Source organism: Chiloscyllium plagiosum, unplaced genomic scaffold, assembly GCF_037043375.1.
Source record: "Chiloscyllium plagiosum isolate Xiang-an unplaced genomic scaffold, Cpla_swu_hap1 HiC_scaffold_11, whole genome shotgun sequence".
Taxonomy (NCBI): Eukaryota; Metazoa; Chordata; class Chondrichthyes; order Orectolobiformes; family Hemiscylliidae; genus Chiloscyllium; species Chiloscyllium plagiosum.
Genome location: NW_028270149.1, coordinates 54,726,295 through 54,870,473, shown reverse-complemented (window position 1 = coordinate 54,870,473; position 144,179 = coordinate 54,726,295). Strand labels below are relative to the sequence as shown.

General features: G+C 40.1%; 1 protein-coding gene across 1 annotated transcript; it reads right to left on the bottom strand.

Moving 5' to 3' along the window:
- Positions 1-35,252: 35,252 nt before the first annotated feature.
- On the bottom strand, positions 35,253-99,883 carry klf5l (Kruppel like factor 5 like). The gene is made up of 5 exons (XM_043704643.2): positions 99,595-99,883; positions 78,434-78,532; positions 71,459-72,332; positions 69,732-69,791; positions 35,253-38,441 (listed from the first exon to the last, which is right to left on the bottom strand). Exons 1-5 carry the CDS (start codon positions 99,760-99,762, stop codon positions 38,263-38,265), a joined length of 1,380 nt encoding a protein of 459 aa, XP_043560578.1. The 5' UTR covers positions 99,763-99,883; the 3' UTR covers positions 35,253-38,262.
- Positions 99,884-144,179: the final 44,296 nt, after the last annotated feature.

Here is a 144,179-nt window from a genome sequence, read left to right as displayed (position 1 = left end):
ACAGCACAGAAACAGATAAGTGAATAGTTTTAAGTGTGGCCTACAGAAAGTCTGCAGTAGTGAGTAGAATGGCTTCTTTCTTGATTATATGTTTTTTGAGATATGTCTCTTGATTAAACTTAAAATGTAAGCCATAACTATTAATTTAACCTGCGGCAGTGTTTTGTTGGGGAATAAGATGGTGTTATTTTCTGGGTCTGTAGATTATGAAGGAGCAAAAATGGCCTTTAGTAGAGGGATATACGCTTCTTGTCAGATGTGGGAGTTTAAGGAGAGTTTATGGGTTACTGTGGATTATATCTGCAATAAATGCTGTTGGTTGTGAATCCTATCAGATTGAATGGTTTGGTTGGAGAGACAATTAGAGGCAATGAGGAATTTGCAATAGCAACGGTATGTGATGGATGGTAGTTATAGGAAAGGGGGAAAAGTCACTGGTACAGTCACATAGATGGGTTAACTCCAGGAAAGGTAAGAGAGGTAGGCAGTTAGTGTAGGAGTCTTTTGTGGCTATCCCCATTTCAAGCAAGTGTGATGTTTTGGAAAATGTAGAGAGTGATGGATTCACATTGGAACGCAGCACAAACAGCCAAGTTCCTGGTAATTAGACTGACTCTAATGCAATGAGGGGTACGTTTGGTCCAAGAGATTAATTGTGTTAGAGGACTCGTTAGTCCGAGGTACAGACAGACGTTTCTGTGGCCAGCAGTGAAAAATCAGAATGGTGTGTTGCTTCCCTGGTGCTACGATCAAGGATGTCTCAGAGAGGGTGCAGAATGTTCTCAAGGGGGCGAGGGGCCAGCAAGAGGTCATTGTCCACATTGGAAACAATGACATAGGAAGGGAAAAGGTTGAGATTTTGAAGGGAGATTACAGAGAGTTAAGCAGAAATTTAAAAAGGAGGTCCTTGAGAGTTATAATATCTGGATTACTCCCAGTGCTACGAGCTAGCGTAGGAGGACAGAGCAGATGAATGCATGGCTGAGGAGCTGGTGTATGGGAGAAGGATTCACATTTTTGGAATCTCTTTTGGGGTAGAAATGACCTGTACAAGAAGGATGGATGGCACCTAAATTGGAAAGGGACTAATATACTGGCAGGAATATTTGCTCGAGCTGCTCGGGAGGATTTAAACCAGGAAGGTGGGGGCTTGGCACCCAGGGAGATAGTGAGGAAAGAGGTCAATCTGAGACTGGTACAGTTGAGAAAAGAAGTGAGTCAAACAGTCAGGGCAGGCAGGGACAAAGTAGGACTAATAAATTAAACTGCATTTATTTCAATGCAAGGGGCCTAACAGGGAAGGCAGATGAACTCAGAGCATGGTTAGGAACATGGGACTGGGATAGCATAACAATTGCAGAAACATGGCTCAGGCATGGACAGGACTGGCAGCTTAATGTTCCAGGATACAAATGCTACAGAAAGGATAGAAAGAGAGGCAATAGTGGAGGAGGAGTGGCGTTTTTGATAAGGGATAGCATTACAGCTGTACTGAGGGAGGATATTCCTAGAAATACATCCAGGGAAGTTATTTGGGTGGTACTGAGAAATAAGAAAGGGATGATCACCTTATTGGGATTGTATTATAGACCCCCTAATAGTCAGAGGGAAATTGAGAAACAAATTTGTAAGGAGATCTCAGCTATCTGTAAGAATAATATGGTAGGGGATTTTAACTTTCCAAACATCGACTGCCATAGTGTTAAAGGTTTAGATGGAGAGGAATTTGTTAAGTGTGTACAAGAAAATTTTCTGATTCAGTATGTGGATGTACCTACTAGAGAAGGTGCAAAACGTGACCTACAGTTGGGAAATAAGGCAGGGCAGGTGACTGAGGTGTCAGTGGGAGCGAACTTTGGGACCAGTGACCATAATTCTATTAGATTTAAAATAGTGATAGAAAAGAATAGACCAGATCTAAAAGTTGAAGTTCCAAATTGGAGAAAGGCCAATTTTGACGGTATTAGACAAGAACTTTCAACAGCTGATTAGGGGCAGATGTTCACAGGTAAAGGGACGGCTGGAAAATGGGAAGCCTTCAGAAATGAGATAACGAGAATCCAGAAAAAGTACCTTCCTGTTAGGGTGAGAGGAAAGGCTGGTAGGTATAGGGAATGCTGGATGACTAAAGAAATTGAGGGTTTAGTTAAGAAAAAGAAGGAAGCATATGTCAGGTATTCCCAGAATAGATCGAGTGAATCCTTAGAAGAGTATAAAGGTAGTAGGAGTATACTTAAGAGGGAAATCAGGAGGGCAAAAAGGGGACATGAGATAGCTTTGGCAAATAGAATTAAGGATAATACAAAGGGTTTTTACAAATACATGAAGGACAAAGGGGTAACTAGGGAGAGAATAGGGCCCCTCGAAGATCAGCAAGGCGGCCTTTGTGTGGAGCCACAGAAAATGGGGGAGATAATAAATGAGTATTTTGCATCAGTATTTCCTGTGGAAAAGGATATGGAAGATATAGAATGTAGGGAAATAGATGGTGACATCTTGCAAAATGTCCATATTACAGAGGAGAAAGTGGATGTCTTGAAACGCATAAAAGTGGATAAATCCCCAGGACCTGATCAGGTGTACCCTAGAACTCTTTGGGTAGCTAGGGAAGTGATTTCTGGGCTTTTTGCTGAGATATTTGCATCAGCGATAGTCACAGGTGAGGTTCTGGAAGACTGGAGGTTGGCTAATGTGGTGCCACTGTTTAAGAAGGGTGGTAAGGACAAGCTAGGGAACCATAGCCCAGTGAGCCTGATGTTGGTGTTTGGCAAGTTGTTGGAAGGAATCCTTAGGGACAGGATGTACATTTATTTGGAAAGGCAAGGACTGATTAGGGATAGTCAACACTGCTTTGTCAAATCTCACAAACTTGATTGAGTTTCTGAAGAAGTAACAAAGAGGATTGATGAGGGCAGAGCGGTAGATGTGATCTATATGGACTTCAGTAAGGCGTTCGACAAGGTTCCCCATGGGAGACTGGTTAGCAAAGTTAGATCTCACGGAATACATGGAGAACTAACCATTTGGATACAGAACTGTCTCAAAGATAGAAGACAGAGGGTGGTACTGCAGGGTTGTTTTTCAGACTGGAGGCCTGTGACCAGTGGAGTGCCATGAGGATCGGTGCTGGGTCCACTACTATTCATCATTTATATAAATGATTTGGATGTGAGCATAAGAGATATAGTTAGTAAGTTTGCAGATGATACCAAAATAGGAGGTGCAGTGGGCAGCGAAGATTACCTCAGTTTACAACAGGATCTTGATTAGATGGGCCAATGGGCTGAGAAGTGGTGGATGGCATTTAATTCAGATTAAATGCGAGATGCTGCATTTTGGGAAAGCAAATTTTAGCAGGACTTATACACTTAATGTCCTAGGGAGTGTTGCTGAACAAAAACACCTTGGACTGCAGGTTCATAGCTCCTTGAAAGTGGAGTTGCAGGTAGATAGGATAGTGAAGAAGGCGTTTGGTATGCTTTCCTTTATTGGTCAGAGTATTGAATACAGAAATTGGGAGGTCATGCTGTGGCTGTACAGGACATTGGTTAGGCCACTGTTGGAATATTGCGTTCATTTCTGGTCTCCTAAGATGTTGTCAAACGTGAAAGTGTTCAAAAAAGATTTACAAGGATGTTGCTAGGATTGGAGGATTTGAGTTATAGAGAGAGGCTGAACAGGCTGGGGCTGTTTTCCCTGGAGCGTTGGAGGCTGAGGGGTGACCTTATAGAGTTTTACAAAATTATGAGGGGCATGGATATGGTGAATAGACAAAGTCTTTTCTCTGGGATTGGGAGTCCAGAACTAGAGGGCATAGGTTTAGGGTGAGAGGGGAAAGATATAAAAGAGACCTAAGGGGCAACATTTTCACACAGAGGGTGGTACTCGTATGGAATGAGCTGCCAGAGGATGTAGTGGAGGCTGGTACAATTACATTTAAAAGTCTTTTGGATGGGTATATAAATAGGAAGGGTTTGGAGGGATATGGGCCGGGTGCTGGTAGGTGGGACTAGATTGGTTTGGGATATCTGGTTGGCTTGGACAGGTTAGACCGAAGGGTCTGTTTCCGTGCTGTACATCTCTATGACTCTATGTAGCACATCCACAGGATCCTTATTATCCACCTTGCTGGTTACACCCTCAAAGAACTGCAACAGATTTGTCAAATGCAATCTGCCCTTCATGAAACCGGTATGACAGTGGTGAATTGAGCTTTGTTTTTTCAAGTGTTCGATTATCTCCTCCTTTATGATTGACTGCAGCAACCTCCCCACTGTAGAGGTCAAACTAATGGGCCAATAGTTTCCTACATTTTGCCTACTTCTTTTGTTGAATAAAGGTGTCAGATTCACATGTTTCCAATGCTCTTGTACCTTTCCAGAATCCTAGGAATTTAGGAATATCATAACTAATGCATATATGATATCTGCTGCCATCTAATTTAATACCATCGGGTACAGGCCATCAGGCTCTGGGGCTTAGAAGCTGAAGGGTGACCTTATAGAGGCTTATAAAATCATGAGGGCAGGGATAGGGTAAATAGAAAAGGTCTTTTCCCTGGGTTGGGGGAATCCAGAACTAGAGGGCATAGGTTAGATTAGATTAGATTACTTACAGTGTGGAAATGTAGGGGCATGGGTGGGTTGCGCTTCGGCCCAACAAGTCCACACCGCCCCGCCGAAGCGCAACCCACCCATGCCCCTACATTTACCCCTTACCTAACACTACGGGCAATTTAGCATGGCCAATTCACCTGACCTGCACATCTTTGGACTGTGGGAGGAAACCGGAGCACCCGGAGGAAACCCCCACAGACACGGGGAGAATGTGCAAACTCCACACAGTCAGTTGCCTGAGGCGGGAATTGAACCCGGGTCTCTGGCGCTGTGAGGCAGCAGTGCTAACCACTGTGCCACCGTGCTGCCCACAAGGTTTAGAGTGAGAGGGGAAAGATTTAAAAGAGACTTAAGGGGCAAGTTTTTCACACAGAGCATGGTGCATGTATGCAATGAGCTTTCAGAGGAAGTGATGGATGCTGGTACAATTACAACATTTAAAAGACATTTGGATGGGTATATGAATAGGAATGGTTCAGACGGATATGGACCAAGTGCTGGCAAATGGGATTAGATTAATTTAGGATATCTGGTTGACTTGGATGAATTGGACCAAAGGGTCTGTTTCTGTGCTGTACATTTCCATGAATCTATAACTTGTCTGCCTTTAATCCCTTCAGTTTAATTAATACCTTCTCCCTAGTTATGGTAATTTCAGCAAGTTCCTCTGTAGTAAATACAGTTTTTGAGAAGAAATTATTGTCTCCCACTGTGAAAACAGAGACAGGATATTGGTTTATTACCTCACCATTTCTGTCCTCCATAAGGCCAACATTTACTTTCACTATTCTCGTTCTTTTCATATAGTTATAAGGCTTTTGGTATCAATGCTTATGTCTTCTGTTAGTTTCGTTTCGTGATCCATCTTAGCACTTTTGATTTTGTTTTTAGTAATCCTTTGTTGACATTTAAAGTTCTCCCAATCCTCCAGTGTGCCACTAATGTCTGCAGTTGATATGCACTAGTTTTGCCCTTATGTTATCCTTGTCAAGCCATGGATGAGTTTTCACCTTGTTACATTTCCTCTTCTTCCCAAGAGTATACTATAATTGAGAGGTATTTATCATCTCCCTTACCCATTTGTCGTTGATTTTCAACTGCTCTGTCCTTTAATATTTTTGCCCAGTCCATTAGGGCCAACTCCTTTTTCGAGCCTGTGTAATTATCTTTGCCCAACACTAAAACTCTCGTGTGACTCTGTTTTCACTCTTTCAATTTAAATTTGCAACTCTCGCATGTTGTGATCTGCCTATTGATCTTCACCAGAAATGTGACCGCCTAGTAAAACATGCTATCCACATAGTTCTCTGCTTCTTGGATGTATCACTGCGGCACCAACTGCTAATTAAGTTCCAAAACCCAGATTAGACAGTATTGTAATGATGAAATAAAATATACATTATGGTGAAACAAATGTAAATTAAAGTAATAAATATAAACTGCCATAGCTAAAATCTAAGAATATCTCTTAGGTTTTAAACACTACCGTGCTACATCATAGTGTTGTAAAGTCTTTCAGAACGCAATTTAGATTACATTACAGTGTGGAAACAGGCCTTTCGGCCCAACAAGTCCACACCGACCCGCCGAAGCGTAACCCACCCATACCCCTTACCTAACACTACGGGCAATTTAGCATGGCCAATTCACCTGACCTGCACATTTTGTTTGGACTGTGGGAGGAAACCGGAGCACCCGGAGGAAACCCACGCAGACACGGGGAGAAAGTGCAAACTCCACACAGTCAGTTGCCTGAGGTGGGAATTGAACCCGGGTCTCTGGCGCTGTGAGGCAGCAGTGCTAACCACTGTGCTGCCCACAAATGTGAAAAATGCAATCTGGCAATGCTGAAACATCGCGTATAGAGCAAAAAACTACTTTAGATGATGGGATGTGTCACGTTGGAAATATTTAGATTTGTATGTAGTGTAAATGTTTAAAGATTGCAAAGTTCTCAGCACTTACTCAATGATATGATGTGGTTGCTGACAATAGAGTGTCCTCATGCTCTACAAATCAGATTAATATAGTCATTTGGAATTTGTTCCAATCTCGACTTGGCTCAGCTATTCTTTTCAGCTCCTATATATTTAACATGCAACACTTGTTTTACTGGTTACTGTGACCTCAGACTAGTTTGGGCACACAATGTTTTTCTTGTGTCATGTGCATAGCACAATGTTGAATACGTTTTATAATGTGCTGTTGTTTGTTGCAAGTGTCACTAGTGGAAAAGTTACATTGCTCAAGAGCTGGCTGGAAAGGCTTTACTGAATGTCAGTTTGTAAAACAACATAACTAACCAGCAGAAGACGTGTCTTTCAGAGGGAAAGCAAAACAAAAAGGTAAAAGTTGGAAACAAGTACACTATTTGTGCTGGAACTCCATTTTAAGGTATACAGCATGATTTGGACCAATATACAACATTCACAAGTTTTACTGGTTTTTTTCTATAATTTAACAACTATTTTATGAAGTAAGTGAATAGTTTCACTTTAAATGAACTGATTATACACTAAATAATTCAGGGAAATTGTAATGTTAAAGTTGTTTCTCTCTAGCTGATGTCATCAGCATATCATGCATGTGACCTAACTGAATAAAGGTTTACACCCATCTTTTGCAATGCACAGACTCTCAGAAGTGTTGGTCACAGATAACAGGCCATTATTTACCAGTAGGGAATTTGAGTATTTCCTGAAGTCAAATGGCATTTGACAGATAAGGACAGTACCATATCATCCATCATCCAATGATTTGGCAGAAAGATCAGTTCAACCATTGAAGACAGGCTTAAGGAAACAGCTCTTTTAGATACCAAACTGTCCTGGTTCCTATTTGATGATAGGGCCATCCCTCATGCAACTCCAGGGATAGCTGTGAGAGAGTTGGACCAATGTGAAGGACACTCCATGTGTAAACAAAAGGTGACTTGGTGACAGGTAACAGGCCTCTGTAGAGTTACTTCACCCTTCTGTTTGAAAAATAGGTGTATTTTTCACGAAGAAATGATTTTCTAACTAGAGCAGCTTACCTGTGCATCGTAACCAGTTAGTTCTACCATTTCTCTCCTTCAGTCCCGGAACTGCTATGATGTCATCACCCCTTATTTAGTACAGGCTCCTTCTAGTGGCAGAAATCAACTACAGCAGACCTTTATCTCTTAAAGACATAGGCACACACTGCAACCAGTCTTAAAGAGATCATAACCGTTAAAAACAAAGCACAGAAGAAGGAAAAATGGAAGAACAGAATAGAAAACAAAGTTTAAAAGATTTTACCCTACATCCACCTGATGAAGGAGCAGCGCTCCGAAAGCTAGTGCTTCCAAATAAACCTGTTGGATTATAACCTGGTTTTGTGTGATTTTAACTTTGTACACTCCAGTCCAGTTTAAAAGGAAGGAACATATAATTCCTGCATTTTCCTTCACAAAACAAAGCCACAGATCTTCAACAAAAGAATGGAAGGTAAGAATTTGACTCTAGATTGGACATTGAGTGACATCTTCACCAAATTAGAGCACTTAAGCAACACATGCAGCTTTGCTCCACAATTCAAGTAATAAATGATCCAAAGATGAGGTCTCTGAGAATATTACTTGCTACTGCCAAGGAGGAGCTTTGCCGAATAGATACATCTGGGCTCTCTGAGAATGATTACAGTGACAAACAAATGACCTGATGAGGACTTGAGGATCAATTTAAGATACAATCAGCTTGCAGGTTAGCAGGTTCCAAATCATTTCATTCAGCCAGAAAGCCTAAGACCCTACTAACGATGTTGTTACCATATACCACAGCAAAGATCATGCGGATTATTTCTCTTGGATTATTTGAAGAAATTTGAAAAAGTAAACTAGATCTGAAAGAGATTTCTTTGTTATAATAATGGCAAACAGGCTATCAATATTCAAATCCCATCATTTAATTTTAAAACTTGAGACCTTTCATAGTGAAAACTTGTTTTTAAAAACTCAAGTACAGACCTAAAGTGGCTACTGTGATCTCCTGACCACATTTTGAGACAGGTCTGAGAAATCCATATGGAATAAACAAAGCCAGCTGCATTGAGATGACTATATTACCTATAGAATGAAGGAACTTGCATCTTTTGTTTAATTCACACTTAGTGATAAATTCACATATTGGGAGATGAATGATTATTTGCAAAATATCCAGTTTGAAAGGATAATGGCAGCCATATACAATTGATCATATATCAATATCAGATTTCAATATCAAAGCAAAGGGAGGAAAGTAAATATAAATTAATAACACAAAGAATCTGAAAGTTTGTCTTTCTTTGTGTGAACTTTGCAGTCAGTCCCTGTTGAGAAAGCAACTTCGGACAACATCCAGTCACAAAGAACCAAGGGTCTCCAAACTTTGCCATTGCTGCAGAATAACAGTCAATAAATAACCAACTGGCCTTAGTATTAAAATTAACACCTCAAGATTCAAAGGACTTAAAACAAAAACTGAGTAGATTTTTCTTCCTGTTTAAAACAATCACTTTCTTTCATTTAAAGTTACTATCTATATATGTGAGCACATTTGATGTTTCATTTTAGGAGATTATAAAATTCCTCTTTCTTGCACAGAAGAAAATCTTGTAACTTGAGTCCTTAGTTTTGATCTAGTTAATTATATTTTCTTTGAAGTGTAATAGATATAGGCATAAAAAGTGCTAAAATACTTTTTGCCGCTAAACAAGAAGCATTTAAAAATGGGGGAGCTGCTTACCCACTATTGACAAAACATAATGAGTCTGGAATCTGACATTCAACACAGGACAATGATGCATAACCAGAACTCTAGATCTAGTAGGCTTGGTTTCTGCAATTCAAGGACGACCACAGGAAAATTTGCTGAGATAAATGGGAAAATCAGTTGTTTTACAAGTGGCTTATATTCAGTTACATTATTTAGATATTTTACATCACAAATGGTCAAATTTTGAAACTGAATTGGAGTGGCTCATGTTGAACAATCTAGTAGTTGTGTAGTTGAGGCAGGTTTGATATCTTGCACAGATGTTATTTTTTGTCTGCATATGTTAGCTTGGGTAAGGTAAGTGTGAGTACATTACAAAAGGGAAGCTTACCAATCCATTATACTTATTTAATAAAAAGTTTAAATGGAACGCTTTGCTTGCATATTGCATGCTTTAAAAATGTTTCAGCTAGTGCTGTGATCTTTTGTTCTAAGTCTATGGTAACGCAAACATTTTGTAAATAGTAACGTTGTTACCTGGAAAATGTGATGTATGTACAGTGACAGTTTAGTGACTGAGGATTTAAAGGTACCACTTACTCAATATTTTCTACAAACTATTACAACTTTATTTGACTATCAGTCTGCTGAGGGCTATTGTGTTTTGTGATAAATTGCAACAATATTGTATGACTTGTTACCAAGAGGATGAGGGAACCAATTCAACTTTAGCAATGTTTAAGTTGATGACTGAAAAGTACACAGTCAATTTGGACAAATGAAAGTAAGCAAGTGTACAATGTAGTCCATGCCACAAAGTTACTATAGAGTTGTGAAAGGCTAAAGTGTTGATACACATTTCAATTATCATGGGTCTCTGCACTTTATTTAGCGATCTTAACTTTGTTCATGGACTTTGATGTGGGATTACAGTGGATTAGAATATGCTTAAAACTATCTTTTGAAAGAGAGCCTGCCTATAACTCTGAAATATTTCCCTCCTAACTCTTTAAATGCTGGAACATGAGAACTGAGAAAGGTGGTAGATATGCATGTCAACTAAATGCTATTTCTGAAACTTGGCAGTCCCAAAATAACATCAGAAAGAAAAGTACAAATGAAGCGCAGCCCTAAATAAAGGATTATGCACAAGGTTACTGCTTCAGACTCTATTAATTGAATTACCATTTATTACACCAGATTTCAGGACTTATATTAGCATTTTGGATTTGCATTCTGCAATTGAGTGCTTTGTTACATTATTCACAATACCACTTGAATTCAATTGTATGAAAATACATTGAAAAAAATGAGAGTACAGTGGAACTTAAACTTTTGTCATGATTTGATATAAAATGGGGGAAAGTGAAGGCATGAAAGAATAGTGTATGCAAATATTATCTAAGGGCAGCAGTAGATAGGAAACATGTTGTGGACCCGAGTATTCTTTAAGGACCATAGGGATTCTGTAATCTGTTACAATACACTCAGAATACCTCAAATTGTTAAGTTCCCACGTGAGGTTTCATGATTTGGCTCCCCTTCTTTATTCATACACTGTCCCTTGGTTGGTCACAACTATGTTCATTTAGAAAGGATCCTTTCCCTCGGGGAAACCTTTTCTCCCAGAACAATAAATTTATGTTTTAAAAGGAACTAACTTGAACAGACTTTCTTGAGTGAATATAAGAGTGGGCCTCACCTAAGCAATTAGATCTGGGCTGAACATTGACAGTCAATATACCATTTTCCTGCATGATGGCTTGCTTCACTCATAGAGTCCTCTAGGATGGAAACAGGCCCTTTCGGCCCAAACTGGTTCATGCTGAACAAAACGTCCATCCACATTAACCCCATTTCTCTGCACTTGGCCCATATCCTTCTAATCCTTTTCTATAAATGTATTTGTCCAAACACATTTTAAATATTGTTAATGTACCTGCCTCAACCACTTCCGCTGGCAGCTCATTCCAAATGCGTACCACCCTCTGTGTAAAAAAAAAAAAAGTTGACCCCTCAGGTTCTCTTTTATTCTTTCTCTTCTAACCTTAAACTGATGCCCTCTCATTCTCTGTTCCCCTGGGAAAAAGACTGAGTGCATTCACCCTATCCATGCCTCTCATGATCTTATACACTTCCATAAGGTCCTCTTCAGTTTCCTTCAAACTAAGGAAAGAAATCCTAGCTTGTCCAACCTCTCCCTATGACTCAGACAATTGTGTCCAGGCAGCATTCTTGTAAATTTCTCCTGCACTCTTTCCAGTTTAATAACATCCTTCCTATAACAAGGTGACCAAATCTGAACACAGTGCTCCAAGTGTGGCCTCACCAATGTCCTGTATAACTGCAACATAACTTCCCAACTTGTATACTCAATGCCCTGACTGATGAAGGCCAGTGTGCCAAAAGCCTTCTTCGCTGCCCTGACTACTTGTGACTCCACTTTTAGAGAACTGTGAACCTGAACTCCAAGATCCGTCCATTCCACTACACTCCTGAAGGCCTTACCATTCACCATAAAACTTCTGTTTTGATTTGACTTTCCAAAATGCAAGATTGCTAGATTCTAAAGGGATAATGAGCATAAGGGTCTTATACTTTATCTGAGTGGCCGTAGTATTTTAAACAAAGTTGTGCAAATCGGTACAAAGGGGTATGGTTTAGTTACCATAACAGAAATATGGTTCAAGGTAGTGATGACTAGGAATTAAGTATCCAAGGATACCAGGTAATTGGGAAGCATGGGCAGGAAGGTGAGGGAGATGGAGGTCATGCTCTTAATTAAGGATGAGATTAGGATGATAGAGAGAGACAATATAGGATCAAAGGAGCAAAATGTTGAATTCATTTTGGTGGAGATCAGAAATAGTAAGGGGAAGAAGTCACTGATGGGAGGCCACTCAATAATAATAATATAGTGGCATAGGCGATCAATCAAAGAATATCTGACATGTAAGAATAGAATGGCAGTAGTCATGGGGGACTTTAACACACATATTGATTGGTTGAATTAGGTTGGTAGAGGTAGTCTTGAAAAGGAACTCATCTGTGATAGGTTTCTTGAACAGCATGTTACTGAACCTACAAGGTTAATCTTAGATCTGGTCCTGTGTAATGAGATAGGTAAAATTAATGATCTCATAATTAAGGATCCTCTCAGAAAGAGTGATCACTGTATGATTGAATCTTGGAAACAAATAGAGGGTGAAATGGTATCATCTAAAACTAGGGTGTTATGTTTAAACAAGGGAGACTCTAATAAGATGAGGAAGAAGTTGGCTAAATTAGACTGGGAACAGTGTATGTTGGAACAGTGGAGGACTTTCAAAGAGACTTTTCACAGTGCTCAATGAAAGTATATTCTGGTCAAAAACAAGGGTAGCAAGATTAGAAATAGTCAGCCTTGGATAACTAAGGAAATAAAGGAAGGCATTCAATTAAAAGCTCAGGCTTGTAATGTAGCCAAGGGTAGTGGGGAACAGCAAGATTAGGAAAACTTTAAAAAGCAACAAAGAATCATGAAGCAAGCAATAAAGAAAGAGAAGATAGATCATGAATGCAAACTAGCACAGAATACAAAAACAGGTAGGAAAAGTTTTTATAAATATATAAAATGGAAAATGGATGTAGGTCCCTTGCAGGACGAGAAAGGGGAATTAATATTGAGTAATGCTGAAATGGCCGAGCCTTTGACTATTTTGTGTCAGTCTTCACAGTGGAAGATGTGTCTAATATGCCAAAGAATGTGTTAAGGATACGATGGGTGGTGAGGACCTCAATTGAATTGTTATCACTGAAGGGGTAGTGTAGAGCAAACTTGAGGTTCTTAAGGTAGGTAACTCCCTCGGTCCTGATGGAATGTATCCCAGGGTGCTGAAGAAATGGTGGAAGTTATAGTATATCCATTTGTGGTAATTTACCAAAATACATTGGACTCCAGGCAGGTCCTGGCAGACTGGAAGACAGTGAATATCATGCCGCTGTTTTAAAAAATGGTGTAGGCAGAAGGCAGTATAGGACAGTTAGCTTAACATCTGTAGTCAGGAAAATGCTGGAGGCTATCATTAAAGAAGAAATAGTGAGATATCTGGATGGAAGGGGTTCCATCAGGCAGATGAAGCATGGATTCAGGAAGGGAAGGTAGTGTTTGACAAACTTATTGGAGCTCTTTGAGGATGTAACAAGCGCAGTGCATTGAGGGGAACAGGTGGATGTTGTACACTTGTAGATCCAGAAGGTGTTCGATAAGGTGCTGCATAAAAGACTCATCCATTAGATAAGGATGCATGGAGTTGCATGGAATGTAGTAGTATGGAAAGAGGACTGGTTAACCGATAGAAAGCAGGGTGTTGGGATAAATGGATATTTCTCTGGTTGGAGATCTTTGGTGAGTGGAGTGCCACAGGGATCGGTGTTGGGCCTGCAACTGTTCATGATATATATAAATGATTTGGAAGAGGAGACAGAGTGTAATGTATCCAAGTTTGGCGATAACACTAAATTGAGTGGAAAGGCAAACTGTGCAGGATTGTGGAGGGTCTGCAGAGAGATTTAGATAGGTTAAGTGAGTGGGCAAGCTTCTAGTAGATGGAGTACAATGTTGGTAAATGTGAGGTTATCCACTTTGGAAGTAAAAATAGGTCAGAGTATTATTTAAATGGTGAAAGGTTGCAACATGTTGTGCAGAGGAACTTAGGAATGCTCCTACATGAATCGCTAAAAGTTGATTTTCAGGTGCAACAGGCAAAAAGGAAAGCAAACAGAATATTGGCTTTCATTGCCAGAGGGATTGAATTTAAGAGCAGGGAGTTTCTGCTGCAATTGTACAAGGTGTTGGTGAGGCTGCACCTGCAGTATTGTGTGCAGTTCTGGTCTCTGTACTTGAGGAAGGATAGACACAATGCAGAGGAAGTTCACCAGGTTGAGTCTGGAGATAGGGGGGTTACCCTATGAGGAGAGCTTGAGCCGCCTGGGACCGTACTCCCTCAAATTTCGAAGAATGAGAGGGGATCTGATAGGATCATATAAAATTATGAAAGAGATAAATATGATAGAGGCAGGCAAGTTGTTTCCACTGGTGGGCAAGACTAGGTCTAAGGGACGTGGCTCAAGATTAAGGGGGGGGGGAAGATTTAGGATAGAGATGAGGAGGAACTGTTTTTCCCAGAGAGTAGTGAATCTATGGAATTCTCTGCCCAATGAAGCAGTACAGGCAGCTTCATTAAATATATTCAAGACACAGTTGGATGGATTTTTGTATGGTAGGGGAATTAAGGATAATATAGATAGGAGGAACTCAGATGATGGATAGATCAGACATGAACTCACAACAAGCCAAATGGCCTACTCCTGCTTCTATTACTATGATACAATGAAACTATTACCTCTATAAACTCCACTTGCCGCTTCTCAGTCCACTTCCCCATGTGAGGAAGATCCTGCTGCAATTTCGGATAACCTTCCTCACTGTCCACAATACCTCTTATTTCAGTTAAACATCACACAACACCAGGTTACAGTCCAACAGGTTTATTTGGAAGCACTAGCTTTCGGAGTGCTGCTCCTTCAGCAAGTGGTCGAAGGAGCAGTGCTCTGAAAGCTATTGCTTCCAAATAAATCTGTTGGACCATAAACTGGTGTTGTGCGATTTTTATCTTTGTCCACCCCAGTCCAACACCAGCTCCTCCACACCCTATTTTAGTTGCATGAGGAAACTTACTAATCATGCCTTGTACATTCTCATCTAAATTATTGATATAGATAACAAACAGGAATGGGCCCAGCATTGACGCTTGAAGAACTTCACTATTCACATGTCTCCACTCCAACAAGCATTCTTCCACTATTACCCTTTGCTTCCAAATTAAGCCAATTCTGTTTGCCAGTTCTCCCTGGATTCCCTGGGATCTAACCTTCCAGAGCAGCCTCCCATGTGGAACCTTATCAAAGGCCTTACTGAAATCCCTATAGGTGAAAGCGAGGACTGCAAATGCTGGAGATTAAAGTCAGGATTAGAGTGGTGCTGGAAAAGCACAGTAGGTCAGGCAGCATCTGAGGAGCAGGAAAATCGATGTTTCAGGCAAAAGCCCTTCATCGGGAATGAGGCTGGAGCCTCTGGGTGGAGAGATAAATTGGAGTGGAGTGGAGTGGGGTGGGGCTTGGAGGGAAGGTAGCTGAGAGTGCATAGGTGGATGGAGGTGGGGGCGAAGGTGATAGGTCGGAGAGGAGGGTGGAGCGGAGAGGTGGGAAGGAAAATTGACAGATGGGACAGGTCATGAGGACGGTGCTGAGCTGGAAGGTTGGAACTGGGGTAAGGTGGGGGGTAGGGGAAATGAAGAAACTGGTTAAGTCCACATTGATGCCATGGGATTGATTGGTCCTGAGGTGTTCTTTTCCAGACATCGGTTGGTAAGGGAGTGGCGATGGAGGAGGCCCAGGACCTGAGTGTCCTCAGCAGAGTGGGAGGGGGAGTTTAAATGTTCAACCACAGGGCGGTGGGGTTGATTAGCTTGAGGAAACTTTTCTGAATGCCCTTAACCAGTTCCATCCCATCTAAGCCCTTAAGACTCTGGCAATCCCATTCTATTTTGGGAAAATTAAAATCCCCTGCCATGACAACACTATTGCTCCTGCAAGTCTCCCCAATCTCCCTGCATATTTGTTCCCTCATTCCCATTGACTATTTGGGGGCCTATAGTAAAACCCCAATAACATCACCATCCCCTTCTTATTTCTTAGCTCCATATGTGCAGGAACATTTTAATCCCTTTGTAAATCCATATTTCCCAATATCTCCATGTAACTAAGACCCTTCCTTTCTGTTTCTCACACCTAAATGTATAACCTCACCTTTATCTACATTGTTTTGCATCTGCCATGTGTAAACCCCACTCTCAACTTGCCTAAGTTACCTTAACACCTCCTCATATCCTCCTCACAACACCTAATCTCTCCACATTTTGTGGCATAATGATAAAAGATCCTGAAGAATAGTCAAGTCAGATTCAGAAAATTAATTCTATTTCTCTGTTCATAGATGCTGCCAGACCAATTGAGTTCTCTAGCACTTTCAGTTTTTATTTCTGATCATCAGCATCAGCACTACATTCCTTTTGTATTATACTATCTATCTTTAGTGGCAACTGTCCTGTAATCACAGCAAGTTCAACAGAAACAAATTTTATGATTAATATTTGAAATGAGTCCTGTCATGTAACAACAATAATAATGGTCTAATAATCAAATACTCATTAGTGATGGTGATTTTGCCTGGAGGTGTTGTTGGTTGCCTACTGAAATCAGTGCTATGGTCAATTGTTCTTGTGTGTGTCATCAAGTTGCTCTTTCTGGAACAGCAACTGTTTATCTTGATGAGCTATAGCCAAATTTTGTTTGAGGTTCGTCACTGATTAATCTCACTTGTCAAGCTGTTTTGAATGATTCAGATCTTCTTGGCATTTATTGTTTCATCCTGTAAGAGCTTCCAGCTCAATTTTGGTTTTGCAGTCTGGATATTTTAAAATTCTACCACAATTGTAGTCTTCTGTTATCTAAGAAACTTTCCCCCTCAATCTGCACTAATAATTGTCCCACCTTTCCAATAATTTTTCTTTTTCATTTTCTTTGAAGATTCACCCTTTTCTACTTGCTGCTTCAGCAGTTATTTGGTTTACTCTATCAATATTGTTAGCATTTATTTCTGCAGAAATAGTCTCATGCATAATTTGTATTTTATGCATATTGTGCACTTCTACTTTGATAGCCTTCACTTTCTGCAGCATTATTTTGAGCTCAAGTGATGTTTCTGTAGCTGCTCATGTTGAGCCTGATCTACTTCAATAAGTAAATTAATCTGGAACTTCCTGTAAAATGGCAGTTCCTTCATTGGATTCATAATACATTGTTTGTAATTCATCCTGCTTCTTTTCTTTCACTCCCAGCTCTTTCTTGATCTTTGTGAGCTAAGCAAACATATGCCCAAAGATTTCTTCATCTCAGTGATGTTAAATCAGAATTTGGAGCTGGTAGTTCTGTCTTTTCCTCCTGAATATTTATTTTTCTCTCCATAGTGGAAAACTGAGATTTCAGCTCCATTATTCAATTCTGCAAATGTTTCTTGAATAGTCAGTTCCAGATTCTGTTGTATCTCTGATGTTGAACTAATTTCATGGATTATGAGTAATGTGAGCTGATGACATGATGATTTACATGGATTGTTGCGCCAGCAATGTCTGTAATGTAGAACATCTCTGATGTCAGGTAGATTAATTGTAAACGCACTCCAGAATATTATCCCTGGTTCTGGACCTTCCCAAATCAAAGCAAACATCTTACATGCTTGTACCCTGTCCATCCCTTTAGGCTTTTGTAACTTTCAATGAGGTCATGTCTCATTCTTTTAAGCTATGGAGAATTCAAACCCAGCTTCCCAAAATTCTCTTCATAGCAGAGTCCTATTATTTCAGGAACAACTTTGGTGAACATCCATTGTTTTCCCTTTATGTTAATATAACCTTCCTGAGATAAGGAGACCAAAACTACACGCAGTACCTTAGGTGTATCTGGCCATGTATACAACTGAAGCAAAACTTCACCACTCCTGTACTCTCTTCTGATAATGCCTAATGTTCCATTAGCCTTTCTAATTGCTTGCTACACTTGAAGAACACCTAGGTCCATTTCTACTCTTTCTAATAATCTACCCTTTCAGACATATTTTGTCCATCTGTTCCTCTTACTAACCTCTCTTTTTTTCCACATTACAGTCTTGTCATGTTTTTCTCCATTCACTGAATTCGTCAAAATCCTCTGGAAGCTACTTTATATCTTCCTCACAGCCCACACTCCCACTCAGCTTGTGTTATTGCATCTTGGAAATATCACATTTAATTATCCCAATACTGATCCATACGTTACCCCACTCGTCAGAGTTTGCCAACTTTTATTCCTAATCAGTTTTCTGATTGGTATCCAAATCAAAATCCATTTTTAAAAATTATCCCTTGTGCTTTAGTTTTGCTAACCAACTTCCTGTGCAAGAATTTATCAAAAACCTTTTGAAAATCCTAGCATATTATGTCCATTGACACCCCTTTGCAAATTGCAAACTCTATGCATCATCAAATCATCATTGTGTGAATGTCCATTTTCTCGCATCATTATAAATATTTTGGCCATGATCTATGAATTCTATAGGTATCTATTTAAATGATATGAATTCTAGTTAATGAATGTAGACAAGTAATCTGGCTCTAAATTTGTCTCTTAATATGGTCCATACATTTTGGGGATCTTTTAGCTGTTGAATGTCAGATTAATAGCTAACCTTTTCCCAAATTGATACATAGTTCTTAATGGCTTCATGCTCTGCGTTAGATACAGCCAAATCGAGAAACTATAGCTTTAAATGCCTTTAGGAAGTTTGCTGTGTCCCAATTTAAATTGGGGAATTTTGTGGCCAAACTTTCCCTTGCTTGCTATCAATCTAGCATATACACTGATCGTTTGCCTTTCTCAAATTAGCTGAACTAACTTCTCAAAAGGGATTTTTCTGAATACCAGCAAATTGTGTTTTCAACATTCTCGGACGCTGTTAATCATCATCCATACATCAATGGAGTGCCCAAGACTGGATCCTGCTAACAGCAATTCAAGTTAGCCTGATGAAAGGTACCTTGTATCTTTTAAAAGGGTGATGCAATGTGTAAAACAGGTTGTGGGGCCATGAACAAAATGAATCTGACCTTGCAAATGTGAAGTATGATAGAATTGGGAATGAGCCAGTTCCAATTCTTTGATGCTTTTTTGGAGGCATGGCAGAGGATGTAAAAAGTAGGAGAGATGTTCTACATTCATAGAAGACCAGGAAGCCCTCCAGTCACATGTTCAGAAGGCGGTGAAAGCAACTACCATTGAGGTCAATGCCGCAGGAATCTGAAACCAATGCATCAAGAAGTTCAGGGACCTCACATAGCCTGTAAATGCACCACCATCCTCAGAAACAGCTCAAATCACCATAAACCTTTCTATTACCCACAACAGCTAAACAGACTTCCCTCTCTTTCAAGGCAAAGATAGCACAAAACTGGAGCTAGCATGAGCTAACCATGTAGAGATGCCTGCATGTCCTAACCTTGACTAAGGATATGGCAGTGGACATTAATGAATGATTGGTTTTTTAAAAATGTCACATGTATTTTACAGGGAAAAATATCGTAAAATATAGTGAAAAGTTTCCACTGTCACCATAATTCTGGCGCCATTTTGAATAGCTTAAGAATAGTTTTAAAATAGTTACAGTATAAGAGAGTCCATAACTCTTCCACCAGTGCTGTACCCAACCAACCTCAAAGTTGCCATTCCTCAGTAGCCATTTTATGTAGATGGCCGCACATCGCTGATGTCACCTCCACTGATGTAGCAGCCAATACTGGGTGTCATGTTTGTCCATCCGCCAGTCGCTTCTTTTAAGATCGCTGCCAGGGTCTCTTTCCAGTCTCCCCATCCTCCTCTCCCCTATCCGGATCCCTCTGCAGGCTCCCCAGCCTCCTCGCCTCTGTCCGGCTCTCTCTCTCCGGGCTTGCCAGCCTCCTCCCCGTTGTCTGGATCCTGCTCTGTGCTCCCTAGCCTGCTCCCCAGCCTCCTCTCCACTCTCCGAATCTCTCCGGGCTCCCCAGCTTCGTCCCCATTGTCTGGGCCCTGCTCTGTGCTCCCTAGCCTACACTCCAGCCTCCTCTCTGCTATCCGAGTCCCACTTCCAGCTCTCCAGGCACTGAAGAAACTGCCTTCCTATCACCTTCCGCTTTCCTTGTCAATGCCATCGCTGCCGCTGTGACTGACCTCTCCTCAGAAGGTAAGTAGAAGAAAAGCTTAAAAAAAAAAAGAGAGGAATGAAAGAAAAGTGAGGAACAAGAAAAGCAGTCAGAGTGGATGGGCCCCTGGCACAGGAGCCTGGACTACTCCACCATCACCAACCTGATAAACTGGGGCATTCAAAGACATGACCATGGCCAGTACCAGCACTAAAACTATCAATGATGGTGGTGATGTTACACCTAATCTTCCTTTGAACATCCAAAATGTCACCTCATCATATGCTCTGAATTATAAACTGAAGATGATAAAAACATTCAGCTCTTTGTTTTCCCTGAGCCCATCATAGCCTTAACTTTGTTCTTTCACATTTCCAATAGTTCCAACTTGGAGAAGGAATAGAGGAAGAACAAGAGAACGCTATTGAACATTGTTGGTGTTTCACATTCACCGACATCAGCTCTGAGATTGACATCACATTATCACTGAGGATAGATTATAGCTGAGTCTATATCTGGGGAGACACTGGCCACAATTGGCCTGGGACCAGGCCAAGGAGTGATAATAGTGTCAAGAATGTGGTGTTGGAAAAACACAGCAGGTCAGGCAGCATCTGAGGAGCAGAATAAGTCAATGTTTCGGGCATAAGCCCTTCATCAGGAATCAGTGATAATAGTGTGACTGTTAACTTGTGGGAGGGTAAGGTTGTACATGATCTGTACTGAAGATGATTCAGATAAACACTTGAATCAGACTACAGGAGAAAAATGGACATTCACATGAGGGTTTTTTCTTACCAGTCTAAAGGTAGATGAAGGAGCCACACACAGGCTTTGTACAGATCCTGAAACCCATCTTTTTCAGGTTGGAAATAATAGCCAGCTCTTTTCCCACATTTATAGGCCCCACCATGATGCAGGTCTGATGGCTGAGAGCTCAGCCTTCATTGGAGCGCACACAGCGGGGATCCAACATTTTAACGTTGCTGTGGAAGTTCGGACTGAAATCATGGAGCTCAAACTGCTGTTGTCATGAACTAAAACGTGCAAGTGTACTTTGAGGGTGTCTCAGCAGTGCAGCAATCTGTGTTCCAATTGGTACTAGGATTCTAGAGGCACTGCCCAGGGCAGTGGCAGTGGTTCAATGGGGCACAAACCTGCTGTCTTCTGTCAGTTAGATAGAATGTATCCTCCAGCCCTGCCACATTGCCAGGTTTGTCGATATTTTTTCAGTCAGCCAGCCCAGACTGTTAACAGCCATGCATAAATTGTTTAGTTCTTGGTCCAGAACTGGTTGAGATAGTCTACCAAGGTCATCTGCAGTCTGCCCCACAAAACATCAGGAGCTTTACATTTCCCTTCTACAGTCACCAGGACAGGCAAAGGCACTGGAAAATAAAGGTTAAGGTGATGCTCAACAGAACACAGTCCTCCTCTGCTGTAACTATTCAATGACTTGATGGTAAGTCTGACAGTGATGCTTGAACCTACAATCTTTTCTCCTGATCTTAACAACAGAGAGAACTTTTTATGGAGGTAATTACTGCAAAGCAGGCTTACATGTCAAAGTTACAGTCGCTGATTTGCAATGCTTCATAATCTAACTTTAAATAATATAAGTCAATTGAACTTTCATGAAACTTGTTCCAATTTGTTTAGCTATTCCAGAAAAAAAAGAGGTCATGACTTGTTTGAAATTGCTGATCCGAATATAGAAATGAATTCGCGTAACCTAATTATTGAAACCTAAAATGAGATACCTTCCAATGATGTTGAATGGGAAACATTTTGTATGATGCTGTAATTTTAGCTGTTTGGATTCCAGGCAAAAAGACTCTTAGGAGTAAAATATCCTTCTGGTTTTCCAGGTGTCGTACTTATCTTACCTGCATTATGTGGAGCACACTGTTCAAAAATTAACTACTACACCTAAATGAGAAGGACCAGCCTTATCCCACTAAAGACTAGTGTAAGAAACTTTTGTTCACAGCACAAGTATCAAATTTATTATCATTATATTAATTGCCAGTAACTTGATGAAAATATAATTTTCTTCTAGATAATATTTCCATTTCCATTTATTGATAGCATGCTTTTGTGTTGTTAGATTTTGTAAATATATAGCTGTTGACCAACTTACCTCCAGATGTGGAATTAACCCCGAAGGTTCAAAATTACAATAACTTATTTTCAATAATAGTAATTTAATAACCCCTTTGGCTTTCAGTTTGTTAACTTTACAATTAGTTGTAACCTACAACTGCAGTGCCGAAGGGATGCGGGTTTCAATCCCACATTTTAAAACCTGTAACCTCGCTGTTGACGTATCTTCTAATGTTAGTGATGTAACCAAATACACAATGTCAAAGGCCAGCTCAGTCTGTGGAGCATCTCAACTACAGTACATAGCAACCCGCCACTTTGACATGCTCCAGTCATTTGGCAGAGCAAATAAAATAAGAGGAAAAAGAGGTACACATTATTTTCACTAGTTAAACACACAAAGCACAATTTGTGGGGAGAGTGATGAAATTGGTAACCCCTCATAAGACCACAAGACAAAGGAGCAGATGTAGGCCATTTGCTCTGTCAAAGTTGAAACTTTATTGCTGGAACAGCACAGCAGGTCAGGCAGCATCCAGGGAACAGGAGATTCGACGTTTCGGGCACAGGCCCTTCTTCAGGAATGACTGTGCCCGAAACGTCGAATCTCCTGTTCCCTGGATGCTGCCTGACCTGCTGTGCTGTTCCAGCAATAAAGTTTCAACTTTGATCTCCAGCATCTGCAGACCTCACTTTCTTCTCCCATTTGCTCTGTCATTCAATCAGGCTGATATATTTCTCAACCTCATATTTCTGGCTTCTCCCTGTAACTCTTGATACCCTGACTAATCAAAAACCTGTCCATCTCAGTCTTAAGTACACTCAATGACTTGGCCTCCACAGATTCACCACCGTCTGGCAGAAGAAATTCTTCCTCATCTCAGTTCTAGAGTTCTCATTTGCTTTGGATGCAGAGAATGTTCTTGATTGGTGTTGGATGTTGTACCCTGAGGTATCACTGTCACAATTTGTGCAGTAAAAGGCTGTCACTGGCATGTCTGCTTCAGCCGATTGTCTTACCTTGGCAAGCCAGGTACTGAAGGACAGAGCTGCAGCTTAATCTTTCCACAGTTTGTAAGTTTTTACTTATAAAGGATACACCATAGAAACATGTGTCCTAGCTTGGCCACCAGTTTCCGTCTGCTCTTGTAGTTATTTAATCAAACTGTTCAGACATGTTTGACATACTTCTGGGGCAGCTGAAAATAGACTTTCTGGATCAGAGGTAGCGACCATTGCACCCCAAGTGTTCGCCTTTCTCCTAAACATTCCATGGCACTATTTTGAAGAAAAACGAGGATGTTAGACAGAATTTTTAACATAAATTTGTTTAGTTGTGTTATGACACACATTTAAGGCAGGTGGGATATAAACCTGGACCTTCTGGCCCAGAGGTAAGGATTCTGTCACGATGCCACACAAACCTGAAGCCTCTTTCTATGTACTCCTTTAAAACTCGAATTAGCTTAATCCAAATTAAACCAAATTAACAAGTTTCAGCCTCTCAACGAGGCATTGCAATGAAAATCAAACCCTAAAAACAAAGTGTAAATTAAACTTTAATTGTCGTGGTGGAGAGTGCACTTCAGTGCCTCTGCTCCTGTAAACCCTGTTGAAAAAGAAACATGATTTAAATTAAATCCATTAAACAAAATGAAACCAAGTTAAAAGATGCCAACTCCATACAGGGAGACCGTAACAAAGCAGAGAGATTATCACCCAGAATGTAACAACACCTGCGCTTATGCAGATGGGGCCATGATGTCAGCAGACTGTGTGGCACTAATGATGATAGGTATCAGCCAGCTTACTTGAGCTCTAAAAGATTCCAATAAAGATGTCACACTGTACACCCGAGCGGGTAGCTGGTATGTTCTGAAGATATTGCTTCTCCTGGCTGGTAGAGTTGTCTTGATCACTGCTCCTTCACTGCACTTATCCCTGAACCCCACCCACACCCAGCCCTCTCCCTGCATTGCCCTTTGGAGAGCCAAAAGCGTCTGTCACTCTGAGTGCTACAAGTCACTTCAAAAAAGCCATCAGGGCAAAGGGACTTAAAACAGCCGCCAAAATCAAGGTGAGAGGTGCAACAGAATTAGGTGACAAGTGTAGGGAGACGCATCTCTACATTGGGGGCAAATCACACCATGGTTATGTTTTCACAAATGGCATGACGAGGTTCTCACTCGGCAGCAGCAAGTTGCCAATTAACAAGAGTAATGTTTACTAAATGCCTCATTAATATTTAGCCTTTGATCTTCCCAAACTAGCCAACAAAGCTAGATATTAGGAAAATCTGAGAGGAAGCCCAGTGAGCACCTTGTGGAATCAGCTCGCTGCTTCCACATTCTGCCTGTGCACCACCCCCTCCAGCAGGGTACCCATATCTTTCTGTCTGCTATGTCTGGGGCAAATATCAGCAACTGTACAAGCAGCACTGCTCTGACTGTACTTGTCTGGATGCACTGTGGGCTTTGTGCTGCAGAGATTCAATAAAAATCTTCAGACAGCACTTTCCAAACCCACAACCACTTCCATCTAGAAGGACAAGGGCAATAGGCATATGAGAACACAACCATCTTTAAGTTCCCCTCCAAGCCACTCACCATCCTGATTTGGAAAGATATCGCCATTCCTTCACTGTCACTGGGAAAAATATCTGAATTCCTTTCCTAATGGCATGGTCGGTTCATCTACACCATGTGGACTGCAGCGGTTTAAGAAGGCAACTCACCACCACCTTCTCAAGGGTGACTAGGTATGTGCAATAAATGCTGGCCAGCCAGTGATGCCAATGTTCTATGAGCGAACATATTTAAAAATAAGGTAGGAGGAAGAAAGGAAACAAGATGTTCAAGTATGACTTTCCACAAAAAGTTTGAAAATTCTAACCTGGGAATGAACTACCCTCGGAACTCCTAAGAATCAACAAAATGACAGAGCTTAATGCTACCAGGTGACACAATTCAGAAATAACCTGTTTGCTGAGGTTCTGCGTGGTCCTTATGATTCCTGATATTATCCAAGCCATGTTCCAGTCATGGACTTAAAGGTTGTACATTTTCGAGCACATTAGGATGTTGAAGGTTGGGTCAATAGCTCACTCTGTGAAACCAGATTGTCTGCAGAACTGCAGCTGGTTATAATATTGGTACATAAGATACTTTAAAGGCTCTTCCTTTAGGACATGTTATTTTGGTCCAGAAGCTATTTAAACTTTCAGAACCCTATGTACCAATTTTATGTTTTGGTTTTCTTCAAGGCCTCCAATGTTGGTAGGAGAAAGTGAGGACTGCAGATGCTGGAAATCAGAGGTGTGAGTGTGGTACTGGAAAGACTCAGCAGGTCAGGCAGCATCCGAGGAGCAAGAGAAGCAGCGTTTCGGGCATAAGCCCCTTATCAGGAAGTGCTTATGCCCGAAATGCCGACTCTCCTGCCCCTCAGATGCTGCCTGACATGTAGTGCTTTTCTAGCGCCATACCTTTTGACTCCAATATTGGTACCAGATTGTTGACACCAGGAATGTTTTGACATGATGTATTCAGAGGAATAACATCAGGCTTTCCGTCTCTGCTCACCTCTGCCTGCCACTTCCTGCATGGGTAGCAAACCTCCCTTTCATGGATGATGATGGAGGTTATAGTTCCCTTTGTTGAGACATTCATTCACAGTGTAGTGTTAATGGATCAGTGTTGAAACTTTATTGCTGGAACAGCACAGCAGGTCAGGCAGCATCCAGGGAACAGGAGATTCGACGTTTCGGGCACAGGCCCTTCTTCAGGAATCCTTTCCTGAAGAAGGGCCTGTGCCCGAAACGTCGAATCTCCTGTTCCCTGGATGCTGCCTGACCTGCTGTGCTGTTCCAGCAATAAAGTTTCAACTTTGATCTCCAGCATCTGCAGACCTCACTTTCTCCTTAATGGATCAGTGAACAGGCTAGGAACGTCTGCTCTGTGGTGAAAGGGATAAAAACCCTGTGCTATAAGAACACCAAAGGCTGCCATTCAGTTAATGGTAATTGCCCCTGCATATATGCAAGATAGTTGCTGCATGATAACCAGTGATTGCGCTCTAATACAAACGGAAGATAAAACAGCAGGAAGTGGCCTCTCAACTACTTTAAATTTGGAAGTCTGAAACAGGGGGTCCAGAAGAAACTGCTCTCAGCAATAAAGGGGAAACTAGGAGTTGGTGATGGGGGTTGGGGTTGGCGTAATGATGAGAGGGGGAGGAATGTGGGTGTGGGGGTAAGGTAATCATGGTAAGGGCATGCAATGAAAGAGAGCTCTGGACTCTGAAGGAACACTCCTGCTCTTTCCAGCTCAAAAAGAGCGACAGCATTTTTAAACAATCCTCTTCACTGGGCCTCTGTTGATCTTGTCCACACCTCTTGCCTGTTCCCAGCTCCCCCTGTCATTTGCAATTTGATTCAAATGTTGTCAGATTCAATTGCAAATTTAACCAAGGGCCCTATAATTGATAAGAATGAGATTCACTAAGCTTCCAGATCCATATACACTCTTGATGACTGGATAGAAAACATAACTATTTGAGTTTCAGTAGACCAGCATTACCTATACTTAAGATATGGATATGGAATTACAGATTTGTGTATATTTCTATCTCTACTTGTTTCTCCTTTCTTTTTCTTTTCAGTTACTTTATATTTTAAAACATCAAATTAAAAACTTCATAGATTTAAAGGAAAAAAAGTCACTATACACAGTGTCTGATCGATTTGGAAGGATTCTGTTGAAATTTGTCACACAGATTATGATGATGTGTAACTTTTGCATCTGTTATAACAAGTAGGGAAAGAACTTTGTTGATCCTTTTCAACTCCTGCCAAATAACTTTTTTTTGACTGACTTGTAACTTTCAGAGTTAAAGTCTTTGAAAATGAAGATGGGTCTGACAGATAATACTGATACTTTCTTTACAAATGATAAAGTAACAGTTCAGTTCAACTCCAAATTTTCATTAAAGAAACATTGCTTTTTATTATATCAAAGGATTTTGTCCTAGCTAGAAGCTTTGAAGAGAAATCCCAAAGAAATTGCATTAACTTCTAAATTTCCATGTTTCTTTTAAAAATTAACAATGCTGCCTGACTCTTAAAAATGCTAATCACATGATCATATTTCTGGAAGCTTTGGAATCCTTTGCTTTGTAAATAGTTTCCAGCTAAAACTGATTTAAGGGACTTAGAGACAAGTCATCTGTCTTCAAGCCAGCTCTGGACAAAAGGAAATCTCAAAACCTATTGTGCATGGAAATGTGGTGGAGGCAGGTTCAAAGAGGCATTCAAGGTGCCATGGGATGATTATTTGGCTAGAAATGATGTGCAGGGATATGAGGAAGAGGTAGGAGATTGACACTAGGTACATAAAAACATAAGAACTAGGAGCAGGAGTAGGCCATCTGGCCTTCGAGCCTGCTCCGCCATTCAATAAGATCATGGCTGAGCTTTTTGCAGACTCAGCACCACTTACCCACACGCTCACCATAACCCTAAATTCCTTTACTGTTCAAAAATCTATCCTTGCCTTAAAATTATACAACTAAGTAGCTTCAACTGCTTCACTGGGCAGGGAATTGCACAGATTCACAACCCTATGTGAGAGCAACGTCTTCCTCAACTCAGTCCTAAACCTGCTCTCCCTTATTTTGAGGCTATGTCCCCTCGTTCAAATTTCACCCACTAGTGGAAACAACCTCTCTGCTTTTATCTTACCTATTCCCTTCACAATTTTATATGTTTGTATAAGATCCCTCCTCACTCTTCTAAATTCCAATGAGTATAGTCCCAATGTACTCAATCTCTCCTATAAGCCAACCCTCTCAATTCTGGGATCTAATAAAACTGGTGTAGGAACGATGGGATGAATAGCTTCCTTCCATGCTATAACAATTCCGTGATCCTATTAAAATAGGTGCTAACACTTTGACAATCCTCTGATGGGGGAGTTAAAATGACAATTTTAGCACCTGAAATGCTTGTTTTGTCACAAGACTAAAATCTGAGCTTGTTGAGCTATTGAATTATATAAGTCTGGAATTCTAAGTCAGTTGTTGCTTGACCTTTAGAGGGAATGCAGGACTCCAGGCTGATTTGGCAGCCTACTTCAGACCTATCATTTCTGTTTCCAAGTTGCTGGCTTGAAAGAAGTCAACAGTTTGTCAGTAAGAAGGAAAACTACTGGACCTAGTTCACGATGGACACTATTATTGGACACTGACCTCCTCGAAGTTAGAATGCACATGAACTGATTTTTAATACAGCTTAGATTTAACAAAACTCTAATTTATAACCTGTCTCCTCTGCTGCCTGTTTTCTTTGATTTCCTGAGTGCTTCTTTGCATGAATAGAGTAATGAAGCAATTCCCCTGAATTTTGAATGCTTTGTTAATAAACCCTTTCTTTGACTTAATCTTAAAGTTTTTTTTTGTGTTGGTTTATTTCAAGAATTGGAATTCAAAAACCAAGGCTTGGGAAAGACCCTTTGGAATACATCAGTAAGGGTCAGAAGTAAAAAGAGAAAGGGATAAATCAAACTGTACCATTCTGTCTATGGCCTAAGACATGAAACGCAATCATAATTTAGTTTCACCATGTTGCTTTTTTGTCCATGACATATTACACTTTTTCAGACCTTGTTGAACAAATTAGCCTGGAGATTGTAACTATTAATCCTGGAAGAACTCAGATTACTAGATGGAATTGATGCTAATCATTGCATTGTAACTTTCTTTTTCCTAACTGGCTTTTATCTCCTTCCACGCTGCATTGAATAGAAATGGAAGGTGACAGTGACTGATATATGAATGTCTGTGATTTTGACATTAATGTTATTGTGCTCACAAAATTTGTCACAATACTTATTAATTAATAGACACGCTTTTGCATCTGTCAGTCTGTTCCATATTATTTCCAAACCGTGACTGACAGCTTGATGAATTCAAGTGGCTTCCAAGAAACTGAAAGCCATGGAGCAGACATTGTGAAATTGATTCACTTTAGACCATTTACTGTTTTTTTTTCCATCAAAGTATGCAGTATCACTGTCTTTGGTAGACAACCAGAGACTAGTTTAAAAAAAATACAAGTAAGCTACTTACCCTGAATTTAGGGTGCTATGCCAGAAAATCACAGCGATGGGAAATGGACATCTTGAATCAGAATTAGATTGGATTGCCCCGAAACCCAAGATTGTGATGTACCATAACGCTGTGACCATTGAAAACACTATGCATGCTGCAAGCGAAGTAAAACTGTAGTGGCATATAGCCAGCGCAGCTGAACAGGCAGCCCATGTTTGTGTGAAGTTTGAACAGGACTGTCCATCCACTTTGCACGAGGAAGCCCACGTTTCACTTTTCAGTCTTCACTTTTAGGAGCCAGTCAGTAAATTTCTAAAAGAAAAAGTTCAGCATACAATCAACATGAGTTTCAGGGCAAAATCAGTTGTAAAGCAAAAGATTAAATAAATGATGAATGAAAATGACCACTAATAGGTGCCAAGAAGCAAAATTAATAAATAAAACTATATTTATTTTGCCTTTTTGATTAAGAAACAGCTAGAGAGAGATTGACTGGGACCCAAGTGCTGATCACTAGGATAGTAGTTAGCTTCAACTATTATTGTATTTGTCTCTGGTGGTTTGCATTTCTTGCTGCCCTTGTGTAAGTTCATACAAAAATAGGGTTTGAGTGGGTGCTTTTCTCCTCTTGTAACCTACTTTATAGATTGTTTTTTGACAAGGGAGAAAAGGAAGGGATGTGTATATGTGACTCATTTTATGTGACTCGGGTTCAGACCACATGTCTTCCACATGTGTGTACATTCTGTTCACTGGTGTGCTCTGTTTCATTTATTTCTGCCATTCAGCAATCACTACATATACACACTCTCACTCACTCACTCACTCACTCACACACTTCCACCACTCATTCACTCATTGTCCCTGCGTCAGTCTCTCACTTTCTGACTCTCAATCTCCTGCTCTTTCACACTCTGCCTTGCTCTCACACTCTCTCTTTCACTCACACTCTCTCCATCATTCTCAGACTCCCCTTGCCACACACTCTACCTCCTGCAATCTCATTCACTGACCCTCTCTTCCTCACTGTCAAAATCACTCGTTTTCTCTCATTCACTCACTCATTCACTCTCTTTCTTACTCTCACGCCATCATGGACTCCATCTCCTGAGCATACAAACATAAGAATCAGGAGCAGGACCGGTCATACAGCCACTCAAGCCTTCTCCATTGTTCAATAAAACCATGACTGATCTGACTGGAGGCTCAAATCTACATTCCTGCTGACTGCTAAGAACCTTTCACCCCTTTGCTTAATAAGAATCTACTCACCTCTGCTTTAAAAATATTCAAGCACTCTGCTTCCACTATCTTCTCAGGGAGAGAGTTCAAAAGACTCTGAAAGAAAAAAAAAATCTCTGTCTCTGTTTTAAATTAGTGATACTTGATATTTAAATATTGACTCCTAGTTCCAGATTCTCCTGTAAGAGGAAAATCCTCCCCACCCCTCCCTACACAAGACCCTGAAGGTCACTGTCACTGATTTCCTTGTCCTTGCACTCACTCACACACTCACTCAGATGCACTCAGTCTCACTGACTCACTCTCTCACTCATTCACTGACTCACTTAGTCTCACTCACTCACACACTATTCCACTAGGCCCAGACACTCCACACTTACATCTGGACTTCCTCCTTGAGACAGTCAGCACCTGCATGAGTATAGTTCCTCACCTCCCTCAAACTTCCTCCTGACAACGCGTTTGTTTCCCTCACACCCACTTGGAAACCCGAAGCACCTTTCCCTTACACCTGCAGGCATCCTATCCTTTTCAGTCTCTCCTTTATGGTACCCCACCCACAGATTCACATTTAACTCCCATCGCACATACTTAGCACTGCTGGAATCTCTCACGTACATCATAGCACTTGCACATGTTATTGATTAGTCATCTGTGGAAGGCACATTGTATTGCACTCACTGGGCTGAGGTTTCTCAAGGTTGTATGGATCTGAGATGCTGAAAGCCAGGAACAGCAACACTTGAGACAACTGTGAAACTCGCATTGGCGTTTTCAGTTGTCCTGCAACTAAACAATTGTTTGTGATGCTCTCACCCCTTTAATGGACAAGGATCCACCTCCAAAATCTGACAGTTATTTGGAGGGCTGCGAGCTCAGCAATGCCAGTGGGAGCATTGGTGGGTAGTGGGTTTGCTAGGGATGTTATAATTGCTACAATTGTGCACTCTGTGGACCATTGAATGGTCAGTTAGGAGGATTCCCTTTCCAAGGCCTCAGCAGGTTCACCAGGTAGACTCTCTATGATGAAGTAACCATCAACATCTGCTACAATGACAACCGTAGCAGAAAGGGACTTTTAGTAAGTCACTTGATTTGCTCAATTGCCTTTTATTTCTGGTGTTTTTAATGGGATGTGAGCATCTCAGGCTAAGCCAGCATTAGTGCTGATGTCATACAGCCCTTAAAGAGGTGGTCTACTTTCCTGAACCACTGCAGTTACACTCATTGTATAAACAAGGGAGTTGTAGGATTCTGATCTAGTGACAATGAAGAATCAACAATATAATTCTAGATTTGGATGGCTTGTGACTTGGAGGAAACAGCTGGTTGTGTTACTGCTGCCCTTGTGCTAGGTGTTAGAGGTTTGAAAGGTGCTGCAGAAGATTCAGAAAGTTGCATCTTTTAGATGGTACACACTGTTGTCACTGTGTGTCAGTGATGAAGGAAGTGAACATTTAGAGTGGTGATCAGGGTGTTTTTTTAGGTAGGCTGCTTTATCCTGAATCATGTCATGTTATTGGAGTGACATCACTCAGGCCAGTGGAGACGATTCCATCACACTCCTAAGTTGTACATTGTCAATGGTGGACAGTCATTAGGCAGTCTGGAGATAAATTATTTGCCACAGAGTTTTCAGTCTCTGCCTCGCTATTGTTGCCTTTGTATTTTTATGTCTGATCCCAGTTAAGTTTTTGTTCAGTGGCAATCCTAGAGATTTGGCAATGCTAAATCTAAAAGACATGTTTAGATTCTTCCTTAGAGATGGTTATTTGTGGCACTTGTGTAGCATGAATGTGATGTCCATGAATTTTCAAAGACATTTGGTCAAGTGTCATTTAATAAGCTGATGAGAAAAGTTGAAGGTTATAAAACAAATGGGACAATAGCAGAACAGATGTGAGATTGGTAACTGTTAGGAAAAAACAGTACTAAACAATTGTTTTTCAGGCTGGAGGAAGGCTTATGTTGTGGTTTCTTAAGGTTTGGAGTGAGGACCTTGCTTTCCTTGACACACATAAATGACCTAGAATTGTGTCTACAAAACCTGGAAATATTGTGAACTGCAAGGAAGGTAGTATTAATCTTCAAAAGGTTGGAGACGAGTGTTGGAATAGATGGGCAAGTCACAGATGCAATTTATTGCAGAGAAATGTGATGCAATTCATTCTGATGAGAAGTATGCAAAGAGGTAAAATAGAGGCTACAATTCTATAGAGGGTGGAGAAGCCAAAGAATTTGGGTGTATGTGTACAAGTCATTGAAAATAGCTAGACAGTTTGAAAGTGCAGCTAACAAAGTATACCGGATCGTGGGAGTTATAAATAGCAGAATATGGTACAAAATCCATGAAGTTATGATCAATGTGCATAAAGAACTAGTTCAAAGTTGACTTCAGTATTTCATTCAGTTCTGGGCACAAAGCTTTATGAAGGCTGTGTAGAGAAGGTACAGAAAAGATTTGCAAGAATGGTTCCAGGGTGAGGGGCCATGTGAATAGGTGGGAAAAACTTGAGACTGTTCTCTTTGGAGATGAGAAGGTTGGCAGAAGATGTAATAGAGATGTTTGAATCATGAGGGATCTGGACAGAGTAGATAGAGAGAAATTGTCATTGATGGAAGAGTCAAATATGAGAAACTAACTTGAAGTGATTGGCAAAGGAAGCAATGTTGACCTGTGGAAAACCTTTCCTCTCGAGAGTGGTTAGGATCAAGAATGTATCATCCATCAATATGCTGGGGTCAGAATCAAACCTTGCTTTCTAAAGAAATATCGTATCCCACTCAGAGATGCCAGTCTTCAGGCAATTCTATTCACTCCACATGATATTAAAGATCCACAGAAGGCACTGAATATAGCCAGGGCTATGGCTACTGACAACATCTTGGCAGCAGGAGTGAAGACGGGTGTGACAGAACTACCTGCGTCCATCACCAAAGCAGACATATACAAGGTAATAAGGAAACATGCACAGGTATGTCCTCTCCATAAAAAAAATGTTAAATCCAATCCGGCCAATTACAGTCCCAACGGTCTACTCCCAATTATCAGTGATGTGATGGAAGGTGTCATTTGGATAGATGAATTACCTGAGGAGAAAACATTTGTAGTGGTATGTGTAAAAGATAGAAACGATCCAAGGTGAGTTGCTGTTGTAAAAAGCAAGTACAGACACTTATGCACTTTGTGATTTTCTATATGTTAGCACATATGTATTATACACCACAAAGAGATGGGTTCTTCTTGAGACAGATGTCTTGAAGTTTATTAACAACACTATTTAAATGACTACAATACCAAAGATTTGTACCCACAGTCTGCATTCTGTACTTACTGATGTTACTGCACATGTCATACACCTAGCTGATTGGCTGAATGCATTACATTGTCTCATGATAGAGAGTGAATGACTGTAAGGGAGGTTGTACCTTTATATCAGAATGTCACATGTTGTGCTATCATGCAGCTATCTTAAAGGTCCAGCCTGTTTACCAAGGCCAGAAAACAGCTGGAATAGCCTTTTTAAATGTAGTATGGCCATTCTGGATGAAGTTCATTTTTAATGAAATATACAGGACAGTATGTCAGAAGAAGCATCGGACATACCAAAAATTGAGATTCAGATATACCAAAAATTGACGTGCAGACATGGTGAAGTTAGAACACAAGATTACAAGCATGCTCCAGATCACACAGAGCAAGTGATAGACGGAGAAAAATCATTCCAAAAGCAACAAATCAAATCCAAACTCTGCAGTGCTATATATTCCATGGACAATCGAGCCACTAACTGGAGGAGGAGGATCCACAAATATCCCCTTCATTCTGGATGGGGCAGCTCAACAAACATCGCAAAAAGCAGGCCGAAGCATTGGTAATCATCTTCAGCCGGAGGTGCTCAGAGAATGAGTGTCCTACTCCTGAAGTTCCCAACATCATAGATGCCAGTCTTCAGCCAATTCAATTTCCTGCCCCAAATTAAATCTGAGTAATCTAGTTCCAAAAAGGCCTCAGCTCAATTCTTTGCATTTTCAGACAGACTTTGATGACTGCAGTATATTTATATACTTATACTTATAATCTAATGTCTCTATCTTTCATGGACTATGATAGGAGCAAGTCATTAATTCATTTTTCAATTTACCTATCTGTTGCCTTCAATAATTCAAACTGTTGAAACTGCAGAAGGTACTGGAGATAGCCTGGGTTATGGTCACTGACAACATCCTGGCAGCAGTACTGAAGACTTGTGTCACAGAATTACCTGTGTTCATCACCAAGTTGTTCTGGTACAGATCCAAAACAGACATCTACAAGGTAATATGGAAATATGCACAGGTATGTCTTGACCACAAAAAGCATGTTAAATCCAATCCAGCCAATTACAGTCTCATTGGTCAATTATCAGTGAAGTGATGGAAGATGTCATTGTTAGTGCTATCAATTAGCACTTCACGCAATATTTTGTTCAGTTGTGTTTAGTTTAGGTACCGCAAGGGCTACTCAGCAATTAAACCCATTACAGACTCGGTCCAAACATAAAAGAATCATTTTCAAGAGGTGAGTTAAAATCACTAGCCTTGGTATTGGCACCAGAAATTGACTAAATAAGAGTGTCAAGTAACCTGGCAAAATGGAATAAACTAGAAACGCAAAAAAAGCGTAATGTTTCATCATTTTATTTTGTTCATTTTCTCTTATTTTACAGTACAGCTTTTAACAAAATCCTAAATCACTGTATATTGAAAAATTTTTGTTTTAAACATTCATATTGATTTTTTCTTCAGATTTGTGAAACACTACTTTAAAAAAATAACTGATACATTTAAAACAAACCAAAGCAAAACTACCACCATTGTCTTCCCCTTTGTTCAGAATATAAACATTACTTTAACGTCTTATAAAAATTATATACATCACTAGATATCCCTGTATTTACATACCAATGTTTCTTAGGGCACTTGATAGAAAACTAACGTATAATTAAAAACGTTATGAGCCACAAGTTTAGTGTAAACTTCCCATCCAATAGTATACAACCCCACACTGAATCTCCCATCAAAGTTAATTCTGCTGCAAGCTTCTTGTGCAACTTTGAAATTAATGTAAATTTAGTTAACCGATTATTTTTTAATTAAGTATCTACAGAATCAAGTTTTTTTAATGTCTTTTGGTAGTTTAGGGTATTTTTAATGCCCTATTCTCTTTCAAAAAGTTAGATCATCTTATCCATGCTACCTCCTTGATTGTCAGCCAGAATGGTCCAAGGTGAGGACAATAATCACTGCTATCAATCTTGTTAACATTGCATTTAAAATTTTTACTGAATCACTTTCTCCCCAAGATTCAACCAAATTGGTAAAATTCACTTCGGAGAATTTGTGGATGTCATTGTTAAGAACCGATCCAATTCTCTCCCTTCCTTTCCTGAAAGTGATAACCCGCATTGGGATGTTGGATAGTTGTGAACCTATACAATAAATGAGGGCTGGGACTAATGGTCGCATGCATCATTACCCAAACAGGCAATTTCTAGGACATATTACTTGCTTATGATTATAATATAGCTGAGATTTCTTTCCTCTTTTGCAGCCAAACATAGCAAATATCCAGATTGATAATTGTTGACCAAACATCAAGCCTGACTTTCCTGAGCTGCTTCCGCCTTGTAGCTGGCAAGATCTCCGACACCCCCCAAATTAAATCTGAATAACCTAGTTCCTGAGAGGCCTCAGTTCAAGTCTTTGCATTTTCAGATAGACTTTGATGACTGCAGTGTATTCATACACTTATACCCATAATTTAATATGTATATCTTTCATGGACTGTGATTGGAGCATGTCATTAATTCACTTTTCAATTTACTTATCTGTTGTCTTCAGTATTTATACAAATTGTTCAAAAATAATAAAGATTTTATGATTCCTTCCACTAATTTTGGAAACTGTCTTGCAATGAATTGCTGAGACATAAGTTTAAACATTTATCAGCAACATTAAGAAGAGTATCCATTATCACCATGTTAAGTAATACTAAGATTATATATGGAAATGTATTTAACATTGTTGGTTACTAAGTTCAATTTCTTCATAAAACTTCACAGTTGCTAGCTAGTGCTTATGGAAACTAGCTGAATTAGTACACTGGGATTTTAAAAACAAGGTCAGATCAACCTTAATCCAAATCAGGTGATGAAAGTTATTTTAAATAGATAATCTTAAAAATAACGAGCAGTAATGCTTATGCTCACCAGTTACAACAGTTGGGATAACCAATGACAATGGTTGATTATAACATTTTTTCTACCGTGCATTATATCCAGAACTTTCTAAAAATGAATCTTCTTCACAATGGTGATTACCAAAAACATGTCTTTAGGCAAATTGTTTACATTCAAATGCCTTTCATCAATGAAATTAATATTTAGCAATTTATATACATCAGGATAATAACAAGAGTAATGGCATATTTCAAGCTGGAACTCTTGGCACAGGATACTGAGGTTATGTTCACTTCAATTTAATTCAAGAGTTAAATTGCAAATTTCTTTTCATTTTTTCTCAGCTTTAATTATAATTGCTTCACAATAGCTGATCATTGTAAGACAGCTACATTTAATTTGTTTTAACTAAAAAATGAGTATGGAATTTTAGGATGCACAAGAAAGTCAGAATGATACATACTGCTTTTCAAAACTCTTGACTGAATGCACAGTTGAAATGGGAAGCATTCCTAAATCAGCTTATGCTGCAGTTCAGGATTTTACTATTTTAGGCATTATTCATGCTGCAGGCTAACATGAATTGCTTTTCTTTTGAACTTGTTAGTTGCATCTGATTCTACCTACTTTCTCAAAAGCTTGAAATCATTGTTTTGTCCAATATAAGGGGAGAAATGATTGTGAATGATGTCACAATAGAAATGTTAATACATATATGCTAAATGTATTAATGCATAAAAGTAAATTCAGCAATATTGTGCTCCTTGAGATAGAAGTGCAGGCCAAATACAGTATATTGCTCCAACTCTGTAGTGCTGATTCTCAAAATGATGCTACCATCAACTGAGACTGATTTTCGAGGGAGAGCAGGATGGCTGACCAAACTCTGTTATATGTTCATATCAGATTTCTCTCTTCACCAGGTGCTAGCTTATTTAAAACAAACAAGATAACCTTCTGTTGACGAACATGGAGAAGAATAAGATCAAAATGTTATTTGTATAATTAGTCTGCTTTCAGTCACTTTCAAGCTATCACGTTGAACTTGGTGCTGTCTTGTTCTTTAATTAAAAAAATGATTTAAGTACTGGTGTTAATTAAACTCCAAGTTTATTATTTGTAGAATGAATATCTGAGTATTGCTGATGATTAATTTATTTTCTTAACATGCTAATGATTTCTAGACAATCTATCAGGCGTAGAAGGCTTTTTTCAGGAAATAAAAAATAAATAATACAAAATTATTTCTTTTTTTGCAAATTAGAAGCTTTGTATAATTGATTTCCAGGTAACCAACTGTTTTTTTCTCAACAATATATCCTCTCAAAAACTATTTCTCTTCTGTTGATGTGTTTGTATGTAAGTATGTATGTGTGGGAATAGTGGCAGTACTTTGTTCATTTGTACATTTTCAAAATCAGTCACACTCATTGTCTGGGCAACAGGTTTTCACCTAGTTCTGGTGTCTCTTCATGTGGAGCGCCAAATGATCTGAACGTGAAAAGCAGCGACCGCAGGCAATGCATTTGAAGGGTTTTGCTCCTGTGTGCTTTCTGTAGTGTCTTGTGAGTTCATCAGAACGGGCAAAGCGCCAATCACAAGCATCCCATGTACATTTGTATGGCTTCTCACCTGTAATTGAAACAAATGGATATGAATAGAGTGACTCTCGCACAGTCAAGGATACCTCAAAATATAAAGATCTCCTGAGAACCATTTAGCTAAACTGTAATTACTAAGTGAATTTCTCATGACACTTGTACTCAGACTAGTATACCTAACTGTTTCTAACTGACTAAATGTAGACAAAATCAGAATTCTGCCTGATGATCCTGCTGATTGACTGAACCTAATTTGAAAATCTAATAATGAAATGTGCATTCTGCCTATGCTCTTCCTGGCTCTATAATTAGTTAACACTTTTTGGTCAGACTTTAATTATTGCTGGTTCAGCTGCTGGCTGCCTGATACCAATGGGTGGAACATACATATCTCAACTGCTTGTCACCCCAACATTTTCTTTAGTCCCCATGTCTTTTTCAGGTTGGAAAGATGTAATTAGTGGAGTGCCACAAGGATCAGTCCTCGGGGCTCAATTATTTGTTATCTATATTAATGACTTGGAGGAGGGGGCAGTCTGTAAGTTATCCAAATTTTCTGATGACACAAAAAGAGTTAGAGGGTATGTTGTGATAAGGATACAAATAATTTATAAGGGGATATTGTTAAGTTGAGTCAGTAAGTGAGCAAAAACTTGGTAGATGGAGTTTAATGTAGGAAAGTGTGAGCTTATGCACTTTGTCAGCAGAAGCAAAAGACAGACAGACATTTAAATGGCCAGAAACTTCAAGAAAGTGCAGAGCAGAGAGAGGAGCTGTTTGGATGGTCAGTGCAGATTTGATGGGCCATATGACCTCTTTCTGCACTGATTCTATGTTGAGAAGATATTTCCACTAACGGGGGAATCTCAAACTAAGGAACATAGTTTCAGAATACGGGGACACTCATTTAAAACTGAAATGGTACGGATATTTTTTCCCCTGGAAAGGAGTGAATGTCTGGAATTCTTGACACCAGGGAGTTGTGGAGGCTAGATTAATTTGGAGAGACTGTAAATAGTTTTTTGAAATATCAAAGAGTTGATGAACTGGCATGAGAAAGGTGTTGAGGCCTGGGGCAGATCAGCCATGATCTTGTCGAGCAGTGGGATAGGTTTGATGGGCCGAATGGCATACTCCTGCTCCTATTTCTTACGTTTGTATTGAGTCATAGGAATCTGATTACAATATTAAAATTTAGATTCCTGTCTGAAAGAGATAGTTGCTTAGACAATTCAGGAAGAGGTCCTGAGGAACATGGGAAAGTACAGGAATGGGATAGTAAGTATATCTCTGCAATTTTTCACTTTGTAATATCCAGTTTCCACCAAGCAGTGGAGTTAAAACTGTTGCTGCAATTATATAATAAAACACTCTTTTTCTCTTCTAAAAGACATATTTAGAAATAGCTGAGATTTTCAACTTGTTTATTTTTGTAACCAAATAGCTAATATAACACCTCAAGGATCAGTATTGTAACAGGTCACGTGGAGATGGAGTCAAGGGTAAGTTCAGGTGATATGCCAGCAGCAGGAAGACTGACAAATTGTTGAACCATTTAAGTCCTGAGTGTAACCAAATTTAGTAGTGGCTGATAGATTAAACACGATTTACACGGCTTTCTCATTTCTCCCAAGTACACCTAGTCGCCTCTGAAAAATCTGGCATTGGGAAAACCACAACCCTTCCCTACTCTCTGCCTTCCCCCTCCAACCCATCATCACTCATCTATCCTTGGGGTCCAGCACTGATCTTGGGACTGGGCCTCAATGTATTACAGCAGTGACCATTACTCCCAGTGGTGTTACTGGTAATTGAGAGCTAATGGTCTCTGACTAGCTAGCAACTCTCACGATGGGATTTCTGACCTATTGGCCTCTCTTTGTAAGAAAAGTCAGATGCAGTCTGACACGCTTGACCAGGTGCTTAATTGCCTTGGATCTCCCCATTGGAAATGCCATGAATTTTCCATCAATTTCCAACTGGTCGAGGTGAACTCTTGTCTCTGGAACAAAATTTGGCCTGGTTCTTCACTATCTTCCTTTTTCAATAAGAGAACAAAAGATTGATCCTAATTCTTATCACCAGAAAAGCACAAGCCAACATTTGTGTCTCGCCAGCAAGTGCTGGCAGCATATCTGACATGTATAGCTAGTCTGATCCTGTCTTTCTCTAATATCTACCTGTATGTGCTGCTGCTAGGAGTGTAGTGATAGACATGAGATGCCTAGCCAAATATTTCCTTTCTCCAACCAAATGCTGTTGAAAACAAATAGAGGTTTTAACATTTCCTGGGCTGAGATCAATTAAGTTAGCAAAGTCAATGAATGTGGAATCTACTGTTCAGTACAAACAGAGTCATTTCTTCAAAACCACTGGGGCCTGCAAAAAAAACTTAGGTATAACTTGAGGGAAGGATTTGCATTCAAATGTTGTTTGTCCTATATGAGAAACAGAGTCTAGCTATTCCATTGCATGAATTGACAGGCATAATTCATGCATCTTTAAAAGCAATCAAATTTCACAGCTACGCCATGGCCTAATGTCAGTTGACTGACGTCGAATGAGAATGTATGAAACAGTGTAAGTTCAGAGCTAGTTTATATCTCTGATAATGCAACAATGCTTGCATAGTGTTGCCAGGTATGTTTCCTGACAGAAAAATTATAATAAAGTGCATTTAATTATGTGGATGAAAATAATAGGGTTTTCTGAGGTTCCATGTAATGATAAAACTGTAATATATACACAGTTTAAGATTAACAACTGAGGTGAAAGCAGGGTAATTTAGTGCACATACTGACCAATTGGATGAAACAGAATAAAAGATGCCAGATTTATCAGTGACCTACTGGATGTATGCATTCTGCTATCCAGACACTAGAAGACCTTTAGTTTAAATCGTGGTATGTGCAGCTACTCCTAGAGCCATATCGCACCTAGCATCACCAAGAATGAAATTTTCTAAGTCTGGAGTTGGAATGGAATCAATGAGACCTGCTGACCTCTCATTGGCTGGCAGCTCTTAATGGTGTGACTTTTGCCCCTGGGGATTTGATTTTAATGAAAAATGGTACAGAACAACCTCAGTTATCCGGACAATGTCTTTATGGGACCTTGAGATCTTGTTCGGATAATCCGAAATTCAGATAATTGCCATTTGGACAACCGAGGTTGTTCTGAATTCTGAACAACCTGAATAGAGGAAGATTGGACTGGCAGACCTAGTCCTCAGGTGTTAGCTCAATGTCTCAGCATCTTTTTAATAAGGGAACAAGACATTTGCCAAAACCAGAAGATTCTACCATAGATGTCAATGGTGTAGCTCTTTTGCCTGAATCAGAGGATGTTGGTTCAAGTCCCACTCCAACACAAAGTGCAGGCTGAGACAGATGGAGTGCTTTGACTTTCAGGAGTGGTCATCCTTCAGTTTACCCATTAAGCTAAGGCTATGTTAGCTCTCTTTGAGGAATGTAAAGGATTTCATGGAGCTGTTTCATAGAAGAGGAGAGCAATTTTCCCTTTTATAAATCGGTCAATCAACACCATTAAAATAGTATTCAGGTCATTAACACAATGCTACCTGTGACAAGTGATTGTGTGCAAATTGGATATTATGTTTCCACAAAAAACCAGGGATCAGAAGATCGGGTTAGTTAATTAGCTGGAAACACTTTAAGACCTCAGAGGTTATGAACAACACTACAGAAATGAAAGTCTTTATTTTTAGGTGGGTGCTTACAACAGTGAACAGGCCAAAAATAAAATAAAACAACATAAGTACTGAGTTAAATGTAACAATCACCCTTGGACACTAAAGTTACAGCAAAATCTTAGAATCACAGAATGGGGCAGCACGGAGGCTCAGTGGTTAGCATTGCTGCCTCACAGCACCAGGGACCCAGGTTTGATTCCGTGTCTTCTTGGGCCGGAGGGCTTGTTTCCACACTGTAGGGATTCTATATGTCCAGAAGGTGGCCATTCATCCTATTGTGCCCATGCTGGCCCTCTGTAACTCAGCTAGTCCAACTACCCTGAAACTTACACATCCACTGTTGTTTAGGTGCTTATCCAATTCCTTTCAGAAATTGAATGCATTTCCATCAGACTCAGTGTAATCCAGGTTATAACCATTTATAGAGTTATCAAGTCATACAGCACAGAAACAGACTCTTTGCTCCAACATGTTCATGACGACCATTCATCCCAATCTGGTCTAGTCCTATCTGCCAACCTATCTGTATAACTGAATTTGTTCTTCAATGAACAGCCCTTATGAATCTTTTCTGCACCTATCCAAAGGTTTGATTCACATTCTTCCTAAACATCAGTGGCCAGAATTGGAAATGTTTCTCCAATTGAGCCTAAATCAGTATTTTATGAAAGATCAATTCAACTTCTTTTGTACTTTATGCCCAGGGTGTCATATGCCTTGTTAACCAGTTGCTCAACTTGTCCAGTTACCTTCAAGGATTTGTGCACTAGAGCTCTGTTTTTGACCACCTTACAATTTTGCACTTTATTATAAATTATGTCTTCTCATTTTCCTGCCAAAATGTATTATTTGTTACTTACCTGCATTAAATTTCATCTTCTTCCTCTCCACACACGCACCAGCCCTCGTGATATTTACCAATATCCTTCATACAGTTCACTGTACTTCTAACTTTAGTGCTATTTTCAAATATTGCTTTTGTGTCCAAAGGTTGATACTAGGGCCACTACTTTTCTTTGGGTAAGTACCCAAAGAAAAGTAGTGGCCCTAGTATCAACCTTTCGGGAGTTATACTGTATACTGTTCTCCAATCTGAAAGACAACTGTTCTCCATTACTTTGTTTCCTGTCACTCAACCAATTGGTATCAGAATTGCCACTGTCATTTTCATTTCATGGCCTTCAATTTTGCTGACAGGTTTATTACCTTTTGAAATCTGTGCACAATACCTTAACTGTATTCACTTCTTATCCCTCTGTTACCTCATCAAAAATGCTCAATCAAGTTGATTAAGCATGACTTGTCTATGAACATTCTGTGCTGGCTTTCCTCCACATTAATCCACACTTGTACACTGTTAATTTGGTACAGTTGGAGCAGACTAGAAAGGCTCTTGTGGTGCAGTGGTAGTGTCCTTACCTCTCGACCAAAAGATCTGGGTTCCAGCCCCATCTGTTTCAGAGATGTTTAATAACATCACTGAACAAGTTGATTCAAAAATATCAACTTGGAGCTGGCTAAAAGATGACTTTTTTTTGTTGGAGGTGCATTGCATATAATGTAAATAAAAATTCTAAGTGAATAAAAACTAAGTTCTAAAATTCCATCCTTCACTATGGGCCATTGAAATTTTGACAACTGTAAGCAACAAGGAATCAAGGGTTTCACCTGACAATTAAAAACTAGGAAAAAAAATACAACAGTTGAAGACAAAATTCTGTGGAAATAACCACAAAGGTATGGTTTGTACATCATCAATTTTGAGAAATGAACTATTAGTTGCTATTGGATATGTGGCTTCTTTTGCATCAAATCACAAATCTATTAAGTACTCTGTTCTTGGATTATTTGTATTTATAGAAAACTAGTGTTTGTATCAATGGCTGTGTGGAGAGCTGTATTATTACTTGATTTATTATCATGCTCATGTATGAAAAGAAGGCAGGAAAAGGTTATTGGGGTCATCATTGTGTACAGCCCAGCTGCTGGACAACACAATGTTGTGTACTATCCTCAATCACTAATGTTACTAACTCTAGTGGACAAGTTTGATATAGACTTCTCAGATTATCATGACCATTTACTGTTTAGACAAAATATTCAAAGCATTACTTGGAAAAGGAAAGGATGGCATTATCAATCAGTAATTTTTGAATTTTAAAATGACGTATACTTTTGCATTACCTTGTACACTGTCACTCTCAGAAATCACATATGTGAACCCTTGGATTTTCAAGTTGGCAAGGCTATTGATCTCTCTTTACATAATTAGATTTTTCTCCATTCATCACATTTTGTTTGCACTTCCTACTAAGCACCAAGAGGTAAAAATTCCTGACAATAGAACAATGGCAAGAAAATCTATCTGGCCGATCTGCCTCTTTGTTAGAAAGACCAACACATAAAGGTCAAATAATGAGCCTCTTTGGAATAGGTTCTGCCCAAGTCAACAGAAACTTTATAAATAGAAGAAAATGCCAAGGTGAATGGCTTTTTGTACTGGGTGTGGTCCAAATATTAGCACAGTTTTCAGATAGTAGGAATAATAAAGCTGAATGAAGGAAATTCAGAGGTACTTTGGACCTCAAATATTTGCTGGTTTGTTTTTATAAAAAATGCCCCTTCAACTATTTGCTTTTATTGGAAAATGGTAATCATTTAATGAACACCAAGTTTCAAACAAAACAAAATATTGTGTTTGATAGGAGTAACTCCAAGGCAGAGTCTGAGTTCTCGGGTGAAACATAAAGAGTGTAGAAACAATCAATAGCACAACGACTGGTTCACTGAGTAAATAGATTGCAGCAAAACACTAGCAAGGCTCCATGTTTCTCACCATTGAGCCCCAGAATGAAAAGACATGGAGAAAGGAGGTTGGGATACATCAGGTGGATTTCTACTAAGTGATTGCTGCAGAAAGAAGGGAATGGCCAGATCAGGTTTGATTCAAAGGCCTGCATGATGTTCATACTGAAATAACTCCATAGAGACCAATATCCCGGCGCCAATTCACCCTTTATTTACTTGTGGAGAGTTCTTGACACTGATCCAGCTTCCTCAGAGTGAACAGAACCTCTGACACTCCTGTTTTTATCTGTCAGTCAGGGATCCCTGATTGGATCAGATTAACAGTCCCAATCAGGGAATTCATATTCTATGTGGGCTACCTGACCTTGGTACAGTCACTACACATATGCTTTTGCCAGAATCTGAAAGCCCACGTACAGCGCACATTCTGCCCATGGATCAATCACTAAACAGGTATCTATTTCTTGGACGAACGGACAGAAGAAAACTCCAAAATAATATCTGCACTTTGGATGTAACAATAGCCATTTTATAATAATACGAATAGCACTCTAATGAACTATTTGATACAACTGGCCCATGCTGGTGTTCATGATTCATAATAGCCTCCTCCCAAGCCTCTTTACATTTTTGGGTACTTGTTTATAACTTATTTTTCTATTTAATCAGTTCCCTTAGAAACTGCCATTCCCATTCACCCCCACTTTGCTCTCATTCGCCCACTCTTCTTTTGCCTAAGATTATGAACTCTCCCATATGAAGTGTCCTGGAACAGAAGATGAATCTCATGGACATTTTTACTTTTCTTCTGTATGAATAGAAACACTTTCTGTCAATGGTTTGCAACTTCATATTTTCTTCTCTGTATCTTTGATCCATGCCTCTAGCAAGTCTCTCTAATCCTCCCTAACTTCTGGGTTTACACACAACACAGACTGCAGTAGATTATCTTGCTATGCTCAACATGTAAAAAAAAACTCAGCTTCTTGCACATCCCTCAATGTTCAATGGACAGACCCCAGGATATTATTCATCCCGGACTGCCGACCTACTTTGAAGAACAGGACTTAGTTATGGCTGACCAGACCCCTGACCACTGTGTTTGTTCTCCCCAGTGGACGATTCACAATTTCCCTGAGTCTTGTGATAGCCTTATAGAATTGATCATTGCCTACTCCCTCAATTGCAGTCAGACATATTCCCAACCGTGACCAGCCCAACTAGACAACAGACTGTGTCCGAGCCCCTGAACTGTGTGCAGACTGTGCCTGTGATTGATGGCATCAAGGATCCTCTGACAGACAGTAGCCATTTGACTGGATTGAGACTAGACCCCACCCACTTTCTGATATGGTCATTTGGTTGAATAAACATGTATTGTGTTGCTGCACAGGTAGCTGGGACATACGGTAGGTGTTAAATTTGCAATTTGGTCTGCCATATAGCAAGATGGTATCTCACCCTAGATTCCTACTGACAAGCAGACTATCACTGTATCTGTGCAAAAGAATACATCAACATGGCAGCACTGGTAGCCTCTGGCTCTGGCTTAACAGCCAATGTGCTAACAGACCTGGCATGGCAAGGCATGGGTGCTGTGAGCAAGCAAGTAGCCTTGAGATGCGGCCTGGTTCAGTCTGTAAGCTGGGTGCCTGTCTGTGTGTGAAAAATGATCTTGCAGCAACCTTTCAATGTTGGTTGCCAGTGCACCCTAAAATGCAAAACTTTGCTTCATAAGCAGTCTGCAAGTAGTTTCGAGAGGTGCTATGAGGATCATGAGGCAATTGGCTAATGTCAGATGCCAGTGTCCATGGATAAGCAGTGCAAGTGGCTGCAGTCCATGCTGGAAACATGCCCTAAGAGGCTGTTTGGTGCTGAGCAACATGGAGGCATTTTGCAGCCAGTGGCAAACTGAAGCTGCCAGTCGGTTTGACATCCAGTAGAGAATTCTCAACATCTGGCTTGTTCAGGGTGCTTGGTAAGATAGCTGAAAATTAATAAGGCAAGTTATGCTGTTAATAAGGCCTTTAGCAATCTATAATTGGTCTGAATTCGCAACTTGCCACACCTAACAAGAAACCCACCTCAAGTCAGATCCATAAAAGATGCAATAAACTGCTCCTGACAATGTTTTGAGAATCAGCAGCTTTTCAAGTAATTCTGCCACAAATTTTGCCATAGCCCACATCATTCAGGCCCCTATAACATTCTGCCATGGGGTTTTCTATCTTCCTAGAGTCTGGGAGTATTTAGGAATGGTAAATGAAGACACTCCTCCCCTGCCACCCATCCTAACTCAACTCAACTCAAGAGATGTGCTGAGCAATCTAAAAAAGTGGAATAATTTTCAGCCTTTGTTCCTCCTCCATCTACCTGGGTAGACCTGATTTTCTAAATCTCTTGTATGATAGCTATTTATGTCATCTGCAAGCAACGATACTCAATTACTGAAGATCCAATCATTGTAAGGTAAATGCATAACGTTTACATACAGTGGAAAAACTTTGTTGTAAGACATCATGTGCTGTGCAACTAAATGCCATATGATCAAATTTCATGTCAAGCATATTTCAGCTAACCACAATTGGCAACCCTATCAATCAGCAGATCACTATGACAATTGGTATTTCAAAAATTTAGTAACATTGACAGTCTCCCACCAATTTGTCTACTTTTCTAGCTTCTGATGACCATGTGAAACTTGAATCTAACGGACTGGAGTTTGCCAAGGATTCTAAAATACACTCAAAACACTAATTTGAGAAACAAATGTCGGCAGTGCTTTCCTGTACTCTAGGCTAGAAAGAGCTAAGTAATTAATAACATTTCCTGAAGAAATCCTAGACCTTAAATCCCATAATAAGCCTCTTCTGCAATAGATCTCCAGCAAAGAAGAATCATTACTTCATGCTGTTCTGTGTTACAGTTGTATTAAAAATCAAATCAAATCAATAGATTAGCACTAACTCTTAACTGGTGGGTATGCATTCTGGTATATGTTTAAATAGCAGTTTGTGACTGTCTCAAGGTCATTCTTTGAACTAACCAAATGTAATATATTAAATAATGTTACATTATTAATCTCTATTTCTAGGCAAATAATCATGCAATGCCTTCTGGCATATCTTAATTGAATTTGTCTCATAATTTCCATATTATTTCTGTTTTAAATGAGAACCCCTTATTTTGAAACAGCATCTCTTGGTACTAGATTCCCTGAACATTAGCATGTCAAACCTTTTGGAATCATCCATGTTTCAATAAGATAGCTACACTGACTATACTGTCACATTACTGTCTATGACATATTGAATCTATGCAATAGAGATAAACCAATTCATATCCTAATACATATTGAATTAACTCCCAGTTATAGATCTGCCAAGAGGGTTGACATTGGAGCTTAGCATGAAACAAATCAGAATTTGTTGTTGAAATGAAATCAGTCTTTAATAATTCATCTACATACTATCAAAGCAAGAATAAGGCAACAATTAAGCCATCAGAGATAAGCTTTTCACAGGGACAAGTGCCACAGCAGTTTGTATGGGCCAGCATTGCCCAGCACTTAACTGTTATCAGTTGAAAAATGCAAACACAACTAGATAAGTGGGGTCTGAATGAGGGAAAAATAAACTTTTTTTTCTCTGTTTGTTAGACTCACAATCAATTTGCACAGCTTTTCAAACTAATACAAGTGTTAGATATGGACACTTCAAAGCAATTCTCAGTTTTCAAGCAAAGATGAATATTAGCATTTTGATATCAGCAATACATGGATTTGATCAAGTTACCATGTATCCAGCAGCTCAGAATCATTACAATAGCTACTCATGAAGTGAAAGTTCTAAATAATAGTTTATCCTCTGTTTACTAATAGACAACTACATTAGAACCAGGTAGGTTCCAAACAACCTCAGCTGCTGCTGCTATGGAATCCACCCTGTATTTGTTAAGTGAACTGTGCAATTGGTTGAAAATCATAGTGCATGACTTTCACTTTCTGCTTATTAAAGTATGATAGGATCCTTACCTCATGAAAACAAGCAATTCAGCCTAATAAATCCACACTGACTATCCGAAGAGTATCCCATCCAGACTCACACCCCCACCCTATCCCTGTAACCCTGCATTTTCCATGGCTAATCCACCCTCCACATCTGTGGACACTATGGGGAATTTAGCATGGCCAATCCATTTAACCTGCACATCTTTGGATTGTCGGAGGACGCTGGAGCAACCGGACGAAAACCACACAGTCATAAGGAGAATGTGCAAACTTCACACACACAGTTGACCAAGGCTGGAATCGAACCCAGGTTCCTGGTGCTGTGGGGCAGCAGTGCTATCCACTGAGCCACCATGCTGCCCCAATATATTCAATGACTGAGAATAATATATTTCTGATCTGTGTGACTGGGCTTAGTGCTCTGCTCATGTGGCTTGAGAAAACAGGATCTGGCGTTGGCAAAGGGAGTATTCCCATTTTTGCACTGCCTGCAAAAATGACCATTTTAAGGAGAATGGACCATCTTAAAAAGCATTAGAGCTGCTTCAGTTATCTCATAGCAGTATCACTGATGTGAGAATTACAAACTACAAAAAGCTATATGAAGTTACCTTTATCTATTAATCACTCAACTATTCTACAATTTTGTCAGAAAGACCCTGCTTTACGATTTATATGCTTGCCTCTTAGAACATAGAAAAATACAGTGCAATACAGGCCCTTTGGCCCTCGATGTTGCGCCGATCCAAGCCCACCTAACCTACACTCGCCCACTATCCTCCATATGCCTATCCAAAGACCGTTTAAATGCCCATAAAGAGGGAGAGTCCACCACTGCTACTGGCAGGGCATTCCATGAACTCACGACTCGCTGAGTAAAGAATCTACCACTAACATCTGTCCTATTCCTACCACCCCTTAATTTAAAGCTATGCCCCCTCGTAATAGCTGACTCCATACATGGAAAAAAGGTTCTCATGGTCAACCCTATCTAAACCCCTCATCATCTTGTACACCTCTATCAAGTCACCCCTAAATCTTCTTTTCTCCAATGAAAACAGCCCCAAGTGCCTCAGCCTTTCCTCATATGATCTTCCTACCATACCAGGCAACATCCTGGTAAACCTCCTCTGCACCCGTGCCAAAACTGCACACAATACACCAGATGCGGCCGCACCAGAGTCTTATACAACTGCAACATGACCTCTGGTCTCCGGAACTCAATTCCTCTACCAATAAAAGCCAGTACACCATATGCCTTCATTACCGCACTATTTACCTGGGTGGCAACTTTCAGAGATCTGTGTACATGGACACCAAGATCCCTCTGCTCATCCACACTACCAAGTATCTGACCATTAGCCCAGTACCCCATCTTTTTGTTACTCTTACAGGTGTTAAAATTACAGGAGCTGAATGGCCATGGCAAGCATACTTCTATCCATGAAAGATGACGGACACTAAGCAAACAAATTCACTTCAGATGAGGTATCTTCATATTGCACACATACCGATGGCAGAAGAATCAATTCTTGAGAGACAGGTTTTGTCACAAGTGCTGACAGAAGCTAATAATTGTCACTGTGAGTTGCTGTTTTCAGCATTACCATCTGTTGCCAAGTTGCTGCAGTAACTGGTTAACATGCTGCATGCCAGCACACAAGAGCTGTAAGTATTTTCCTCAGTGGTCAACTAGTGACTTTGAGGAGCAATAAAAATTATCTAGTGTTTCTGCATTGCTTGAAAACACTTCAAAAGGAAGTCATTGGTGCCCTCTTGGTTATCTGGCTCCAGTGACCTCACCACATGGAAAGGCATTGTGTATATGGCCAATCTTGAAATTCTGCAATATGGCCGAGGCAACAAAAGCATCTCATATGTGCAAACAAATTTAGGAGCTCTGTCTTTGAGGGGACTGCTGCCTCTGTGAGTTTGTTCTGTCAGGAAAAGTATTTTCATTCTCCCTGTATTTTCCCACCTTTACTACCATGCAAGGATGGGAAAATTCTGCTCTGCTCTAGAATTAACGGATGGTTTAAGTTTGGTCTTATTCAACAATAATAATCAAGATAATGGTGCTAAAAAATCCATTTTCAAAATTACCACTTCATTTATAAAGGACAAAGTAGCAGATAGATGTAAATGTGATCAGAATTGAGTTCCCTAGCCTGTGGCTGATTGCCATGAGTTGGGGTTGAACCTGCAGGTTGACTCTCTCCCTTGTAGAAATTATCGGCTCGCCTTCCTTTCAGTTCTAACCAGTGACTTTGCTGCATTAGTAGAAGGTTCAGCTCTTATTAAATTCAATGACAACTTATCGACTCTAAAAAGCCTGCTTATGAGACAATGACTGTTTAATTATAGGGACTAGAAGGCCAAGTTTCACTGAATTAAATTAGAAATGATTATCTTGTTGCTACAGCACTGGTATTGAATTGTCTCATTTCTCTCCAAGAGACAACCTACAGAGCATAGAAATGAGAATAGTGGAAATATTTACAATTTCCTGATTTACTTGGGGAAGTTAAAACTCATAATAGTACTCGTGAACTTCACAAGATGATAGTTGCAGATGGCCATTCAACCCAATTAAATTAACCTCTCCAGAGAAATACGTGCAGCATCGCACATGCCCCCACACTCAACTAACCCACATCCCACTTCACCCCTCATCACTGTTGTCTCCTACAGTTTCTCAACAATTTTGTCTCCAATACTCCATCTAGAAACTTATTCCATGTGTTGATGTCTGTGCGGTGAAGACTTTCCTGACATCCTAAAATTATCTTCTACTGGCTTGAACCAGTATACCTTCGTACTATTTCTAAAACATATTTTAAAATAATAATCACAGGGCACACTCCATGGATAGCAACTGCATGCAACTCATCCAGGAATCTTGGCATCCAGCATGTGCCAGCTTCAGTGCATCATCATAGTATATATCTGATCCATTTAGAAGATGCTGCAATGTTGGGCTTTGAAGCACACCAGCATTCTCACTGTAATGCTGTTGCAAGAACACTTTGTATACAGGGACACATACCCAGCCAATGGATTGGATCAGGTTGCATCTTCTGGGTACTTGCTTGCCCTATCAGTCCTCATTCACTTTGAGCCTACTTACATCATCTCTCCTAGCCTTGTCTTTCTGCAGTATGTCCCCTCAAGTCAGAGCTAATGGGCTCACAAGACTTCTGTCTTGCCTTATCTTTTAGCACAAACACAAAACCTAGGCAGCTTGTTATGGTTGCTAGTAGTCATCAGTCAAAGGTATATACATGTTGCTCTGTGGCACAATGCTTTGTCAATCTGAAACCAGCACTGTGTACCAGCCATATATGGACCAAATGCAGTGTGTGTGCTTCAAGCAAATGGCTGTGTCTCAAAGTTGAATGAGAGCAGTCCTCAGATGGACAAAGGGAGACACACCTCAGGCAGGGTTTTTTGGTACAGTAACTTGGCAACAGTCTCCAGTATCAGTCCAGGGGCTTAGGCTGGTCAGTCAGGCTGGTCACAGTCAAAGATTCTTTGCTTGGTGGCGAGAAGACAAATGTTGGGAATCCCATCCCAGTTTTTCTCCAGCTCTTTTTGCCATACTGTGGGTTGTTTTCTCCCAGAATGAGAGAAAAGGAGAGATTGAGTCTGATGAAAGTGGGTGGCACAGTTGTTAATGCTGCTGTAGGTTGGGGAAAGGTTATGAGGGTTCGAATGAATGACAGGGCAACACAGAGGTCACCCAGGGTTAGTAGTGTGGGGAGTTGGAATGGGTGAGAATGAGTGAGGTATGATGTTGCATGCAACAGTGAGAGTAGTTGAGTATGATCCTTTGTTGGGAAGTGGATTCAGTAGCAGTAATAGAGTGAGTGTGAGCTTGCAGAGAGAAGATGGTGGCATTACCTGAGTGGAGCAGAGAAGGTTATTGAGCTAGCATCAGATGATTTGCAGGGTTCCATTGGTGTGGTAAGTAGTTAATGCGGTGAGTTTGGGATAATCGCATGAGATGTGAAAATATGCTGGCCTCATGGAGTGATACCCTCCCAAACACTACAAAAAGTGCGCAACCAATTTTTGATAAAATTCAGCCTAATGTAGCTATTACTTCTTTTCTTGACTGTATAATTCAATATCCTATTAGTTTTGTTGATTGCTGTTCTTCATTCAGAATACATTTCAATGTAAATGAGAAATATATCCTCGAGGAATCTGCAAGTCTCTATTTCCTTCAACTCAATTTTCTAACAATATCAGCTCCATTTATGGAATATGCATGTCATTGTTTTCCTTTGCCATATATACTACTTTACATTTATCTGCAATGTCATTCCTCACTGATCAGCCAACTTTCATATTCAGCCTCATTCAGACTGTCATTTCTTATTCAGTCTCATTTCCTCGCCTATTCCAGTTTGGTGTATTTTACAATTTGACGACTGCACATTAATTTTCTGAATCGAGATTGTTAATGCAAATTTATATAGTAACGGTCCCAGTAATGAGCCCCAAGGTATCCCATTGAGTAGTCAACCTTGCTCCCCTAAACACCCCCACAACCCTTGTACAATTCATCAGATGAATACTTGTTGTTTTCTGCCCTCTGCCAATTTCTTACTCCTTCCATGGTTTACTCCGAATTCCTGAAAAATTGAGTTTGGTCAATTTTGTTATTTAAGTAGATCTTCATCAGATGTCTTCTGGAAATATACATGCCCCATGCCCCATGCATTGTTCACTTTAGTTATGACTTTACCAAATTTGTTGAAGGTGACAGGGGCTTCCCTTCGTAATCCATTCTGAGTAATGTTAACTAGGTTAGCGCTTTATGGATAATCATCAGGTTTGTTCATAAAGAAATGCTTGGCTTCCTGGCTGGTCTAACCTGTCTGAAGCAGGCAGAAAAATTGAATATTTGATATAGTATTGTCAGATATTGAGAGATGCATATCTCTAAACTTTTAAATGTGAAAAACGTTGAAAATGTCTGAAAATATTAAATATTTAAGATTAATAGTAGTCCAATTCTCGAGGATATATTTCTCATTTACATTGAAATGTATTATAAGATAATGCAGGCCTTACACAGGATAATGTAGGACAGAAATTGAATTAAAACCTTAAAATATAGCTTATAAGTAAAATCATTTAATAGGTTTGATTGAGAGGTAAACTTTTACAATAAAATATTTAGCATGATCTCTATTGTTGTGTCTAAGTTATTAAAACACAGCTGCTCATAATAGTCAAGTTCCCAGGTGGATTTCTATAAGCCATCCACAATCTGGTGTAGCCTGGGTAAAATGTGAAAACACGTTCAACTATGAATATGAAACTAATCCAGACTTGTTTTGGATTAGCCAGTTCAACTTCACTATATTTTTAATATAAAGATAGAACAAAGCCACACTGTGTTAGGGGCCATCCATAATTATCATCTTTGTCACAAGTACAATGAATACCCTTTATAACTCCTGTCCCGAATCCAAAAAGAGTATTGTACAAAATTTGAAAATTGATCAGTTTAATGCTTATAATGCTATATACAAAGCAATAACCACCTCTCTCACACAATTTAATGTTCTTATTCAAACACTGACAATTATGGATGACCTCAAACTCACTATGCAAATTCACAGTAAAAAATCATGAGTTTGGACTGAACCTTCAACCTAACATTTCTTGGCAGTAATATATTTTAGTATCAGTTGTAAAAGATCAGGTGAGTTTCATTTTTAATATCTGTTGGGGTTAATTATAAACAATACATAAGCTAAACATGTTTTTTTTTAAAATCTATTTCTTCACTTAAATATGGAAATGCTTTTATTTTTAGAACTTTTCATATACAGCACAACTAATATAACTTTAATATGCTCTGTGCATGGTTAGCAAGGGTTTTATCAAATTAGTTGACGTTGTGGTGAAAGACTGCAGACAAAAAAATCTCCTCACGATAGTCTATTTTTTCCCAATATGCTAATTCGAGCATGCATTTCTACTCATTGACCAAATTTTAACCAACAATCCCCATTTATATATCTGAAGTAGCTTCACAAGAGCTGTGTAAAATGAATTTTGACAAGGAGCCACAGAAGTAGATACCAGAACAGATAACTTCAAGCTTGGTTACGGTAATTGGTTTTCAAGAGTAATAAAAAAGTCCATGAACTCCTTACATTTATTGTTGGGATAATAGTGGAGGAGACATGGGAGATGTAAATAACAAGATGGTTTGTAGTAAAGAAGAGAATCCTTGAATTACTGTTGTGTTCCTAGATGATGTTGGAATAGTAGCTTTGACAAAGGAGAGCAGAATCTGCTCTTGTGATTTAAGTTTGCAGCCAGATCAGACAATAAATAATTGTCAGTTGTTCTCCATTGGTGTTCACATCTGTGTCCCTTGAAGTTAAGGGAGGGCAATATGAGAGGTGTACAGACAGAATGCCCAGGGTGAGAAGAAGTAAGGGTTTTAATGGAATGTAATGGCATAGAGAGGAGATTGAGCAGATCAGTAGTTGCAGTAATGATTGATAGCAGGCTAGAGGCTAGATATTTTGGAATGTCAAATGAGTTGCAAATAGCTTGAAAACTATGTTATCATGAGCCAGGTTAGGCAGTATTGTTTTCTTCACATCTTCTTCTGTTACAAAACTTCTTCTTCCCAACTTCTTGAAATCTCAATACATTTTCACCATTGCTGCCTCAACCCTACTCAATGATGTTTTTCAGTTCTAATTCTAATTCTTAGTGAATAGTTCAATCCTTCATAGTTCCTTCTCGGTGTTACAGCCTGCAACTCTGCTCACTAAAAGTCCCATGTTCCTATTGCCCCTCTCCTTTTGAAGCATGATGGCTCACCCTTATCCTTTCCAATCTTGCATCCATGCTTACAGTGTTAAAAGCCCTGAATAAATGAAAGTTATCATTATTGTCTACAATTCCCATTCCACTAACACTGGTTTATCCATTGTCTTGCACCCATTTCTGCTCACTAGTGTTAAGCCACTGCAATTCACTGGCAGGTTGTTCTACCTTTGTATTCAGAACCCTTCTCTTTGACAATATTCTTGTTTTTCCATAACATTCAAATACTTTTTCACTTTATTGGACTTCTATTTTTAATGCAATATGCATTTGAAATAACGGCCAGAATCTTGAGGCTATCACCCAAGGGGATGTCTTGGTTGCATATGGAGACTCGGTCATATCTGCTTTTTGCCTCTTACTATGAAGATCCACCATGTCATGCGGTACTCGGGAACTTGACAGGGCAGTGGTGAGCTTTTTCCCAGCAACAAGGACCTCAGAGGTGAAGGCCATATCCACTGAGAACTTCTGGCCAGTTGGAGACTGTTATTGATCAGCATTGTCAGTAGGGAGGCAATGGCTATTGCCAGTAAAACACTTATCCAAGGTCTACACTTTCAGTCAGCAGGTGAGCAATGGCATGAGGGAGTCACAGAATGGGGGTGGGGGAGAGGAGTCATTAGCAGCAAGGGCAGTGTGAGGTTCTTAGTGGGGCTTCCATCTTTCCTCTTGTCAGGCCTCCTGATCAGACACTGAGTGCCTTTGAATGAGGCACACTCTGAAAGTCCATAGGCAATCCTGCATAATTTACTTGTTGTACTCCATGCATACCAAGCCCTCATTAGCTCTGAGTTAATACCAGCAGGGTGGAGTGAGGTTCTGAAGTGGGCATTAATCAGCTATTTAAAGGCTGCAGCTGGTAGCAGGACAGGAAGGTTGACCACAGTTTTAATATGTGGAATTACATCCTCACCTCCCATCCCCTCCATCTTATTGAATCCTGATCCATCATCAAAGTAATCACCAGAAGGGCACAAGCTTCCAGACATCATCTTGGAATTGAAAAATGTAAAGCAATACAAGTTGTTGAAATAGTTGTGCTATTATTTTAATGGTGACATTATATTGATGCAATCATGTTCATTGCTGACTGTGTTGAAATTGTTTGCCATAAAATCACAAAGTTGGTCATAACATGGGTGAGGTGCCGGAGGACTAGAGAATTGCTCATGTTGACCTCCTTGTTTAAGAAGGGTAGCAGGGATAATCCAGGTTATTATAGACTGGTGAGCCTCATGTCAGTGGTAGGGAAGCTGCTAGAGAAGATGCTGAGGGGTAGGATCTATTCCTATTTGGACAAAAATGGGCTTATCAGTGAGAGGGAACATGGTTTTGTGCAGAGAAGGTCATGTCTCACCAACTTAATAGAATTCTTTGAGCAAGTGACAAAGTTGATTGATGAGGGAAGGGCTGTAGATGTCATATACATGGACTTCAATAAGGTGTTTGATAAGTTTCCTATGGTAGGCTGATAGAGAAGGCAAAGTTACATAGGGTCCAGGGTGTACTAGCTAGATGGATAGAGAACTGGCTGGGCAACAGGAGACAGAGAGTAGTAGTGGAAGGGAGTTTCTCAAAATGGAGACCTGTGACCAGTGGTGTTCCACAGGGATCCATGTTGGGACCACTGTTGTTTGTGATATACATAAATGATTTGGAGGAAGGTATAGGAGATCTGATTAGCAAGTTTGCAGATGACACTAAGATAGGTGGAGTAGCAGATAGTGAAGGTGACTGTCAGAGAATACAGCAGAATATCGATAGATTGGAGAGTTGGGCAGAGAAATGGCAGATGGAGTTCAATCCAGGCAAATGTGAAGTGATGTATTTTGGAAGATCCAATTGAAGATCAAACTATCAGTAAATGGAAAAATCCTGGGGAAAATTGATGCAGAGAGAGATCTAGGTGTTCAGGTCCATTATTCCCTGAAGGTGGCAACACAGGTCAATAGAATGGTTAAGAAGGCATATGGCAGGCCTTCCTTCATTGGATGGGGTATTGAGTACAAGAGGTGGCAGGTCATGTTACAGTTGTATAAGACTTTGGTTTGGCCATATTTGGAATACTACGTACAGTTCTGGTCACCACTTTACCAAAAGGATGTGAATGCTTTGGAGAGGGTGCAGAGGAGGTTCACTAGGATGTTGACTGGTATGGAGGGATCTAGCTATGACGAGAGGTTGAGTAGATTAGGATTATTTTCATTAGAAAGATGGAGGTTCAGGGGGACCTGATTGAGGTCTACAAAATCATGAGAGGTATAGATAGGGTAGATAGCAAGAAGCTTTTTCCTAGAGGGGGGTGCTCAATTACTAGGGGTCACGAGTTCAAGGTTAGAGGGGAAACATTTAAGACAGATATGTGTGGAAAGTTCTTTATGCAGAGGGTGGTGGGTGCCTGGAATGTGTTGCCAGCGGAGGTGGTAGAGATGGGCACGATAGCATCATTAAAGATGTATTTGGACAGATACATGAATGAGCAGGGAGTAAAGCGGTACAAACCCTTAGAAAATAGGCAGCAGATTTAGATAGAGGATCTGGATTGGCGTAAGATTGCAGGGCCTGTTCCTGTGCTGTAATTTTCTTTGCTTTTTGTTTATAAATTCAGCCTTTCTCAAACAATTTCTCAAAATCAGCTTCTGATTTTCCTTTTATGTTGGCACTATTAACATACACAACAGTAGTCACTTCTCATTTGAGGCTTATGTACAGGGAATTTTTCCAAAGCTCTTATCACTTCCACTTTGCAATAGGAAATATGTGTTCTGTATGAATTGTGTAACTGGTTCCACCATTAATTCTCTTCCTACCCATTCATCCTCTCCCCTCTATGCTTTACTAGACAAGCACAACAATTGCCTAATAACAGCAAAGTAATTCTGATGTTTTTTAAAGTCGGGAATCTAACTTTCCATGAATCGGTGAATCAAGATTCCATTAAATCAAGATTCCAGCCCTGGTGTTGTACCTCACAAATCATGTACTCATGAGGCAAAAACAAATAGAATGATGATCATCAGTGCAAATAACACTATGACAGCATAATAGGAACTGTCAAACTAAACAATTTTCTAATTGCAGTAGGATCTGTTTGAACGCTGCATTCTTGGTTGTCTTGATTCTTTAGGGCAAAACCAAATCTAAAGGAAAAAGTATTGCAAAAAGAAAGGGATTCAGCTTTTGTTTCTCGAGTCATGTTCTCTGAATGTGATTAAGAGCTGTTCACTGATTTCAAGAGGTTTCATGAAGGCTTCATTAGGTGCCCACAAAACCATTAGCAATTTCCATTCACCTGGGAATTCTTTAGGTTAATTAGGGCTTTTGGCACCTTTGATAGGTCTTCATAGATGTTGACTCTAACAGATCACTGGATAATACTAACTGTTCCCTGCAGACAAAATCATAAAAAGTCATAGAAGAAAGTATTTGGAATTTGACTATTACCTGTACAATTATTGATTCTTTAAGGTGTAAATTGATTAACTATTTAAAAGCAGTATTAGTATTTATGCCTCCAGAATGCCATTAATACCTATTAATAATAATTCCACTTTCCCTTGAGTTATCACAAAAATGAAAAGTGGATTCTTAATTAAATGTGACTAACCTTTTACTTTGAATTTAACCTGCTAATATTGTGAAACAAAATTCAAAGCAAGGGTGCAATAGGATTATTTTTTCCAAGCTTGTGCATGTATAGTTTCTTTAAAATGTTAAGTTTTCAACTTAAACTTTCTGGCTATGGGCCATTAATAATGACAGCCAAAACTCCATGGAGGCTAAGTTCCAGAAAGGAAAATAATGTTCTGTGTTACATTGCACAGCTTCTATTTCATTAACAATGGATATTATATCTGAAATTAATATGGGTCATAAAAATATTTCAATGTGTTAATGTGATATTTTCAGTGTAGTGCATAAAATGCATTGTCTTCGCATCTGCATGTGCATGAAACCAATTTTGCACACTGCACATGTAGTACTATAATAACTAGTCTTGTAATCAGAGAATATATAAGTCTTTGTTTATTGATGGAAATATTGCAACTTGTGTAAAAATATTACCCGAGATGCATCTACATTTATGCATGCACATCACAGAAACCTAACAAAAAATTTGTAACACAGAAGAAGGTAATTTGGCGCATCATGTCTGTACCAGTTGACAAATAAGTACCAAACCTAATCCAACCTTCCTGCAATAAGTCTGTAACTCATCAATTGGAAACCCACATAACTTTTAAGTGTGCTGAGAGTTTCTGTCTCCACCAGTCTTAGGGTGGCACAGTGGTTCAGTGTTCAGCACTGCTGCCTCACAGCACCAGGGATGCAGGTTCAATTCCGCCCTGAGGTGACTGTCTGGGTGGTGTTTGCACATTTTCTCTGTATCTGCATGGGTTTCCTCTGGGTGTTCTCATTTCCTCCCACAGAAGTGTGGGTTAGGTGGATTGGCCAGCCCCATAGTGTCTAGGGATATGCAGCCTAGGTTGGTTAGCCATGGGAAATGCAGTGTTACAGGGATGGGGGTAGTCTTCTTTAACTCTCCCTTACACTAATTAATTTAAATCTTTACACTCTGTTTATTATACCCCTCCATTAATGTAAGAGACTTTCCCATTATTTTGATCCCCGAATGATTTTGTATATCTCAATCTCAGTCTCTTCTGTTCCAAAGTCAACCCCAATTTATCCTCATAACTTTTCCACTCTGGCAATGACCTTGCAAATCTCCTTTGCATTTTCTGTCATACATCAATCTTCCTTGTAACGTGATCACAACTATATGCAGAACTTAAGCAGCGGTCTAACAAGTTCTTTTTGTACAGCTCCATAACTTCTCTGCTATGTCTTGGTTAATAAAGGAAACTATGCCATATACTATAGCTACCTTATTGAGTTGTCCTGCTACTTTAACAATCTGTGACACACAATCCACTGTTCCTTTAAACTAACCAGTAACTTTATATTTGTTCTGCATTCCCTTGCCTTACTGCAGTTCCCAAAACACATTATCTCTCACTTTTCTAGATTGAAATCTATTTTGCAATTTTCTTATCAACTGATCAGAGCATATCTTACTGCAGTCTAAACCTTTCCATTCCAACACTAACCAGAGGATTAATTTTTGTATCGGCTGTAAACTTCTTTACTGAGCCATTATATTTGACACTTATTCACTAATATAAGAAAGAGCATAAGGCCCAAGCAATTTTGAAGCCTGTTTTGATTAATACACTGCTAACAAGCGGCGAGCACCAAACAATTCACTATTTTTAAAGGAATAAGCTGGGAGTTTGGATCTGGAGGGAGGAGTGCAGGCAATCATAGGGATCTTGAGAAAGTTGGCAGTAATCTGAAGTTGTCTGGCAACACAGAAGTTGAAAAGCACACTGCGAGTCTACATATATATACCAGCAATTTAACATATTAAAAGTGCTAAAGAGACTTTGAGTTCATCAAAATGGAGCGTTGAGTTCCAATATTGACTCAGGCCTCTTTTAGTGCAAGGCGCCATCTTGGTAAGGAGGTTAAAGTGTGTTCCAAGGCCATCTGCTAAGAAGATCATTCAAATTGTAGCTTGGTAATTTAATTGTCAAACTGAGACTTAATGATCATCTAGGCAGCTTTCCCACAGAACCCTCTACAGTCCATTACTTCAAATAATACCCTCCCCAACAGTAGCCTTCAAACAAGAGAAAGCAGGTTGCTGTTCAGAATTTCAGGGATTACTTACAGCCATCTTCAGTTTTCAATTTTTAAAATGTTACTCGGCCATTGAAGAAGAACTTTGAGACACTTTGGGAGAGTCTCGGAACATTTTGTCAACATTTCCCAATATTCTTCCTGGAAACTCTAACAGGACTTCACCCGAATAATACCGTTCTACTTTATCTTATCAGAGAACTTAAAGAAGTCACCAAGAGAAAGGGAATGCTTGATGACAGTAATTTTGCATAACACTCATGTTTTGGAGGCAGAATGGAATGAGATGAGGGCAAGTACAACATTAATATCTGCTATAAGGGGGAGAGTGGGTTCCTTTCACCATCTCCTTTTGTAAGTACAGGACCTTCCTTACTGCTATCCTGCAATATTTTGTTCTGCATCAGGCACAATATTCCATACTTTCAGTGGTGGTATGGGTGGGTGGAAGCTAAATACCATTCACAACAATTAATTCTGAGTTGCCTTGGTCCCTTATTTAAGGAATGATATTATTTCATTTGAGGCAGTTCAAAGAAGGTTCACTAAGATGACCCCCTGGTATGGACGAATGGTCTTTTTTATTCATCTATTTTTCAAATCCACCTGTTCAGAGGTGTTTTTACACACCTCTGGAGTAGGTAGGACTTGAACCTAGGTCTCCTGGTTCAGGGATGGGGACACTACTACTGCACCACAAGAGTCCCTCTTGGAAGGCTTGTTTTATGAGCAAAGGCTAAACAGGTTGGGATTCAACTCACTGAAGTTTAAAAGAAAGGTAATCTCATTGAAACATATCAGATTCTTAAGGGGCTTGTCACAGTAACTGCAGAGAGGATGTCTTCCCTCATGGGAAAGCCTCAGACCAAAGAGTATGGTCTCAGAATAAAAGGGCACCAACCTAAAACTGAGATGAAGAGGAATCTCTTCTAAGGGTTGAGTGTCTTTGGAAGTCTTTGCCATAGAGAGCTATGGGGAAGAGTCAGTGTGTATATTTAAAGCTGAAATAGGTAGAATCAAGGAAAACACAGGAATATAGTTGTGAGGAATGTCAGATCAGCAACAATCCTGTTGAATGGCAAAATTGCTTGAAAGGCCCAATGGCCTAGTCCCGTTCCCATTCCTTATGGGCTTCAGAACTGGCAAGAGTCTGTTGCAATGTCTCCAGGTCTATTTAAATCATGGTAATCATTAATTAGTCCCCAAATTGCAGGCTAGCACCAGACTATCCATTAAGTGTAACTTATTAGCACAGCACCCACTCAACACCTGTTTTCATCCTGACAATGTGACCCCTTTGTGAATTTAAAAGGAAATTAAAAGTATGTGTACCTGTAAAGAAAAAAATCGTTCGGCTAACACAGTGATTATATGCTTTTGCTCAAATGTTCGCAAATTTTTCCTTTTCCTTTTCTAATGAATGTACTAATATATTTCTCTTGTAGCCCTGACCCTATATTTAATTGTGGATTAGATGCTGTTGGAGCTTGAGTACTGCTTTTTTTAAAACAAAAGTTGAACCTTCCACCCAACAAAGGTCTGTTTCTCTAATATCTTGATGGGATCTGTTCAATTGTATTGTCCATCACATGTATGATTGTATGTGTGTTTTCTCTCATGCCCTTATAACCTCACCAGTTTTTCGGATGGTGTAAAATATCTGTCCTACAATTTTGTCATGTCTGAAGCAGGAATATGTAACTATATTCTCACCACAAAAACTGATCACATAAATCATTTTAAAGTGGAGTTGGATAAGTACTTGAAAATAAAGAATTTAAAATATGATTAAAAAAGCAAGAATGGTGAACCAAGCATACCTGCTTTTTAAAGAACCATCATAAACAAAGACAGACTGCATGTCTTTCTATACTGTAAAGGTTTATGATTTGCTGATGCTGACTGAGCTGTGTGTTGCTAACATTTTTGTTTGTATGAATTCATTCGAATTGAGATGTCTGAAAGGTGGTTTCCTAATTCCAGGGCTATGAACTAATCCAAAACTCCTGTTCTTACAGTTCTTATTCAGGGTTAACCGTGCAGAAACCCTCCCCCATTAAAATCTCACCTTTCACTTTGTTTTACAACAAACAGAACACTGCATGAGCAATGAAAATTGTGCACATCTAAAGTTTCCTAAGAGGGATTTGCTCTCCCTACTTCCATCCCCTCCCCACTAACACAAGCACACTTGAGGTGTGTTTTCAGGTTTGCTGCAATTGCTGCTACTCTCTGCAGATTTCCCACTTCCTATTGATTGATGAGGGATTATCAGAAAATAACCTGAGGTATTGTGAAAGCAGTTTCTACCCCAATGCACCATTAGTTCATTAGTTTGCTTACTGGCTTGTGATCAATTTTCTGAGCAAGTTTCTTTTTAAAACATCTGTGTGACAAGAACAATGTAGTGCACTGAGACAAGTAAAAACAGAATGAATGTGAGGTAATCAGGGCCCCTATTCCCAGGTGAGTGGGGGTTTCTACAAAGCACATCAGCTCCTGTTTCCTTAGTGTCAACAGTTCATTGACATTACAGCATTGCCTGAAATAGCATGAATGAGGTAAAAGAAATCTGGTTTAGCAGGTTTTCCAAACACATTTCAACAGCACACTGAAGAAGTGTATTTCGATAGACTGCATTAGAATTTACTGTTTTAATCAATGCAACCTTCTGGTACCTCTGCGGTGAAACTTGCCTTTTTTTTACATGGTATCAGATACTTGCATCAGAACTAAAAGGGACTTGATTATTACTCCAGCACAGAATCTGCAACCTGACCATGCACTTATATGTGCTTCAGGTTATTCTAAATAGCGCATTGTTTGACACAATGTCCTGATTTATCAAAACTATGAGAGCAAGGCATTCTCTCCATTGCCAAATTTCAGTAGGTTGAACTGAAATACCGCGTGACAAAGAATAAATTTGCCTGTTGTGTCAGATTGAGTAAAATGTTTTCCTTGTATACATACCTCCGTCACATTCATAGTGCATAGTCGAGAAACGTGTGATGCTGCTTGTTTTTTACGTTCATTGCTTTTTACATTGTGGAGAGTTTTCACTGCATTGCAAAGCAGGTCAAAACAAAAGCATAGTAGAGACATTTAAAGATAGTTATCAGAACCTTGATTTTCTGGATTTTAAATTTCCCTAATGTTTAGGAGGAAGTATTCATAAAAGACAGCATAAAAGACTTGATCCCTCCATAGTGGCCTTCTTGCTCAGTACTGCCCATAACAGCTGTTTAATTTTAGCATAGTTGCTGTATGAAGGAGACAGGACAACATTTTGAGGTTGCAATTGTTCTTTTTGAATAGGGAGGTGCTTTTACCTCTTTATTTACAGGTTGTGAATGCCCTAAATACTAACTTTAGGTGGTGTAAAGAGTGTGAAGTAACCCTCTATATAATTATGAAGCAAGAGAAAGCAGCACAACCAGTCTTTCAAAGTCTGCCTAAAGTTTCAGCCCAAGGTGTGGACCAGATCTCTGGAAGGGGGAAATAATGCTGGGGCTGGTGAAGAGTAGCTTCCTCTCTTTTCTAGTGACTCCTTAGCTGCCATTCCAATGCCACACTCACCTCACCTCTACCTCATTGCTGCTGCTGCTGGTGCTGTTATCTCTTGCTAGGAACCTGCATGAGCAGGTGGTGTAGGCCAGCAGCAGGAACAGGTGCAGCAGCTGCCCCTGGCCATTTTGCATCATGGATAATCACTCCTTTATTTATAAGGCTGTAACCAAAGTAGGGATAAGAGCATTGGAATGTAAAATAACAACAGAGTGACCAATTGGATTGAGAAACTGTCTCTTTCACCTAAATGGGCTGATGAATGATTTACTTGCCAACCTGCAGTAAATGACCTAGTTCTCTGAATTGCACAATATTAAGTACTGCAGTATAGTTTCTATGAGTATCATTAAACTGTATTATTATTAATAAATACACTCATGGCAATGCCGCTTACTATTCACAGAATAGTGGACACAGTGTGTACCATTTACACAATCTGCTATTGTAAATTTGCCCAAGGTCTCTTCAACAGCATTTCCAAAACCTTAGACCTTTATCAGCTAGAAGGACAAGGACAGCAGGGATAGCAGAACACCACTAGTGAGCTTCCCTCCATGTCACATACTAGCTGATTTGCCTTATAATTGCTAGGTCAATATTTTGGAAATCCCTATTTAACAGAACTGCGGCAGTACTTTTACCACGTGGACTTGAGCAGTTTAAGAAGGTAATTCACCACCATTGTCAAAAGGACAACTGTTAATGGGCAATAATCACTGGTCTTGCCAGCAACCTTCACATCCTATGAATGAATAAAGGATTCACAAAAAAAAATAGGTGGATGTGATTGTGAGAAGTGGCCTGGACCTAAGTAATGAATGGAACAGTTCAAAAATGGGAATGGGACTGGCAAATGGCATTAGATAGATTGGATAAGTTATTGAAAGCAGCCACCTCTTTCAATGCTTCTTGATTAGATGTGCAGATTGAACATGCAGCTGTCAAGTAAATATGGATAATTTCTTGGTTTGTCTTTCTAGTCTGATTGATGCTAATCACATGGTCAGTGTTAACATGACTAACAATCAGAAAGAATGAAACATGACAATATTATTAACAACATGTTTTTATAAATGAATGATTATCAAAGCTGCCACCTCAATATAGCATTGGAGGGAATCATGTTAATAATGAGTTTAGATTGTACTGAGCTGAAAATGTGTTGCTGGAAAAGCGCAGCAGGTCAGGCAGCATCCAAGGAACAGGAGAATCGACGTTTCGGGCATAAGCCCGATTGTACTGATGCCTACAATTGATAGAGGATACAATGTATAGTATTGCAACTAAAAGAAGAATTGCCAGTGTAAGAACAGAAATTCCAACTGAAGCCCTCAATGTAAAATTTACATCCCCTTCTCTTTATGTTTGTGCATTTATGCAAATAATAAAAATGGTTATGAATATTAAGTTCTCATTGAATTCACTAATCAAAATTTCTAACCTGCAAAATAGTGTATTATACAATTTCATCCTCATAAATCCTCTCTCACCCTTTTTGACTTGCTTTCATAACTTTCCACTATATTTCTAAACACATTCAATGGATATTGAATTTCTTCTTGAACCTGATTTTACGTACATGCTTGGATTGTCTTTATTGGCCATGATACAAGGTTTAAATAACTTGCTCGGGATCTGCTGTGTCAGTCATGCTGGTTGGCGTTTGATTGGTGTGTACTGGGTGGTTTTATTTATCTAGCATCGTACTTGATGCAAAAGAGCAAGCTAGGACATGTGGAGACTTTTGATGGCTGATGCAGGCAAAGGATTAGGTGCTGTGCTTTAATGCTAATGAAAACACTCCTATACAAAACAGTGAAGTTTCAAATATGCTTTGTGGATAATCTTGGTTGATGACTTTTGGTTTCTATAACAATGAGAAGAATGTCATTTGCCATGACTGTTGAAAGACTATTGACCTAACTTTAAATAAAGATATTTTCTATTCTGCAGCCATTGGCTATCTTCTTGTTTGTCATAATATTGGTTGGGATATTGACAGAAAGCAAAACATTAAATAAAGCTTATCTTGGAACAGCCATTTTCTTGGCAGGTCATTGTGTGTGCTCTGAACATTTAAAAAATTGAGAAACCTAGCTAAAGGGTCAAGGTTAATAGTCCCAGAAATCAGCTTAGTTGAAAATAAGTTCAATATACCAACAAGTGGTTCGGTAATGCTAGACTTAGTCCTTTTTTGTAAGAAAAACATGAGAATGTAGGGGTGAAAAAACACTGAATGAGCAGGGAGAAAATGAGGGATGCAGATGCTGGAGATCAGTGTCAAACTGTGTGGCATTGGAAAAGCACAGCAGGTCAGGCAGAATCCGAGGAGTAGGATATTCAATGTTTTGGGCTTAAGCCCTTCAGAGAACATTCCTGACAAAGGGCTTATGCCCAAAACGTTCTTCGGATGCTGCTTGACCTACTGTGCTTTTCCAGCGCCACACATTTTCACTTTGACTGAGCAGGGAGTCAAATATCTTGAGGCTCTCGGAATTAAGAGACATTGTGTTGCATCCATTTAGTAAGGAGGCAAGAGCAAGACTGCAAAGGATGACTTATTTAGAGATTAAAAGGAACAATAGAAAAGCAACTTTCCAATCACTCTTATTGGTTGCACTTGTGTTCCACACTGATATTTATATTTCAGTGTAAACATGTAGGCTCTGCAGGAAACTGGAGTGCAACTTTCTGTCATAGTAATTGTTAAATATAGCAGCATAAATTAAAGGTGAATGTCAGGCCATGATATATTGTTGTCACAGTGACTGTTCTGTGTGGATCATATACTTCTGCCTCAATTATGGTTTTGTTCACATTATATACTCCTGTCTCCCTTCTGCAGACAATGTGTATTCTCCCTGTGCGGAATATTTGTTAATTTCTTTTCCCCATCACCCTGTCCCCAACTTGAACAGTGATTTGTAATGTTATGTGCTTTATAACAATCCACAAAGACATGTCCCTCCCCCATTTCACCCAACATACAATGTTTCAACTTCATCTAAATATCTTATGATTTTGAAAGAACTTTAATAGAATTCAAGTAGCTTCCATGAAAATGGTGGGCTGAATCTTGTGCTTTTTTGGCTAATTGAAAGTTGATTTACATTTTTTTTGGAGGGTTTAAACTTGAGGCCTATTGAGATTCCTTAAAAATCCTTCCTTATTGACAACCTATCTTGCCTTTCTCTGATTCTATTCCCACCTTAATTGTGCCATTCCTGGAAGATCTCACCACAGCCAGAATACCTTAAGTTAACCAGTATAGCTGTTGGTTGTGCCACCTTTAAAAAGCTATTGTGCACCCAAACAAGGACAGTCAGTCCAGAGCTGCCCTGCATTGTTCCTGATGTTTGTCCTGGTCATGGTGGGCAAAGGGAATTTGGCACATAGAATTGAAGGCAGGGACCTGCATACAAAGCAGGCTCTCAGTGAATGAGCACTATGAGAGCAAGTGATCAGATCAGATTCATAATTTGGATCAGATTTACACCTTGGTTAAGTCCATGAACACATAGGAGTATCTCCCTGAGTCAGAGTGCCTTTACTGCAGCATTATAATGAGAGCTGCCATTACAGCATAAAGTGCAGAAGCCTATTGTGTGAGTGGAGAAGAGATGATGCAGCTTCTAGGAATTCTCAGGAAACATGTCAGATGTCGATGTCAATGAATGGTAGGTGCATATGGATGGAGCCTGTGGAATGAGCCTGACAAGTTGCACACCTGGCATCAACGTGGAAGTGGTTTGAAGCACACAGCAAACTGAAAACGGCTTTGACTGCCATGTTGAGAATTCTCAATGTCTCACTTGCTTGGCAGATTTGGTCAGATACAAATCTGAATATTAATGAAGTAGTAAACACCTTGAGCCAAGGTGTTTAATAAACTACATAACTGGCCATGTGCTGTTGCCTGCCTTGCTGTTTGGCAACTGCATGAAAGGTACAGTGAGATGCTTGCTGGAATTTTCATGTGATTCTGACACAAATCTTGCCACAGCCCACATTGCTGAGATCTCTAAGATTCCACCTGAAGTAATCTTTTTGGAAATCTGTACATTTTGACATGAATACTCCCTTTCTGGTGATAAATCTGCTGAAAGTTCATTTTATATTTATTTTTTATTTGGGATCCCATGGCTAAGTGTGTTCTACATTATTGCTAAAACTCCACTGTAAACTAGTTTTCTTGTGTCCACAAAACTGTTGAGCTTTGGGCAGAGTCTGAGAGAAGTGGAATCATATTTCATCAAGGTTGAGGAGCCTCAGTAAAATAACGGGAAATGGAAAGAAAGCAAGAAAAAGAATCAACTTTCAATGTCTTCTAATTCTCCCTTTTCTTTAATTTGGAAATGCAGCAGAATTGAGGACCTGCGAGAATTTTTAAAACCATCAATCTGACAATGAATTCAGTTGTGATTGTACAAGCAAATGTTAAGAAATGCCAGAACACCACAGTATATAATAGTTCAACTGTCGGTGCTTGTATTTATAGAAGAAGCATGCACTATATTACTCAATCCTGTAATATGCTAGACTTGATCCAATTCTATGGTCACATCCTTAAATAGTGAGTTGTTCAATATGATATATTGCATTAACTATATGATTGCTTTAATGGCTTAAAATGATATCCAAGGAAACCAGCATACCTGTGTGGGTCCTTTGATGCGCTTTCAAATGAGAACTCTTTGTGTAAACTTTGGTGCAGCCTACAAAACAATACATTGGAATACATCTCAGTTAAAATGTGGCTTTTTTTTCTTTGCAGATTTATAATCTGCCCTCCTTAGTTTATACAAAAAACATCTTATATTTACTAATTCTAAGATCCATCTAGAACTTCAAGGATCCACTCAAAATGAAGCTGCTGAGATACTTAGAAAATCAGTCTCTTCAAATTCTGTAAGTAGGATTATTCTCAGATCATTTAAATATCTTTAGAATTGTATGGTCCAGGGTATTTCAGCTTCTGAATCTCTTTATACAGTTGATAAATCAGGTATCAGATTTAGCCATAGATACTACACGCTCTTTAGAAAAAAGACATAAGGCCAGTCATTGAATTGCAGCATTAAATTGATGAATCTGCTCATTTATGTTAGTTTTTAACTAACTACAATTATATGGATTTCCCAGTGTTCTTTACCTATGGTGTGGAAACAGGTCCTTCAGCCTAATAAATCCACACTAACCCTCCAAAGCATAATTCACCCAGACGCACTCCCCATTGCTCTACATTTACCCCTGACTAATGCATACATCCCTAAACACCACAGGCAATTTAGCACAGCAAATTCACCTAAGCTGCACATCTTTGGACTGTAGGAGGAAACGAGAGCACCTGGAGAAAAGCCACACAGGCACAGGGAGAACGTGCAAACTCCATGCAGTCACCCAAGGCTAGAATCAAACCCAGGTCCCTGGCACTATGAGACAGCAGTGCTAATCACTGAGCCATCGTGTCTTTTGAGCAATGGATTTATTAAGACAGAGCAGAGTAGCAATTCAATATCACAAACATGCTCCAAGAGGTTTGCTGCTACGAGTCTTTTAATTATCTAAGACCTCTGTATACCAAACGGATGAAGCAAGTTGGTTGACTAACTAACAAGCTCATCTATCATCTTGGTAAAGAGGACTGCAAGCAAGTTAATGTCGCTCACTTGCAAAATTTCAATTATTGCCATAAAACTTGGCAACACTCTGGACCAAAGTAAATGCCTTCAGCAATTTAAAACTGAGCTACATAGACCACGAGGACTGCAGATACATTCACCAGTCTGAACAGGTACCTAGTCTGAGAGCAAAAGTGAGGCTGCTACAATTAACTTTACTGCCTCCAGGGAGTTGGTGAAGCAAAAATTGCAGCAATTACTTGTTCCTATTCTGTGATTTTATTTTAAAATTATCCATTCTTGACGTGAACATCATTGACAAATTTACTATGACGGGTCTCCAGGGTAGATCAGGACACTAGATTCCCAGACTTGAACTGATTGCAAATAAGATGGCACGGATTTAAAGTAATTGGCAAAAGAAGCAAAAGTGACACAAGAAAAAACTTCTTCATGCAGTGAGTCATTAAGGTCAGGAATCCATCTTGCTTGGTGGAGGCAAATTCAATTGAAACATTCAAAAGGGAGTGAGACAAGTATGTAAAATGGATTAACAGACAGAGTTACTAGGACAAGGCAAGAAAATTGACCAAAATGAATTGCTCATTTTGAGAGATGGTGCAGGTAAGATTACCAGAATGGCTTCTTCTGCATTATATGAGAAAGGGATATGAGAAATATCATGGCAGTGAAATTACAATCACTTATTATTTTTGTTAGATTATGTACTTATAATTCTTAAATTAAGCAAGCACTCATACCTGGGAAGTCACAATGATGAATCCGTCTCTTCTCCAACTCAGGGTTGTTACGTCGACTGTATTTTGTTGTCTGGAAGCCAGGTTGACAGGCCTGCATGGTGGTCTGAAGACTATGCATTTGTGGATGATGAACAATCTTTGATGCTACTGATGCAGCATATGATGGAGGTGGTGAGAGTGTATTGATAAGGTCAGGCTGGTTTTCTGGGCTACCAGGTTGGGAATTTGGAGGCGATGGCGGCAGATATGAAGTTTGCTGCTGATAAAACTGAGCTGGCACAACAAAGTTGTTTGGTGATGATACAACAGGCTGAAAGTGTTTAATTGCCGACTGGGTAGACAGGCTGGTTGCTCCAGCCATGCCTGTTGACATGGTAACATTGTTACAACTGTGAATAACTGTAGTGTTGCCAAGTGACTGGGTAGAGCTCAAAGGCATGTTGACAACATCTGTGTTAATTGGCATCTGATACAGTTGGGGCTGATGTGAACTGACAGGCAGTTGTAGCTCAGGGGAAGAGGCTTCCTGCTTGATGAAGATATTATTCACAGGAACAGACTGTGGCACACTGAACACACTGGTGAATTCAGGGAGGGCATGCGTCGTAGTGGACGTGCATGACTGGGTGAAGTTAGTGACTGGCTCTGTCTTGACTTGTGGGAGAGCTTGCTTTGTCGGTCTGTAAAGGCCTGTTCTCAAGTGGGTGATATCAGGCAGGATCAGGTTGATATTCAAGCTGTATGGTGATGTTATCTGCTCCTCAAAAAACTCATCTACCACTGAGGCACTTTCTCTTCGATATTTCTTCTGGTCAAGAACTGTTGAAGCTGGTGGAATCAGTGGGGCTAGATACTTGTCCATTTCCGATCTTACCTTTTTTAACAAAAAAATATGCATTTGTTTTGAGTACATTGCCAAAATATTATGGATGCTAAATTTAAAGTTTTAATTTTATGATGCCATAACAACAAACTATTAAGAGAAAACTGTTGTTTTAAATCATTTTGTTGTAGTGCACTCAAATTGTAACTTTTGATAATTTAACCAGTACCTATTTACTTGCTAGTGTAAATGAAGACATTCTTAAGATAGTTTTTAAAAGTGTTTTGCATATAAGATCTCCTAGTAAGGGAAACTGATTGTTACTTGCAAGCTTACAGAAAGCTTTGTCTGACTCTTGTTCATGAGTTAAAACACAACTTGAAGACAACTTGCTAAATTCCATAAAATAGTAAATTTCCAGTGATTCAAATGGCAAATATTGAGGTGATATTCCTAATAATTTACTTATTTCTAATGAAAACTCTTTTCTCAATATTTTTCAAAATATTTCCTCACCTTTTCTATTCAAAATGACTGAGATGCATGTAGCATCTATGACTGAAAGCAAAAAGACAACTCACTTCCAGGTCGACTGCTTTGAAACATACAGTTGGATATAAGTAGCATTTTATTCAGTCTAAAATCTCTGCTCGGTGTCATGACATCCCAAATTCAGGAAGAGGACTATCCGTGATGTTAACTGCTAGTTTAAGTGCAGTGTCACAGTGGGACCAAGTTGTTACATTGCCCATGAAATTTGCCATCAGAATAATTATTACATTATCTTGAAAAATAACAGCATATTCACCTTTATTATTAGATTGCTTCTTAAGATAAGCAGTTTTTAAATAGTTCTACGTTGAATTTAGATGTTTGGTTTCTCAATGCCACCGAAAGTCCTCCTAAGTAATCCAACAAGCATTATTGCTTCGATATGCTGTTCTAATCACTTATGACACCATTAAACCTGACATTATTCTAGTTTCAGAGATGTTTCATCATTAAAAATGGCAGTATTATTCGTCAAAATATTATCTAGACTGTATTTAATTGAGCAGCCAAAATCTGGTGTGTGGGTGTTTACTGGCTGTAGCTTGACTGATCCAAGACTGTGGTTCCAGCAAAATATATATTAGATATTTTCCTAATCAGCATGACTTTGTATTTCAAAAGCATAACTGTCAAGACAAGATCTTCTGTGTTTTTCTAATAGCTTCTGTACAATGGGAGTAATTATGGATTTCACAGCAATATTTATTGGAACTCATTCAATTTTTCCAGCCCTAACTAACAATCCCATGTAAGGGAGTTTCAGGTCATCTGGTGGTCGTACCAGGAGTTCACAGCTACGCTGCCATACCAGGAATACCTTCATAAATAATGAGCACACTTTATTGAATAACAGCAATTGAAAGCTGTATGTTTTCCAACAAACTGTGCCCAGATCTCCTAACACTCCTTTAGCTTTTCTTCCCTTTCCTGCAAAGGAATAATTGTCTCCTTTTTAAGTAATCTTCTCACCATGGTCCATATTCATACTCCAGAAAGTCGTGACAACAAAATCGTTAAAGTAGTACAAAGCACAAAGCATATTGTAAATGACGCACAGCATTCTTCTATCACATGTTTCAAGCTGTTTGTTTGAGTTCTGCAGATGAATATTATTGGGTGAAGTACATAGTATTTCAATTACTTTCAATTACCACAGTGTGCTATTCATAGAAACCTGTCAGAATAAATGTTTGTTGCTCTATTCTAATATTGGCACCATCAGAAAATTGAGATTTCAAGGCCAACTCAAGAGACTTGAGCACAAACTCTAAGCTGATGCAACAGAGCTAAAAATCACACAACACCAGGTTATAATCTAACAGATTTATTTGGAAGCACTAGCTTTCGGAGCACTGCTCCTTCATCAGGTGGTTGTCACCTGTTGGACTATAACCTGGTGTTATGTAATTTTTGGCTTTGTACACCCCAGTCCAACACTGGCATCTCCAAATCCTGATGCAACAGTGCAGTTACTGAGGGAGTGTTGCATTTTTGATGTTGGTTCCCTCCAATCTCTGCTCAATAGAAAAGATTTCATGAAGCTACGATCTCCAAAAAGAGCAGGGGAGGTCTCTGAGATTCAGGATCAATGTATATCCTTCAGAAAATATCATTTAAATAGATTACCTTATCACAGGCTGTGCTTAAAATAGCTGGTATAGATCCTACATAATAAGAGCAGGAAATATATATAACATAACATTATATGATAAAACAACCCAAGGCATTTTACAGGAGCACGATAAAACAAAATATGACACCAAACCACATTATGTCAGATAATCAAAAGTGAGGTAAAATAAATATTATTTAAGGCAATGGTAAGATGTGAAAACCAGGGTAAGAATTTTAAATGAGCATATTGCTTAACCAGAAACCAGTGCAGGTCAGCAAGCACAGCAGTAATTGGTCAATTGAATTTGCTGCAAGTTAAAATTCAGGTAGCATAGTTTTGGATAACCTTAAGTTTACTTATGGTAGAGTGTGGGAGCTTTAGAATTGTCAAGTCTTGGAGGTGACAAAGGCATAAATTAGGTTTTCCTCAGCAGATTAGCCCAAGCAGGGGTGAAACTGAGTACTGCTACCAAAAGCTGGTCTTAGTGATTATGCAAGCATTATATGTAGTCAGACACATCACAGGCTCAAATATGACATCAGTGTTGTGGACTTTCTGGTTTAGTCTTAAATGCTTGTCAGGGAGTGGGATGGAGAAGAATTTGTGTCAGTAATTAGGAAATGGTTTAGGAGTGTGGATTGCAAGCAATTAATTTAATTTTTCCAATATGTTAATTGGAGGAAATTTCTGCTCATCCAATAATGGGCATCAGATAAACAATTTTGTAATTTAGCAACTGTGACAGAATCAAGAGAGCTAGGGTAAGATGGAGATGGGTGTTGTCAGCATGTGCAAGCTAGTGTTCTGCTTTGAAATGATATCATTGCGGTAAAATGTTGATGAGAAGTAGGAGTGAGTCAAGATTAGATTTCTGAGGGACACTAGGGCTAACTGTGTGGAAGCAGGAAATACAAGTAATACTCTGTGTACAAGTTGATTGATAAGAAGGGAATGATTCAAGAGCAGTTCTGTTCAGCTGGACAATAGTAGAGTGGTGTTGGAGGATAATGTGCTTGATCAGGAAAGAGCAGTTCTGTTCAGCTGGACAATAGTAGAGTGGTGTTGGAGGATAATGTGCTTGATCAGGAAAGAGCTAAAACTTACTTTTAGGCAGTGCATTCCTGATCTTAACCAATTGAAAAACACAAAAGGGAATCATTTACATATGTCACAAACACATAGGATGAAGTTTGTGCTTTGATAAGGGTCATTTTAATACAGTGGCAGAGGCGAAATATGATTGGAGGGTTTCAAATATGGACATGAAGGACAGGTGGGCACGAATTTAGGAGTGTGCAGCATGTTCAAAGACTTTGTAGAGGAAAGAGAGTGGTTGGAGTTGGAGGAATAGGACAGTTATGTCAGGAAGCACTTCTATTTACAAAGGGTGGGAGAGGTTTGAAATTCTCTTCCACAAATGGCAGTTGATGCTAGATCAGTTGTTAATTTTAAATCTGAGGAAGATACATTTTTATGAAGCAATGGTAATATATGGGCCATATAACGTATGCACAAATCAGCAATGATCTCATTAAATGGTGGAACAAGCTTAAGTGGCTGAATGATCTACTCCTGTTCCCATATTCCAATAATTTACAAAACCAATGGGTTTAAGGGTAGATATTTTTGAGAGGGGTGATGATGATAGATTTAAAAGAAAAAAGAATTACTGAGCATATCAGTCAATGTGGGGAGCCTGGAGGGAAGGTGGATGGTCAGCATTGGGTTTTATGGAGGATTGCTCTTCATGCATTCTTCTTTGGCTGTAAAAGGCATTAGAAATCCTGCAATCATGAAGGATGTGATTTAAATGCAATGCATTTGTTTTTAGGGATTACAATACGTAGACAATAACTTGCTGTTAAACATTGTTTTGCCAGAAAGTGTTGTGTGTTTTCCAATAACTATCTGTTTTATAATTTTTTTTTTATTGCTGATTATCAGAATATGTCACTGAATCATTGAATGGTTGCACAACGTCGGCTGTGACAAATCAGTTAGTCCCATTCTCTTATCTTTTCCCTATTGTATTTTCTCATGTCAATTCCATTACCTTTTAGAAAAACTTACTTTTAGGCAGTGCATTCCTGATCTTAACCCCTCTCTGTTTAAAAGAAAAAATTCCTCTTGCCACTTTTATATGTGAAATTAAGCTGTCCCACTAATTCTCCGCATACTGTTATTTCCACTTCTCATACCAACTCCCTTACTAAACATACTCAAATTAATTACTTGGTCACTATATTTCAATAAATATTGATAGTAATGCCATCTCTGAAGAATATTCACATGATATTCATAAAGCATATAATATTTGCTCCATTGACTTAATATTCTGTAGTTTTGTGTGTTCCTGTTGCCTTGTAGTTCACTCAGGTTCAGGACTCAGAGACTGATTAATTCTGACAGGTCAAACATGATGGCTCTTTCTGTGCTGAAAACACAATCATACCAGCTGAAAGCATGCTTGTAATCATGCTTTATGTGTGATGAAGTCCCATATGATGATGCACAGGAACTACAGCTTGTACCTATACGTATTCCATTGAATACTGATGCAGAATTTAAATGTGAAGCTCTTGTCACTGCTTTTCAAAAACTATTGATAAAGTCATAATTCTCCTCACAGGAGGCTCCCAAGCCCTGAGGAAGTCACCTAGACAGGGGACGAAATGTTTGCAACAAAAATTTCCAGCTCGGCGAACAGAACCACAACAACGAGCACCCGAGCTACAAATCTTCACCCAAACTTTGATCTCCTCAAAATAGACTATAATATCATCCTCTGGTGTAGAGCAGATCATGACTTTCCGTTTGTTGTAAGTTGGAGCTTTGCAGAGAAAATAGTAGTAGACAAAACTTTAATATCGCTTTTTAGTTCTGGACCACTTCTAACTGCTTAATATTGCCCGAATCGTAAGACATTGAGTGCACCCTTCAATCAAATTAGATTTCAGGCTAAGAATTCAAGACATAATTAACATTATTTATGTATTATTTACTAAAATTATATTAGACTAAATTTATTCATTTTACATGGACGTTATGTGCATGGGAAAACGGGGATCAAAAATGTGTTGTGGAAGTGCAGAATGAGATCTGTCCTTTCTGCATAACCGTAGGAACACTCACCTTGATTAACACAGCTTCAGAAAATAGATTGCATGTCTATTGAATTCAGCAGTTCTCAAATACTCCAACTGTTAAATGTATGTCACAGTGAAGTGCTCAGTTGATTCTAGTAGATGTTTTGAGATATTTACATGAGAGAAATCTGATCAAATAACTTATTTTTCTCTTACATTTAATCTACGAATGAAAGAAGCAATAAATGAGTAATTTATAAACTATCTATGGGCGTCCTTCTAGAGTAGGAATAATGAATGGATAATTGTGTTTTGATGAATCCAACAATCACTGACTGTAGTTAAGAACATATCACTAAAAGCATTAAGTACATAATGACAAAGTTTAACAACCAGATATCTGTTCGTAAACATGGTTTTTGCTGGTATGTAATGGAAAAATATCACAGGAATTGCAGAGATATACACATACCAACAGACCTTTATCACTACTGATATGTACATTTACATTTTCAAGCACTTAAAGGTGCATTTTAACAAAATTAAACTACAACAATTTGAGCAGAACTGGCAATATTTAATTCCAAAACTTGTTAGACCACTCATTAATGCATGTTCTTTATTAGAATATTTCAAACATTAGAAGTTGTATTATTTTAGTACAGCTCCTCACACTTAAACACGTCACATTCAGTTCTTTCTCTTCTACCTGTACACCATTGATTTATGTGGTAAGCATCATATAAATTGTTGTTGGATCGCAAGATCACAATCTGCAATTCCACATTATACCATGAAAATCAACATCAATTTGCTAAATTGGATCACTTTCTTCACACTGCAAACATTTTCTGAATGAATTTAGTTAGAATTTACATAAAAGGAAAATGTAAACTTACTTGACTTGGGGAAGATGTAGTTGTTTGTAGCAACTGAAGTAAATGTGATTTCAGTAGACCTGACGATTTAATGCTGTCTTCTCCTAGAAATATGTTGGCCTAGCCAGAAAAGAAAATTTAAAAATACTTAACTTTGAAATGTTAGATTTTTCTTGTATTACAAACATTATAAAAGTTCTGTGTCTGAGAGTTTTTCTCCAATGAAAGACAGGAGTTTTGTTTTGCAATCCAATTAGCATGACCACTTTGGAGACCATGCAAGAAATGGCCTACTCCATTACAAGACTCTTTGGCAATGAGACAACTGAGATTCTCTCTTTTCTAACTTTGCATGTCATCCACAGTATCCACTATCTGTCTCCTTATACCGTGTAACTCAGATTGATAACACAGGAGAAGAGGCAATTTGGTCTTTTCAGTCTACTGCATCATACAATAACATCAAGGCTAATCAGGTTGTGCTCTTAGCTTCATATCTCTGCTTTTCTTCTATAACCCTCTAATCCCTTGTCTATTAAAAACTTATCCAAATCAACCTTGAATAAATATATCTTCAGTATCTTTTGAGGTAGAGAATTCCACATTTGAGACTTTCATCTCTGTCTTAAAAGACCTCTTATTCTTAAACTATTTTTAATCTCCTCACAAATGTAACACAATGCTTTCAACATTCTTCTTTGAAACTTGGACCATTCTAATTTGTGACATTTACAGTACAGAAGGAAGTAATTTGGTCCACTGTGCCTGTGTTGACTCTCAGAGCAAGAAATAAAAGTGAAAGCTGCGATGTTACTTCCTTCCTCCTACCCATTGCTCTGTATTTACTCTGCTTTAAAAATATACCTACCATTTTCATAAAAGATTAAATTACCTGCTTCTCAACAAATCAAGCCCCTACAGTGATTAAATATTATTTTCATCATTCATCAACATTTTTCATAATTTTAAAGTCTTCAATAAAATATCCTAGTTTCTCTACTCTGGAAGTAATTAATATTGTTGGAGTTAACAATTTATGACTTTTTCCAATGATCAGGATAGTTTTTGATCCATTTTCAATTGAAATGGGTTCTTTGGCTTCCTACAAGTATTAAAGTCAAGCTTGTTCTGGATTCAAGAGAACAAGAAACTGTATTCAAAGCAGATGAATCAATCATTGAAGCTGTTATCATGAATGATCTGGAATACTGGGACCACTAACAGATCCCTACATGGAGTCATAAAAATGTACAGGATGGAGATAGACTCTTCAGTCCAACTTGTCCAAGCTGACTAGATATCCTAAATAAATCTAGTCCCATTTGCCAGCACTTGGCCCATATCCCTTCACACATCCCTACACATCCAAATGCTTTTTAAATGTTGTAATTGCTCCAGCCTCCACCATTTCCTCTGGCAGTTCATTCCATACAAATACCACCCTCTGCATGAAAATATTTCCCCATTTAAATCTTTCCCCTCTCACCTTAAACCTATGCCCTTTAGTTTTGGACTCCCCCACCTTGGGGAAAACACCTTGTCTATTTATCTTATCCATGCCAGTCATGATTTTTTAAACCTCAATAAGGTAACCCTCAGCCTCCGACGCTCCAGGGAAAATAGCACCAGCCTATTCAGCCAGTCATTGTCGTTAAACTAACATAATCATTTTGAAAACAAAATTAAATCACAGCAGTAGCAGAATGATTAACTGGTGGCTGGTGTTTAGAAAAGATTCAGGACGACACACGTTTGGACTATAGGAACGATCCTGCAGAACTGTCAAATTCATGACTTTTCCCAGCTAGAATCCAGTTTTTATCAGTTTTCTTCTGAGGCAGTCCCTCAGGATAACGGAAGACTTGTTTCCACTTGAATTTATGTGTTGTGAGATAACTGGTAAAACCATTGCATGATTTGCAGATACTCCCACACGCTGCACAAATAGGACTTGATCTTAGGGAATTGTCCTTGATATGAACTGGACAAATCCCCTCATCCACAAAGGAGTAGCCAGCTCTCTCCTTTTCCATCCTTGCATCAACTCCTCCCATCTTCAGTTGGCCAGCGCATAATGGCCCTGGAGATGGATTGAGATCTATGGTTGCCAGTTAACTGGGCAGTCTAACAAGTGTCTTGCTCATTCTCCATTATGGAATCTGGTTGGGATAGAGGTTTTTTTTTAAAACAAAATTATCTAATCAATTTGTTCAGAGATGTTATTACACACCTCTGGGGCAGGTGGGACTTGAATCCAGGTCTCCTGACCCAAAGATAGGGTCACTATCACTGCCCAAGACCCTGGGGCTGATTAGCTCAGAAAACAACAGGCTGCCCAGCTGCATTGTTTCACGTGTGTCCCTGCTGAAAACACAGCCATCGAGTGAGCTGCAAAACACCTCCTGCTGAAAACGTTGCAATGTTAGTAAAAAGCTGCAAATTATTTCAACTCTGGCAGAGACTGAAATAAATATATTTAAACCCTGATTAAACAGGTTTTCACAGCTAGGTATGGTTATGTTCGCAACTGATGAGCAAATGTTCAGTTCCAGCAGGATTCTTTCAAAAAAAAGTCAGAATCCTACGAATTTCATATTACTTTTCCCCACTGCCTAAATTAATCTGAAGTCATTGAAGCAAACCGCAATCCTTACCATTACCCTGACAGAGATAACAGACTCAAAGACATACCCAGAATCTTCTGGTCCCTGTGTCTCAATGCTACACCACACTCTTTATAAAAGCCTTTATTTGTGTTCTGTTTAAGATCTTACTAAGGTGCAGAGCTGGCAGTTGGGGTTTGTGGTAGGTAGTAATCTGAGTCAGACTTTCAGATCAAGCAGTTTGATTGTTTAAGCTGGTCATTTAAAATTAATCTAGATGAAACTACTTTTAAAACAAAAAGCTGTGTTTAGACAATTCATTGGGAACATATTTTACAGAAATGAAACTGAAGTAGTAAAATACTTGATCACCATGAGGGGTTTGCTGGTACCTTTCTTTCCTGCAACCCATTCATGTCAGATTCATTTGATGATCATCGTATGGGCTGAAAAATGTGTTGCTGGAAAAGCGCAGCAGGTCAGACAGCATCCAAGGAGCAGGAGAATCGACGTTTCGGGCATAAGCCCTTCGGGAATCCTGAAGATCCCTTATGCCCGAAACGTCGATTCTCCTGTTCCTTGGATGCTGCCTGACCTGCTGCGCTTTTCCAGCAACACATTTTCAGCCTAGTCTGCCTCTGGAATGTTGCATCAAGACAATTGGCTCAGTTCCCACCATGTCGAGTGGTCTGTAAACTCAATTGCCATTAACTTACTTGAATTGACTATCTGACCACAAAGTGAGTAGCACAGCTTCCACCCTGAAAAAAATGGCCCAGGATTGTTCCAGTAAACTACATTTTTATATCTAACTGCCATTGTATGTAGGGGAAGCATCAGCTCTCTTGCACTAAACTATCTAGTACGTTCCCATACCCTGAACAACTTGGGTTTTGGTGAGCCAATTGCAAAATAGGGTGAGATCAGCAAAAATGAGATTCTTGAAGTTGAGAGTAAAACTCCAATTCTCCAACAACTTAGTGAGTGGTGAGAGGCTTATTTGCGTTCCATTGGTATCTATTACTGTACAAAGTTGCGCTCCTCTACAGAAAAAAAATCATCTCACTGATATTAGGGAATTACAATTTTCTTTCTTACAAAGCATGTAAGCAAGTATTAGCAAAGAACTGACTAAATATCCAAACCCTATGTTCATCAATAGTTCCCCTTCAAGGGATTAATTGGATGGAAAAATAGAAAAATATTTAGCATGGACATGGACAGTAGGTAATTTAGATTGCTCAATTTTATCAATTTATTCTTAAAATCAATTATAAAGCTCTCCTGAAGTTCTACTTTTAGATCCGCTTTTGAAGTTGTGACTGATAAAAACAACCAATTATCTTAGTCAGATGGTACTGGCAATCAATTTCAAACAACTGTTAGTCTTTTGATTCAATTAGTTTGGAATTCATCCGTTTACAATAGTAAATAGTGGTTGCTTAATGTTCCCACTGATTCTCATAATGAAAGCACTGCCTCAAGGTTAGATTACTTTTATCATATTTACTATCACTGTATGGCAAAATATTTCTGTACTCCTGTTCCCACTCCTTTGGTTTCCTAATAGGATTTTCTAATTTTTTTATTTTATGTTTAGAGGCTCCCTTTTCAATCTAACTCCTTTAAGGTGATGACGTCATAGAGTCATAGAGATGTACAGCATGGAAACAGACCCTTCTGTCCAACTCATTATTGCCAACCAGATATCCTAACTTAATCTAAACCCATTTGTCAGAACTTGGCCCATATCCCTCTAAACCCTTCCAAATCATATACCCATCCAGATACCTTTTAAATGGTGTAATTGTAACAGCCTCCACTGCTGCCTCTGGCAGTTCATTCCATACACACACCATCCTCCGCATGAAAAAGTTACCCCTTGGGTTCCTCTTAAATGTTTCCCCTCTCACCTTAAACCTATACCTTCTAATTTGGACTCCCTAACCCCAGGGAAAAGACCATGTCTATTTACCCTATCCATGCCCGTCTGATTTTATAAACCTCTGTAAGGTCACCCCTCAACCTCCTAACCCCAGGGAAAAGACCATGTCTATTTACCCTATCCATGCCCGTCTGATTTTATAAACCTCTGTAAGGTCACCCCTCAACCTCCGATGCTCCAGGGAAAACAGCCTCAGCCAATTCAGCCTCTCCTTATAGCTCAAATTCTCCAATCCTGGCAACATCCTTGTAAATCTTTTCTGAACCTTTTCAAGTTTCACAACATTCTTCCAATAGGAGGGAGATCAGAATTGCACACAATATTCCAAAAGGGGCCTAACCAATGCCCTGTACAGCCGCAACATGACCTCCCAACTTCTATACTCAATGCTCTGACCAATGAAGGAAAGAATACTAAACACCTTCTTTACTATCCCATCTACCTGCGACTCCACCTTCGAAGAACTATGAACCTGCACTCCAAGGTCTCTTTGTTCAGCAACACTCCCCAGGACCCTAACATTCAGTCTATAAGTCCTGCTCTGATTTGCCTTTCCAAAATGTAGCATCTCATATTTATCTAAATCAAACTCCATCTGCCACTCTTCAGACCATTGGACCAGCTGATAAAGATCCCTCTGTATCTGAGGTAACTTTCTTTGCTGTCCACTACACCTCCAATTTTGGTGTCATCTACAAACTTACTAATTACTGAGGGCTGATGCTCACATTGCTTTGGCTAAGTTCTACTTGAATTTAGTTTTTTTTGAGGATTTCTCACCACTAAGCTGAGGAAGACTTCTCACCATATCTTACAAACCTGCTTCATTAATTATCGACTCCAACCTTAGGGCATCCTTATATCTGATTCTATTGCCATCTTACTAAAACCTATTCCCATTAAAATCTTTCCACATAGCAGATAGTTGCTGAATGACCAGTACCCTTTGTGAAAGGCAGTTGTCTACCTAGACAACTGTTGGCAATCTGGTGTTGGCCCTTACTGGCAAGGCAATGCATAGCAGCCACAAAGTCACACTGCTCATAGCACACAGGTGACAATCCCTTGCACATGCAATTCCATTCACTCATCGCAACCACTGTTTAACCACTAACTCACACAGTTTACCTGCTCATGGCTACACCTTAGCTGAACACCCTCTCCACATTACTGCTACAGTATCGCCAGAGCCCACTGGAGACCCACAGCTCGTCCTTGGCTAGTAGGGAAACATCAGATGCAGATAAGCAGTTGGACAATTCCAAACGTGAGTTTTTATTTACAGCCAGCAAAACAGAATACAACAAAATGTACACAAACTGCAGATTGTCCCCGCAATGCAAATAAAATGCTAGCATCAATGACTACTGAACAGTCCATGATGATCTGCTACACCAAGCTCTCATCAACTGCAGCTGGGTTATCCATCAGGTCTTGTTTGGATTGTAGCATCCTAGGTCTTGTTCTCTTCAGAAGATTGCTTGTATTCTCCTAGTTCCTTCACATCTGCTAGATCACCTTCTTGTCTGTTCCAGTTCTACAGAGATGCCAGGACAGTGTGTCACACTCTGCCTGGACAATACAGGAGACCACCCCCTCCCCATCCCTATCTTCAGCAGCTCCACACTTTGCTCCACCCTAGTCAAAGCATGTGCTCCACCTCAGTCAGAGAACGTGCAATGTTGTCACGAACCATGGTCACAGTGGGTAGCCTTTGTTCCCCAGTAACCAGCCTTGAAGGGCATCTGGACCCTGAAGGGCTTCAGATTTAATTGCTTCAGGTTGTGAGAGTCATCGCTCTGCCAGAATAATGGGGACACACTAACAGGGAATAGTAACAAAGATTGCAAATCACCCGAACATTAATGGAATGGAATCCCTTCCTATTAAATTCCACAACATTGTGAAATGGCCCCCTCAGTGCCATATTTGTGCAGTGGATAGCACGCTGCACCTAAGCTAACTATGTTTCTGACTCCTATTGCATGGGCTCCAGCACTGACCTCTCTATCAGGAGATAAAATGAACCAGTGTGATCTGGATTAGATAACAATGGTCATTGTCCTGATGCATTTATGGGTGCATGATTGAGTTTTCACACAGGTGAAAACACAACACTCATGGAAGTTGCACAAGTAATGTATTGCCTCTGTTTAGCATTTGCCTCTTTTTAAGTCATTGCTGCTAACATTAGAAAGATTTAAATAAAATGTCCCAGAGGATAAGTTCACTTTAGATGCCAATGTTTCATTTGCAAAGACCAAAGGCATGTGATAAATCGCTGGTGACCAGCACTTGTTAATGGATGACTTGTTATTGCAAATAAAATGTAGCTGCAGTTTGCAAATGTCTTCATGTATTTGCTTTTCAACGTGCTGGCATCCAGGAAACATGGACCCACACTTATACCAATTAAAGTGACACTGCCTCTACCCACTCTGGACATTGTCCCAGTCATTTTCATGTTGCATTTTGCATCTAGTGAATGGTAAGTGATGGCAGGGAATGCAGCTCATGACTGACACCAAAAGCACTTGTTCCAATTAGCTGTCAGGTTCAACCTTAGAGCTCCCATGTCCCCTTTTAGATCGCACTACTGTGACAGCTTATTTCCACCCTTCACCACACCACAACATTAAACTTTGCCTCTCACAGACTTTCTTGCAGCATGAGATCCCAAGTTATTTCTTAATGTGACCATTGTATTTCTTTATGCTGCCCCACTGGAGGCCAATAGCTATGCCCTCCTGTGCTCTTTGGTGCAATTCTACTTTTCTCCCCCAATACATTTCAAGCACCTTCCACTCATCATCATCCTTGTTCCCACTTCTACAAATGCCTATGCTATCCCATTTCATTGCTCTTACAGAACTTTCCCTTAAAAATTAGTGGAAAGGCTTCAGTCCTTTGTCCAACTTCAACCACTCCCTGACTTATGGTACGTGATTCCTCTGTCTGCTTCTGATGGTCTGAGAGAGCAGACTGTTGCCCAGCTCCTGGACTGCAGACAGACAAATCCCCTGACTATCAGCAGCCCAACTGAATGACTGACCATGACCAAGGCCCTGTGCTATGTGTGGACTGTGCCTGTGATTGATGGTATACAGAAATCTTGACTGGATTGACGACTAGCTGCCAATCACCTTCCAACTGGACCACTTATTTGAATGAACATGTACTGTTGGTCGCACATGCTGTCAGTGTTAGATTGATGTCTTGATGTGCCATTCATAAAGATGACTGCACCCTCACTCAGATCCCTAAAGACATGGCATATACGGACATCTCAGTGAGCCAAACAGCAAGATGCCCTCCCCCACATGGATAAAACTTCGCTGACAAGTAGATTGACTGTGTTCCTATAATAAAGACACATTCATTCAGCAATTTTGATAGCCTTTGGCTCTAGTTGAAGCACAAAAGCATGAACAGGCAAGAAAAACGCTTCTAAGTTGTGAGCATACAAGTTGGTGCTAAGTGAATGATAGCTAAGACAGTAACTGAGCAGGTCCACGATGCTGGAAAATGCATGAGTTGTTCTGTATGTTCTTGGGCACTAAGTTGCCTTGCAACAACCTTTTAATGGTAGTTGCTGGTGCAGTCTGCAATGCAAATATACCCTTCCTAAGTGGCCTGCAAATAATTTGCAGAGATACCATGATGGTTACAAGAGGTTGACAAATGTCAGATTCCAATGTCCACAGAAAAGGGAAGCATGTGGCTGGTGGCCAATAATCGTGTCCTGAGATGCTGTTTCCTATTAAGTTCCTCGACACCAAAGTATTTACATTGGCACAGCACAATGGGCATTAGATAGGAACAAAAGACTTTTTCAAAAACAAACTGATACAAACTTCTTTACACAAAAAGCAATCACCATAAGCATCAGTTTCCATCGATTGGTGAAATCCCAACTAAACAATTGCGCATGTGCCTTTAACCCAGTCACTGCACCTCAAGTAATTCACAGTAAGTGAGATACTTTGAGATGTAATTACAGACAAATGCAAATGTCTGTGAAATAAAATTGTTCAGCACTAAATTATCTAATTTAATACAGTTTATTATAATAGTCATTTTTATACAATTCACCAGTCCTTTGTCAAAGGTTTAAAATTGCTTTTCCTCCCTTTCCAGCCCCTCTCCCAACTTTGCACCCTTACTTTCCCCAACTGATGCAGAACTCTCATTCCTTCACACTGAGCAGCCATGGTCTGTGGGCCGCCAGCCTTGCTTCCCATTGCCCTCTTCCACTCCTGGCCCCACGTACTCCAATCCAACAACTTTGCTGACAGTTGCTGTTCACCTTCTTGCTTGTTCTTCAATGACAGGTTGCTTCTCTCCTGCATTTGCTTTTGTTTGTGACCTTTCTCAGATTGGTCACTTCCCTGATTGAATTTTCACAAGCACGCTTTCAGGAGTGAATCACCTGCCACCCCATGTATTCTGTGTGTTGCTGTAAGGATTCGCCAGTGTGCTTATTATAGCAAAATGATATGAGATTTTTTAGGAAATAAATAAATCCATTAGGTTTTGCAGTTTTCTGTTTGCTGATTTTATTAACATAAGAGTAACTGATCTTTGGATGGGTTATATGTGTTCATGACAAAAGAAACAAATCTACACCATTCAAAATTAAGAAATTTCTATTATAAAGAGAAGCAATTCCTCAGCTAGTAGACTGAGGGAAAGGTCCAGTAATTTATAGCCTAATGTCTAATAGTCCAAAATTTGACATTAAATGGGCTGAGGTTGGGAGTTTCCTATGATCATTTCTTAGTTTTGGTTGTTGCTTTGCTAAAAATTCAAATTCATTGAACTAATTAATTACATCATGATGAATATCTGTGGAAGAATATATCTATAATTTAAAGATTAGATAAATTTTCATAACATCCGATAAAAAAAAGGGCTTTCAAGATCAAAATCAGATTGGCGGCAGCCCAACTAATGGTGGAGGGGAGGAGTTAATAAAGATATTTATGTCTACATGTCCCATGGGTCTTAATTTGGTGACCCATATTTCAATTCTGCTTCCATTCCTTAGCAGAGAAAAAAAGTAACTCCTTTCTTCTGCTTGCATCGGTACCTGCATTTTACCAATAACAAAGTAGTGGGGCATGGAATATACTACGAAATGCTCTTTCACATAATGTCAATCCAATATTATTTGACTAAAGTTATATAACAAAGAACCTATACTGTCTCTATTCTGATTTAAAACTGCGTCAATTCAACCCCTTGTTAAATTGTTTTTCTGTTAATCATTTCAGTTGGCATCTGGAACATGCAGAATTTAATTGAGCAAGTGATTATTTTCTAGTATGTGCCCCAGATGCAGCTGTGCCCTTCCATCTGGTTTCCATCCTGATACAATACAGTAACTACACATTATAGAAATTGTTTTGTCACAAATGAGTTACCATTCTCATTCACCATTTCCAGAATATATTAACCAATAGTAATTCTGCATTGTGCTATGCTGTTCTAACGTATCACACATGCAGAAATTGATCAGTCAAGGACAGAGGTGTTCAAGTTTACAATTGCTTTGAAAAAAAATCATTCTTGTGCGGGACTCCAGGGCTGTGCCCCAGTTTGTGCTGAGTTGGCTCTCTGAGGCAAGGTGACAATAAGGGCGTGGCAACTGACCACAGGGATCCTGGTCTAGGGAGTAGCACAACCAGCCTATGGACACTGCAAGATGCATGTCTGGTGTGGAAAGGATCAGCTGTGATTGTGTAAGAACTCACCTAGACTAGAGTGACTAATTGGGCAAATTGCCAGAGATGTACTGGTACCAAAAGCACCAGACTTCAGCATCAATGACAAAAAGGGAGAACATTGACAGGACAAGAGAAGACAATGGGTGGAACTTTCCACTACCTTAAGCATTGTAGGCAATAGCATGAATGTTCAGAAAATATGGAAAAAAGAGAGAAAAAAAAGAAATCTTGATGTCAAGAACATTTTTCCAATTTTTCCAAAAGTTTTAAGTGGTGACTTCAGAATCTTGCTAATGAGCAGTAACTACATTACTTCCGTGCATTTACATGTTATTAATAATGCAACTTGCCTCATTTGTATGCAGCTTTCAATTCTTTCCTATTTCACTAAGAAACTGGACAGAACCAATTCCCAACTAGAACGTCAGAGAAGTTACTTGGCAACAGCAGCTCAACAGTTGCTTCTTTGGTGCTTCCATTCAACCAAGTCTTCATCACAATGTTCCTGCATGCTCCATAGACACTGTTTTCCTCCAGCATGTCATTCATGCATGTCAGCAGAACATTGCAATCATAGGCAAAACCCCAGTTCAGACCTTATGATGGAGGGAAGGTATTTGCTGAAGCAGCTGAAGGTGATTGAACCTGAGACCCTGAGAAACTCCTGCAGAGATGTCCTGGCGCTGAGATGACTGACCTTCAACAACCACAACCATCTTCTTCTGTGCCAGATATGATTTGATCCAGCATAGAGTTTATCCCCTGATTCCCATTGATTCGAGTTTTGCTAGGGCTTCTTGATGCTGCACTTGCTTCATTTATTTTATTCATTGATGGAATGAGAGCATCACTAGCTAGACTGGGCAGTAAAGAGTCAACCACATTGTTTTGCGTCTGGTATCACATGTCGGCCAGACCAAGTAAGGATGGTAATTTCCTTCCCTAAAAGACATCAGTGAACAAGCTGGATTTTCCTGACCATTGACAATGGATTCATTGTCATCATTAGACTCCTAATTCCAGATTTTCATTGAATTCAAATTCTACCATCTGCTGTGAAACCCAGGTTCCTAGAACATTATCTGGGTCTCTGGATTAACAGTCCACCAATAATACTACCTGGCCATTGCCTCTACTTCAGAAATGCAGTCCTGATGTCAAAGGCTGTTACTTTCACCTCCCTCTGGAATTCAGCTCTTTTGTCCATGTTTGAACAAAGGCTGTATTACGGTCAGGAGCTGAGTGGCCCTGGCGGAACCTAAACTGGCCATCAATCAACAGGTTATTCCTGAGCAGGTGCTGCTTGATAGCACTGTTGATGACACCTTCCATCGTTTTACTGATGATCGAGGGTAGACTGATGGGGTGGTAATTGAATGAGTTGGATTTGTCATGCTTGTTATGTACAAGACTTATCTAAGCAATTTTCCACACTGTCAGGTAGATGCCAGTGTCGTAACTATACTGGTTCAGCTTGGCTACAGGAGCAGCAAGTTCCGGAGCACATGTCTTCAATACTATTGCTGGAATGTTGTCAGGGCCCTTGGTTTTTGAAGTATTCAGTGTCTCCGACCATTTCTTGATATCACGTGGAGTGAATTGAATTGGTTGAAGATTGGTATCTGTAATGCTGAGGATCACTGGAGGAGGCCGAGATGGATCATTCACTTGGCAATTCTGGCTGAAGCTTGCTGTAAAAACTTCAGAATCTTGCTAATGAGCAGTAACTACATTACTTCCGTGCATTTACATGTTATTAATAATGCAACTTGCCTCATTTGTATGCAGCTTTCAATTCTTTCCTATTTCACTAAGAAACTGGACAGAACCAATTCCCAACTAGAACGTCAGAGAAGTTACTTGGCAACAGCAGCTCAACAGTTGCTTCTTTGGTGCTTCCATTCAACCAAGTCTTCATCACAATGTTCCTGCATGCTCCATAGACACTGTTTTCCTCCAGCATGTCATTCATGCATGTCAGCAGAACATTGCAATCATAGGCAAAACCCCAGTTCAGACCTTATGATGGAGGGAAGGTATTTGCTGAAGCAGCTGAAGGTGATTGAACCTGGGACCCTGAGAAACTCCTGCAGAGATGTCCTGGCGCTGAGATGACTGACCTTCAACAGCCACAACCATCTTCTTCTGTGCCAGATATGATTTGATCCAGCATAGAGTTTATCCCCTGATTCCCATTGATTCGAGTTTTGCTAGGGCTTCTTGATGCTGCACTTGCTTCATTTATTTTATTCATTGATGGAATGAGAGCATCACTAGCTAGACTGGGCAGTAAAGAGTCAACCACATTGTTTTGCGTCTGGTATCACATGTCGGCCAGACCAAGTAAGGATGGTAATTTCCTTCCCTAAAAGACATCAGTGAACAAGCTGGATTTTCCTGACCATTGACAATGGATTCATTGTCATCATTAGACTCCTAATTCCAGATTTTCATTGAATTCAAATTCTACCATCTGCTGTGAAACCCAGGTTCCTAGAACATTATCTGGGTCTCTGGATTAACAGTCCACCAATAATACTACCTGGCCATTGCCTCTACTTCAGAAATGCAGTCCTGATGTCAAAGGCTGTTACTTTCACCTCCCTCTGGAATTCAGCTCTTTCAAATGTGAAGCCAAATGACCAGCCTCAAATACTCAAAGCAAAGACCTTTGCACCTACATAACATAGGAGAGCGCCTGACGTGATGTACTGGACTCTTCTATCATTGAGGATGGAGATATTTGTGGAGCCTCCTCCTCCAGTGAGTTGTTTAATTGTCCATCACTATTTATGGCTGGATATGGCAGCACTGAAGAGCTTCTATTTGATCCGTTGGTTGTGGAATCACTTTGCTCTGTCTATCACTTGCTGCTTATGCTGTTTGGCAGGCAAGTAGTCCTGTTTTGTAGTTTCATCAGGTTGACACTTCATTTTTGGATATGCTTGTGCTGCTTCTGGCATGCCCCCTGCACTATCCATTGAACCTGGGTTGATTCTTTGGCTTGATAGTAATGATTGAGTGGGGGATGTGCCAGGCTATGAGGTTACAAATTGTTTTGGAGTACAATTCAGCTGCTGTTGATGGTCCACAGTGCCTCATGGATGCCTGGTCTGGAGTTGCTAGACTTGTTCAAAGTCTGTCCACATAAAACGATGGAGCTTATTCTCAATGTGAAAGTGGGACTTTTATCACCACAAGGGTTATGCAGTGGTCGCTTTTACTGATACTGTCATGGACAGTTGCATTCTGCAGCCGGCAGATTGATAAAGATGAGGTAAATAATGTTTTTCCCTCTTGTTGCACCACCTGCTGCAGAACCAGTCTAATAGCAATGTCCTTTAGAACCTGATCAGCTTGATCAGTAATACTACTGCTGAGCCACTTTTGGTCATGGATGTTGAAATCCCCCACCCAGAGGACATTTTGTGCTTTTGACATCCTCAGTGTTTCCGCCAAGTGTTGTTCTATTCAACACTTATTCATCAGCCAAGGTAGGTTGGTACATGATAACCACTAGGAGGTTTCCTTACCTGTGTAAAACTGAAGTCACAAGACTTCCTGAGGTGCGGAGTCAATGTTGAGAATTTCCACATTAACTCCCTCTCATCTGTATACCACTGTGCAACCACCTCTATTGGCTCTGTCCTGCTGGAGATACAGGTCAGATTCAGGGATGGTGATGTGGTGCCTGGGACATTATCTGTAAGGTATGATTCCCTGCGTGAGGTTGTTGATTGGTTAGTGAATGAGACAGTGCTCTGAATCTTGGTATTAGCCCCCTTTGCAGGACTGTTACTGCCATTGTGTTTTCTGGTGCCTAGGTCGATGCCAGCTGATCCATCCAGTTTCATTTCTTTGAAACTTTGTAGCGATTAATACAATGAATTGCTTGCTTGGCCATTTTAGAGGGCAATTGAGAGTCAACCATATTGCTGTGGGTCTGGAGTCACATGTAGGCTAGAGCAGGTGAGGATGGCAGATTTCTTTCCCTGAAAGGCATTAGTGACTCAGATAGGTTTTTCCAACAATCAACAATCATTTCATGGTCATCTGTAGATTTCTAATTCCAGATTTTTCTTTACTGAATTCAAATTTAAATATCTAATGTGGCAAGATTTGGAACTAGATCCCCAGGACATTTACTGAGTTTCTAGGTTAATAGTCTAGCGATAATCCCACAATACCATTGCCTCCCCTTATGAATTCTTGAGTCCTAAGCATTGTTGGAGTTGCTATGTACGACATGTTTTTGAAAGCATATGTATGTTGAACCTTATTTGAGCGACAAGTCTTTATTGTGGGTAGAATTTGAAAATGCCTTTGTGAGTGCGCCTAACAAAGATAGTTGTCATTTTATTGCACTTATTTTGTTTACTTTTGTTGTACTCTCAGGACTTGGTCTAAGTTATAACATGATACAGAAAAGGCTGAGCAAGCTTCATTTGTAAAATTCTTTAAAGTCCTAATTATTTTAACTTTTCAAAGATAATAATAACCATTTTAACTGAGATATTGTTTGAAGATCTGATAATAACACTCCCAAAGTTTCAAAAACTCTTATAATGATAGGAAAACAGGGTTATGCACAAATGAAAGAAGCTGTTACAGTGCATTCTGTTGATACGAAACTCAATTCAGAAGATTGACCAAGCTACTTCTGTTTCCCAGAAGAAATTATTCATAATATTTAGCTCTGTAGTTCTTCAAAAATAATAAATTTTCTGTTTACGACATGTCAGATTAAATATAGTAAGGTTAGTTCTTATATTGTCATTTTTCTACCTAGGCCATGAACACTTTTATTTTAATGACATTTTTAGATCAGTATCTGAGATCAAGATAAATCATAAGCCTTTCTCCAGATATACGATGTTTTAACACAAAAATGTAGAGCTTCTCAATGAGAAAATTATTAAATACAATTGGTGCTAAACTATTTAGATCATGCTAAATTGTCAAGATTAGATTCCCCACAGCGTGGAAACAGGCCCTTTGGCCCAACAAGTCCACGCTGATCCTCTGAAGAGCAACCCACCCAGACCCATTCCCTTACATTTACCCCTGACTAATCCACCTAATACTACGGGCAATTTGGCATGGCCAATTCACCTAACCTGCACATCTTTGGACTGTGGGAGGAAACCAGAGCAAACCCACGCAGATACAGGGAGAATTTGCAAACTCCACACAGACAGTTGCCTGAGGTAGGAATTGAACCCAGGTGCCTGGCACTGTGAGACAGCAGTGCTAACCACTGAGCCATCGTGCCACCCTAGAGAAATCGAAATGACCACAGTAACTAATTATTCATATTTATGAAAGGGAAAAGACTATCAAGACTTCCTGGTCTTGACGACAGACTACTGCTAAATACCTACTGCATCCAGTAGGCGTGAGAACATTATACTGAATATGAAATAAGGCTCAGCTGTGGTAATTCCAGTAGTTCTATTTAAGTTGTTCATACTTGATATATACTTTTATACATAATCTGCACAAGATACCAGAAGGCATATGACAACAGTAACCATTATCATGACAGAAAGGGAGGAAATTCATGAATAAATTATAGAGGTAAACACAATCAAGTTTCAGGGATAGAATTGGCCCTAATATATGCATATCACTGTAAAATTAAAACTTTGCTAAGAAGCATTATCAACTATTAGAATATACAAATAGACAACCTTTGAAAATTAGGTCAGGTAACTGAATAAGAATGTTAATGAATATTTCAAAGATAGAAAGTTTATAATGATAGAAAATTCTGGAGACTTCAATTAACTCCTACACAGAAATGTCATAACAAATTAGGCCATTAAAGAATTAATTTTAGAAACAAGAGTTGTTTTTGCCAACATGAACCATTAAAAATGCTTCACTTAGATCAATAACTGTGGAACTTTATGGCATTGGCCAAAGTTTACCTGCTCAAAATCAGTTAAATTGTATACTCTAATTTAACCCAACAAATTTATGATCTGTTATAAACATGGATTCAGTTACAAAGCAGTTAAATGTGAACTTGGGCAACACACATCAAATAGTTTATTCAATGCAAATTAGTCTCCTCCGTGGAACAGAGTTTGCCAGGGTTGTTAGTTATATTTAAACATTTTGTAAAACCTTCCAGTTATATAACATCTATTGGCACCTGAAAGGGCATTACAGCTAATTAAGCATTTTTGAAGAGTCATCACTTATTGTAATCTAAGAAATATAACAAGTAGTTTCCATAGAGCAGGGCCACAGAAACAGAAATGTCATAGTGATCAGCTAATAAGTTTTTGTAATATTAATTGAATTAGTGCAGCCAGGACATGAGAGGTAATTATCCTGCTGTTTTTTCTCAAAAAAAGTATGAAAAGATCTCTACACATAAACCTGAGAGAGCAGATAGGACTGTCAAAAATTGGCACCTTCAACAGTGTAGTATGCCCTCAATGAAATACTGGGAAGCCAGGTTTGATTCCTGTTCTCATGTCCTGAGTGAGACTTTGACACAGTAAAGTCAAGCTTATGCAGTCAGTGATGTAACACTGAAGTATATGTGTACCTAAATGTCTTTTTATCTCAAAAAGTACAAGCAAAATGCAAGACAAGTGATTTTTTTTTCTGATGGATTATGTCTTATACTGATTAATCACCTTCACAATGGCAGACAGCTCTTGCTAGTTCTAAACGTTTGCTGGTTGATGTTAACTTTTAATGGTTTGGAACTCTCAACGAATTTATTATTAAGTGAAACTAGTTTTAGAATAAAATTGGTTAGGAACACAATTAATGTATCTGAAAGCAGAAGAATAGTTCAAAACTTTCAGGTAGTTCTAACAAAGTCTCATTATTGTAAATATTTAATTCACAGACATCTGGACGAAACATATTCTTTATTTGCAAGTTACTTTTTTGAGAGTAACTTAGGATCAAATAAATTGAAGCAAATCTTATGTGTTATTGCTGATTAGGAATTTTCAAATGTTATCTCACAAAATTGCAGCTGTACTAATATTTGGTAACATTAACAGGAATAGAAAAAAATGGTGAATAAATCTCCACCAGAGTGACTCAGCGATAGATTGGGATGTGATGGATGCAGAATTATTTTTATCCAAAGTCTATGAATAATTTTTAATTTGATAAAAAAAACTCTAATGACTGGGAATATCGACAGTTTTGCAAGTCACTTAAAATGACGTTTGGGCTTACAAGTATAAAATAAGGCAGAATGGGCAAAATTTTAATTATACGGTGGTATTAAGGCTTAAACTTAGTCGATTGAAGAAAGATAATGTGTTTTTTTAACATCATTATGTGGATGTTTATTAAGCTAAAATGTACATTTTTATTTACAACATTTAGACTTTTCTTAAAGCCATTATGAATAATAATTTTCAATGTATCATTACAATAAGGCAAAAAATGTAAATAATGTATTGTTTTGATTTTTTAATACAAGGTGCATTTGACAGCATATTAATATTTATGCTTAAAAACAAAAGGTCAGTATTACTAGAAATATTGACAATAAATTAAAAGAAAAACTTTTTTTGAGTTTTCAAAGCATCAAACTGAATTACAAGATATAAAGAAGAGCACATTCACCAAGCAAAAATAAAATGAAGAACTGAGATCTAGAAATAAAAACAGAAACTGCTGGAGAAGCTCAATAGATCTGACAGCATCTGTGAAGAGAAAGTAGAGCTAATGTTTTGAGTCAAGTTCTGAAGAAGAGTCATTGAACTCGAAATGTTGGCTTTGCTTTCCCTCCACAGATCTAACATTTACAATGATGAACAAAATACATTTCAAATAATGTTCTCAACAAAGTTTGAAAATTGGTTCATAACTCAACACCTAAAGATGTTTTAAACAGCATGATGACTGTTCCATCATGTGTTGATAATACCAAACAATTATAGTTCCAAACTGCCCTCATTAAAATGCATAACAGGCCACATTCACATTTATTAAATGTTCCATCGCGGGATTCGTTTCCTTTAAACATTAATTTTAAATATTTATTGTTGGCTATGTTTTTTTCCACATAATATAAGAAAGCATAGGTTTTAACAAAGGATTACAGTATTTAGGGCAGCACGGTAGGTCAGTGATCAGCACTGCTGCATCTCTGCACCAGGGATGCATGTTCGATTCCACCCTGATGTGACTGTCCATGTGGAATTTGCACACTCTCCCCATGTCTGAGTGGATTTCCCCCAGGTGTTCTGATTTCCTTCCATAGTCCAAAGATGTGCAGGTTAGGTGGATTGGCAATGCTGAAATTACCCATTGGGTCCAGGGATGTTTAAGCTAGATGGGTTAGCTATGGACTGGGCAGTGTATGGGGGTGGGTCTGGATGGGCTGCTCTTTGGAGGGTAGTTGTGGACCCGATGGGCTGAAGGCCTGCTTCCACACTGTAGGGATTCTATGATTCTATTTATTTTGATTTCAAAGCAAACTGACATTTGCTGGATTTGAGAATTTCAATATGAATATAACAAACACTTGGTGACATACAATTAATTGGAATTTAATATTTGGTATTTTATCAAATTAAACACTACACTAGAATAATTTTATTATTCAATTTTTAACTAAACTAATTGTAATTTATCTTTAAATGTGATTCATATTCATGTAAAAATGCAGTCTCAATGACAATAGATTAGTACTACACTTGGGCTGAAACTAAGATAAAAGTTAAAGAACGTAATCACTCCAAGCTATCACCTAACCTCTGACTTAACACAAAGCTTTATTCAAACAATATTACATACTTCAAAATCTTCAATGTGATTATGTTTTATTATCTATAATTTACACCAGTATGTGTAAAATGCTTGTGTGCGTATATATATCACACTATAATGTACATACAGCTGCATATATGCACAAGAAATCAACACACAATGGTGAAAAACGTTATACACAAAATAAATTGCAAAAAAAAACGTTTCTAATATTGTTTTAAGGGATTAAAATAATTTTCAAAACACATCATTTCAGGAGTTATTTTCAAATTACATTATCTTCTTCAGTTTTCAATTAATTGAGTACAACACTTCCATTTCTGTATAAATGCTATACAGATTAAAACAAAATTCTCCTGAATACTCATTGTACCCTAACCATATAATAGCACAAATATTTATCATGTTTTAATCAATATGACAGGAAGTAATGTGTCCTAAAACTATTCGAGTTGCACACAGTTTACAGAAATTATATTGTTTTGATGCTTGTTTCACCCTTTGGGACAATTTGATTCTGGACTCTATAACCAAAAATATAATAAATATGCAAGACCAAATGGAAGATTGAAAACTGGTTCTAGTCACGATTTTAAATCCGACCACAGCCCTGAAATGATACAACCAGTGGTCCCACAGCTTCTGTGTCTCCTATTCAATTTGAGTCACAGAGTTCCTTATTTTTCTTTTCATCTCAGCCGAGATGCTTCTGTGGACTCCATGCCTATAATTTAAAATTGTAAAATAAATTGCAGAAAGGACTAATAGATCCAAATCTCTGAAGGTTTGAGCGAACAATGGAAACTGAATATGCAACATAAACAAGATTTAAATTATTCATTTCGAATTAGTGAATAACAAAAACATTTTTGAATTTATTTTACCAAATTCTAAATGAACTACAAGTCACAGGATGTCTTTTTACAATTTACAACAACGCCCTCCTCCAGTCTAACACTGACCAAACCCTGATACTTCCTTCTCAACTTGTTTGAAAAATCTCAAAATATTGCCTTTCAGAAACCGATATCTATTTGTCATTTCAGACGGAGGGCGGGGAGGGGGTGTTGAGACAAGAATCATATTTTAATTAAAATTAAAACGGCTTTCGTAACTTCAAACCTCCCGAATTCTATGCTAATTATATGAAGTGCTCAACGGACTTCCAACAGCTGACACAAACTTTTGAAGTCATTACTCCTCCCCACCTGAGTGCCCACAGCAGAGCAAAGAAGAATCAGAAACTTCAACTTTCTGTGTCGTATATTTCCCAAAAAATTCGTTGTTTGTTTAATGTCTCTTCCATCGAGCAAAATGTCCTAAGTGCCCATTTCCTATTTTACGGAAGACTTCCCGAGAGGCTCCTAACGGACATGTGTCTGCTCTTTGGGGTTGACACGTGCATTACAATTTTAAATAATGCTAAGTTATTAACGTATACTGTTTGTTGATAATTCATAGCGGAATGAACAATTTATGTCGATAATTTGTTTATAAGTACTCTCTGATCTAATTTAATTACTTAGATTTATACTTCAATACTTAAATGTTAAGTATTAAAGTCTCATTCTACAGAAAGAAAAAAACGGGGCTGTTCAGATTAAACTTCCTCGAATGAAAATTATCGTTAGATTTATGACAATAAAACGAGTAAGCAGGTACAGTTACAGAACTGTACCGAGGGAACAAAAAAAGTGCACGACTATTTAGCACAGCTCTTCGATATTTCAAATCGACATCATTGGCTAAAGTGTACAACCCACACTTGTCACCGTCTCAAATGTTCTGGGTCTGGCCCAGCGAACGAAGAAAGGCCGCCCTCCGACTTGTTCTGATTTGAAGCAGTTGATCCCGCGGATTAGAGAGAGAGAGAGAGCCTTCAGAGCCTGGGGCCCTCCCTCACTGCACTCAGACTGAATTCTCACCTTGACCCATCCCCTAACTCCATCCACTTTCCCAAACACCCTGCACCGACCTTCTTTCACAAAACAAAATGAGGGGGGGGGGGAGTACAGAGAGAACCTTTCCGTTTTGGCGCGGTCAGCTCTCTCGCCACACGACAGACCTGGAAGCGAGAGAGTTTTTGTTTTGGGGTGGGTGGTGGGAGTCAGGAACAGAAAATCAGCTGGAGAGCAGATACCTTGGGCCTCATACCTGAGTCAAGTCCTGCTGGTTCTCCAGCATCCGAACGGCGGGTTTGATGTCTTCAAACACCGGCTGCTCCTCTGAAGCTCCGTCAGCCATGGTCACTGGTTTGAGCTGAGTAAAGACAGCGTTTTCTTCGGAATTCGGCACATTGATTGCCAGCCCACTGCTCGACATTACTCTTTTATTTTCTAATGTAACTACTTTTCTTCTAAATAGGTCTGTGTACCCCTGAATGCAATATAAAAATAAATGACACGGATTCCAAGTTTGCCCACAGTAATGCCTCACAACGCGATGGTCTCCTGCCTCTGATCTGATCTCAACCTGTCACTCACCTGAACTATACCTGGACGCCGCTCCTGTGATTGACAGCACAGCCACCAATAGCGGCCCGGCCCGGGCTGTCAATCACATAGGGGCGGGTTCAGGTTGGACAAGGGGCGGGGCCCGAGCTGCATTGGTAGCGAGCAGCGTGCTCACTCTACACCCCCACATTGAGCAATTCCGACCATTGCGAAACCCAAAGTTCTGTGTGTCTTTTAGGAAAAGTTTTTTTTCTTGGGGGGGGGGGGGGGAATAGTGATGGTGCTATAAATGTGACTTTGGCGTTAGGTTTCTTCTCGAGGTAATAAACAATGAAAGAAACCACTCCATTCATGAATCTAAGAGACGCATCGTAAACACTGTACTTTGAAACCTCAGCAACAATTTATTGCGGCAGCCACATAATCTGTTCAAAACGCAGTAGCTGTGTAGAAGTGGGCTGACCGTAAGAGTCAGGTTCATCAGCTCCCCAGTAAGAACTAAAAGATGGAAAAAAGCAGACAATGTTGAATTGCCGTGGGATCACTTAGCTTTGTTCATTTTTGTTTTAACAAAACAAAACTTTATTAATAGGGAAGTGGTACTTCAAATTACTGTACTGGATGTGTCTGAAGATTTTATCTTTTGCATTTCTCACGGTAATATGTTTAAGGTATTTACATTATTGCTCAGTGTCCAGATCTGTATGCGTATATATTTACTAGCAACGAATTTAAGAACAAGCTCAGAAACTGGAAGGTGCACAGTTTAGGTTTAATTGGTGATTGTTTGGGAAAATTGCACTAAAATGACAGAAGATAATGTGAAAAAAGATAATTGCATAGTTAAAATAAAAATTGCTACTATTTTACTTTGCTATTAGGTATATAGATCACAAAGTCTTCTATTGTCCTGCATTTTACCATAATAGCTCACATTTAAAGGCATTTTAATAAATGTCCCAAGGCATTTCATGTGAGTGTAAACAGACAAAAATTGACACTGATCCAAAAAAGAAACTGTTAGGGCAGTCAACCAAAAGGTAAATTTTAGGGTGTGATTTTAAAAGAGGATAGAGAGACAGTTCAAGCAGCAAACAGTGTTCCCAGATGGATGTTTTGTCATTTCTTTATCGATGTTGCCATTAAGGGCAATACCATTGCCATATTTAACTTTCTGTAAGATGGGAAGGTGCTGGAGATTTTAAACTGCTGCAGTCCTTGTTGTACAGGGACAGACATACACAGTACTCTTATAGATGGATGCTTCCTATTTAATTTTTTCCAACAGGGACAACCCTCTATTTAAAGAAAATACTGATGACCTTCAACTACTTAGATCAATGGTAGTTATACCTCACATTTATCACCAACAGTGCAGAGCCTCTCATAAAGTATTATATCAAAGACAACAGAATCAACAGTTTCAAAGTGCAAATTAGTTGTCAGTAAAGTTAGTGGCAGGTTTGGCCTATAAATAAACTCTTCGTGTGATACATAACATATCAACTCTCTGAAATAAAGTAGACTAATGGGTGGTCCTGAATTGTTCAAAAATGTACTAACAACATTGTTGATTTTTTTTTCAAGTGGTATCACTGACAAAACAAGTTCAACTGGTATGATCCAGTGACTATCTACAGCTAAATCTGGACAGATGAAGAATCAGTGCTTAGGCAGCACACCTTGTATCCTGACATACACACAGTTAACTCTTGTTGTGCAAGCTCAAGCTGCAAAGACAAACATTGCTATTTCAAAAATTCACATTATTATACCACAGGACAAACAGCATTGAATGTTAGATAAATTACAAGCAAACTATTTAATTCATGGTTTTCTCCACTTTGTAATATTGTAAAGGACTTTTCAAAAAGTCTAAATAAGAGGCCAATACCTCTCTGACATTTGGGAAATTTCTGGCTCTTCCCCTAACTTTAAAAAAAAGTCACTGAGCCTATATGGAAATTAATCTTTCTCACCAAATGGTATAAATTCCTATTGGTGGAAATGCAAGCAATAGAAGCCAAAATCTTGTCATTTTATGATCCCACTCATTATGAGGAAATACAATGCTCGTCAAAAGAGAATTGAGCAATAACACTCTTTATTCTCCTGGTTTCATGCCTGCATTCCAATCTGGAAGATTGTCAACTGTTGGGAAGAAATCCATTCACTTCTTTCTTTAGCCTTTCATTATAAGATTTGCCATTTTCAGGTTACCTCAAAGGCTTTTCTACAAGAAATCCATGAGGTAAGCAAAAGAGCAAGGATTACATTAAAGGTAAAATGTTTGTGCCCAGTGTTCAGTTGTAAATAATATATACATATCCAGGTGCACCTACTTGACAGTATTAGAGTAGGGATTCCCTCCAAGGATTCTTGTGGTGCAGTGGTAGGATTCCTATCTCTGAGCCAGAAGGCCCAGGTTCAAGCCGCACATGCTGCAGGTATGTGGCATAACATCTCTGAATAGGCAGATTTGATAATAGCTAGCATTTCCTCCACACTCTTGGGCCAACAGGGAAGGATTTGCCATCAACTGCACTAAGTTCTGAAGCTGATTTCAACCATAAGAACTACATTGTCAGTGACAAACAATGACATCTACTCTCAACTTTAATGTTTCTGCCCCCTGCCAGATGGTCATAGAGAAACTGTGCAGTTTCAGTTTGTATATGAGACAGCCAACAGATACATTATTGAGAAAATTGCATTTTCATTATCTTTTCCATCGAAGACCTGCAGGAGTGTTTCCCACATGCCAGATTTTATCATACTGCTGGAATGACTTCTATTTGAGCATTAAAATAGCAGATTCTTCTTGTAACTCTGGGACCACTGTTTACCTCATCAAATCCTCGTCCTATATTTTGCCTTGTGCAATATCTTAATGCTCACTAACTACATCCCCTGGAACTTCTGTAGGCATCCTGATGTTTCATAATGAGAGTGGGAATACATTGCTATTAGCTTTCTAATGGCACTAGCAGGTACTTTTAGGTTTGTATCATGCTGCTTCCTAGACATGTCAAACCCAGTAACCTTGTTATAGACTGCATGTGTGTGATTTTGTTGTAATTGCATCAATACCTATGTGTCAGTAACTGAGAAGGAAAACAAGATGTAACAAGAAAGTTGGTATATATGCTGGGGAGGTTTCTAGCTTGATCTTCCTCTATGTTTTTTGACATTTTGATTGAGCAAGAAGGTGCAAATTGGCCACCTCAAATATAATCAAATCAAAGTAATTTCTGCTTCTACAACTCAGGTAAGTTCCCATTTTTATGTGACAGTTTATCTAACAAGGAGACAAGTAGTTCTAGTCAACTAGGAATTCAGAAGAAACAGCTTCACCAAAGCTTGGTGAACATGTGGGACTCTCTCAATCACAGGGAGTGGCTGAAGAAAATAGCATAAATGCAATTCAGAGCTGAAAATGTGTTGCTGGAAAAGCGCAGCAGGTCAGGCAGCATCCAGGGAACAGGAGAATCGACGTTTCGGGCATAAGCCATTCCTGAAGAAGGGCTTATGCCCGAAACGTCGATTCTCCTGTTCCCTGGATGCTGCCTGACCTGCTGCGCTTTTCCAGCAACACATTTTCAGCTCTGATCTCCAGCATCTGCAGACCTCACTTTCTCCTCATAAATGCAATTCAGGGGAGGTTAGACAAGCAAATGAGTTAGAATGAATTAGAGTGTTATGCTGTTATATTTAAATGTGTAAAGACGGGAGGAGACTTGAATAGAGTATGAATAAACTGGTTATAACAAGTGGCATGTTTCTATGCCATATAATTCATGTAATCCTATGCAAGATGTAACTTAATGAAGCACACAAACCGTTATTTGTCATCTGTCCAACTTGTAACCTATCCTGTATATCAGTAAACTGATATGCATTAATGCAGATTGGACATGTTGGAAAAATTGCTGTGCAAACTTTTTTAGGATTTAAATATGTTAAAAATTTGTGATGTAGCTCATTCAGCCTAAATCTGTGCCATTCTGTACTACACTCACACGTGAAAGTCATTCAAAGGGTGCATTATTATTTATAATGTTAGGCGGTAGCAGTAAAGATAATTAGTTGTTTGAACACATGTCACAGCATGCATTGTTGGGCTGACTCTCACTATTGGAAAGGCTTGGATTGGCTTCATTTCTCCTGTCTGCCAACAATGTCATTTCTTACAGCAAGGACTTTGGCTGTTGTAGATACCAATCATTCATACCAGAAATTTCCTGTCAGGGATATTGGATGACTTTTGGGACTGTTCAAAGTTACATTGGTCTACAAACCAATATTCATCACTAAAGTAACACATCAAACAGATTAAGTGGCCATTTACATTATTGTTGCATATGGAAACTTGGTTGTGTACAATTGGCAGTTCTATTTACCTACAAAACAATAGTGACTGCACTTTAAAAGAAGTATGTTAACCATGAAGTGTATAGGGATATATAACTGCTTTATAAGACCAAAACCTTTTATTCATGTTTTTCATCTAGTTTAACCAAAATTTGGAAGGGAAGTAAGAACTGTAGCAACACAATACTAGTATATCTGAATTCTTAAATGCATATTGCCACTCTGCCTTGTTTATTTTACATAATTATATAAAGAATCTTAGGTTGTCTGTCAGGACTGATGAAAGGTTTCATACAACACATTGGTTCAGAATTTGTTATCTGTGATGAAATAAGAGTGCGTATTGTGCATCTAAGAAAAAGCTGTACTCCCAAAATGTGTAGTTTCTGTGATGTGGATTTTACTTGCCCTTGCATTAATTTCATTTTTAAAAATTCATTAAGGGATGTGGATGACACATACTGAGCCAGCACTTATTTATTCCCCACCTACAATGCCCTTGAAAAATTGGTAGAGAGTAACATTCTTGAACTGCTGCAGTTCATTTGATGTAGGTTCACCTGCAATATCATGAGGTAGGCAATTCCAGGATTTCAACTCATCAATACTGAACTAATAGCAATTTTTCCAAGTCACGTGAATGGCTTGCAGGGGACCTGGAAATTGGTGATGTTCCTATGTATCTACTACTACTTTTGTCTTTCTATATGGTAGTAGTCATGGCTTTGGAATGTGCTATCTAAGCAGCCTTGGTAAATTGCTACAGTGCATCTTGTAAATGGTACACAAGGCAGCTAGTGAATATTGGTGGTGGAAGATATGGTGAATGCTTGTGGATATCTTGCCAATATACCAGGTTGCTTTGTCCTGGATGTGTTAAGCTTCTTAAGTGTTTTGGAGCTGCACCCATTCAGGCAAGAGGGAAGTATTCAATCACACTCCTGACTTTTGCCTTGTTATTTGTGGACAGGCTTTGGAAATCAGGAGATGTGTTACTCAATACAGGGTTCCTAGACTCAGAAATGATCTGGTAACCACAGTATTTATGTGGCTAGGAGAAAGTGAGGACTGCAGATGCTGGAGTGCCAGAGTTGAAAAATGTAGTGCTGGAAAAACACAGCAGGCCAGGCAGCATCCGAGGAGCAGGAGAATCGACGTTTCAGGCATAAGCCCTTCTTCAGGAATCATATTTATACGGCTAGTCCAGTTCAGTTCTTGTCAATGGTAACCTCCCAGATACTGATAGCAGATGATTCAATGAAGGTAATGCCATTGAATGTCAAAGTTAAAAATCACACAGTACCAGGTTAGAGTTCAACAGGTTTCTTTGGAAGTACTACCTTTCAGAGCGGTGCTCCTTCCTCAGGTTAAAAATTACACAACACCAGATTAGAGTCCACCAGGTTTATTTGGAAGCACTAACTTTCAGAGTGCTGCTCCTTCATCAGGTATCTGTGGAGCAGGATCATAAGGCACAGAATTTATAGCAAAAGATTACAATGTCATGCATGCGACTGATATGAGATATTGAATAAACCTAGATTGCTTTTAGAATGGGTTAATTAATATGTAAACACCAGAACTTCTTTCAAATCACATTCCTGAGATAACTTCAAGTTTTATTTTTAAAAAAGTGACATCTCAGCTCAGACAATGCATTAAAAGTGCAAGGTTAGCGTCTTTCTGTATCCCAATCTTAATTCAGACTGGTTCTATTTCCAAAGTAGGAATATATAAAACATTACATGGATTGACTGTCTGCATTAACTGCCTGTAGATGGTGTGCTTATTGAACAAAATAGAATGTATCTGCACTTACAATTCTGCCAATATAAATCCACCCAATAGACTTATATGTGTGTGTGCATGCAAGTGAGTGGGGTGGGGGAGAGAGAGAGAGTGTCTGTTTTTGTGTGTGTGGAGGTGGGGGAGGGAATGTGAGTGTGTGCATGTGAGTGTGTGAGTGTGAGTACGTGTGAGAGTGGGTGTTTGCATGTGTGTGCTTTTCGGGCGGTGTATGTGTGTGTGTGTGTGTGTCTGAGAGAGCGTGTGTATGAGAGAGGGTCTGCATGAGTGTGTGAGTATGTAAGAGTGTGCGTGTATGTGTGTAAGTGTATGTGTGAGAGTATATAGCGTAGTGTCACCTGTAGTGTGACATGAACCTAAAGTTCTGGTTGAGGCCACCCTCATGGGTACCGAACTCAGCTCTCAGCCTCTGCTCAGCCACTCTGCGTTGTTGCATATCCCAAAGTCTGCCTTGGAGGATGGTCACCTGAAGATCCAAGGCCAAATATCCCTGACCACTGAAGTGTTCCCCGACTGCGAGGGAACACAGACTATGCTGAGAAATAATGCTATCACATCTCTCCTCAATCACCTTGTGCAGGTGCCATAACCTTGAAATCAAGATATAATCCACACTCTCTGCTTGCACTGAAGATACAGCAGACAAAGCGATGAAACTACACCATGTGTATGCACAGCCAGAACAAGACACTGGAAAAACTTGGCATCACCACTGGCAGTAGCCAAACCTCCCATGGCACCACTGTTGAAAACATTATTACCACAGAGAAATCAATCGTCAACTTATCGAACTACACTCTTCAACTGGAAGAGATTGAATTTCTTATCCGAAGGCTCAATTTCTGCCCCGAAACCTACAACCCTTTCTAAAAGATGAAAGACTTAACAGCAATCTAGGTTTGTTCAATATCTCATATCAGACCCCATTAGTCTTGTGGCAGATATGGAGAAATTCATCAGACAAATGAGACTCTGGGAATTCTTCCAAGATGTCAAAAGCATTCCCAATGAGACAACCGACAAACCGAACAGTCATCAGAGAGATCCATAGTGGAGGGACCAAAGAAGGAGTCAGTCGATTTGGACCCCTCCAGAGGGCTGCTGCCCTGGGCTTGACATGTATGTTCAAACCATCAGTTAATGTGTAAATGCCAGATTGATCAGCTGCATCCACAAGGTAGAGCAAAACATCACCCGATCACAATGTAATGCCATTCATGCTCTCAAATCCAACTGCAAGATTGTCATCAAATCAGCAGATAAAGGTGGAGCCATTGTCATTCAGAATAGAACAAACTACTGCAAGGAAGTGTACCGACTACTGAGCAACCAGGAACTTTACAGGCAACTACCGGCCGATCCGACCAAAGAACATACTCATGAACTAAACGCATTGATCAAGACTTTTGATCCAGTCCTAAAGATTTCTCTACATACTCTCATTACACGAACGTCTCACGTAGGTGACTTCTACTGCCTTCAGAAGATACATAAAGCCAACATACCTGGTCGTTGCATTGTATCAGGCAATGGAACCCTATGTGAGAACCTCTCTGGCTATGTCGAGGATATCTTGAAACCCATTGTACAGGGGACTTCCAGCTTCTGATACAACACTGCAGATTTCTTACAGAAACACAGCATCCACGCACCAGTTGAACCAGGAACACTCCTCGTCACAACAGATATTTCAGCGCTCTACACCAGCATTCCCCATGATGACAGCATCACTGCAGTAGACTCAGTACTTAATATCAACGACTGCCAATCTCCAAGCACCATCCTACAACTCATCTGCTTCATCCTCAACCCCAATGCTTTTACCTTTGCCAACCTGTTCTTCATCCAGAGACACGGAACAACCATAGGGACCAACGTTGCACCCCAATACGCCAACATTTTCGTGCACAAGTTCAAACAAGACTTCTTTGCTGCTCAGGACCTCCAACCAGCGCTATACACCAGATATATTGACACCATTTTCTTCGTCTGGACCCCTGGCAAGGAGGCACTGAAACAACTACACAGTGATATCAATGAGTTTCATCCCACCATCAGACTCACCATGGACTAATCCTTAGTATCTGTCTCATTCTTGGACACATGCATTTCCATCAAGGATGGGCACCTCAATACCTCATTCTATCGCAAACCATGGATAACTTCACAATGCTGCACTTCTCTACCTTCCACCCTAAACATATTAAAACAGCCATTGCCTACAGACAAATCCTACACATACACAGGATCTGTTCAGATGAGGAGGAATGTGTTGGACACCTGAAGGTGCTAAAGGGTGCCCTCATAAGTACAGGGTACGATGTTGAAATCATCGATCACCAGTTCTGATGTGCCACAGCGAGAAATCGTAATGACCTCTTTAGGAGACAGAGACGGGATGCGACTGATAGGGTACCCTTCATTGTCCAGTACTTCCTGGGAGCAGAGAAACTATGCTATGTTCTTTGCAGCCTGCAACACATTATCGATGAAGATGAGCACCTCGCCAACGCCTTCACTGCGCCTCCACTTCTCACCTTTAAACAACTGCCAAATCTTAAACAGACCACTGTTCACAGCAAACTGCCCAGCCTTCAGGACAACATTGACTACAGCACAGTACAACCCCGTCATGGCAACCACTGCAAGACATGTCAGAGTGTCAACTGGATTCCGCCATTACACGGGGGAACACCACCTACCTTATACACAGCAGGTACTCATGTGACTTGGTCAACATTGTCTATCTTATACACTGCAGGCAAGGATGCCCTGGGCTTGGTACATTGGCAAGACCAAGCAGACGCTATGACAACGGATGAATGGACACCGTGCAACAATCGTCAGATAAGGATGCTCCCTCTCAGTCAGGGAACACTTCATCGGTCAAGGTCATTCGACCTTGGATCTTTGGGTGACCATCCTCCAAGGCAGACTTTGGGATACACAACAATGCAGAGTGGCTGAGCAGAGGCTGATAGCCAAGTTCGGTATCCGTGAGGATGGCCTCAACCAGGGCATGGGTTCATGTCACAGGTGACCCCACTACACTATACATTCTCACACACATTCACACAAATACTTGCACACTCTTACATGCCCACACACTTACGCAGACCGTCTCTCATTCGCATGCTCTCTCTCTCAGACACAAACACATACACCCCCCAAGAGGCACACACAGGCAAAAGCACACTCTCAAACGCACTCATATGCACACACTCTCACTTTCCCCCCCGGACACACACACACACAGACAGTCTCTCTCTCTCTCTCTTTCTCTTTCTCTCCCTCACTTCATACACACACACACACAGTCTCTCTCTCTCTTTCTCTTTCTCTCCCTCACTTCATACACACACCCACACACACACACACACGTCCATGGGGTGAATGTGCAGAATAGTAATTGCAGATACATTTTATTTTGTTCAATAAGCACACCATCTACAGGCAGTCCATACAGGCAGTCAATCCATGTAACGTTTTATAAATTCCTACTTTGGAAATAGAACCAGTCTGACTCAAGATTGGGATACAGACAGACGCTAATCTCACAACTTTAATACATTGTCTGAGCTGAGATGTCACCTTTTTTTTAATAAAACCTTAAGTTATCTCAAGAATGTGATTGGAAAGAAGTTCTGGTATTTACGTATTAATGATCCGAAACCTGCAACCCATTCTAAAAGGTGAAAGACTTCACAGCAATCTAGGTTTGTTCAGTAGATCATTTCAGTTGCATGCATGACACTGTAATCTTTTGCTATAAATTCTGTGCCTTATGATCCTGCTCCACAGGTAACTGATGAAGGAGCAGCACTCTGAAATTTAGTACTTCCGAATAAACCTGTTGTACTCTAACCTGGTGTTGTGTGATTTTTAACCTTGTCCACCCCAGTTCAACACCAGCACCTCCACATTATTGAAGGGATGATGGTTAGATTCTGTTTCGTTGGAAGTAGTCATTACCTGGCATTTGTATGGCATGCATGTTAATTGCCACTAGTCTGCCTAAGACTGGATATTTTCCAAGCTTTGCTGCATTTGGACATGGACTGCTTCAGTATCTGCTGAATGAGAGTAGACTGAAAAGACAGTAATTGGTCAGATTGGATTCATGCTGTTTTTTTGTGTACACAACATACCTAGGTAATTTCCCAGATTGTAAGGTTGATGCAAATGTGGTAGCTGGAACAACTAGGCAATTGATGCAGCAAACTCTGGAGCACAGGTCTTCAGTACTATTACCAGAATGTTGTCAGGGTCCAAACCCTTTGCATAGTCCAATGCCTCCAATTCTTTATTGATGTAGCAAGTGAATCGAATAGGTTGAAGATTATCATCTGTGATACTTGGGACCTTTGGAGGGGGTCAAGATGGATTGAAAACTCAGTACTTCTGGCTGAAGGCTGTTGCAAATGCTTCATCCTTGTATCATGCATTGATGTACTGGACTCCCTCGTCATATGCAGTTGGAGCCTCATTCTTAAGTGAGTTGTTTAATTCACCGCCATTCACAACTATATGTGGCAGGACTGCAGAGCTTAGCTCTAACTTATGGGTTGTCAAATTTCTTAGCCCTGTCTATCACTTGCTGTTTCTGCAGTTTGGCACACAAGTAGCCTTATTTTATATCTTCACCAGGTTGGCACTTCATTTTTAGGTAGGCTATTTCAGGCATGCTCTCTTGTACTCGTCATTGAACCATTGGTTGATTTCTTGGTTTGATAATAATAGAAGAGTGGGGGAATATTCCAGGCCCCAAGATTACAGGTTGGGTTGCTGTATCATTTTGCTGCTTTTGATGGTCCATAGCACCTTGTGGATGTCCAGTCTTGAGTTGTTAGATCTGTTCAATATCTGTCCTGTTTTGCATGTTGATAGTGCCATGCAATACGATGGGGAGTAAGCTCAGTGTGAAGATAGGATTTCACCCCTACAAGGAATGTGTGGTGGTCACTCTTACAGACAAATGCATCTAAGGCAGGCAGAGGTCTGTTGCAATTAGCAGAGCAGATTGTGGAGGAGGTCTCTGCTCCTGATTCCATTATCTGACAACATGTGCCTTGTAAGAAGGGAGTAGAAATTACTTCTCAGGTTAGGCAAGAAGGAGATGCAAGGAAATATTGTGAGGCCTAAAGGAACCAGATCTCCATATTTTGCAGGGAGGTGGGTTCACTGAGTAGTTGCAGCCCAAAATGTCTTGCCTACATGGTTGCTGTAATTTATCAAAAAACCTAACTATGTGTGCAGTAGGTATACCAACAATGGGCAAAGGTGTTACTTGATCTGATTATGAGTATAAAGTACATCAGATAGATAAGCTATGTATGAATGAGTACTTATGGATTAGGGATCAGAACATAAGTTCAAGAACTTAAAAGGCTAATGCACAAACTAGAACAGCAGATTGGATTAAGACTGAACTGTAGAAATGAAGAGTAAACTAGCCAAAACAGAACACAAAGAACTATGATAACTTTTAGGTTTCTTTCATAAAAAAATGGATTTAAAAAAAAAACTGCTGAGCTGTGATTCCTAAGGAAAGAAGGCATCAACTTGTATGTGATGGTCAAAAAGCAGCAGAAATATTCAATCATTTGTTCAAATTGGCCTTTTAGTAAAGTTTAAAATATAGGGTGTGTACAGGAGAAAAATTCTAAACTTGTTAAGAGCAAGGTGAATATTTTAGGTAAGTTACGCAAAGACAGATCCCAACAGCATACAACCCAGGACCTGGAAAGAGATGAGGAAACATATTTCATATGCCGTAGAAATAATCATTTGTGTGGAAATTACTTATTTCAGATAGTGTTTTACATGTTAGATTCATGGTGCCCAGTCTGCAATAGCTCAGAATGACTTTTCTCATGCAAACTTTCACTTTCCACCTCATTAGTTATGCTATGAGGCTCTTCTCATGGAATTGGATGTAAGAGAGTCAGAAATGCATTCACCATTCATCTTATGGCATTCACAACGCTGGCACCATATTTAAATCTCAGCTGCACACCATTTCAGGTAGTACAAACTGGGAACTGTTCTTCACACTGTGGTCCCACACCATTATCTCTGAGGAAATGGCTCAGAAAAGAAAGTTTGCTCTCACTTTGCAGACAGGGACCTGGTGGTGCTGGTAGACGGGGCAATGAAGAGGAGGGTTGTTCTTTTTCCTGCAGACTGCCAAAGGAGGCCACACCACCGTACAGCAGCCTGGATAAAGTTAGCAGCTTGGATCAGTGCTATGACTCAAGGTAAAACAGAATGTGTAGCAGTGCAAAACAAATCATTGATCTGCTGCACACTGAGATTAAGAGCCACCATCTTTTCTCTGATACCTCACAATTATAGAGCCACCACTCACTCTAACACTGCCACTGCACACACATTTCACTAAAATTCATGGACTACAACTTTCACTATTGCATGCATCATATTCACTCAATGGCTCTCACTTACCTCATTCTCCAAAACTACCAATGTTTCTTCTCTCTGCATTTCCTATTCATTCTCTGAGGTCATAGCATCACACCTTCTGCTCCTGCATCACCCCTAACTGCTCTGCATTCACTTCCGTCATGTTTAATTTGAGGAACCAGTTTTTTTTTGGTTGAATCTCATGCAGTGTGTTTTCTGCATAAACAGCTGGAACATACATTTACATAACATGGAGTCTTACATATCTACTGTCTCGACTGTTTAGTACTCCCATCATGTGAATATATCTACCTTTCCCTCTGTGCTAAAAAAACAATATAAGCCACAGAGGTGAGCACCTCTAAGTAAGTACAAGCTAAAAATTGTTAGATGCATTCTGTACAGATACATGAGATGCACATGTCCCCGTGCAAAATGACCCAGTCAATAGGTGTCCCTGAGCTGCAATGGAAGTATTGACGGGCTGGAATAGTGTGAGAGTTTGTCTGAGAGCAGGTTGTGATGGCACAGTGAGAGTGGTGGTTTCCAGAGAGTTTAAGAGAATGGTGACGACAGACCATGCACGAATATTGTGTTGAGGAAACAGTTCGATGATGGCTGTGACAGGCAGTTGGTCAATTGCAGTTGCCAGGCACCCACTCTGACTTATTGGGAATTCACACCATCTTGTTTCCTGATGAAGGAGACAGGAATTGAAATGGACATTGAAATGAGTCAAGTTGGCTCAGAATGAGATGCAAATGCATGGAATCAAAGGGCGTTGCTACGCAATGGCAAGATTGTGAATCATAGGATCATAGAATTCCTACAGTGTGAAAAGAGGCCATTTGGCCCAACAAGTCCACACTGAGCCTCTGAAGAGTATCCCACCCAGACCCATTCCCCTACCATATTATTCTACATTTCCCCTGGCTAATGCACCTAGCCTACACATCCCTGAGCACTATGGGCAATATAGCATGGCCAATTCATCTAACCTGCACATCTTTGGACTGTGGGAGGAAACCAGAGCACCTGGAGGAAACCCATGCAGACATGGGGTGAATGTACAAACTCCACACAGACAGTTGCCTGAAGCTGGAATCGAACGCTGGTCCCTGGCACTGTGAAGCCTTAGTGCTAATCACTTAGCCACTGTGAAGTCACCACTTAAAATTGAAGAGGACAACCAGACGACTTATTCTCGATTTTGAGATTCTGATTCTTTTCATTCTAAACATATTTTCTCAACCTTCCTGCTTTTACCCATACCACACTAGGAAGGGACATCTTCTCAGTGATTGAATGACAAGTGTCTTGGTCAAAACCTTGTGAAAATAGGGCGAGATCATCAATAGAGATTCCCAAGAGATAAATGTCCAATTGTCCAACCAAGTGTTAAATGGTGAGATGAGAATCCAGCTTGTAAGCAATGAAAGGCCTATTTTCATGCATTGGTATGCATTAACATCTGTTTATTGGTTAATCTCACCCCATTTTAATGCAGATTCCCATTCACCCATTGGATGGAAACTAGATGGTGACAATTCCTGACACAAAATTCGGAGTGGTTTACTGCTTACTTCTCTGGTCTTCTATCTTGGGCACAAGTCTCCACTTGAGGTGGCACAGTGGCTCAGTGGCACTGCTGCCTCACAGAACTAGGGACTCAGGTTTGATTCCAGCCTCGGGCGAATATCTGTATGGAGTTTGCACATTCTCCCCGTGTCTGCGTGGGTTTCCTCCAAGTGCTCCGGTTTACTCCCACAGTCCAAAGATGTGCAGGTCAGGTGAATTGGCCATGCTAAGTTGTCCATAGTGTTAGATGCATTAGTCAGAGGGAAATGGGTCTGGGTGGGTTACTCTTTGGAGGGTTGGTGTGGCCTTGTTGGGCCGAAGGGCCTGTTTCCACACTGTAGGAAATCTAATCTAATCGAATCTCACCAAAGTCTTGGGACAAACTCCATGGTCAGGGACAGCAAGACACCACCAACCCCCACTCCCCCAACTTCCACATGCAACCAAATCCAGAGCTCCTTGGATGACGAGCTGAGTGTAAGTTGAAGCAGAAAATAGGGGTTCCATGAGAGATGTCAGATTGATAATATATGTTTGATACAGCTTAAATATAGAAAATTTAGTGGAGAATTTAAAAAAAAGAAGTCAGAGCTAGGAATGGTAAGAGGAGGGGCTGAGCTAATCTAAAAGGATATTCAAAGATATACGGTCAGAGCCTAAATAGCAAAACAGCAGTGAGAGGAGGAATGGAGCACTTAATGGATCCAAAAAGGAGTCTACACATGGGAGGGAGGTATTAAGCTTTAGGCCACCAAATAAAATGGTGGACGGGAGAGGGTTATTGCTGTGAGAGCCGCTTTGTGTTTTGAGATTTTTTTTAAGCTCTCATTTGGATTTACTCACTTTCCTGGGGCAGAAATTGCTGTTTTTAGAAGTCTTGCATGTTTTTGGAACTTTAAACAAAATCAAGAAGTTACTTTAAAAGGGAGAAAGGGGAGAGAATTTCAGGAGAGCGATCATGGGGCAAGTTTTGAGACTGAGAAATTACAGGAGGGCTCTGGAAATCGGGTTTCGGTGAAATAACAAACAAGCAGTGCAGTTTCAGAGCTGACAAGGGATCTCCAATATGCAACTTCAGAAGTATCAGTGGTTTAAAAATAAAACACATTCTGAAACTACAGAAGAAGAGGATTACCTTTGGTTTTTGAGTCTGATTAGCTAAGAGTTTGACTTATAAGTCTAAATCTTTTCTTTTGAATATCTATATGGAGTGAGCTGCCAGAGGAATGGTGGAGGTAGGGAAAATGGCAATATTTAAAGGCACTTGGATGAGTATATGAATAGGAAGGGTTTTGGGAGATATGGGCCAAGTGCTGGCAAATGGGACCAGGTAAGATTGGTAGTCTGGTCAGTGTGGACCTAATGGATCTGTTTCTATACTGTATGTCTCTACATTGGCATCAAACATGTACCAGCCTCATTTCATTCTATGGTATGTCTCCATTCACTTGCCAGAGAGCACCACCCTTTAATATTACACTTCGGAGCATATCAAGCACTGCTCGAACACTCTATATTTCTGGAGCTCAGAGTAAAATGTGGTGAAGTTAAATATAAGAATGGTTGGAAATATCATGAAAAGCAAAGACAGACAGTGTGGTTGATGGGGAGGACTCCCAGGCAGGGAGTTTAGATTTGGAGGGATCACCTATACCGACAGGCTGAGTCTGTGAATCACAGCTTGAAGTGTGGCCAATGTTTCCTTCCATTGTGATCCAAATAACAAGAGATGAAAATGATTGCCACCAGATCCAGAGTTAATGGAGTAAATGTTTCATTCTGTGGGGAGGGGACAATTTGAGGCCTTTCAAAGGACAACAGCATTAAACAGACACCCCCCAGTACCCACTAGCACAAAATGTTTTATGTGAACATTAGGCATTGACCATTTGTGTGGAGTCTAGAACCTGTTCCCAAGCAGTTTTAAGTAGACAGGCAGGAGGTTGGAAGAACACAGCAAGCCAGGCAGCATCAGGAGGTGGAGAAGTTAATATTTCAAGTATAACCCTTCTTCAGGACTGGAGGTGGGTGTAGGAGGAGCTGCAGATAAAAGGGGTAGTGGGCGCAGGTTGATGAAGTGGGGAGAGGTGAAGACAGGTAGAGGGTACGACCTGGTTGGTCAATGGGAGGAATTAATCCAGCTGGTGACAGGGAGGAGTGGAAGGGATGGAGAGGGGCTGGGAAAGGAGTTGGGAGAAGGGAAGGGAGGTTATTTGAAATTAGAGAACCCAATGTTGAGTCCTCCAGGCTAAAATCAACTAGAAGAAAGTGAGGACTGCAGATGCTGGAGATCAGAGCTTAAAAATGTGTTGCTGGAAAAGCGCAGCAGGTCAGGCAGCATCAAAGGAACAGGAGAATCGACGTTTCGGGCATAAGCCCTTCTTCAGCCTGAGGTCAGGTCAGCCCCGCAGGCCTGGCTGAGATACTCAGTGAACCATTCCCTAAGTTAACGTTTGGTCTCCCTGAGGTAGAGAAGACCACTGATGCAGATTGGAGGAGAGGCAGGTGAACCTCTGTCTCACCTGGAAGAACTGTGTGGGGCCCTGAATTGAGGTGAGGGGGGTGGTGTAGCGGCAGGTTTTGCATCTTTTCTGGTTGCAGGGAAAAAATACCTGGGGGTCAGGGGGGTTGAAGAGGAGAGTGGCGCAAACCAAGGACTGTCAAAGGGAACAGTCCTTGCAGAAGGCAGAGAGGAGTGGGGAGGGGAAGGTGTTCTTGGTGATGGGATCTCGTAGGAGTTGGTGGAAGTGTTTAAGGATAATACGTTTGATGAGGAGCCTGGTGGGATAATAGGTGAGGACAAAGGAGTCTTTATTGTGTATGGGTTTAGAACAGTGGAATAGGGAATGGAGGAGGTGCAGTGGAGGGCTGTCTGGATGACAGAGGGAGGAAAAGCACTTTGTTCGAAATAGGTGGTTATCTGGGATGTTTGGGATTGAAATGAATACTCTTCCAACCTAGTTTACTGCATCTGGTGCTCCCTACGTGGTCTTCTCTACATTGAGGAGACCAAATGAAAACTTAGGAAACAGTTCACCGAGCATGTCAGCCAGGTCTGCAGGGACCAATCTATTCTCCCAGTCCCCGCCCATTTTAATTCCCCTTCCCATTCCCTTTCTGACATGACCCTCCTTGGCCTCCTCCATTGCCACAATGAACCAAACCATAAATTGGAGGAGCAACACTTTATCTTCCGCCTGGGCAGCCTACAGCCTGCCGGACTCAACATTGAGTTCTCTAATTTAAAATAACCTCCTTTCCTTTCCGCCCACTCCCTTCCCATCCCCTCCTCTTTCCTTCCATTTCTCCCTGCCACCAACTGGATTCATTCCACCCTCTGACTGTCCAGGTCATACCCTCTACTTGTCTTCACCTATTCCAACTTCACCACCCTGCCTTCGCCACCTCCTTTATCTGCAGCTCTTCTTAATCCCACCCCCAGTCCTGAAGAAGCGTTACATGTGAAACATTGATTTCTCCATCTCCTGATGCTGCCTGGCTTGATGTGTTCTTCCAGCCTCCTGCCTGTCTATTTTGGATTCCAGCACTTGCTGTTTATTTGTCTCTACCAAAGCAGTCTGAAACATGTCCAGTAGCAATAGGCATTGAACACACTAATGCTATGATGCATGAGCAGTGTACAGCAGCCTGGAAAGATTCACTCCAGTTGCTAAAGTAGTATTCACCTTCCAACTTCCCATTGCCTGCCCATGGTAAAGTAACTGTTCACTTCACACCTTATTCACACCAATCATATGTAACAATAAAAACAGCTAGGGTGTACACCTTCAATCTTATAGTTGCTGCTAGACCGTTATTTTCTTTTAGAGAGATGATAAACAAAAGTAAACATATATTTACAACTGTGAGAACGTCTTTACAAGTTTCACTTGCATTGACTCTGTACTCACAGAAGGTCTTCCCTCCCACTATGTCTTGGTGTAGTGCTAGGTTCTGCAGCTGGAGTGAAGAGAATTGCCCTACAGCTCAAGGTCCCTTATCCCCCAATTGCCTAGCCACACAGTACCCTTAAGGTGTGGTGGATAGGTATTGCAGAGAGTTTGAGAAATCTTGCTCGGCCCCAGAAAGAGAAAACCTCCACAAAACTCACCAAAATTGACATTTAGCCAATTTCTGCTAAAATGCTGTCCAAGATCTCTATTGGGTTTCCTGCAGAACTGCAGAATAGCTAACATAGCATCAACATTTAAGAAGGAAGACAGGGATGATATGGATAATTTCACACCATTTCATGAAGTATTTGTAAAGGAAATTTTAGCACTTTTGATTAATAATAAAATTTTCATGTAACTCAATCAAATGAAAATCACTATAATTTCCTGCACGTATTTCAGAAGACAATGATGTTGTAGTCCTCAAAGAAGAGGACAATATAGATGAAAAATGCAGAAAAAGCATTTCACTTGGATTGTTGGAAATCCTTTGACAAGGCATCACAGGGAAGATTACTAGAGAAGGTTTAGACCTATGCAGTTTTGAGTGCATAGCAACCTGGATTAAACATTGGTTAAGGGGGAGAAAATGGAAATTAAGAGCTTAGGAACTATTTTTTAGTGGAAAATAATGGATAGTGGTGTTCTGCAAGTTTCAGTTCAGGTTGATAAGGCTATTACAAAAAGCAAAATTGAATTCTTGGGTTTATTGCAAGATATGTAGCATAGAAAAGACTATAGGTAACAATCAGCTGTATTTTACCAGAAACCGGCTAAGTGTGAATCATGGACAGTCTCATGGAGGGTTTCTATCTGTCAATCCCAGTGTATTTCTCACACTATTCTCTGCAGCTTGCCTCATTTGCTGTGCACTAGTCCTCTATGGCACCCCACTCTCATGATCTGCTCAGCACTGGCAGAAGTACTTGCTGTTAAATTTCAAGAAAGACCGGAGGCTGAATTATTAAACAGTAGGAGACTTACGAAAGAGGTAGCAAGGATAGACCAACTGTTCCCTTCCAAAGTGGCCAATGATGTCATCATGATGTGATGTGAATGGACTCTTAAAGTGACAGTCCACCATACTTACCAAATTTACAACTTCTCTTCCCTTTAACATCAGAGTTTCCTGCAATGAAAACATTCAAAATATTTGCAATCATATATACAGTCAGAAAGTAAGGCTTTCGGAGGACATCAATTCCTGTATGGTTGTTGGCATATCTTAGGCATCTGTTTATTTTTCTCAATGGATTTAACCTCTGATGTATTCATTGTCTGTCATTTTCTTTTCCTGAGAGGACTGAGTGTTCAAAGGTTTGGCTCCATGTCATGGTAGACACCACTAATGAACTGTCTCTCTCCAATACTCCAGGTTTCTAGTAGTTTGTGGATCTTCAACTACTGTTGAGGAGTCGTAGATAGAATTTAATTTCGGTAAATGTGAGCTGTTGCATTTTGTTAAGGCAAACCAGGAAAGGACATGGACAGTAAATGGTAGAGGCCTGGGGAGTGTTGTCAAACAATAAGAACTACGGGGACAGGTACATAGTTCTTTGAAAGTGGAATTGCAGGTAGATGAGGTGGTGAAAAAGACATTTGGCTTATTTGCCTTCATTGATCAGAACATTGAGTATAGGAGGTGGGATGTCATGTTGTGGCTGTATACGACATTGCTGAGGCTAGTTTTCAAATGCTGTATTCAATTCTGTTCGCCCTTCTATAGAAAGGCTGTTGTTAAACTTAAGAGGTTGCAGAAAAGATTGACAAGGATGTCGCTGTGACTGGAGTGTTAAGTTGTAGGGAAAGGTTCGATAGGCTGAGGCTTTTTCTCTGGAGAATTGGAAGCTGAGGGATGACCTTACAGAAGTGTGTAATCTCATGAGGGGCATGGTCAGGATGATTAGCCAAAGTCATTTACCCAGGGTCGGGAGTCCATAATTAGAGGACATAGGTTTAAGGTGAAAGGAGAATGTTTTAGAAATGACCTAAGAAGTAACTTTTTCATGCAGAGGGTACTTTTGCAGACAAAATGCCACTTTTGCATTGAGAATACTGCATCATGTTGTGTAGCTCTACCACTGTGTTAAATGGGACAGGGTTTAAACAGATCTGGCAACACAAGACTTGGCATCGATGAGGCACTGTGGGTCATCAGTAGCAATAGAACTGTATACCAGAGCAATCTGCAAACTCATGGCCCAGTGTTACCCTCACTCAGTCTTTACCAAGAGTTCAACCTGGTGAAGATATCAAACAGGACTACTTGCATGCTAAACAAATGATAAAGAGAGTTAAGCAATCCCATATCTAATGAAACAGATCTAAGGTCTGCAGTCCTGCCATACCCAGTGGGGAATGGTGGTAGACAATTAAACAACCCACTGGAGGAGGAGGCTCCACAAATATCCCCATCCTCAATAATGGAAGAACGTAACACATCAGTGAAAGAGATAAACTGAAACATTAACAGCAATCTTCCTCAGAGGTGACATCCTGCTTGTACAGATGGTTCTAGCTTCGGTGTGACCTATCGCTTCAGTTCCTGGATTGTTCCTGTGATCTTTCCATGAAGTACCATATCCATCATTTTTAATAATAGCGATCATTTCTAGTGTATTTCCTAACTTGTCCTGCTGCTTCCGGAGTGTTCTCTACTTGTTTGAATTCAAAATGTCTACACATGGACTCTTTGTAGTTGACTTATTTGGTGCAGGTAATCTAGCGAGCCCATCAACATTCCATGTAAGTTGGATTGCCAATATCTATTTGCATAAGTATAAGTTGGTATCAATGCACTTGAAAGTGCACCTCATTACAACAGTGCTGCCAGGACACTTTGCACACAGGGACAAGGATGATCTTATGGATTCGACCAGGATATATCTCAAAGCTCCTCGCTTGTTCTTTTAGCACTCACTCACTTTGCATCAACTTGGATACTCCCTGCATTTCTGCCTTGTCCTGCTGTTTTGTGCTTTTCCCCTCAGCCAGAGATTAAAGGCTCTGTTTAGTGCAGACATAAAGCCAGGCAGCTTGTCATTGTTATTAACATGGACTGCAGTGGTTCAGGAAGACAGCTCACCAATACCTCCTCTGAGGCAACTTGCGACTGGTAATAAATAATGACCCAGCCAGCGATGGCCATTTCCCACAAGTGAATTAAAAAGAAAGCAATGATTAATCACAAATGTGGGCTTGTTGCTATCCAGCACTGCACTATGTCATTGTTACATTTGCATCATGAGCCAGCAGCTTATGCAGCAAACACACTACACATGCTTCAACCAAATGATCAATTCTCAAAGTCTAAGGGAAGTAGTCGTCAGTTAGGTCAAAGGATACAAGGGTTTAGTTAGCTTGGTTGGCTGGGCAGCTAGCTTGAAATCCAGAGTGATGCCAACAGCACAGATTTAATTGTCATACTGGCTGAGATTAACATGGATGTCCCACCTTCTCAACCTCATCCCTTGCCTGAGGTATGGTAACCCTCAGGTTATAATAATCACTGTTCATCTCTCTAGTGAGAGAGTAGCCTTTGTGCTCTGGGGCAGAGGCGATTTTAACTTTACTGGTACAATAAGTTAAGGACATCATCATTTGTCTATCCGGTTGCTCGAGTGGGTTGAAGGTTGGTGGCTATTAGTGTTAGTACGGTTATTAGCGTTATTGCAAGTGGAGGAAATGTGGTGAGGTGTCCCAAGTGAATGAGTGAGTAGGCAGCACAGAGACCACGCAGGGCTATTGGTGTGGAGTAATTGTGTGGGTAACAGTGAGTGAGGGAGGATGTTGCAGACAATAGAGAAAGTGTTAGAGCATGAGCCTTGGAGGGAAGTGATTACAAAAGCAGAGATTGAGTGAATGTGAGGTAGCAGAGACAAATGGTAGCACACGGTGTTAGAATGGAGAAAGTCATTGACCTTCTTCCTACAGCACTGGGCATTCCACCAGAAGACTGAGAATGCTTTGGACCTGGGAGGAAATCTCCATCTGGTATTCTGGCTTCCTTAGCCAATCCTATGGGAAAAGGATGTCTTTCCATTGCACTAACATATCCTCCAGGATCTGCAGGTCCAGAGACTGGTGTACATTTTTCCTTACCTGCCTTGTCTGGAGTAAATGTTAAGAATGTGCAGCTCCAGACTAACAGTGCTTGATTGAGTGCACAATGACCTTCAATCAATGGTGTAAATGTACGTAATGCTGGGATATCCAGCAGAGGCAAATACTTTGGGCTAGGTGAGTGCTTGGATCAGGCTAGCAGCAGACCAAGAGGCACATGCTATGTAGTTAATGAGGTGAGTCAGGAACGATATTGTGAGAAAACTTGCTAAACGTTGTAGGGAGAAACCTCCATGAAACTTAATGAAAATATGGTAAGATTCAGCTGTATTTGTTTGTATACAAGGTGAATGTGTACATGGAAAGAGTTAATTGAATTGTCTTGTACTTTTATGTATTTCCATGGAGGCATATCCTGGCTGGTTTTATCAGTTTACATCTTGTTGTAGTTTCCTTTAGAAGTGGTGACTGACAATTTTATGGGGACAAACCATCTAGCCTGAAGATAAAAACAGCAAAACAATACTCCACATTCTGAATGATAGAAAAGGTAAACAAAGTTTCCTTTACATAGTTTTAACGTTGCATTGACTGCAATATAATTAAAACCACCTTCAAGTGTCACCCTTATATTTGAAGTTTCAGAACAATGTGCATAATCTTTGCTAATTATACAGTTTATTATTGCTACTCCCAGTCTGATTGGCTTTTCTGTTTAATGTTTTGTTTTGTATAATTGAGCTATTGGTTTCTCATTTCTAATTGTTTTTGTCTTTTGCCACTTACAGTATACCTAGGTGGTCTCTCTCTCTATGGAGACTGATGGATTTTACTCTCTGTCCCAGAGAGCAATACTCACCATCCAGTTTTTCAAGTGCCATTTACTTCTCCTTATTTGATCTGTGGACTGTGAGGGTCTTTTTATTTCCTCACATCACAAAGGCTTGCACCAAGTTGCTCCCAGCTTTAAGCAGCATTTTCTGTACTTTCCACATTTCTCTACTTTCAAAGATCTTGGTCTACCTTTCTGCTATCTTTTTCACTGGGTTTGGTTTAGTTTTATAACTGCAACCAACGTCAAGAAAAGTTTAAAGATTTCCAAGACTGAAAAATGCGTTGCTGAAAAAGCGCAGTAGGTCAGGCAGGGCTTATGCCCGAAACGTCGATTCTCCTGCTCCTTGGATGCTGCCTGACCTGCTGTGCTTTTCTAGCAACACATTTTTCAGCTCTGATCTCCAGCATCTGCAGTCCTCACTTTCTCCTAGATTTCCAAGACTGCCCACTGAGCCACCTTCTTTTGGACTCTTCTCCTATCGGGTTGCAAGCACTGTGGAAGGGAGGCTAGGTAACTGAGTTGTGGGGATTAGAGGCAGATTACTGGGATGCAGAGGGAACTACAATACAGTAAGTGGGATAATTCAATATAAAACAGATGATGGGGAAACAATTGAGCACAAACAGGAAAAGAAGTTATGAAGAGGTTGGAGAGGGTCATCAAGGATAAATAATACCTTGGCTATCATTGGAGTACTGTGCACCAACAGACCTGACTTATTTACCTGATCCCCGTTGGGGCTGGAAGGTAGAGATACTCAGGTGAACAGACTGAGTGGTGATATTGGAAGCCTGTGGGGTTGACAAGTAGGGCTAACAGAAAGGAAATATTTATGCAAGGGTGTTCACCAATATGGACAGGCAGAGCCTGAACACAGGAACACATACAGCGAAGCTGAAACAGACCTGTGAGTATGACCTTGAGCATTAGCTGATTGTGTACAGCCCAAATGTTTGTACCCATCTCTCCTGACCATATAATGCAAGGTAATGAATGAACCCCACCAGTGCCTGTGATGTAGTAACAATGTTTGTCTACCTGGGAAGATGGAGTCTAGTCCCAAAGTAACAATCACCTGCTATTTACTCATAGTTCGCCCATGCTGCCGATGCTGCTCATTTTACATTGAGTTCTCCAGTTTCAAATAACCTCCCTCCCCATCCCCTGAATCCCTTCCCAGCCCCTCCCATTCCTTCCACTCCTCCTAGCCACCTATCGGATTCATTCCTCCCATTGACCAACCAGGTTGCACCCTCTACGTGTCTTCACCTAACCCCACTTCATCACCCTGCCCCCGCCACCCCCTTTATTTCCAGCTTCCCCCCACATCCATCCTCAGTCCTGAAGAAGGGTTGTACCCAAAACATCGACTTCTCCACCTCCTGATGCTGCCTGGCTTGCTGTGTTCTTCCAGGCTCCTGCCTGTCTAGTTTGGATTGCAGCATCTGCAGTTTTTGTGTCTCTAACCACTTTACCCCTTGGACAGTGGAACATTGTATAACACTAACGATGGGTGGACTGTGCATCTTCAATATTGAAGTTTTGGCTAGACAGAGAGTCCCACATGCATATAATGGTGAGAAAAGAACATACGAGAAATTATTTATATTGTCCTGTCAGCCGTGCCACTTCGATGTTTTCAGAGCAGTCCCAGGCTCCACAGCTGGGTGAAGGGAGCCTCTCCCACACCAGAGTCTGTTGGGCTGGAGTCAGACAGCCCCAGTGACATTTCTCTTTCGAATGTTCAGACATGCTAATTGTGTCTTGTCCAGAGGCAAGTGCACCCTCCCCAGCTTGAACTCCCACAGGGAAAAGATAGCAGGCAGGGGGGAGGCAGTAGGTTAAAACACATCTGTAGAGCGCTGAGAGGAGACTTCTGAGATACCTGTTTGTAGTTCCTCTTCTGGCTGGGTGCCCAGTGGCAGTGCCATGATTCTCTGTGGGGAACAGACACAACTGGAATGATTTCAATGTCCCTTGACCCTCTGTGGCCATGATGATGGTGCTGGGCACCAATGATTTAGAGTGCGGGAGTGCAGGACTGACCACACATCCTGAAGACTCTGGGACTGATGGAGCTTGGTCTCCCATGGCAGTTACCAACCGGTCCAGAGAAGAAGCCTGATGCTCACGTGCCTGAGGCATCATGGTTCAATCCAGCAATCTTTGTGCCAGGTTACCCAGTGCCCTTGAGAAATTAGCAGCTGCTCCTGTATCAGAAACATTTTAATGTGATGGTGCAAGCTATCTCATCCATGCTTATTCTGTATCTTACAACTTTTCTGGAATTCCTCAGGACAGAGAAGACATTTGTGCATGTTTTTAACTGTACCAAGATCACGATTTTGAATCATTTCATGGGCATTTTAACCAAAGTTAATACAAGTATGCAAAAATGCTTGTATTTACTTTAGCGTCACTCTTGGATATCAGTCTGCAACATGCATCAGACATGTGACCATAATGACACTTCCCTTTGCTGCCTATATGCAAACTGGATGCTGCCTTGTGGACCTTATAGTCTGCTAATAGACATAACATCCTCGACTAACTGCAAGTTTGCAGGGGCGATTCTTTTCAGAGAGTCAATCCAAATAATCTCACTATTGGTGAGGCTCAGTGCAAGCTGGAGGAACAGCATGACAGTTTTCATTTGGAGACCCTGTAGCCTTCAGGACTCAATATTTAGTCAATAATTTTAGGGCAGGGACACTTTCTTCCATGTCATTTATTCATCCCCACACCGCAAGCTTTGTCGTGACATGGGCTGCTTTCAACACAGCTAACCAATTTCACTCACTTATGGTCCCCATTATCAGCTTTTCTTTCTCCCTAGCTTACAATTATCCATCTCCTTGTTTGCCTAACTTTCTCTCTCTCCCTTTGGGCTCCGTCGCCACCTATTCATTTACTCCTTGCTCCCATTCTAACTCCATGTCCGCTGGCTATATGCCATCTTTTCCTAGCTACTAATAATTCTGAAGAAGGGTTACTGCACCCAAAACATTAACTCTCTCTCCACTGATGTTGCCAGACCTGCTGAGTTTCTCCAGCAAATTCTGGAATTTCTTCTTTGATGATTAGCTTGTCAGTTCATATGTTCATAGTTGAATGTGCTTAAACATGCATGAAAATTATTCCTTGTTACGTTTGCATGCTATGCTTTACACTCTCATCATTAGTGCTTTCTGCAATAGATGGTATGAATTGAGAGGTTGGATGCAATCATGTTCAATTCTACAGTTACGCTGCACAGATCCCACCCCAGTCCACTTGGTAGACAGTTTCAAAAATCTAACTCTTGCTAATATCAGTTTACTTCAATGTTTTTTTCCTGAGATTTTCCTCCAAATTGATTTTGTTTTTCTCTTCAATTCCTTCACATGTGCATCAATATTTTTGTGTTGACAATGTAATTCTCTGGCAATTATTTGGGGTTCCGAATAAAACAAAGCAGAGTCAGCAAATGTATCTATGTAAGCTTAAGCAATGTGTTCATACTGACTGAAATAACAATTGTCCAAAATCTTTAATCCACATTTATGTAGATGTCTTTTCAGAAGCAAAGCTATAAGCTCACACTAAACCTGACATTCTTTAATTAAACTTTATGGTGCCATAATCATTTATGTATGGATATTTGAACAGATGGCAGATGACAGGAAAGTCTGGCAACATTTTCTCATTGTTCAATTATATTGTAGCTTAAAGGCACAAGGGAAATGACATCTTTAACATGTTATTTGTTATGTCAGTTTTATAATCTTGTTCATGCCTGAATCAAAGCAGTTTGAACTGAACAAATCCCAAAATATAATATTGTCTGGATGCATTTTCACCGAACTTATAGCACACAATTGCAAATTTATTATCAAAAAAAATAGTTGGCCAAACACTTTTGCTGAGGGTCATATTACAAAGTATAACCTTTTGCACTGTTTGCGGTGCAGCATTTCATGGTGAATTATAGATAGTTTCAACTTATGATTTATACTTACATCTATCACTAAATGTGAGAAACAACTCAGTTACTCCTGAGAAAGGTGTCCAAGGATAATATGGCAAGCTGTTTGAGTTCTGTAAAGCAAGTTCCATTTGCAATGGGTGAAGATGCAATTTCAATTTACAAATATATCTTCTGAGGATGTCAAAAAGGCTGGTGAAGAGTCAGGAATGGTGATTATATAAAAGATAGGCCCCAGGTTATGCATCGCCATGATGCTCATATCTGTGATAATTGTGCCATTGTGAACCTATGCCCTTGTGGATAATGTAGTGAGCTTTACATAATTTCCTGTAAGGATCATCAGAAAGAAAATGTGAAGGCCCTCCTGGAGGGAGGTCAACCATCATTTGAAGGTTGTGCAATGTATATTTTCTCAAGAGTTTTCATACATTTTGCAGCATCTGTTGGATCAGCAGGCTGTTCTGAGTTTGGAGTTCAGAGAAAGTAGCAGCTTGGAGAGGTTCATTGATGCTTCCCACTCTTTTGAGACCCCAAAAGCTTCTGCTTGATACCCAAACTAAAAACTAAATAAAATGAGAAAGCCTGTCTGTAAGAGCTGGCCACATTCAGGTGGCTTCCATTGTTCCAACTTTAGAAAAAGTCAAGGCCTCACAAATTGTTTACTTTCCTAGAGATGGCTCGACACTTCTGCCTGACAACCTTGCTTCAAAAAAGAACTAGGACAATATAACCTCTTAAATTGACAGCATTGTCACATCTTATATTAGGAATGCATATTGCTATTAATATCTTGTTCACTTAGGAAGGTATGTCCAGCTCCACCAATCTATGCATGTAACTGAAAGCCTTCATCCTTAGCACTATTCATTCTAAAGAGAAAAATTGGAAACAATACTGCAATTCATGCTGAACTAGTGATTTATAGGGATTAATTATAATTCCAGTAAAAGCAAAATATTGCAGATTCTGGAAACCTGAAATAAACAGAGAATACTGGAGAAACTCAACTCGTCTGGCAGTATCTGTGACTGACTTCAGAATAGCTATACTGGGCTCAAAATGTTAACTCTATTATTCTTTCCACAGATACTGCCAGATCTATTGAGTTTCTCCTGCATTTTCTGTGTTTATTTCATTATAGCTCCCTTACTATGCCTCAGTTATGGAACTGAAAACATCTTGGTTGTGTTTTAAATCACTTTTTTAAAACTTAACTTGCCATCTTCAACACAATTTGTATCCTCTGATCTTTCTGTTTTTGCATGTCTTTTGAATTGTATATTTTGTTTTATATTTCCTCTCCTAGTTCTTTTGAACAACATTAATCACTTCAAACCTCAACATTAAATTTCATATGTCACATGACCATCCATATTACCAACCTGTCCGTGTGCTCTTGAAATCCATCACAATCCTCTTCACAATTCACTATGTTTTCAAGTGGTATGTCATCTCCAAATTTGGAAATTGTGCCCTGCACTCTCAAGTTTAAGTCATTTAAAAGATATCAAGAAAAACTGGTCTTAGTATCAAACCCTGAGGAACATCATCTTCCAGTCTTCCAGTCCATAAAACAACAAGTTTTTTGAGGAAGTAATAAAGACAATTGAGGAGGGCAGAGCGGTAGATATGATCTATATGGACTTCAGTAAGGCGTTCGACAAAGTTCCCCATGGGAGACTGATTAGCAAGGTTAGATCTCATGGAATACAGGGAGAACTAGCCATTTGGATACAGAACTGGCTCAAAGGTAGAAGACAGAAGGTGGTGGTGGAGGGTTGTTTTTCAGACTGGAGCCCTGTGTCCAGTGGAGTGCCACAAGAATCGGTGCTGGGTCCTCTACTTTTTGTCATTTACATAAATGATTTGGATGCGAGCATAAGAGGTACAGTCAGTAAATTTGCAGATGACGCCAAAATTGGAGGTGTAGTGGACAGCAAAGAGGGTTACCTCAGATTACACCAGGATCTTGACCAGATGGGCCAATGGGCTGAGAAGTGGCAGATGGAGTTTAATTCAGATAAATGTGAGGTGCTGCTTTTTGGGAAAGCAAATCTTAGCAGGACTTATACACTTATTGGTAAGGTCCTAGGGAGTGTTGCTGAACAAAGAGACCTTGGAGTGCAGGTTCATAGTTCCTTGAAAGTGGAGTCGCAGGTAGATAGGATAGTGCAGAAGGCGTTTGGTATGCTTTCCTTTATTGGTCAGAGTATTGAGTAGAGGAGTTGGGAGGTCATGTTGTGGCTGTACAGGATATTGGTTAGGCCACTGTTGGAACATTGTATGCAATTCTGGTCTCCTTCCTGTCAGAAAGATGTTGTGAAACTTGAAAGGGTTCAGAAGAGGTTTACAAGGATGTTGCCAGGATTGGAAGATTTGAGCTATAGGGAGAGGCTGAACGGGCTGAGGCTGTTTTCCCTGGAGCGTCGGAGGCTGAGGGGTGACCTTATATAGGTTTACAAAATTATGAGGGGCATGGAAAGGGTAAATAGGCAAAGTCTTTTCCCTGGAGTCAGGGAGCTCAGAACTAGAGGGCATAGGTTTAGGGTGAGAGGGGAAAGATATAAAAGAGACCTACGGGGCAACGTTTCACACAGAGGGTGGTACTGTATGGAATGAGCTGCCAGAGGAAGTGGTGGAGGCTGGTACAATTGCAACATTTAAGAGGCATTTGGATGGGTATATGAATAGGAAGGGTTTGGAGGGATATGGGCCGGGTGCTGACAGGTGGGACTAGATTGGGTTGGGACATCTGGTCGGCATGGACAGGTTGGACCGATGGGGCTGTTTCTATGCTGTGCATCTCTATGACTCTATAACTGTTTGCCATTTTGTTTCCCATTGCAAGGCTAACGGTGCATTAATGCTGCCACTTTTCTTTTAGTCTATTATGTAGTATTTTAATTAAAGCCTTTTGGGAATCAACACAAACCACATTAACTCTCTCTGCTAACTCATCAAATAGCCCAATCCAGTTAGTTAAACAAGATTTTCCTTTGATATATTTTTTACTAATTTCCCATTTGTATTCCACATTTGTCCAAATGCATTTTGGTTTTATGCAAGATTGTCATTTCCAAGTGCTTCAGCGTTGCTGAGGTTAAACACTCTAACCTATGGATACTGGGTGTACCACTGAAGCTTTTATTGAACACTGGTGCAAGCATTTCCAACATTACAGTTTTCTGACATCACACCTATATTTAGCAAAGATTGGACAATCATGACTTTTCAATATCCGCTTTTGCCTTCATATTTTCAGATGGATTCCCCATCCCCATACACATCAGCTTTAACAACTAGCCTTTCTAATACCTCTGCTAAATTAATATTTAAGCTATTCAACTACTTCCTTATTCACAATGAGTCATGTAGCATCATTTGTTCCTTGGAAGAAACATATGCAAAGTATTTATTTCTTATATCCGCCATCATGAATAAATTCCCTTTTTGATTCCTCTCTGGCACCAGTCCTGCTTTTACTTCACTGTCAATAACTATATATGCCTAAAGAAGACTTTTGGAATCCTTTTTATGTTACCTTTCCATCTTTTCTCATATTCTCTCTTTACAGAGGAGGTGTTGAATTTCTTGAAATGTATAAAAGTGGATAAATCCCCAGGACCTGATCAGGTGTACCCTAGAACTTTGTAGGAAGCTAGGGAAGTGATTGCTGGGCCTCTTGCTGAGATATTTGTATCATCGATAGTCACAGGTGAGGGGCCAGAAGACGGGAGGTTGGCTAATGTGGTGCTTCTATTTAAGGAAAGTGTTAAGGAAGAGCCAGGGAACTATAGACCAGTGAGCCTGACATCGAGTCGTGGGCAAGTTGTTGGAGTGAATCCTGAGGGACAGGATGTACATGTATTTGAAAAGGCAAAGACTGATTAGGGAAAGTCAGCATGGCTTTGTGTGTGATAAATTATGTATCATGAATATGATTGAGCTTTTTGAAGAAATAACAAAGAGGATTGATGAGGGCAGAATGGTGGATGTGATCTATATGGACTTAATTAAGGCGTACGACAAGGTTCCTCATGGTAGACTGGTTAGAAAGGTTCAATCTCATGGAATACAAGGAGAACTGGCTTGAAGGTAGGAGACAGAGGGTGATGGTGGATGGTTGCTTTTCAGACTGGAGGCCTGTGACAAGTTGTGTGCCACAAGGATTGGTGCTGGGTCCACTACTTTTCGTCATTTATATAAATGATTTGGATGTGAACATAGGGGGTACAGTTACTACATTTGCCGATGACACCAAAATTGGAGGTGTTGTGGACAGCAAAGTAGGTTACCTCAGAATATAATGGGATCTTGATCAGATGGACTAATGGGCTGAGGAGTGGCAGATGGAGTTTAATTTAGATAAATGTGAAGTGCTGCATTTTGGAAAGGTGAATCAGGGCAGAACTTATACACTTGATATGAAGGTTCTGGGGAGTGTTGCTGAACAAAAAGACCTTGGAGTGAAGGTTTGTAGTTCCTTGAAAGTGGAGTCACAGGTAGATAGAATAGTGTAGAAGGCATTTGGTATGCTTTCCTTTCTTGGTCAGGGCACTAAGTATAGGAGTTTGGAGTCATGTTGCGACTCTACAGGACATTCGTTAGGCCACTTTTGGAATATTGCGTGCAATTCTGGTCTCTCTCCTATTGTGAATGTTGTGAAACTTGAAAGAGTTCAGAAAAGATTTACAAGGATGCTGCCAGGGTTGGAGGATCTGAGCAATAGGGAGAGGCTGAATAGGCTGGAGTTGTTTTCCCTGGAGTGTCAGAGGCTGAAGGGTGACCTGAGAGATTTACAAAATCCTGAGGGGCATGGAGAGGATAAATAGACAAGGTATTTTCCCTGGGGTGGGGGAGTCCAGAACTAGAGGGCATAGGTTTAGGGTGAGGGAAACATTTAAAAGGGAGCTAAAGGGCAACTTTTTCACACAGAGGGTGGTATATGTATGGAATGAGCTATCAGAGGAAGTGATGGAGGCTGGTTCAATTACAACATTTAAAAGGCATCTTGATGGGTCTATGAATAGGAAGGATTTAGAGAGATTTGGGACATGTATTGGCAAATTGGGCTAGATTAGGTTAGAATATCTGGTCGACATGGAAGAGTTGGACCAGACGGACTATGTCCATGCTGTATGTCCTTACGACTCTATGATTGGTTTTCTTTAATTTTTCACTTATATTTTCTTAAACAAGGAATCAAGTGGGCTGAAAGGGGTCATGAAATAGCGTTAGTGAGCAGAATTAAGGAGAATCCTAAAGCTTTTTATTCTTATATAAGAAACAAGTGGGTAACTAGAGAAAGGATTGGTCCACTAAAGGATAACGAAGGAAGGCTGTGTGTCGAACCTGAGAGAATGGGTGAGATTCTAGATGATTACTTTGCATCAGTATTCACTGAGCAGAGGAACATGATGAATGTTGAGATTAGAGATAGAAGTTTGATTAGTCTGGATCACATTGACATAAGTAGGGAAGATGTGTTGGGTAGGCTAGAGGTTATTAAGGTGGACAAATCCCCAGGACCGGATGGGATCTATCCCAGGTTGCTGAGGGAGGCGAGAGAGGAAATAGCTGGGGCCCTGACAGATATCTTTGTGGCATCCTTAAATAGAGGTGAGGTGCCGGAGGACTGGAAGGTTGCTCATGTTGTCCCCCTGTACAAGGAGGGTAATAGGGATATTCCGGGTAGATTAGATTAGATTTTAGATTACATTACAGTGTAGAAACAGGCCCTTTGGCCCAACAAGTCCACACCGACCCGCCGAAGCGAAACCCACCCATACCCCTACATTTACCCCTTACCTAACACTACGGGCAATTTAGCATGGCCAATTCACCTGACCCTGCACATCTTTTGGACTGTGGGAGGAAACCGGAGCACCCGGAGGAAACCCACGCAGACACGGGGAGAACGTGCAAACTCCACACAGTCAGTCGCCTGAGGCGGGAATTGAACCCGGGTCTCAGGCGCTGTGAGGCAGCAGTGCTAACCACTGTGCCACCGTGCCGCCCACTACAGACCAGTGAGCCTGATGTCAGTGGTGGCAAAGTTGCTGGAGAAGGTGCTGAGGGATAGGATCTATTTATATTTATATTTATAAAAGAATGGGCTTATCAGTGATAGACAGCATGGTTTTGTGCGGGGGAGATCGTGCCTTACCAACTTAATAGAGTTCTTCGAGGAAGTGACCAAGTTGATAGATGAAGGAAGGGCTGTTGATGTCATATACATGGACTTTAGTAAAGCGTTTGATAAGGTTCCCCATTGTAGACTAATGGAGAATGTGAAGTAATGTGGTGTGCAGGGTGTTCTAGCTAGGTGGATAAAGAACTGGTTGAGCAACAGGACAAAGAGTAGTAGTTGAAGGGAGTTTCTCGAAATGGAGAAAGGTGACCAGTGGTGTTCCACAGGGGTCCGTGTTGGGGCCACTGTTGTTTGTAATATACATGAATGATCTGGAAGAGGGCACTGTTGGTATGATCTGCAAGTTTGCAGATGACACGAAGATTGGTGGAGTAGCAGAAAGCATAAGGGACTGTCAGAGAATACAGGAGGATATAGATAGACTGGAGAGTTGGGCGGGAAAATGGCAGATGGTTTTCAATCCAGACAAATGTGAGGTGATGCATTTAGGCAAGACTAATTCGAGAGCGAATTATACAATGAACGGAAGAGCCTTGGGAAAAGTTGATGGGCAGAGACATCTGGGAGTGCAGGTCCATTGTACCCTGAAGGTTGCTGCACAGGTGGATAGAGTGGTCAAGAAGGCATATAGTATGCTTGCCTTCATTGGACGGGGTATTAAGTTCAAGAGCTGGCAAGTCATGTTAAAATTGTACAAGATATTGGTTCGGCCGCATTTAGAATACTGTGTACAGTTCTGGTCGCCACATTACCAAAAAGATGTGGACGCTTTGGAGAGGGTGCAGTGAAGGTTTATGAGGATGTTGCCTGGTATGGAAGGTGCTAGCTATGAAAAAAGGTTGAGTAGGTTAGGTTTATTTTCATAGAAAAAAGGAGATTAAGGGGGGACCTGATTGAGGTTTACAAAATCATGAATGGTATTTATAGGGTGGATAGAGACAAGCTTTTTCCCAGGCTGAAGGATTCAATAACAAGAGGTCAAGCTTTCAAGGTGAGAGGTGGAAAGTTTAAGGGGGATACACATGGCAAGTACTTTGCATAGAGGGTGGTGGGCATTTGAAATGCATTGCCAGCAGAGGTGGTAGAGGCAGGCACGGTTGGTTCATTTAAGGTGCATCTGGACAGATGCATGAGTAGGTGGGGAACAGAGGGATACAGATGCTTAGGAATTGAGCAACAGGTTTAGACAGTACATTTGGATCGGCTCGGGCTTGGAGGGCTGAAGGGCCTGTTCCTGGGCTGTAAATTTTCTTTGTTCTTTGTTCTTAAGCTTCCTAGTTTGGGGGTCAATTGTATTATCAACCCGGCATCTGTTATTTTTACTTTTTTTCTGTTCCACCTTATATCTTATGAATCATTTACAGAACTCTTATTGCCCTAAGAAGGATTATACCTTTGACTTTACTTTAAAGATAAACCATTATCCTATTACAGTTTCACCTGCCAAATTATTTGGGAGAGATCCATTCTCACCCACTGCAACTGACCCTCCAACAATTAATGTGTTCCCTGGATTGCTCCTGCTTGTTCTTCATTGCTGTTCTCACATTATGGTATGATGATTAATGTTCGCTACAGGGAGCTGGTTAACAAGGATCAAATTCAGAAAAAATGAATTAAAACGAGCAACTTAAACACTGTTTAAAGTGGCTTCAAGGAAAATTACAAAAATCTTAACCACGATAATTTTTACTTTTAACTGGAAAAACTGTGTTACACTATGTAGGGCAATGTGTTTCCCTCAATGAATAGCAAGAGGTGATTAAAGTTGATACAACGCAGAGGCAATAAACTACAGTATTTGGTTGACGAACAGCTAATATAAAATGGATGACTGTTTGCTGAGTCACTATGCTACTCTTTACATTGATAGTTGCTGTTTCATAAGCCATTGCGCAATGCTAAACAACATTTCAGTTGTGTTTCTTCATAATTCTCTGATACATTGAGCTGTTAAATCACTTGCTGTTGTAGCATGAAAATTAAAAGAGATCTAATAGTGCAAATTTTATGTATAATTTTGGCCATATGTTCTTCTACTAGTTTGAACTGAAAGTGATATCTCTACCTTAATATATCTGGTCTTGGTAGACAGTTGATATTTTAAAGGAACACCATAAAAGGATCAAAAACATTCAAGCCGGACATCCTGTCAATACAATAAACGTTAAAACAGAATTTTTATCTTGCCACTCGATGTCACTAATGAGGCCGCTGTGAAATATTACCTGCAATATTTCAAATGTGACCTCATTAGTGGCATTTTCTGATAACGTGATTGGAAAGAGTCCAGAGAAAAAGAGAACAAGACAAATTTTGCTTTTGGACAATAGTCACATTTGGAAGTGAAAATTGAGATTGGTTTTGTGGAACCAATAGCACATCTTTCACAATGTGATCCAAAGCCAAAATTATCCAGTTAAATTCCCTTAGTATTATAGACCTGTAAGCAGAATTTGTTTTAATTGAATTAAAGAAGAAGGTGGAAAATGAGAAACATCTTTACAAGAAATAGATGTGTAAATTTAATCAGCCAACTTGAATTAGTTTGTTTTGACAATGGCCTTCCTCACATGGTTATGGAAGATCAGTGTGTGTTCAAATCTCACTTTGAGAATGAGTATCATCTCACACAATATTGAAAGTGAAGGTCACTTTCAGTGTACACTTTACATTCCTGTTATAGCAACATAGGAACAGGAGTAGGCCATGCAGCTCCTCGAGCCTGTTCCACCATTCAATGAGATCATGGCTGATCTGTGGTTAATTCCATATATCTGCCTTTGGCTCATATTTCTCAGTACTTTTGATGAACAAAAAAAAAAATCTCAGATACTAAATTAACAACTGATTCCGTATCTACTGCCATTTATGGAAGAGAGTTCCAAACATCTCCTATTCTTTCTGAATAGAAGTGCTTCCTAACATCTCTTCTGAATGATCTGACCCTAATTCTCAGACTATGACCCCTATTTCTAGAATCCCCAGTGGAAACTATTTATCTTTAATAGGAAAAGACACGACGGATAATATCTTGAAGACTTCAATCAGATCACCACTTAACCTTCGAAATTTTAGAGATAAGACAGCATCAATACAGTAGGTGGACTTACTGTTGGCTTGTTTATTCATTTACGGAATGTGGGTGTTACAGAATTATTATTGCCAATATCTAATCTCCCTAGAGATAGTGGTGGTAAGCTGCCTTTGTAAACCACTGCAGTCCTTGAGGTTAAGTGACATATAAGTGTTGTGAGGAAGGAAGTTCCAGGATTTTGACCCAGCAACAGTGAAGGAATAGTGATATAGTGTGGAATCCTATAGGTGACTAAAAGACATAGACCATGGCAAGATTTATGGTAGAATTGGATGAGAAGTCTGGCAAGGCCTATCTTAATGTTAGGAGCACTCCTTCTTAAATCTTGCTTTTGTGGGAAGGCGAGGAGAGTTTCTCAATGGACAGTGTTGAGTTGCCAATTCAGGGCGATTATAGTTTGTTAAATGCCTTTAGTAAAGCGTCAATTGACCTCTTTACTGAACTTCCCATCTTATCAAATGTGCAGAACCTGCGAGACAGCGAGAATTCTGACCTGGAGTTACGCATAAATACCTGTTGATGTCAGCTCTCCGCTGGCTGTAACCAGATTCCAAGTTGCTCAGCACCTAGCAGCATGATGCCTAGATATCAGCTGCATGCATCCTGTTCATGGTTATTGGCATCTGATGTGTGCCAATCACTCACAAACGTCTTGGCATCTCTCTGATAAACTTGCATTCTGCTCAGAAAGCAGAGTTGCATTGCAGGGGACAACGTAACTAGCTTGGAAAGAGTGCAGTAAGGACACTAAGTACAGGGACAGGTAACCAGCTCATGAACTGGACTCACATTTGCTATACATGCAGAGTGAATGTGCTTCAGTTTCAAGCACTGGTGTAAGATAATTTGTATTCAATTCTGGCCAAGGACATACCATTACTCTTGCAACTTCCAAGGGTGCTGTGGAATATTCAGACCATCTGTCATGTCAGTTTAATGATGGACTGTACTGAATGCAATTAAAGTTGGATGACTGATATGGGTCTGGAATGGGAAAGGGATTGAAGAGCAGAAGGCACTCCTTTTTCGGTATACAATGTTGGTCACTCAGCTGTGCACTTGCTGAGGCTGAAGCTGAATTCATGATGGAAACAAGGTCCTCATTTTTGGAGTGCAGCAGGTCTCAACATATAGAGAAGTGTGTGCAGACCTCATCTGCTGTGTGTACCAGTACAGACTTCTCCGAGACCTACCTTTTGCTCCTTATCTTCCCCATTTTCTGAGAGTGATCAGCTGTGCTGCTGGTGGGGCGGTTGTTGCTGTGGTTGCCTTCCTAAGATGGTGAACAGGAGCCAGCTCAGGATGAGTGGGATCCACTGAAGGACCAGCCTGTTTAGGCGTGCCTCCATTTCTAGCGATGATTCAGGCACAAAGCAGATTCAGGCTTGGTATGTCCTGGGACACAGTGACAGAAATGATGCCAGATGCTAGAACTAAGGGCATCTGGAGAGCGAACCCATTGAATTGTAAAATGACAACTGCTTGGAACTTAGTGAGTGCTGGGTAACCTGTGTGGGATCTTGCAGTGATTCACCAGCAAATATATCAGGTTAGTGACTCATGCCATCTGAGATTCATTTCATTTCCTGACGACGAGGTCAGTGCTGCTGCCTGGGCAGGGAGATTCAGGAATATAACTCGCTTCCCCAACTGCAGGGTGTTGTCAGCTGCAGACAGGTGGCACTGAGAAGGTTATATCATCCTATCATGCCCACTGTGAAATGGCACCTGACAGCTCCCTATCCCCCTTTCCCCAAACAATGTGGAGTGCAGATAAATGCTCCCTGCACCTTGGCCAGAGTTATGATGGAGCAGATGGTAGGGCTGCTGAAGATATGATTCCAATGAGCAATGAGGGGACTGTCCAATATATAAGGCACTCTGGTATGCTGTGCCCTGTACAATTGGAGCAGGCAACAAGGTGATGTGATAAATACTGAGAAACTGAGAGAATGGGAGTTGTCTTCTGAGGAGGAGGACATGGACATTATAGAGGAGGAAGTTGTCTTAGGTGCACAACAGAGCTCAGCTCAGACTGGTGCTATAAACCAGATTAACACCCGGTTCCAGTAGATGAGAGCAGTGTGTAGCAGATTATTATGAATAGTTCAATAGTCATTGATCAGGATGCTAGAATTTGGTTTGCACTGTGGGGACCATCTGCAGCTTGTAGTCATTTTGTTTATGTTCTCTTTTGCTGGCTGTAAATAAAAGCTCAGGTTTGGAATTTTCCAACTGCTTAGAGTCATACAGTTTGGAAACAGGCTCTTCTGCCCAACTCATCCATGGCAACCAGGTTTCCTAAATGAAACTAGGCTCATTTGCTTGTGTTTAGCCCTTATCCCTCTAAACTTTTCCTATCTATGTACCTGTCCAAATGTCTTTTTAATGTTGTAATTGTTCCTGCCTCAACTATTTCCAGCAGATGGAGTTTAATTCTGATAAATTCAAGGTGTTGCATTTTGGTAAGACAAACCATGGCAGGACTTACACAGTTAATGGTAGGGTGCTAGGGCATGTTGTGGAACAGAGAGACCTAGAGTGCAGGTATACAGTTCTTTGAAAGTGGCGTCACAGGTAGACAGGGTGATGAAGAAGGTGTTTGGCATTCTTGCCTTCATCGGTCAGTGCATTGAGTACAGGGGGTTAGGATGCCATGTTATGGCTGTAGAAGATATTGTTAAGGCCACTGTTAGAGTACTTTATACAATTCTGGTGGTCCCTGCTATAGGAAGGATGTTATTAAACTGGAGTTTGTGCACAAATCATTTACAAGGATGTTACTGAAACTGGAAGGTTTAAGTTATAAAAGAGAGGTTGGTTAGGCTGGGACCTCTTTCCCTGGAGTGTAGGCGGCTAAAGGGTGACCTTATCGAGGTTTATAAAATCATGAGGGGCATAGATGAGGTGAATAGTCAAGGTCTTGCCTCTAGTGTGAGTGAGTCCAAAACTAGTGCTGTTCCCCTCTTGGCGAAGGACAAACTGTGTGTATTCAATGGGCACTGGGGACAGTATAGCAGTGATTGAGAGAGTGCGGTTAGTCAGGATGTAGCTAAGGATACCTGTACAGTGTGGCCTGGTGGTTAATCAGCATTTGGGATGAGAGAATGGGGTTTTATGTCTGAGGGAGTGACAGCCATGCTGGATATGTGCTGTGAACAGTGTAGCTTTGTAGCTGCTGTGCCATTTTGTTGTGGTGAGGGATAACTCTAGATTTCCAACTCCTGTCTGGGTGCTTGGTGACTTTTTAAAGATGGTGCAGATGCTTGGGATGCCAGTCTTTTGGGAATGACTTGTTCCAGGAATAAAATGCAAGATTGGGCTAGAATCTGATGTGAGGGAAGTCATGGGGGTGGAGTAAGTAATTAATGTGGTGTGTTTGGTAAGAAACGGCAAGAGAACCTGCTTGACCTTACAGCGGGAATTCCTCCCAAAAACCTGATTCAACTCACACTTGCATTTGTTTAGCTAAGATCCAGACAGAATGGTGTGTGGCTTGGAGGGGATCTTGCAGGTGGTGGTGTTGCTATGTAACTATTGCCCTTTTCTTTGAGGTGGTAGAGGTCATCAGTTTGGAAGTGCAGTTGATGACTCAATAGTGATTGTTGCAGTGCATCTTGTATTTGCTACACGCTACTGCTACTGTGCGTATTGCTGGAAAAGCACAGCAGGTCAGGCAGCATTCAAGGAGCAGGAAAATTGATGTTTTGGGCTGGAGCCCTTCATCAGGAATCTCCGGCCCAAAACATTGATTTTCCTGCTCCTTGGATGCTGTCTGACCTGCTGTGCTTTTCCAGCAACACACTCTCAACTCTGATCTCCAGCATCTGCAGACCTCACTATCTCCACATTACTGCTACTGTAATTGAAAGTAATTGCTTGCATTTGCATGATTTCAGTGATAGTATGCTACCTGTGTTGGCACTGAAGACAATCTGTGTGAAGACAGATATGTTTGGCAGTCTGTTGAGAAACTGGAGTAAGTCAGCTTCATAACTCAAATAGTTCAATGTGCCCTGCGGACTAAGAATCAGCCTGTTCAGTCACATATAGACACATGATAGAAACTGGTAACCTTCTGTCAACCTATCTTTGAGTCAGGGAACAGCTGCTGAAGAGCTAAATCGTCAGCTGACATTCAGTATCCTCCGCGGTAGGTATAGTGTTCTGAGGTGGAAAATGATACTTGGAAGCTTCAACATCAGTCCTTTAATCAGGTGTAGGCCACCGGTAATACGTTGTAATTACACCCATGTCTGGAATTGTGTTGTAAATACAAGTATTTGGGAAAAAGTGAGGACTGCGGATGCTGGCGATCAGAGTCGAAGAGTATGGCGCTGGGAAAGTACAGCCGGTCAGGCTGCATCCGAGGAGCAGGAGAATCAACATTTTGCACATAAGCCCTTCGTCAGGAAGTACAAGTATGTGTAAGTCAATATTCAGAAATCAGGGATTCCTGTACAGGAAAAATAACACATAGAGGAGTTTGAACTATCTTGGGTCTGAGTTCGGTAATCCAAATGAAATATAAAATTTAACTACCCAAATTCAACTTCGACTAATATCCAATACTCAAACTAAACATTTTATTTCTATTGACTACTGTTACAGTTAGGTCTATAAATCTGAGCTGCTGTTGGATCTCTTCTGCAATCCAGCTTCAATATCCATTGCGAGGGCCAAACCTAACCACAAAACCTGCCCATTCTTTGAGCATCACTGACTTGATCAGAGTCTTGATGTTCTGGAGGATAAAACCTTCTTAGAGTGAAGCTGGACTACTTGAAGATGGTACCTACCAAGGTAAAAAGAAGGATCAACCTGATCTGGAAGTTGCAAAGTCAGCTTATTGCTATCCACCCGTTTAAACCTTTCATGGTTTTGTAAACCTGAATCAGGTTCCCTCTCAACCTTCACCTTTCTAATGAAAATAATCCTAATCCACTCAGCCTCTCTTCATAGCTAGCTCCCTCCATACCAGACAACATCTTGGTGAACCTCCTCTACATCCTCTCCAAAACATTCACATCCTTTTGGTAATGTGGCGACCAGAACTGTACACAGTATTCCAAATGTGGCTGAACCAAAGTCCTATACAACTATAACTGCCAATTCTGGTCCGATGAAGGAAAGCATGCCGTATGCCTTCTTGACCACTCTATTGACCTGCATTGCCACCTTCAGGGTACAATAGACTTGAACACTAGATCTCTCTGTACATCAATGCTCCCCAGGGCTCTTCCATATACTTTATAGTTCGCTGTTGAATTGGATCTTCCAAAATGCATCATGTAGCATTTGCCTGGATTGAACTCCATCTGCCATTTCTCTGCCCAACTCTCCAATCTATCTATATTCTGCTGTATTCTCTGACAGTCTCCTTCACTATCTACTACTCCAACAATCTTAGTGTCTTCTGCAAACTTGCTAATCTGACCACCTATACCTTCCTCCAGATCATTTATTGACATCACAAACAATAGTCGTCCCAACACAATCCCTGTGGGACACCACTGGTCACAGTTCTCCATTTGAGAAACTCCCTTCCACCACTAATCTGTTTTCTTTTGCCCCGTCAGTTTTTTATACATCTATCTAGTACACCCTGGACCCCATGTGACTTCACTTTCTCCATCAGCCTACCATGGGGAACCTTATCAAATGCTTTACTGAAATCCATGTATATGATATCTACAGGCCTTCCCTTATCAATGAACTTTGTCACTGGCTCAAATAACTCCATTAAGTTGGTGAAACATGACCTTCCCTGCACAAACCCATGTGGACTATCAGCCAACTTTCTTCCAAATATAAATTGATCATATCCTTTAGTATCTTCTCCAGCAGCTTCCCTACCACTGATATCAAGTTCACCTGTCTATAATTATCTGGATTATCCCTGCTACCCTTCTTAGACAAGGGGACAACATCAGCAACTTTCCAGTCCCGTGTTCAAGGATGCTGCAATGATATCTGTTAAGGTCCCAGCTATTTCCTCTCCCACTTCCCTCAGTAACCTGGGATAGATCCTATCTGGACCTAGGGACCTTTCCTCCTTAATGCCTTTTAGAATACCCAACACTTCCTCCCTCCTTATGCTAACTTGACTGAGAGTTACCAAACATTTATCCCTAACTTCAAAATGTATCATGTATCTCCTCGGTGAATACTGTTGCAAAGTACTCATTAAGAATCTTACCCATTTTCTCTGACTCCACGGATCACTTTCCTTCGTTGTCCTTGAGTGGGCCAACCCTTTCTCCAGTTACCCTCTTGCTCCTTATATATGAAAATACATGTCACATCAACTACCAGGGCTTCAGTAACATCCATCTATACCATTTGAAGTCTTGCAAGGTCTTTTGAACTCAATGCACCTTTGACTGTGATGAAATTTGGAAAGTTGAATATTGTTTATATGACATGAGAAACAAACTCTTTGTGAAACATCTGACTTTGATCTTCATGAAATTCAAGGACTATTCTGTACCAGCCCCAACAAGTATGGGTAATTGATGTACAATTGAAAACTATAGAGTATAACTGTGCAATGATAGTGTCCTATCTCTATGCCAGGAAGATTGTTCAAGTCCCATTTGCTCCAGAAGTGTGTAATAACATATCTGAACAGACTCACTAGCAAATGTTCTACATCAGCTATAAGAAAGAGCAAACATTATTTGACTTGAACACAATTTTGTTAAATAGCACATTTAAGAATTTGACATTAGTTCATTAACCACTACAGATAATCCCTAGGTTGTGAATTGGTTCCGCCCTTGAGTCTTTTGGAAGTTAATTTGTACACAAGTCAGAAAACAATGCAGGACAATATAAAGCAGCTGTTTGTTTGTGTGAGGAAATGTTTGTATGTTAGATCTTTAAAATTACACCCACGTGGACTTGTACTCATAAGTATAAACATTCATACATCAGGATTCGGAAATCAGGTAACCCCTGTACAGGAAAAATAACACCCAGAAGAATTTGAACTATCTCGAAAATGCATTTGGTAACCTTAATGAAATCCAGAATTTAAACTTCTCAAATCCAACACTGACAGCCGTCCAAACTGAACATTTTATTTCTATTGATCTGCAGTTGGAGTTGTTATTTGTCATAAACATCAGTGAGCTGCCAGGAGCAGCTTGGAAGCAAGTCTTCTGAGGTATAATAAAAACAAATAATAATGTGTTTGCATGGTTAAAGTAATACAGGATTTGTGAACAATAAACAAAAAAGGGTGTAGTCCCATTTCTCTCCCTGAAGTTATAGGTGGGGGTTGTGATGGAAAAGTCTATCAGTACAGTATATCTAGCCTTTCATTTTAGTTACAATTTTTAAAAACATTACATAAACTGAGTGTCAATTACTGTTCTGGAATTCTACATGTAACACCCATAAAAAGAAGCCAAGTTGTCATAAGTGATTACTTCTGTTGCTAGGCCAGTCATGGCAACAATTGCTCCTCTGAGTATGGTAAATAAATAAACTTTTTCTCCTGCATTTGCTGTGAAAAGTGAGAAACTACTTTCGATATTTATTTCTATAATCATTCAATTTCTGAATCTTGGGCCAAGATTTTCTATCTTAGAGTTAAAGAGTGGAGGTGGGTGCTATAACATGTGAGAGAGCCTCACCACGAATGAGTAAACCTATTAAATCAAGTCTTTATAAGCCACTCAAGTGGTCAGCCAAAGGATCTTTCTGTGTACCACTTCCAGCGGTAGTGATGTACTGCCCTGCCTTCAGCCAGTCACTGTGAGTAGCAGCATTATAGTTGAGACCTAGGCTGCTAGCTTCATAGCAGGGCTGAAGACCAGAAAAAAAACAGGGGCGTAATTGACTTTTCTGGGGTGAGATTGCAAAAAGGGGATTGTGAGACAACAGGGTTTGGGGATACTGGAGGCATGGGTGGGCGTTGATTTCCAATGCCATCCTACTGCTGCCCTCTATTTTTGCCCTTAATCACCCCTGAATTGGGGCACATCGAGGGCCCCAGTAACCTGATACTGTCGGCCAGCTCTGTTTTACTGGTTCAGAGGG

Excerpts from the sequence above, each read along its gene's own strand:
- klf5l (XM_043704643.2), bottom strand. The coding sequence starts at position 99,762 with ATGTCGAGCAGTGGGCTGGCAATCAATGTGCCGAATTCCGAAGAAAAC. Across the intron at positions 72,333-78,433 it reads CTACATCTTCCCCAAGTCAA|GTAAGATCGGAAATGGACAA; the intron begins GTAAGTTTACAT and ends TTGTTAAAAAAG. Across the intron at positions 69,792-71,458 it reads TCATCATTGTGACTTCCCAG|GCTGCACCAAAGTTTACACA; the intron begins GTATGAGTGCTT and ends ATTGTTTTGTAG.